Here is a 121,896-nt window from a genome sequence, read left to right on the forward strand (position 1 = left end):
GCAGAGTTGTCCCTCTCCAGACCTTCCCCTTTAAGGAGATGCAGCAGAGTTGTCCCTCTCCAGACCTTCCCCTTTAAGGCGATGCAGCAGAGTTGTTCCTCTCCAGACCTTCCCCTTTAAGGCGATGCAGCAGAGTTGTCCCTCTCCAGACCTTCCCCTTTAAGGCGATGCAGCAGAGTTGTCCCTCTCCAGACCTTCCTCTTTAAGGCGATGCAGCAGAGTTGTCCCTCTCCAGACCTTCCTCTTTAAGGCGATGCAGCAGAGTTGTCCCTCTCCAGACCTTCCTCTTTAAGGCGATGCAGCAGAGTTGTCCCTCTCCAGACCTTCCTCTTTAAGGCGATGCAGCAGAGTTGTCCCTCTCCAGACCTTCCTCTTTAAGGCGATGCAGCAGAGTTGTCCCTCTCCAGACCTTCCCCTTTAAGGCGATGCAGCAGAGTTGTCCCTCTCCAGACCTTCCCCTTTAAGGCGATGCAGCAGAGTTTTCCCTCTCCAGTCCTTCCCCTTTAAGGCGATGCAGCAGAGTCGTCCCTCTCCAGACCTTCCCCTTTAAGGCGATGCAGCAGAGTCTTCCCTCTCCAGTCCTTCCCCTTTAAGGCGATGCAGCAGAGTTTTCCCTCTCCAGTCCTTCCCCTTTAAGGCGATGCAGCAGAGTTTTCCCTCTCCAGACCTTCCCCTTTAAGGCGATGCAGCAGAGTTGTCCCTCTCCAGTCCTTCCCCTTTAAGGCGATGCAGCAGAGTTGTCCCTCTCCAGACCTTCCTCTTTAAGGCGATGCAGCAGAGTTTTCCCTCTCCAGTCCTTCCCCTTTAAGGCGATGCAGCAGAGTTTTCCCTCTCCAGACCTTCCTCTTTAAGGCGATGCAGCAGAGTTTTCTCTCTCCAGTCCTTCCCCTTTAAGGCGATGCAGCAGAGTCGTCCCTCTCCAGTTTTTCCTCTTTAAGGTGATGCAGCAGAGTTTTCTCTCTCCAGTCCTTCCCCTTTAAGGCGATGCAGCAGAGTTGTCCCTCTCCAGACCTTCCTCTTTAAGGCGATGCAGCAGAGTTTTCACTCTCCAGACCTTCCTCTTTAAGGCGATGCAGCAGAGTTTTCTCTCTCCAGTCCTTCCCCTTTAAGGCGATGCAGCAGAGTTGTCCCTCTCCAGTCCTTCCCCTTTAAGGCGATGCAGCAGAGTTTTCCCTCTCCAGTCCTTCCCCTTTAAGGCGATGCAGCAGAGTTTTCCCTCTCCAGTCCTTCCCCTTTAAGGCGATGCAGCAGAGTTTTCCCTCTCCAGTCCTTCCTCTTTAAGGCGATGCAGCAGAGTTTTCCCTCTCCAGTCCTTCCCCTTTAAGGCGATGCAGCAGAGTTGTCCCTGTCCAGTCCTTCCCCTTTAAGGCGATGCAGCAGAGTTGTCCCTCTCCAGTCCTTCCCCTTTAAGGCGATGCAGCAGAGTTGTCCCTGTCCAGTCCTTCCCCTTTAAGGCGATGCAGCAGAGTTGTCCCTGTCCAGTCCTTCCCCTTTAAGGTGATGCAGCAGAGTTGTCCCTCTCCAGTCCTTCCCCTTTAAGGCGATGCAGCAGAGTTTTCCCTCTCCAGTCCTTCCCCTTTAAGGCGATGCAGCAGAGTTGTCCCTCTCCAGTCCTTCCCCTTTAAGGCGATGCAGCAGAGTTGTCCCTGTCCAGTCCTTCCCCTTTAAGGCGATGCAGCAGAGTTGTCCCTGTCCAGTCCTTCCCCTTTAAGGTGATGCAGCAGAGTTTTCCCTCTCCAGTCCTTGCCCTTTAAGGCGATGCAGCAGAGTTTTCCCTCTCCAGTCCTTCCCCTTTAAGGCGATGCAGCAGAGTTTTCCCTCTCCAGTCCTTCCCCTTTAAGGCGATGCAGCAGAGTTGTCCCTGTCCAGTCCTTCCCCTTTAAGGCGATGCAGCAGAGTTGTCCCTGTCCAGTCCTTCCCCTTTAAGGTGATGCAGCAGAGTTGTCCCTCTCCAGTCCTTCCCCTTTAAGGCGATGCAGCAGAGTTTTCCCTCTCCAGTCCTTCCCCTTTAAGGCGATGCAGCAGAGTTTTCCCTCTCCAGTCCTTCCCCTTTAAGGTGATGCAGCAGAGTTTTCCCTCTCCAGTCCTTCCCCTTTAAGGTGATGCAGCAGAGTTTTCCCTCTCCAGTCCTTCCCCTTTAAGGCGATGCAGCAGAGTTTTCCCTCTCCAGTCCTTCCCCTTTAAGGCGATGCAGCAGAGTTTTCCCTCTCCAGTCCTTCCCCTTTAAGGCGATGCAGCAGAGTTTTCCCTCTCCAGTCCTTCCCCTTTAAGGCGATGCAGCAGAGTCGTCCCTCTCCAGACCTTCCCCTTTAAGGCGATGCAGCAGAGTCGTCCCTCTCCAGTCCTTCCCCTTTAAGGCGATGCAGCAGAGTTTTCTCTCTCCAGTCCTTCCCCTTTAAGGCGATGCAGCAGAGTTGTCCCTGTCCAGTCCTTCCCCTTTAAGGCGATGCAGCAGAGTTGTCCCTGTCCAGACCTTCCCCTTTAAGTCGATGCAGCAGAGTTGTCCCTGTCCAGTCCTTCCCCTTTAAGGCGATGCAGCAGAGTTGTCCCTGTCCAGTCCTTCCCCTTTAAGGCGATGCAGCAGAGTTGTCCCTGTCCAGACCTTCCCCTTTAAGTCGATGCAGCAGAGTTGTCCCTGTCCAGTCCTTCCCCTTTAAGGCGATGCAGCAGAGTTTTCTCTCTCCAGTCCTTCCCTTTTAAGGTGATGCAGCAGAGTTGTCCCTGTCCAGTCCTTCCCCTTTAAGGCGATGCAGCAGAGTTGTCCCTGTCCAGTCCTTCCCCTTTAAGGCGATGCAGCAGAGTTGTCCCTGTCCAGACCTTCCCCTTTAAGTCGATGCAGCAGAGTTGTCCCTGTCCAGTCCTTCCCCTTTAAGGCGATGCAGCAGAGTTTTCTCTCTCCAGTCCTTCCCTTTTAAGGTGATGCAGCAGAGTTGTCCCTGTCCAGTCCTTCCCCTTTAAGTCGATGCAGCAGAGTTGTCCCTGTCCAGTCCTTCCCCTTTAAGGCGATGCAGCAGAGTTTTCCCTCTCCAGTCCTTCCCTTTTAAGGTGATGCAGCAGAGTTGTCCCTGTCCAGTCCTTCCCCTTTAAGGCGATGCAGCAGAGTTGTCCCTGTCCAGTCCTTCCCCTTTAAGGCGATGCAGCAGAGTTGTCCCTGTCCAGTCCTTCCCCTTTAAGGCGATGCAGCAGAGTTTTCTCTCTCCAGTCCTTCCTCTTTAAGGCGATGCAGCAGAGTTTTCCCTCTCCAGTCCTTCCCCTTTAAGGCGATGCAGCAGAGTTTTCCCTCTCCAGTCCTTCCCCTTTAAGGTGATGCAGCAGAGTTTTCCCTCTCCAGTCCTTCCCCTTTAAGGCGATGCAGCAGAGTTGTCCCTGTCCAGTCCTTCCCCTTTAAGGCGATGCAGCAGAGTTGTCCCTGTCCAGTCCTTCCCCTTTAAGGCGATGCAGCAGAGTTGTCCCTGTCCAGTCCTTCCCCTTTAAGGCGATGCAGCAGAGTTTTCTCTCTCCAGTCCTTCCTCTTTAAGGCGATGCAGCAGAGTTTTCCCTCTCCAGTCCTTCCCCTTTAAGGCGATGCAGCAGAGTTTTCCCTCTCCAGTCCTTCCCCTTTAAGGTGATGCAGCAGAGTTTTCCCTCTCCAGTCCTTCCCCTTTAAGGCGATGCAGCAGAGTTTTCCCTCTCCAGTCCTTCCCCTTTAAGGCGATGCAGCAGAGTTTTCCCTCTCCAGTCCTTCCCCTTTAAGGCGATGCAGCAGAGTTTTCCCTCTCCAGTCCTTCCCCTTTAAGGTGATGCAGCAGAGTTGTCCCTGTCCAGTCCTTCCCCTTTAAGGCGATGCAGCAGAGTTTTCCCTCTCCAGTCCTTCCCCTTTAAGGCGATGCAGCAGAGTTGTCCCTGTCCCTGGGAGGGAGCAAGGAAATGAAAGTGAAAGAAACTTTGTCTTTTAATGAAACCGGAAAGGGGAGAAATTACAAATCTGCCACAATCTGATCTCATCGGAGGAAGAAGAGGAGGTCGCTGCGCCCCCGAAACGTGGAACGCGATCCTGAAGAATTAAGGGGGTCACAGGAATCACCAGAGAGAAAAAAGAGAAAGTGACGACAAGGAGAGAAGGAAACCGTCAGCATGTCAGGAAACCCGGAGCGATCGCAGCCGAGCAGGTACGTCACTATACGGAGCGAACACTGAGAGAACACGGAGGCGACAGGTCTGTCCGGAGAGACAATGGCATCAGGCACCGAGGATGTGCAGGATCAGAAACACTTCCAGAAGCAGCGCCCCCTCGTCCACAGGTTGTGTCTGGTACTGCACTTCAGCTCCATTATAGTGAATGGGAGGAAGCTGTAATACCGCACACAACCTGGGGGGGGCGCTGGTGCTTAACATATCAGCCATTTCTTTACAATTGTGGACACGGCGGCGCTGACGGACCTGATGGCGGCTCCACAGAACCTCGGCGGAATCAGTCCGAACCAAGTCCAGAGCTACAGTGTGACACATTCTGCCAGGACCCCAGTAATCAGTGCAGGAGTCCCCAGTAATCAGTGCTGGGCTGCTTATTCTTAACCCTTCCCTTCATGGCCAGAGTTCTGTTTGTTAACCTCACAGTTTTCTGAGGCCAGGACTCCTGATGGAGCTCCTTCCACCTCACACTGGTATCATGTCTCAGGGGGAGGAGATGACAAGTGGAGCAAGCCGACCACAGACGCACGTCATCCGTCCTCTCCTCCTGATGCTCCATCCCCAATTTATATGGGGGGCTTTTAGGCTTTTCACCACCTGCCCACAAGACCTTACAGAAATTAACATTATACTGCATATTTACAGAAGACCAAACCCTCATCACCACCCTAGACCACCAGGGACTGCGAAAATGACCCTTGGACCAACCTAGACAGGAATCCAGAGACTTTACTAATAACTCCATCACTGCCCTAGACCACCAGGGACTTTCTTAATATTTCCATCACTGCCCTAGACCACCAGGGACCATACTAATAACGCCATCACTGTACTAGACCACCAAGGACTTTACTAATAGCTTCATCACTGTTCTAGACCACCAGGGACTATACTAATAACTCCATCACTGCCCTAGACCACCACGGACCATACTAATAATGCCATCACTGTACTAGACCACCAAGGACTTTACTAATAGCTTCATCACTGTCCTAGACCACCAGGGACTATACTAATAACTCCATCACTGCCCTAGACCACCACGGACCATACTAATAACTCCATCACTGTCCTAGACCACCAGGGACTATACTAATAACTCCATCACTGCCCTAGACCACGAGGGACCATACTAATAACTCCATCACTGCCCTAGACCACCAGGGACTTTCTTAATATTTCCATCACTGCCCTAGACCACCAGGGACCATACTAATAACGCCATCACTGTACTAGACCACCAAGGACTTTACTAATAGCTTCATCACTGCCCTAGACCACCAGGGACTATACTAATAACTCCATCACTGCCCTAGACCACCACGGACCATACTAATAATGCCATCACTGTACTAGACCACCAAGGACTTTACTAATAATTCCATCCCTGCCCTAGACCACGAGGGACCATACTAATAACTCCATCACTGCCCTAGACCACCAGGGACTTTCTTAATATTTCCATCACTGCCCTAGACCACCAGGGACCATACTAATAACACCATCACTGTACTAGACCACCAAGGACTTTACTAATAATTCCATCACTGCCCTAGACCACCAGGGACTTTACTAATAGCTTCATCACTGCCCTAGACCACCAGGGACTATACTAATAACTCCATCACTGCCCTAGACCACCAGGGACCATACTAATAATGCCATCACTGTACTAGACCACCAAGGACTTTACTAATAATTCCATCACTGCCCTAGACCACAAGGGACCATACTAATAACTCCATCACTGCCCTAGACCACCAGGGACTTTATTAATAACTCCATCATTGTCCTAGACCACCAGGGACCATACTAATAACTCAGTCACTGTCCTAGACCACCAGGGACTTTACTAATAGCTCCATCACTGCCCTAGACCTCCAGGGACTTTACTAATAGCTCCATCACTGCCCTAGACCACCAGGAACTATACTAATAATACAGTAATAATTTACTAGTACATTGTTTGTAAAGGAAACATCAAGCTTTATTAATACAAGATATGCCGCAATATTAAACCATCCAGGCTGTGAGATGAGAAGAGCAAGGCGCGGGGGCCGCACATCACTGACACAAAGTAACAGCAGCAAAGCCGATGAGATCTCACAAATCTCCGCACACATTGGTTTCTTGTCGTCAGCATTTTGTGCTTTTCATGTTTTTTGGCCACCGAGCGGTCACTCGTCACTACTTCCAGCGTTTCTCACCCCCTGAATTGAATAAGTAGTGAAAAAACACTGACTAAGCGCACCAGACATGCAGCGGTCAGGTTTTCCTGCGTTTTTTGTGCCAAAACCCGATTCTATAGAACAGGACTTTTTTTCAACACTAAAAGAACAAAACTGCAAGAAAAAAGAAGGAAAACAAAGGGAAGCCTGCTTTTTTTTCTGCAGCTTCTTTCCTGCCAAGAGATCAGGTTTTGCTGCAGAAAAAAAGCTTAAAGACGCTGAGTGTGAACTTACCACTATCTCCTCAATGCAGAAGGCCTGGCCAACACGCTGCTGCCACCTAGTGGTGAGAGTGAGCAAAAGGCGGACTGTCAAAAACACTTCTTAGATTTACTCCAGTGAACGGAAAGGATACAGGGTCGTCCCAGACACAAACGCTGATTGTCATCAATAGATCTTGGAATGAAATAAATCTGTGATCCTGCTGTAATGTCTGTATACTTTTCTGCTTCCTCCCCTGCCCAGTGGTATGATCACACAATGTCCCTGCACAGTCGGACAGACCATCACACAGTACACAGCAGGGGACGGTTATAAGATAATCTCAGCACAGGAACATTTTATTTATCACATCTAAGTTATTATTATTTCAGGATATATTAATTAAAATCAACTTTGTTTGTGGGACTGCTCAAGACCACCAGGGACATAACTAATATCTCCATCACTGCCCTAGACCACCAGGGACTTTACTAATAACTCCATCACTGCCCTAGACCACCAGGGACTTTACTAATAACTCCATAACTCCATCACTGCCTAGGCCACCAGGGACGTTACTAATATCTCCATCACTGCCCTAGACCACCAGGGACTTTACTAGTAACTCTATCGCTGCCCTAGACCACCAGGGACTTTACTAATATCTCCATCACTGCCCTAGACCACCAGGGACATTACTAATAACTCTATCACTGCCCTAGACCACCAGGGACTTTACTAATATCTCCATCACTGCCCTAGACCACCAGGGACATTACTAATAACTCTATCGCTGCCCTAGACCACCAGGGACGTTACTAATATCTCCATCACTGCCCTAGACCACCAGGGACTTTACTAATATCTCCATCACTGCCCTAGACCACCAGGGACATTACTAATAACTCTATCGCTGCCCTAGACCACCAGGGACTTTACTAATATCTCCATCACTGCCCTAGACCACCAGGGACTTTACTAGTAACTCTATCGCTGCCCTAGACCACCAGGGACGTTACTAATATCTCCATCACTGCCCTAGACCACGGACATTACTAATAACTCTATCACTGCCCTAGACCACCAGGGACTTTACTAATATTTCTATCACTGCCCTAGACCACCAGGGACTTTACTAATATCTCTATCACTGCCCTAGACCACCAGGGACATTACTAATAACTCTATCACTGCCCTAGACCACCAGGGACTTTACTAATATCTCCATCACTGCCCTAGACCACCAGGGACTTTACTAATAACTCTATCACTGCCCTAGACCACCAGGGACTTTACTAATATCTCCATCACTGCCCTAGACCACCAGGGACATTACTAATAACTCCATAACTGCCCTAGACCACCAGGGACTTTACTAATATCTCCATCACTGCCCTAGACCACCAGGGACATTACTAATATCTCCATCACTGCCCTAGACCACCAGGGACGTTACTAATATCTCCATCACTGCCCTAGACCACCAGGGACTTTACTAATATCTCCATCACTGCCCTAGACCACCAGGGACTTTACTAATAACTCCATAACTCCATCACTGCCTAGGCCACCAGGGACGTTACTAATATCTCCATCACTGCCCTAGACCACCAGGGACTTTACTAGTAACTCTATCGCTGCCCTAGACCACCAGGGACTTTACTAATATCTCCATCACTGCCCTAGACCACCAGGGACATTACTAATAACTCTATCACTGCCCTAGACCACCAGGGACTTTACTAATATCTCCATCACTGCCCTAGACCACCAGGGACATTACTAATAACTCTATCACTGCCCTAGACCACCAGGGACTTTACTAATATCTCCATCACTGCCCTAGACCACCAGGGACTTTACTAGTAACTCTATCGCTGCCCTAGACCACCAGGGACGTTACTAATATCTCCATCACTGCCCTAGACCACCAGGGACTTTACTAATAACTCTATCACTGCCCTAGACCACCAGGGACTTTACTAATATCTCCATCACTGCCCTAGACCACCAGGGACTTTACTAGTAACTCTATCGCTGCCCTAGACCACCAGGGACGTTACTAATATCTCCATCACTGCCCTAGACCACCAGGGACTTTACTAATATCTCCATCACTGCCCTAGACCACCAGGGACATTACTAATAACTCTATCACTGCCCTAGACCACCAGGGACTTTACTAATATCTCCATCACTGCCCTAGACCACCAGGGACTTTACTAGTAACTCTATCGCTGCCCTAGACCACCAGGGACGTTACTAATATCTCCATCACTGCCCTAGACCACCAGGGACTTTACTAATATCTCCATCACTGCCCTAGACCACCAGGGACTTTACTAGTAACTCTATCGCTGCCCTAGACCACCAGGGACGTTACTAATATCTCCATCACTGCCCTAGACCACCAGGGACTTTACTAATATCTCCATCACTGCCCTAGACCACCAGGGACATTACTAATAACTCTATCACTGCCCTAGACCACCAGGGACTTTACTAATATCTCCATCACTGCCCTAGACCACCAGGGACTTTACTAGTAACTCTATCGCTGCCCTAGACCACCAGGGACGTTACTAATATCTCCATCACTGCCCTAGACCACCAGGGACTTTACTAATATCTCCATCACTGCCCTAGACCACCAGGGACATTACTAATAACTCTATCACTGCCCTAGACCACCAGGGACTTTACTAATATCTCCATCACTGCCCTAGACCACCAGGGACTTTACTAGTAACTCTATCGCTGCCCTAGACCACCAGGGACGTTACTAATATCTCCATCACTGCCCTAGACCACCAGGGACTTTACTAATATCTCCATCACTGCCCTAGACCACCAGGGACATTACTAATAACTCTATCACTGCCCTAGACCACCAGGGACTTTACTAATATCTCCACTGCCCTAGACCACCAGGGACATTACTAATAACTCTATCGCTGCCCTAGACCACCAGGGACTTTACTAATATCTCCATCACTGCCCTAGACCACCAGGGACTTTACTAGTAACTCCATCACTGCCCTAGACCACCAGGGACGTTACTAATATCTCCATCACTGCCCTAGACCACGGACATTACTAATAACTCTATCACTGCCCTAGACCACCAGGGACTTTACTAATATTTCTATCACTGCCCTAGACCACCAGGGACTTTACTAATATCTCTATCACTGCCCTAGACCACCAGGGACATTACTAATAACTCTATCACTGCCCTAGACCACCAGGGACTTTACTAATATCTCCATCACTGCCCTAGACCACCAGGGACTTTACTAATAACTCTATCACTGCCCTAGACCACCAGGGACTTTACTAATATCTCCATCACTGCCCTAGACCACCAGGGACATTACTAATAACTCTATCACTGCCCTAGACCACCAGGGACTTTACTAATATCTCCATCACTGCCCTAGACCACCAGGGACATTACTAATATCTCCATCACTGCCCTAGACCACCAGGGACGTTACTAATATCTCCATCACTGCCCTAGACCACCAGGGACTTTACTAATATCTCCATCACTGCCCTAGACCACCAGGGACGTTACTAATATCTCCATCACTGCCCTAGACCACGGACATTACTAATAACTCTATCACTGCCCTAGACCACCAGGGACTTTACTAATATTTCTATCACTGCCCTAGACCACCAGGGACTTTACTAATATCTCTATCACTGCCCTAGACCACCAGGGACTATACTAATAACTCCATCACTGCCCTAGACCACCAGGGACGTTACTAATATCTCCATCACTGCCCTAGGCCACCAGGGACATTACTAATAACTCTATCACTGCCCTAGACCACCAGGGACTTTACTAATATCTCTATCACTGCCCTAGACCACCAGGGAATATACTAATAACTCTATCACTGCCCTAGACCACCAGGGACTATACTAATAACTCTATCACTGCCCTAGACCACCAGGGACTATAGTAATAACTCTATCACTGCCCTAGACCACCAGGGACTTTACTAATAACTCCATCACTACCCTAGACCACCATGGACTTTACTAACAACCCCTTCACTGCCCTACACCACCAGGGACTATACTAATAACTCTATCACTGCCCTAGACCACCAAAGACTTTACTAATAACTTCATCACTGTACTAGACCACCAGGGACTATACTAATAACTTCTCCTATTACTAATAAACTTTTGTGGGGAAAAACCTATGCCAATAAAGTTGGAAATCGCTTTTAGTCTATGTGCGGGATTTCTTTTTTATATCTATCCTTAAATACTACTAACCCCTTTACTGCCCTAGACCACCAGAAACATTTTTTTTCCCATAAAAAGCACCCGGCAGCCTCCTGTGACGCCTCTTTGCTCTGAGCGCTCCCTGCTGGTGGGGGCACTAACCGCATATAACTTGGGTAATCAATAATTCTCTATTAATTTCACCCCTGCCTCTCTGGTGCTGATAGTTTGCTGGTGCTCCAGTGCTGACAGTTCGCTTCCCCTCAGATGCTGACGGTTCACTGGCGCTCCAGTGCTGACAGTTCACTTCCTCTCCGGTGCTGACAGTTTGCTGGCACACGGGTGCTGATGGTTTTCCGGCGCTCCAGTGCTGACGGTTTGCGGGCGCTCCAGTGTTGATGGTTCACTTCCCCTCCGATGCTGAATGTTCGCTGGTGCTCCGGTGCTGACTGTTCGCTTCCCCTCCAGTGCTGATGGTTTGCTGGCGCTCCATTTATGATGGTTCGCTTCCCCTCCAGTGCTGACAGTTCACTTCCTCTCCGATGCTGATGGTTCACTGGTGCTCCGCTGCTGACGTGTCATGGCGCTCTGCTGGTGGTGGTTTGCTGACGCTCCAGTGCTGACGGTTCGCTTCCCCTCTGGTACAGATGGTTTGCTGGCGCTTCAGTTATGAGGGTTTGCTTCCTCTCAGTGCTGACGGTTCGCTTCCCCTGCGGTGCTGATGGTTTGCCGGCGCTCCAGTGCTGATGGTTCACTTCCCCTCCGGTGCTGACAGTTTGCTGGTGCTGCGGTGCCGATGGTTCACTGGCGATCCCAAGAAGGGGCCCAGGATAGGGGGCGTTATTAATTCTATATATAAGCTTTAGCTTTGTTGCAATAAAACTAGAGGGACCCCAGACTCATTACTTGCACAGGGGCTCTAAACCGTCAGTGTCTGCCCTTGATGAGAGGCATGAAACAATGGGGGAGATGATAAAGATGATGATGGTCACGTTAGTGATGGCGATGATGAGAGCGGAAATCGTCATGATAATAATGGTGGTGGATGATGATCTTATATTCTGCTGTTTTCGACAGGTGGACGCAATGTCGATCTTACATTCTTGACTGCTGCACTTTCTGTACATCACGAGAAGGGTAAGAGAACACCTGGGATCTCCTGATGATGATGGTGCTGACAGTCATGATCATTTATTCTCATTTTTTCGCAGGTGGATGAAATGTCTGTCTTGCAATCTTGACTGCTGTACACCACAAGAGTAAGTCAACTGCTGTGATGTCCTGATCATGATGATGATTGTGGTGATGATGATGGTATTGGTGATGATGGTGGTGGTGGTGATGATGGTGGTGGTGATGATGATGGTGGTGATGAAGATGGTAGTGGTGATGGTGGTGGTGATGATGATGGTGGTGGTGATGATAATGGTGGTGGTGATGATGGTCGTGATGATGATGATGATGGTGGTGGTGATGATGGTGGTGGTGATGATGATGGTAGTGGTGATGAAGATGGTAGTGGTGATGATGATGGTAGTGGTGATGATGATGGTAGTGGTGATGAAGATGGTGGTGATGAAGATGGTGGTGATGAAGATGGTAGTGGTGATGATGGTGGTGATGATGATGGTAGTGGTGATGATGATGGTAGTGGTGATGATGATGGTAGTGGTGATGATGATGGAGGAGATGATGGTGGTGGTGATGATGGTAGTGGTAATGATGGTAGTGGTGATGATGATGATGATGAAGATGGTAGTGGTGATGATGGTGGTGGTGGTGGTGATGGTGGTGGTGGTGATGATGATGGTAGTGGTGATGATGATGATAGTGGTGGTGATGATGATGGTGGTGGAGATGATGGTGTTGGTGGTGATGATGGTAGTGGTGATGATGGTGGTGATGATGATGGTGTTGGTGATGATGATAATGATGATGGTAGTGGTGTTGATGGGGGTGATGATGATGATGATAGTGGTGGTGATGATGGTGGTGGTGGTGATGATGGTAGTGGTGATGATGGTAGTGGTGATGATGATGATGGTGCTGACAGTCATGATCATTTATTCTCATATTTTCGCAGGTCTTGCAATCTTGACTGCTGTACACCACAAGAGTAAGTCAACTGCTGTGATGTCCTGATCATGATGATGATGATGGTGGTGGTGGTGGTGATGATGATGGTGGTGATGATGATGGTGGTGGTGATGATGGTGGTGGTGATGATGGTGGTGATGATGATGGTGGTGGTGATGATGGTGGTAGTGGTGATGATGATGGTAGTGGTGATGATGATGGTGATGGTGGTGATCATGATGGTAGTGGTGATGATGATGATAGTGATGGTGATGATGATGGTGGTGGAGATGATGGTGGTGGTGGTGATGATGGTAGTGGTGATGATGATGGTAGTGGTGATGATGGTGGTGATGATGGTGGTAGTGATGATGATGGTAGTGGTGATGATGATAGTGGTGGTGTTGATGGGGGTGGTGATGGTGGTGGTGATGATGGTAGTGGTGATGATGATGGTAGTGGTGATGATGATGGTGGTGATGATGATGGTGGTGATGATGATGGTAGTGGTGATGATGATAGTGGTGATGATGATAGTGGTGATGATGATGGTAGTGGTGATGATGGTGTTGGTGATGATGATGGTGGTGGTGATGATGATGATGGTAGTGGTGATAATGGTGGTGGTGATGATGATGATAGTGGTGGTGATGATGATGGTAGTGGTGATGATGGTGGTGGTGATGATGATGGTAGTGGTGATGATGATGATAGTGGTGGTGATGATGGTGGTGGAGATGATGGTGATGGTGGTGATGATGGTAGTGGTGATGATGGTGATGATGATGGTGGTGATGATGATGGTGTTGGTGATGATGATGGTGGTGGTAATGATGATGATAATGATGGTAGTGGTGTTGATGGGGGTGGTGATGATGATAGTGGTGATGATGATGGTAGTGGTGATGATGATGGTGATGGTGGTGATCATGATGGTAGTGGTGATGATGATGATAGTGATGATGATGATGGTGGTGGAGATGATGGTGGTGGTGGTGGTGATGATGGTAGTGGTGATGATGGTGATGATGATGGTGGTGTTGGTGATGATGATGGTGGTGATGATGGTGGTAGTGATGATGATGGTAGTGGTGATGATGATAGTGGTGGTGTTGATGGGGGTGGTGATGGTGGTGGTGGTGGTGGTGATGATGGTAGTGGTGATGATGATGGTAGTGGTGATGATGATGGTAGTGGTGATGATGATAGTGGTGATGATGATGGTAGTGGTGATGATGGTGTTGGTGATGATGGTGGTGGTGATGATGATGATGGTAGTGGTGATAATGGTGGTGGTGATGATGATGATAGTGGTGGTGATGATAATGGTGGTGGTGATGATGGTAGTGGTGATGATGGTGGTGATGATGATGATAGTGGTGGTGATGATGATGGTGGTGGAGATGATGGTGATGGTGGTGATGATGGTAGTGGTGATGATGGTGGTGATGATGATGGTGGTGATGATGATGGTGTTGGTGATGATGATGGTAGTGGTAATGATGATGATGATAATGATGATGGTAGTGGTGTTGATGGGGGTGGTGATGATGGTAGTGGTGATGATGATAGTAGTGGTGATGATGATAGTAGTGGTGATGATGATGATGGTGCTGACAGTCATGATCATTTATTCTCATTTTTTCACAGGTCTTGCAATCTTGACTGCTGTACACCACAAGAGTAAGTCAACTGCTGTGATGTCCTGATCATGATGATGATGGTGGTGGTGGTGGTGATGGTGGTAGTGGTGATGATGATAGTGGTGATGATGATGGTAGTGGTGATGATGATGGTGGTGGTGGTGATGATGATGGTGGTGATGATGATGGTGGTGATGAAGATGGTGGTGATGAAGATGGTGGTGGTGATGATGATGGTAGTGGTGATGATGATGATAGTGGTGGTGATGATGGTGGTGGTGATGATGATGGTGGTGGTGATGATGATGGTGGTGGTGATGATGATGGTGTTGGTGATGATGATGGTGGTGGTGATGATGATGGTAGTGGTGATGATGATGGTGGTGATGATGATGGTGTTGGTGATGATGATGGTGGTGGTGATGGTGGTGGTGATGATGATGGTGGTGGTGATGATGATGGTGTTGGTGATGATGATGGTGGTGATGATGGTGGTGGTGATGATGATGGTAGTGGTGATGATGATGATGGTGGTGATGATGGTGGTGGTGATGATGGTGGTGGTGATGATGGTGGTGGTGATGATGATGGTGGTGATGATGGTGGTGGTGATGATGGTGGTGGTGATGATGATGGTGTTGGTGATGATGGTGGTGATGATGATGATGGTGGTGATGATGATGATAGTGGTGGTGATGATGATGGTGTTGGTGATGATGATGGTGGTGGTGATGATGATGGTAGTGGTGATGATGATGGTGGTGATGATGGTTGTAGTGATGATGATGATAGTGGTGGTGGAGATGATGGTTGTGGAGATGATGGTGGTGGTGATGATGGTAGTGGTGATGATGATGGTGTTGGTGGTGATGAAGGTGGTGGTGATGATGGTGGTGGTGATGATGATGGTAGTTGTGATGATGGTAGTGGTGATGATGATGGTGGTGTTGATGGGGGTGGTGATGGTGGTGGTGGTGGTGAGGATGGTAGTGGTGATGATGATGGTAGTGGTGATGATGATGATGGTGATGATGATGGTAGTGGTGATGATGCTAGTGGTGATGATGTTAGTGGTGATGAAGATGGTAGTGGTGATGATGGTGGTGGTGATGATGGTAGTGGTGGTGATGATGGTAGTGGTGGTGATGATGGTAGTGGTGGTGATGATGGTAGTGGTGGTGATGATGGTAGTGGTGGTGATGATGGTGGTGATGATGATGGTAGTGGTGATGATGATGGTAGTGATGATGGTGGTGATGATGATGGTAGTGGTGATGATGGTGGTGATGGTGGTGGTGATGATGGTGGTAATGATGATAGTGGTGATGATGATGGTAGTGGTGATGATGGTAGTGGTGATGATGATGGTAGTGGTGATGATGATGGTGGTGATGATGATGATGGTGGTAATTATGATGATAATGATGATGGTAGTGGTGATGATGATGGTAGTGATGATGGTGGTGGTGATGATGATGATGGTGGTAATTATGATGATAATGATGATGGTAGTGGTGTTGTTGATGGTGGTGATGATGGTAGTGGTGATGATGGTGGTGGTGGTGACGATGGTGGTGGTGATGATGGTAGTGGTGATGATGATGGTAGTCGTGATGATGATGGTAGTGGTGATGATGATGGTAGTGGTGATGATGGTAGTGGTGATGATGGTAGTGGTGATGATGGAGGTGGTGATGATGGTAGTGGTGATGATGGTAGTGCTGGTGATGATGGTGGTGATGATGATGGTAGTGGTGATGATGATGGTAGTGGTGATGATGATGGTGGTGGTGGTGATGATGATGATGGTGTTGGTGATGATGATGGTGGTAATGATGATGGTAGTGGTGTTGATGGGGGTGGTGATGGTGGTGATGATGATGGTATTGGTGATGGTGTGGTGGTGTTGATGATGATGGTAGTGGTGATGATGATGGTAGTGGTGATGATGATGATGGTGATGATGGTGGTAGTGGTGATGATGATGGTGGTGGTGGTGATGATGGTATTGGTGATGATGATGGTGGTATTGATGATGATAATGGTGGTGGTGATGATGGTGGTGATGATGGTGGTAGTGGTGATGATGATGGTGGTGGTGATGATGATGGTATTGGTGATGATGATGATGGTGGTAATGATGATGATAATGGTGGTGATGATGATGGTAGTGGTGATGATAGTGGTGGTGATGATGGTGGTAGTGGTGATGATGATGGTCGTGGTGTTGATGGTGGTGGTGATGATGATGGTAGTGGTGATGATGGTGGTGGCAGTGATGATGATGGTAGTGGTGTTGATGGTGGTGATGGTGGTGATGATGATGATGAAGGTAGTGGTGATGATGATGGTAGTGGTGTTGATGGTGATGATGGTGGTGGTGGTGATGATGGTAGTGATGATGATGGTAGTGGTGATGATGGTGGTGATGATGGTGGTAGTGATGATGGTGGTGGTGATGATGGTGGTAGTGGTGATGATGATGGTGGTGATGGTGGTGGTGATGATGGTAGTGGTGATGATGGTAGTGGTGGTGATGATGGTGGTGATGGTAGTGGTGATGACGTTGGTGGTGGTGATGATGATGGTAGTGGTGATGATGATGGTGGTAATGATGATGATAATGATGATGGTAGTGGTGTTGATGGTGGTGGCGGTGATGATGATGATGGTAGTGGTGATGGTGGTGGTGATGATGGTAGTGGTGATGATGATGGTGGTGATGATGATGGTGGTGGTGATGATGGTAGTGATGATGGTGATAGTGGTGATGATGGTGGTAGTGGTGATGATGGTGGTAGTGGTGATGATGGTAGTGGTGATGGTGGTGGTGATGATGGTAGTGGTGATGATGGTAGTGGTGGTGATGATGATGGTAGTGGTGATGATGATGGTAGTGGTGATGATGGTGGTGGTGATGATGGTAGTGGTGATGGTGGTGATGATGGTAGTGGTGATGATGGTGGTGATGATAGTGGTGATGATGGTTGTAGTGGTGATGATGATGGTGGTAGTGGTTATGATGGTAGTGGTGATGATGATGGTAGTGGTGATGATGGTGGTGGTGACGGTAGTGATGATGATGATGGTAGTGGTGATGACGGTAGTTGTGATGATGATGGTAGTGGTGATGATGGTGGTGGTGATGATGATGGTAGTGATGATGATGGTGGTGGTGGTGATGATGATGGTAGTGGCGATGATGATGGTGGTGGTAATGATGATGATAATGATGATGGTAGTGGTGTTGGTGATGGTGGTGATGATGATGGTAGTGGTGATGATGGGGTTGATGATGTTGGTAGTGGTGATGATGATGGTAGTGGTGATGATGGTGGTGGTGATGATGGTGGTAGTGGTGATGATGGTGGTGATGGTGGTAGTGGTGATGATGATGGTGGTGATGGTGGTGATGATGGTGGTAGTGGTGATGATGATGGTGGTGATGATGGTGGTTATGATGATGGTAGTGGTGATGATGGTAGTGGTGGTGATGATGGTAGTGGTGATGGTGGTGGTGATGATGGTAGTGGTGATGATGGTGGTGATGATGGTGGTGGTGATGGTGGTAGTGGTGATGATGATGGTAGTGATGATGATGGTGGTGATGATGATGGTAGTGGTGATGGTGGTGGTGATGATGGTAGTGGTGATGGTGGTGGTGATGATGGTAGTGATGATGGTGGTGGTGATGATGGTGGTAGTGGTGATGATGGTGGTGGTGATGATGATGGTAGTGGTGATGATGGTAGTGGTGATGATGATGGTGATGATGATGGTGATGATGGTGGTGGTGATGGTAGTGGTGATGGTGGTGATGATGGTAGTGGTGATGGTGGTGATGATGGTAGTGGTGATGATGGTGGTGATGATGGTGATGGTGGTAGTGGTGATGATGATGGTAGTGATGATGATCGTCGTGATGATGATGGTAGTGGTGATGGTGGTGGTGATGTTGGTAGTGGTGATGATGGTGGTGGTGGTGATGGTGGTGATGATGGTGGTGGTGATGATGGTATTGGTGATGATGGTATTGGTGATGATGGTGGTGGTGATGATGATGGTGGTGGTGATGATGGTAGTGATGATGATGATGGTGATGATGATGGTAGTGGTGATGGTGGTGGTGATGAGGGTGGTACACCAGTGGTGTTACCACTCAGGCTCCCCGCACTCCTGAAATGTCTCCAGTCTTGCAGGTATGACTCTTATCCTGGTGTAACAATGTAGCAAAGAAAGAACCACAGAAACTGAAGACTAGATATGTCTAACAGTCCGCTTGGGAGGAACGCGGTGGGCACGGCCATAATCCCATCTGTCCAACACCTTGATCCCGGGCTGAACCTTATGTGGGCGGTAATGGAGGCTGACAAGCTACAACACACCTATGTGATCAAGATGTTGGACAGATGGGATTATGGCCGTTCCCACCATGTTCCTCCCACGTGGACTGTTAGACATTACTATATTCAGCTGTAAATGTTTGAGGGCCATGGTTCTCTCGTGGTTACTTGGTGCTGAGCACCATCTGCCGAGCCACAAGTGTTGGACGTAACGTGACCTGGTGTAACAATGTGGACGTTCCCTCCGGGAGCCGGGGAGGCTTAGTCTCTGTTCCATGGCCCATTGTAGACATGGCCGTGTGCTGCACCTGGCGCTGCTCTGGGGTCTCGCCGGCTCCACCATAACCTTATAACCTACTAAGGGCGAGTTTCATGAATTCCCGCTATTTTCATCCACCCGATAATTGCTCCATCTGTGACACTGATGATAAATCTCCTCCACTGGAGCCACATGTCAGACCCCGGCGCCCCGGCGCGCGTCCAGTGCTTCTCTCTAATCTACTTGTCTTTTATTGCAGTGAGACTGGGGTGTTGTTGGGTAAGAAGCCGAAATCACCGCGACAATGTAACGTAATAATGAATGGAGAAATGTCTGCACACCCCAGGATAAATCCCCCTGCACCGGTCCAATAACCACGACTGAGCACCCGCCGGCATCGCCTGTATGATGGACGGTCTGGCAGCTGTATACCCGACTTGTGTCCAGCTTCTGCTTGCTGTCACTGAATGAAGCAGTTCCCGGTTACACGTAAAGTAGCGAACACTGGTCCTGCTCTCACAGCTGACGGACGTTACAATGTATCAGATCAGATGGGCTGCACTGATACACTGTGACAAGTCCTCAGCTGTATGCGCAGGACATCGCTACGATGGCAAATCGCTGACAGCAAACAGTGATCCTGTAATGTAAAGAGTAACCTGCAGACAATGATGGAGGAGGATCTGGTCGCCCTCGGGACTTTCTGCTTTAGGAGCTACTGATAGATACAATGACTCTGGAGCATCGTCTCCTCGTAGTCTACTTTGTGCCGTTCCTCTGTTATTCCTCCTGGAAACATATCAATACACTGACAACTGGGCGTTACCATTTCCCCTGTGAAAGGGCCTAATCCCACCAGAGTCTGATACTGTCAGTGCTGATTAGACAGTGTGAGATGCGCAGGGACACACCCCTCTCTGGTAACGCCCACTTGTTTATTTTGTATTCATACATTTCCAGAAAGAATAACAGACGGACAGAAATTAATAATGGAGAAAATAATAATTTACTGAACCAGACAAGTCAGGAGAGAGGACTGAGCTGGACGCTGTCCCTTTAAGAACAAAGATTTGCCATGGCGGGGAGGGTGGAGAGATGGCAGCGGTAATCATCTGACAAGCACTGATTACGGGGGCTCAGCTGGGATGACTGTGGGGGGCACCGCATATGGGGGCTGACACTGTATATAGGGGGAGGTCTGCACTGATAACGTGGGGCACGGTGGTGAGGAAGACTTCTACATATAAACCTCCACTGTCTACCAACCTCCAGGAAACGACAACAGGCGGCAGGGGACGACGCCACCAAGCACCGCCATCACCCAGCAGCCGACTCCGGCACCGAGGGGTAAGTGATTGTTTCGCCTCATCATGGACGCTCGTGTTCTATCACCCTGTTATCATATGGATCGAGAAAGGTTCCATCATCTGCTGAGACCCTCCCTCCCACCATCATGTAATAACACTCCCCGCAGAGGAGGGCCAATGCTGATTGGTCCACCGTGAGGATCAGACCACTGTATCCATAGTGGAGGGGGGTTGGATGGAGCTGAGGCAGGACAGGAGCATATGAAGCGGTATTGTAAGAAGAGAATTATTTGGGCATCTTACTCCACCTTACTCCAGCCTTATGGTGAAACGTTGGGGGTAATTTGCAATTTTCCAGACTTGGCCTCCTAATAGATGGAGAGTCAGGCCCCCTGTTAGACATGTCCTCACTCCTTGGCTCCACCCCCGAGGAGCCGTTAGGTAACGTCTCCTGGATGGAGTCAGGTGGTGACGGAGTCTGGTGAGGTCTCCTTGTGATCTCCAGTTATCTGAACACGAGACTTCATCCATCTGGTCAGTAAGAATATGGCATCCTGGTCCAGCAGCAGATACTGTAGGGGGATCGCACTGTTGAGAGTGAGGTGATGCCACCGTCTTAGCAGATCCCCACAGGGAGAAGCTCCGTGAGCCATCGAGTACCCCATCCAGATTTCTAGACAGGCACTGGGCTGAGTGGTGGTAAATGGAGGTCTCCTGAGATGCGGTCACCATGGTCAGTGCCCCTATAAGACGCCCCCTCCCTGGGAACCACTTCATATTTGATTCAATAACAATTTAGGGCCGAATCAGGTGAATCAAGAATGAAGTTAATTTTGGGTAATTTGCTCGTTCTCTACCTTTAATATATCATGAGAGTTTTTCTAAGACTCCTCTAATAGATCTCCGCAGTCCCACTGACCCTGACTCTAAGAGCTCCAATGTTCTGACTGCAGAAACATCGGGACACGCGTTTCACCACAAGGCTTCCTCAGGAGCTGCTTTGTCATATATAACTAGTCCTGGACGCTGTATGGCACGGAGCTCTGAGTGTGTGTCAGGGTAAGATCTACTAACCCTGGTGTGCCGCTTTGTTTCACACTGTACCGTGAGTCCCCTGGTGATTAGTTCCTGACCACGGCTTGTTATTCTGACTACCTGGCTCCATAATTCTGTCTCTGACTCTTACCTCCTGGTTAATACCTGGCATCATGACAATTCTCTGCCAACTCGCTCCACCAGCCAGCTAATGCTCTGTGGCTGTAACCCAGGTGGCCCTGCATAAGTCCAGATCTCTGTATGGGGCTTAAAGGATGAAAGATCCTCTGGGATCTGCTAAGAAGAGTGGCTTTTGCAAGGTTTTTGTCATCCACCTACAGATACAGCTGTACATTTCTCAGGAACACTGCCAGACGCTGATGTCTGGCAATGCATCGTGTGCAGCAGGTCATAACAGCCAGAAGGGCAGTGGGTCATAACAGCCAGAGGGACAGCAGGTCATAACAGCCAGAGGTTCAGCAGGTCATAACAGCCAGAGGGGCAGCAGGTTGTAACAGCCAGAGAGGCAGCAGTTCGTAACAGCCAGAGAGGCAGCAGTTCGTAACAGCCAGAGGGGCAGCAGGTCATAACAGCCAGAACTGAAGGTCATAGCAGCGAGAGGTGCAGCAGGTCATAACAGCCAGAGGGGCAGCAAGTCATAAAGGCCAGAGAGGCACCAGATCATAACAGCAAGAGGGGCTGCAGGTCATAACAGCAAGAGGGGCAGCAGGTCATAACAGCCAGAGGGGCAGCAGGTCATAACAGCCAGAGGGGCAGCAGGTCATAACAGCCAGAGAGGCAGCAGGTCATAACAGCCAGAGGGGCAGCAGGTCATAATAGCCATAGGGGCAGCAGGTCATAACAGCCAGAGGGGCAGCAGGTCATAACAGCCAGAGGGTCAGCAGGTTATAACAGCGAGAGGGGCAGCAGGTCATAACAGCCAGAGATGCAGCAGGTCATAACAGCCAGAGGGGCAGCAGGTCATAACAGCCAGAGGGTCAGCAGGTTATAACAGTGAGAGGGGCAGCAGGTTATAACAGCCAGAGGGGCAGCAGATCATAACAGCCAGAGGGTCTCTACTAAGTACTAAAGACTGTAGTCATGATGGAATGAATAATACTGAGATTGAAGTAGTCAATAAAAGTGACATTTTATGGTGAATCTGGACACAATTATTGCCTGTTACGGCAGTTGTGCTCAACTACTTCTGTTGTTCTTGTTCGTTGGTTTATTGAAAATAGCAGAAGGTTTGTAGACTTTCCTAGTAATGCTAATGATGGGGGAAGGTTTCATTTTGATTCCAACTGGATCTACATGACCCCACAGGAAACAATGTCGGGTCAGACTACAGGACTATACAAAGGACGGACAATCCCCCAGAGCCACCACAGACAGTGTCAGGTAAGTGATAATCGAGGGAAGGTGAGAAAAGCTTTATACAGAGCACAAAAATGTAAAAGACCAGGTAAACATGTGCAAGAAAGTGACACAAGGGTTAATAATAGTATAGCTGATAATGTAAGATGACAGAGGACGTGTAACACAGTGACAGAGATACACAGAGACCTAATTACAGGAAAAAACATAAAACGCAATGAAGTATATACAAATGTGGAAGTATCCAGCACCGACCTTGTATATACAATAGTAATCCTACAGACACAATTCTATAGTCAGTGACCACCCTGTATGGCAGGACTGACCGCTGCTAACATCCCTGCCTGTCACCCCACAGAAATCGGTGACGAACAACGGGAGAAGACCCCACAAAGGACGAAGAGTAACCAAGTGTGGCCAGAGGAGAGCGCAGGTAATGTCTACACACAAATATGGGATATGAGGGTGCGCGTGTAGTCTGGGGTCCATGACTTCCCTGTGTATATTGTCTGTATGTTATCTGTGCCTTCTATCTTGTCCCTGTATTGTCCGTGTCTTGTCTATGACTTGTCTCTGTCTTATCCGCGTCCTGTCCGTGTCTTGTCCGTGTCTTGTTTGTGTCCTGTCAGTGTCTTGTCCACTTTTCCCCTAACACCAGACTGATCCTCCTCCATCCTTCATTATCGTCCTCACTTTCTTCTTTATCTTCTTGTTTCCATTTCTTGTAGGTGAATTTAGTTGCGGGAAAAGTTCTTCATTTGAAGATAAACTGGAGCAGATGCGAAGAGTGATGAGAAGTAATCGACTTTTCTTACTTTCTCTCCAGCTCAATATTAAAGTTATTAAAATCTTCTTTTGTTCTATTCTTTAGGGAAATCTCCCAAACAGGTAAGTGGAGAAATTCAATATTTTCCTCTCATAGAGACAAAATCTAAATCCGGGCCTCTAAATAAAATCTATGCAATGTACTGTGAGGACATCATACTGTGTGTGGGGGAATGTACTGTGAGGACATCATACTGTGTGTGGGGGAATGTACTGTGAGGACATCATACTGTGTGTGGGGGAATGTACTGTGGGGACATCATACTGTATGTGGGGGAATGTACTGTGGAGACATCATACTGTGTGTGGGGGAATGTACTGTGGAGACATCATACTGTGTGTGGGGAAATGTACTGTGGGGACATCATACTGTGTGGGGGGGAATGTACTGTGGAGACATCATACTGTGTGTGGGGGAATGTACTGTGGAGACATCATACTGTGTGTGGGGGAATGTACTGTGGAGACATCATACTGTGTGTGGGGGAATGTACTGTGGAGACATCATACTGTGTGTGGGGGAATGTACTGTGGAGACATCATACTGTGTGGGGGGAATGTACTGTGGGGACATCATTACTGTGTGTGGGGGGAATGTACTGTGGGGACATCATTACTGTGTGTGGGGAATGTACTGTGGGGACATCATACTGTGTGTGGGGAATGTACTGTGGGGACATCATACTGTGTGTGGGGGAATGTACTGTGGAGGATCATACTGTGTGTGGGGGGAATGTACTGTGGAGACATTATACTGTGTGTGGGGGAATGTACTGTGGAGACATCATACTGTGTGTGGGGAATGTACTGTGGGGACATCATACTGTGTGTGGGGAAATGTACTGTGGGGACATCATACTGTGTGTGGGGAAATGTACTGTGGAGACATCATACTGTGTGTGGGGGAATGTACTGTGGAGACATCATACTGTGTGTGGGGGAATGTACTGTGGAGACATCATACTGTGTGTGGGGAAATGTACTGTGGAGACATCATACTGTGTGTGGGGGAATGTACTGTGGAGACATCATACTGTGTGTGGGGAATGTACTGTGGGGACATCATACTGTGTGTGGGGGAATGTACTGTGGGGATATCATACTGTGTGTGGGGAAATGTACTGTGGAGACATCATACTGTGTGTGGGGGAATGTACTGTGGAGACATCATACTGTGTGTGGGGGAATGTACTGTGGAGACATCATACTGTGTGTGGGGGAATGTACTGTGGAGACATCATACTGTGTGTGGGGAAATGTACTGTGGGGACATCATACTTTGTGGGGGGGAATGTACTGTGGGGACATCATACTGTGTGTGGGGAAATGTACTGTGGGGACATCATACTGTGTGTGGGGGAATGTACTGTGGAGACATCATACTGTGTGTGGGGAAATGTACTGTGGGGACATCATACTTTGTGGGGGGGAATGTACTGTGAGGACATCATACTGTGTGTGGGGAAATGTACTGTGGAGACATCATACTGTGTGTGGGGGAATGTACTGTGGAGACATCATACTGTGTGTGGGGGAATGTACTGTGGAGACATCATACTGTGTGTGGGGGAATGTACTGTGAGGACATCATACTGTGTGTGGGGAAATGTACTGTGGGGACATCATACTGTGTGGGGGGAATTTACTGTGAGGACATCATACTGTGTGTGGGGGAATGTACTGTGAGGACATCATACTGTATGTGGGGGAATGTACTGTGGAGACATCATACTGTGTGTGGGGGAATGCACTGTGGGGACATCATACTGTGTGTGGGGGAATGCACTGTGGGGACATCATACTGTGTGTGGGGGAATGCACTGTGGGGACATCATACTGTGTGTGGGGGAATGTACTGTGGGGACATCATACTGTGTGTGGAGGGAATGTACTGTGGGGACATCATACTGTGTGTGGAGGGAATGTACTGTGGGGACATCATACTGTGTGGGGGGAATGTACTGTGGGGACATCATACTGTGTGGGGGGGAATGTACTGTGGGGACATCATACTGTGTGGGGGGAATGTACTGTGGGAACATCATAATGTGTGTGGGGGAATTGTACTGTGGAGACATCATACTGTGTGTGGGGAATGTACTGTGAGGACATCATACTGTGTGTGGGGGAATGTACTGTGGGGACATCATACTGTGTGGGGGGGAATGTACTGTGAGGACATCATACTGTGTGGGGGGGAATATACTGTGAGGACATCATACTGTGTGTGGGGAATGTACTGTGGGGACATCATACTGTGTGGGGGGGAATGTACTGTGGGGTCATCATACTGTGTGTGGGGAATGTACTGTGGGGGGCATCATACTGTGTGTGGGGGACTGTACTGTGGAGACATCATACTGTGTGGGGGGAATATACTGTGGAGACATCATACTGTGTGTGGGGGACTGTACTGTGGAGACATCATACTGTGTGGGGGGAATGTACTGTGAGGACATCATACTGTGTGTGGGGGAATGTACTGTGGGGGGCATCATACTGTGTGTGAGGTAATGTACTGTGGAGACATCATACTGTGTTTGGGGGAATGTACTGTGGAGACATCATACTGTGTGTGGGGGAATGTACTGTGGGAACATCATACTGTGTGTGGGGGAATGTACTGTCGGGACATGATACTGTGTGTGGGTGAATGTACTGTGGAGACATCATACTGTGTGTGGGGGAAAGTACTGTGGGGACATCATACTGTGTGTGGGGGAATATACTGTGGGGACATCATACTGTGTGTGGGGGTGTGGGGGAATGTACTGTGAGGACATCATACTGTGTGTGGAGGGAATGTACTGTGGGGACATCATACTGTGTGGGGGGAATGTACTGTGGGGACATCATACTGTGTGTGGAGGGAATGTACTGTGGGGACATCATACTGTGTGGGGGGGAATGTACTGTGGGGACATCATACTGTGTGGGGGGAATGTACTGTGGGAACATCATACTGTGTGTGGGGGAATTGTACTGTGGAGACATCATACTGTGTGTGGGGAATGTACTGTGAGGACATCATACTGTGTGTGGGGGAATGTACTGTGGGGACATCATACTGTGTGTGGGAATATACTGTGAGGACATCATACTGTGTGTGGGGAATGTACTGTGGGGACATCATACTGTGTGGGGGGGAATGTACTGTGGGGTCATCATACTGTGTGTGGGGAATGTACTGTGGGGGGCATCATACTGTGTGTGGGGGACTGTACTGTGGAGACATCATACTGTGTGGGGGGAATATACTGTGGAGACATCATACTGTGTGTGGGGGACTGTACTGTGGAGACATCATACTGTGTGGGGGGAATGTACTGTGAGGACATCATACTGTGTGTGGGGGAATGTACTGTGGGGGGCATCATACTGTGTGTGAGGTAATGTACTGTGGAGACATCATACTGTGTTTGGGGGAATGTACTGTGGAGACATCATACTGTGTGTGGGGGAATGTACTGTGGGAACATCATACTGTGTGTGGGGGAATGTACTGTCGGGACATGATACTGTGTGTGGGTGAATGTACTGTGGAGACATCATACTGTGTGTGGGGGAAAGTACTGTGGGGACATCATACTGTGTGTGGGGGAATATACTGTGGGGACATCATACTGTGTGTGGGGGTGTGGGGGAATGTACTGTGAGGACATCATACTGTGTGTGGAGGGAATGTACTGTGGGGACATCATACTGTGTGGGGGGAATGTACTGTGGGGACATCATACTGTGTGTGGAGGGAATGTACTGTGGGGACATCATACTGTGTGGGGGGGAATGTACTGTGGGGACATCATACTGTGTGGGGGGAATGTACTGTGGGAACATCATACTGTGTGTGGGGGAATTGTACTGTGGAGACATCATACTGTGTGTGGGGAATGTACTGTGAGGACATCATACTGTGTGTGGGGGAATGTACTGTGGGGACATCATACTGTGTGTGGGAATATACTGTGAGGACATCATACTGTGTGTGGGGAATGTACTGTGGGGACATCATACTGTGTGTGGGGAATGTACTGTGGGGGGCATCATACTGTGTGTGGGGTAATGTACTCTGGGGACATCATACTGTGTGTGGGGGAATGTACTGTGGCGACATCATACTGTGTGTGGGTGAATGTACTGTGGAGACATCATACTGTGTGTGGGGGAATGTACTGTGGGGACATTATACTGTGTGTGGGGGAATGCACTGTGGGGACATCATACTGTGTGTGGGGGAATGTACTGTGGGGACACCATACTGTGTGTGGGGGAATGTACTGTGGGGACATCATACTGTGTGTGGAGGGAATGTACTGTGGGGACATCATACTGTGTGTGGAGGGAATGTACTGTGGGGACATCATACTGTGTGGGGGGGAATGTACTGTGGGGACATCATACTGTGTGTGGGGGAATGTACTGTGGAGACATCATACTGTGTGTGGAGGAATGTATTGTGGGGACATCATACTGTGTGGGGGGAATGTACTGTGGGGACATCATACTGTGTGTGGAGGGAATGTACTGTGGGGACATCATGCTGTGTGTGGGGGAATGTACTGTGGGGACCTTATACTGTGTGTGGGGGAATGTATTGTGGGGACATCATACTGTGTGGGGGGAATGTACTGTGGGGACCTTATACTGTGTGGGGGAATGTACTGTGGGGACCTTATACTGTGTGTGGGGGAATGTACTGTGGGGACATCATTCTGTGTATGGAAATGTACTGTGGGGACATCATACTGTGTGGGGGAATGTACTGTGGAGACATCATACTGTGTGTGGGGGAATGTACTGTGGGGACATCATACTGTGTGTGGGGGAATGTACTGTGGGGACATCATCCTGTGTGTGAGGGAATGTACTGTGGGGACATCATACTGTGTGTGGGGAATGTACTGTGGGGACATCATACTGTTTGTGGAGGGAATGTACTGTGGGGACATCATACTGTGTGTGGGGGAATGTACTGTGGGGACATCATACTGTGTGGGGGGTAATGTACAGTGGGGACATCATACTGTGTGTGGGGGAATGTACTGTGAGGACATCATACTGTGTGTGGGGGAATGTACTGTGGGGACATCATACTGTGTGTGGGGGAATGTACTGTGGGGACATCATACTGTGTGTGGGGGAATGTACTGTGGGGACATCATACTGTGTGTGGGGGAATGTACTGTGGGGACATCATACTGTGTGTGGGGGAATGTACTGTGGGGACATCATACTGTGTGTGGGGAATGTACTGTGAGGACATCATGCTGTGTGTGGGGGAATGTACTGTGGGGACATCATACTGTGTGTGGGGGAATGTATTGTGGGGACATCATACTGTGTGTGGGGGAATGTACTGTGGGGACATCATACTGTGTGTGGGGGAATGTACTGTGAGGACATCATACTGTGTGTGGGGGAATGCACTGTGGTGACATACTGTGTGGGGGAATATGCAGTGAGGACATCATACTGTGTGTGGGGGAATGTACTGTGGGGACATCATACTGTTTGTGGGGGAATGTACTGTGGGGACATCATAGTGTGTGTGGAGGGAATGTACTGTGGGGACATCATACTGTGTGTGCGGACATCATACTGTGTGGGGAATGTACTGTGAGGACATCATGCTGTGTGTGGGGGAATGTACTGTGGGGACATCATACTGTGTGTGGGGGAATGTATTGTGGGGACATCATACTGTGTGTGTGGGGGAATGTATTGTGGGGACATCATACTGTGTGTGTGGGGGAATGTACTGTGGGGACATCATACTGTGTGGGGAATGTACTGTGAGGACTTCATGCTGTGTGTGGGGGAATGAATTGTGGGGACATCATACTGTGTGTGGGGGAATGAATTGTGGGGACATCATTCTGTGTGTGGGGAAATGTATTGTTGGGACATCATACTGTGTGTGGGGGGGAATGTATTGTGGGGACATCATACTGTGTGTGGGGGGGAATGTACTGTGGGGACATCATACTGTGTGGGGGAATGCACTGTGGAGACATCATACTGTGTGTGGGGGAATGTACTGTGGGGACATCATACTGTGTGGGGGGGAATGTACTGTGAGGACATCATACTGTGTGTGTGGGAATATACTGTGAGGACATCATACTGTGTGTGGGGAATGTACTGTGGGGACATCATACTGTGTGGGGGGGAATGTACTGTGGGGTCATCATACTGTGTGTGGGGAATGTACTGTGGGGGGCATCATACTGTGTGTGGGGTAATGTACTGTGGGGACATCATACTGTGTGTGGGGGAATGTACTGTGGCGACATCATACTGTGTGTGGGTGAATGTACTGTGGAGACATCATACTGTGTGTGGGGGAATGTACTGTGGGGACATTATACTGTGTGTGGGGGAATGTACTGTGGGGACATCATACTGTGTGTGGGGGAATGCACTGTGGGGACATCATACTGTGTGTGGGGGAATGTACTGTGGGGACACCATACTGTGTGTGGGGGAATGTACTGTGGGGACATCATACTGTGTGTGGAGAGAATGTTCTGTGGGGACATCATACTGTGTGTGGAGGGAATGTACTGTGGGGACATCATACTGTGTGGGGGGAATGTACTGTGGGGACATCATACTGTGTGGGGGAATGTACTGTGGAGACATCATACTGTGTGTGGAGGAATGTATTGTGGGGACATCATACTGTGTGGGGGGAATGTACTGTGGGGACATCATACTGTGTGTGGAGGGAATGTACTGTGGGGACATCATGCTGTGTGTGGGGGAATGTACTGTGGGGACCTTATACTGTGTGTGGGGGAATGTATTGTGGGGACATCATACTGTGTGGGGGGAATGTACTGTGGGGACCTTATACTGTGTGGGGGAATGTACTGTGGGGACCTTATACTGTGTGTGGGGGAATGTACTGTGGGGACATCATACTGTGTATGGAAATGTACTGTGGGGACATCATACTGTGTGGGGGAATGTACTGTGGAGACATCATACTGTGTGTGGGGAATGTACTGTGGGGACATTATACTGTGTGGGGGAATGTACTGTGGAGACATCACACTGTGTGTGTTATAGAATCATAGAATCGTAGAGTTGAAAGGGACCTCCTGGGCCAACTGGTCCAACCCCCTGCTCAAAGCAGGATTCGCTAAATCGTCGCAGTCAGATGTCTGTCCAGCCTCTGTTTGAAGACTTCCATTGAAGGAGAACTCACCACTTCTCGTGGTAGCGTGTTCCACTCATTGATCACTCTAACTGTCAAAAAGTTTTTTCTAATATCTAATCTGTGTCTCCTCCCATTCAGTTTCATCCCATTGCTTCTAGTCTTTCCTTGTGCAAATGAGAATAAAGTTGATCCTTCTACAATGTGACAGCCCTTTAGATATTTGTAGACAGCTATTAAGTCTCCTCTCAGTCTTCTCTTTTGCAAACTAAATATTCCCAAATCCTGCAAACTTTCCTCGTAAGACAGGGTTTGCAGACCGGTCACCATTCTGGTCGCTCTTTTCTGAACTTGCTCCAGTTTGTTGATGTCTTTTTTAAAATGTGGTGCCCAAAACTGGACACAATATTCCAGATGAGGTCTGACCAAAGAGGAGTAGAGGGAAATAATGACTTCACGTGATCTAGACTGTATGCTTCTGTTAATACATCCTAGAATTGCATTTGCCTTTTTTGCTGCTGCATCACACTGTTGACTCATATTCAGTCTGTGATCTATTAGTATACCCAAGTCTTTTTCACATGTGCTGTTGCTTTAGCCCTATTCCTCCCATTCTATATATGCTTTTTTCATTTTTATTGCCCAGATGTAGTACTTTGCATTTTTCCCTGTTAAAAACCATTCTGTTAGTTGCTGCCCACTTCTCCAGTTTATTTATATCTTTTTGAATCCTCTCTCTCTCTTCTCTAGTATTAGCTATCCCTCCTAGCTTTGTGTCATCAGCAAATTTAACCAATTTACCCTCAATTCCTTCATCTAAATCGTTGATAAAGATGTTGAACAATACAGGGCCCAGGGCAGAGCCCTGTGGTACCCCACTTGAGACATTCTTCCAACTGGATGTGCAGCCATTTACGACCACTCTTTGGGTCCGATCACTAAGCCAGTTATGAATCCACCTAACAGTTGCCTTGTCCATTCCATACTTAGACATTTTTTCAATAAGGATTGTATGAGGTACTTTGTCAAATGCTTTGCTGAAGTCAAGATATACTATATCTACAGCATTTCCTTGATCCACCCAATCAGTGATTCCGTCATAGAAGGAAATTAAGTTAGTTTGACATGACTTATTAGTTACAAACTCATGCTGACTCTGTTTAATCACTTCATTCTTATCCAGGTACTGACATACATGTTGTTTAATAATTTGTTCAAAGATCTTTCCTGGTATAGAAGTCAGACTCACCGGCCTATAGTTGCCTGGGTCCACCTTCTTCCCCTTTTTGAAGATAGGAACAACATTTGCTCTTCTCCAGTCTTCTGGCACTTCTCCTGTTCTCCAAAAATTTTCAAAGATCATGGAGAGGGGTTCAAAAATTTCTTCTGCTATCTCCTTCAGTACTCTGGGGTGTAATTCTTCTGGACCTGGAGACTTGAATTCATTTAGGTTAGCTAAGTGTTTCCTCACTATCTTTCTGTTTATAGATATCCTGGATTCTTCTATTCCCTTAATAGGACAGTGAAGAACAGTTGATGTTACATTTAGTTTCTGAGAGAAAACAGATGCAAAATAGGAATTTAAAAGTTCGGCCTTCTCAACATCCTGTCTTACCATTTCATCATTTTCATCCTGTAAAAATCCTATAGCATCTTTGACTTTTCTTTTACTTTTGACATATCCCCAAAATCCTTTATTATTGCTTTTGACATCTCTTGCAAGCCTCAATTCATTTTCAGCTTTAGATAATCTGATTTATGCCCTGTAGGTTCTGCAGACAGCATTATATTCTTCTTTAGATATGCCTCCCTCTTTCCATTTTATAAATATTTTTTTCTTCCTTTTTAGCATGTGCTTAAGTTCTGTGTTCATCCATCCTGGCTTCCTTAAATGCTTCCTATTCTTCCCTCTTTTCAGAATTGTTAACAATTGTGCTTTGAGAATTTCATGTTTCAAGATTTCCCATCCTTCCTGGACATTTTTGTCTTTAAGGATATCCAGCCATTGGATCCCTCCAATTCTCTTTCTGAATCCCTTAAAATCTGCCTTTCTGAAATCTAACCTTGACGTCTGAGTCTTCACAGGTCTTCCTTCTCTAGTTATCCAAAATTCTAAAATAGCATGGTCGCTACCTCCTAGGGTCCCAGCCACTTTTACCTCCTCAACCATTTCCTCCCTGTTTATAAGGATTAGATCCAAGGTAGCAGTTCCCCTTGTTTTCTCCCCTACCTTTTGGAAGATAAAGTTGTCAGCAAGAGAGGATAAGAATTTCCTTGACCTTTTAGTTTTGCCTGAGAGAGATTCCCAACAAATGTCTGGATAGTTGAAATCTCCCATGACAACTATGTCATATTTTTTGGAGAACTTGGCCATTTGATGCATAAAGAGTTCATCCATATCTTCAGCTTGCACAGGCGGCCTGTAGTAAATGCCTACAATGGTGTCCTTTCCATTGTTCTGTCCTTGTATTCTTACCCAAACAGTTTCCACAGAACTCCCAGTCTCTGAAGCTTCAATCTCTGTGCAGATATACGCGTTTCTAACATACAATGCGACACCTCCTCCTCGTTTATTAAGTCTGTTTCTTGCAAATAAGTTGTATCCTTCTAGTCTTGTATTCCAATAATGTGTATCGTCCCACCAAGTTTCAGTGATTCCAATGACATCATATTTCTGTTCCTGTGTTAGTAGTTCCAATTCTCCTTGTTTGTTGCCCATGCTTTGTGCATTAGTATAGAAACACTTTAGTTTGTGATTGGTTTCTCTTTCTCCAATATTTGTATTAATTAGATTCTTTCGTCTTTGTTCTTCCTTTCCACTTCTAATAGCAGAGTTCTCAATAGCATTTGTCAGGTGTATGGCTTTTTCTGGTCTTTTGCTTCCCTTCCCATGTTGTTCTAGTGTAAAGCTCTCCTTATAAGTGTAGCAAGGCGACTTCCAAATACATGCTTACCAGTCTTCGTAAGGTGCACCCCATCTCTAGCAAGTAGTCCATCGTAAAGGTAATCCACTCCGTGATCCAGAAATCCAAATGTGTGCAGCGCCATCTTTGAGGAGGAATTTTGTTTTCTTCTCTAGCAAGATGGCTCTGCTGATGCCTGTGCAATAGCAGCTATTGGATCACCTCTATATACACAGATAGCTGCTACTGCGCAGGCACGGCGGGCGCCATTTTCAAATGGATTTTTTTACGATCTGGATAACCTCAAGCACACATGCATATATTTATTATGTAAACTAGGGGGCGGGGCAGTGAGGGATCAGTCAACTGTCAGCAGTCTGCATTATGAATAGCTAATCAGAGCACCACATGAAGCCCCGCCCACTGCCCCACCCACCGTCCCGCACATCACCAGGTATCATTGTAATCAATATAACGGCACCGACCGAACACTGTCTGTAGTCACTGAGCACAATCCTGATCGCAGGGGCAATCTCCAAACCTCTCAATTTTAAAGATGAGAGAATCAGTTCTAAAAAAATCCATTTATCTACCAATTTTTCATAAATTCTAACAATTAGGAATTTTTTCGCGTTTTGAATTTTGCTGGATTCCGGCGGTCAAAGATATTTGAAAAAACAATAAACTTTTAAAGTCACCTCACAATGACTTTCACCGTCCTCCTTGTCTCCACTGCTAACGTTAGCCTATTTAGAGAATTTTCCATTTATGGCGACTCTTACCTGTTTTTTAACCAGTTCCTTACCTGTGTGCATTGTGGTGTAGTAGTCCGCTAGGGGGCGCTGTGTGGAGGTCCCAGGAGAAAGGATGAATGGCAGAATATTGAATGGCCGTTATGTATCTCAAAGTGGGTGGCTTTGAGATGGAGACTTATGTATGTGTGATCAGCAAGGACATTGCTGAGGTGCTGCTTTAATATGTGAGGGAGAAGTCTCCAGATAACTAGAGAGATGGGCTGGTCTGGTTACCTACAAACCCACCCAGGGGTGGGTCTGAAAACACCTGTAGTAAAAGGCTATGTGAGTGTTTGAAGGACCTGTGATGAAGTCATAGTCACGTGACCCAGTGGACGTGGCTATAGACCATATAGTGTGGCCAGGGTAGGTCAAATGAGGTGAATGCTGGGACCTGGTTGGTCCAGTGTGGAAGGTCCCACTGTGATGGAGCTTCCTGCCTGACAGCACGTGTGAAGTGGCTGTGTGTAATGGCTGCCAGAGCCTGAGCGATCCCTGGAGGGATAAGGACGTCTGCAGCATGAATGAAGGAACCATGTGGAGACCCTGACGTGGGTGAGATAAATGAGGCTAGGAAGCCTCCTATGCATAACCTGTAGGATCACAGGCTTAACAGAGGGAAGCTCTGTAATGGACGCTATGCTGGTGCAATGAACTGTATGTTATTGGTCACGGCTTATGCTGCCTAATAAACCGCATGGACTGCTATGTCTTGATGGAAAACCTGTGCCGGATGTGATTTGTTCGCTGCCTAGCGAGAATCCCCTAACTAAATGACAGTGCTACCTCACAGCATGTATGGTCTGTAGTTTCTGAATTTTCAGACTGGTGTCCGGTTCAGATATTTTGCATCATGATTAATGTCCAGAATTTCCTGATAACAAACAGGCATGACGGTCAGGCACAATTTCCATCTCTCAAATCCTTGCTGGCTTTCAGGTATTACACTTTTCCAGGCCTCTAAATTGCACACTTTGCTTGTTATTCAGTGATATAGACCAAACCTGGGGAAAATGAATGAGTGTTAACTGATGGGGCAGCTGTAATGGTGCCAGACATCTGATTTCTCTGAAAGAAACAAACAAGAAATGGCTGAAGAAAATTATTCCCAATTAGAAGGAAGAGACTCAAAGACCTCATGACAATTAGAAACAGTCAGTGATTGACTTTCTATGCAGTCAGTGATTGACTTTCTATACAGTCAGTGATTGACTTTCTATGCAGTTAGTGATTGACTTTCCATGCAGTCAGTGATTGACTTTCCATGCAGTCAGTGATTGACGTTCTATGCAGTCAGTGATTGACGTTCTATGCAGTCAGTGATTGACGTTCTATGCAGTCAGTGATTGACTTTCTATGCAGTCAGTGATTGACTTTCTATGCAGTTAGTGACTGACATTCTCTGCAATCAGTGATTGACTTTAAATGCAGTCAGTGATTGACTTTCTATGCAGTCAGTGATTGACTTTCTATGCAGTCAGTGATTGACTTTCCATGCAGTCAGTGATTGACTTTCCATGCAGTCAGTGATTGACGTTCTATGCAGTCAGTGATTGACTTTCCATGCAGTCAGTGCTTGACTTTCCATGCAGTCAGTGATTGACTTTCCATGCAGTCAGTGATTGACGTTCTATGCAGTCAGTGATTGACTTTCTATGCAGTCAGTGATTGACTTTCTATGCAGTCAGTGACTGACATTCTCTGCAGTCAGTGATTGACTTTCTATGCAGTCAGTGATTGACTTTCTATGCAGTCAGTGATTGACTTTCCATGCAGTCAGTGATTGACTTTCCATGCAGTCAGTGATTGACTTTCCATGCAGTCAGTGATAGACGTTCTATGCAGTCAGTGATTGACATTCTATGCAGTCAGTGATTGACTTTCCATGCAGTCAGTGATTGACTTTCTATGCAGTCAGTGATTGACTTTCTATGCAGTCAGTGATTGACTTTCTATACAGTCAGTGATTGACTTTCCATACAGTCAATGATTGACTTTCCATACAGTCAATGATTGACTTTCCATACAGTCAATGATTGACTTTCTATGCAGTCAGTGATTGACTTTCTATGCAGTCAGTGATTGACTTTCCATGCAGTCAGTGATTGACTTTCCATGCAGTCAGTGATTGACTTTCCATGCAGTCAGTGATTGACTTTCCATGCAGTCAGTGATTGACTTTCCATGCTGTCAGTGATTGACTTTCCATGCTGTCAGTGATTGACTTTCCATGCAGTCAGTGATTGACTTTCTATGCAGTCAGTGACTGACTTTCTATGCAGTCAGTGATTGACTTTCTATGCAGTCAGTGATTGACTTTCCATGCAGTCAGTGATTGACTTTCCATACAGTCAGTGATTGACTTTCCATACAGTCAATGATTGACTTTCCATACAGTCAATGATTGACTTTCCATGCAGTCAGTGATTGACTTTCCATGCAGTCAGTGATTGACTTTCCATGCTGTCAGTGATTGACTTTCCATGCTGTCAGTGATTGACTTTCCATGCTGTCAGTGATTGACTTTCCATGCAGTCAGTGATTGACTTTCCATGCAGTCAGTGATTGACTTTCTATGCAGTCAGTGATTGACTTTCTATGCAGTCAGTGATTGACTTTCCATGCAGTCAGTGATTGACTTTCCATGCAGTCAGTGATTGACGTTCTCTGCAGTCAGTGATTGACTTTCTATGCAGTCAGTGATTGACTTTCCATGCAGTCAGTGATTGACTTTCCATGCAGTCAGTGATTGACGTTCCATGCAGTCAGTGATTGACTTTCTATGCAGTTAGTGATTGACGTTCTGTCATGATCCCAGTGCAGGTTTTTGAGCTGCACACCGGGGGTTAATGTCTGGAGCTCTGTGCAGGTTTTGACCTGCACACTTGGGGTTAATGATTGTGGCCTCGTTCTGGTTCTGGGAGAGCTTCATAAACCCCTGGGTAGCTTCAATCCCTGCCAGTTATACTTTTGCCATTGGCCTAGTGTGCTGACCCCCGTGTGCCTGTTTGTTGCTATAGCTTGTTTATATGGTTCTGACCCGATTCTGTTTCCCGTAGTGAGTTTGCCTGTTGATTTTGTACTGCGTTATTATCTGTGTATGACTCATTGCATGTGACCTGACTACTCTCTGCTCGCCCCTCTTGTACCTTGCAACTATCTGTGTATGACTCATTGCATGTGACCTGACTACTCTCTGCTCGCCCCCTTTGGTACCCTACAACTATCTCTGTGTGTGACTCATTGGCTACGTCCTGACTATTCTCACTGTCTATTCCCCTTGGTAACTTTGTCTCGCAGTTACTCTGCTAGGAATTGTCTTGCAGCTCCTAGCTCTGTGGAGTTTAGGCCACGCCCCCTGCAGTCACGTGCTTCAGGTCCTGCAGCTCTGAAGTACGCATCTATTTGGTTGCTGCCCGCTCCACAGGTAGTTTTGAGCACTGTTCGCTTTACTCAGGACACGTGCACTGGCTCAGTGAGCAAGTTCAGTGCGGTGTCTTTGACACGTTCTATGCAGTCAGTGATTGACTTTCTATGCAGTCAGTGATTGACTTTCCATGCAGTCAGTGATTGACTTTCTATGCAGTCAGTGATTGACTTTCTATACAGTCAGTGATTGACTTTCCATACAGTCAATGATTGACTTTCCATACAGTCAATGATTGACTTTCCATGCAGTAAGTGATTGACTTTCTATGCAGTCAGTGATTGACTTTCTATGCAGTCAGTGATTGACTTTCTATGCAGTCAGTGATTGACTTTCCATGCAGTCAGTGATTGACTTTCCATACAGTCAGTGTGTTATGATGAGTCACCGAAGGAGGAAAAAACAAAACACCAGCTAAGTCCAGAAAAACCAGAGAGGTTGGCAGCTATCAGATTGCAGACCACTGGACCTATCCACAACAACTAGCAATAGCCGTGGGGGGTTCCTACGGTGCCCTAGACCCCTCGATCACAGCCGGAGAACTACATAGCCTAAAGACAGAAAGGGGAAAAACTAAACTGCCCCAGAGCAGACCCCAAAGCAATAGGCAGCCCCCAACATATAATGACGGTGAAGCAAGATGAAAACACTAACACAGATAGAAAGATAGGTTGAGCAAATGATGGGGCCCAAGCCAACTACATAGGACAGGATAGGAAAGCTGCTGTCTGCCATCCGCAAAAACCCTATCAAAATGAGCCAACCGACTGATAGGAAAAACAGGCCTGAAGTCGCTAGGCTTCAAAAGACTATATCAGCACTCAGGTATATTCTGAAAACAGAGCAAAAGATCAACAGATCAGAGACAAAAATGGAATTCAGCTCACCCCCGGCCGGGGATGGCAGAACTCCCAAAAAACAAGGCAAAACAAAAACAAAACTGAAGAGTACAAAGCAGAGCAGAAAAACTTAGCTTTGAGATGCAGGAATCAGACTGGTCTCCAAGAATCCAGCAGGAAAATCACCAGCCAGGAAGAAGGGCATTGGCAGCCTTATATCCAGTCCTCAATTCCAGCCACCCAGTCATCTAGCTGCCCAGGTGTTTGGTAATCAGCCTCACTACCTTCCTTCACCAGAGGAGGGAGTTCATCAGACCTCAATGGTGAAGGGAAAAATGAACTCACAACACAGTGATTGACTTTCCATGCAGTCAGTGATTGACTTTCTATGCAGTCAGTGATTGACTTTCCATACAGTCAGTGATTGACTTTCTATACAGTCAGTGATTGACTTTCCATACAGTCAGTGATTGACTTTCTATGCAGTCAGTGATTGACTTTCTATGCAGTCAGTGATTGACTCTATGCAGTCAGTGATTGACATTCTATGCAGTCAGTGATTGACATTCTATGCAGTCAGTGATTGACTTTCTATGCAGTCAGTGATTGACTTTCTATGCAGTCAGTGCTTGACTTTCTATGCAGTCAGTGATTGACTTTCTATGCAGTCAGTGATTGACTTTCTATGCAGTCAGTGATTGACTTTCTATGCAGTCAGTGATTGACTCTATACAGTCAGTGACTGACTTTCCATGCAGTCAGTGATTGACTTTCTATGCAGTCAGTGATTGACTTTCCATGCAGTCAGTGATTGACTTTCTATGCAGTCAGTGATTGACTTTATACATTCAGTGATTGACTTTCTATGCAGTCAGTGATTGACTTTCTATGCAGTCAGTGATTGACTTTCTTTGCAGTCAGTGATTGATTTTCTATGCAGTCAGTGATTGATTTTCTATAGTCAGTGATTAACTTTCTATGCAGTCAGTGATTGACTTTCTATACAGTGAGTGATTGACTTTCTATGCAGTCAGTGATTGACTTTCTATGCAGTCAGTGATTGACTCTATACAGTCAGTGATTGACGTTCTATGCAGTCAGTGATTGACTTTTTATGCAGTCAGTGATTGACTTTCTATACAGTCAGTGATTGACTTTCTATACAGTCAGTGATTGACTTTCTATGCAGTCAGTGATTAACTTTTTATGCAGTCAGTGATTGACTTTCTATGCAGTCAATGATTGATTTTCTATACAGTTAACAATGGTTTTTCTATTCTTATTTTCAGAAAGTAAAAGTGGGGATTTTTTCAAGGGCAGCGGAGAGTGAATATCAATGGCTGAAAACAAAGCTGGAATCTCTATCCTTTGTAAAGAGCATCCAGCCTTATTGCATCTCCAACAATGGGCTGGGCGAGTTCTCGAGTAACGTTTCGAGGTGTGACTTTGGCATTCTGTATCATACCAAGAATAGAGGACGAGTCAATCTCACTGACGTCACAGACTCTCTGTATGACGAGGAGCTACAAGAGCTGTTCAAGTACCTGGGTAAGAGATAGTGATGGGACCTTGGGAGAGGACGGATTAATACAGGAATGAAGCCATAGAGACTCCTCCGAGGTGTCGAGCACAATTATTAATTATTTATTAGGATTAGTCAACATCCGATGGGAGAAGTCCCTTCTCACTGCCCTGACACTGAAAGTGAATGGTGAGGCCATATTGTACATCTAGTCATTGATCGATGGTCACCATCAACCTGAGTGGGAACATTGGTGATGGTATTGCACTCAATCTGTTGGAAAACTACAACTCCCAGCATGCACTGATTACAGATCATAATACCCATTATATTTCTGATGGGCATTGGCTTCAATGGTACCCAATCCACATTGTTACTCATGGATGGCTGTCAGCGAGGAACTCAACCTCCACCTCTAGAGACTCGCTATTATCCTCATGTACGAGCACAGCGCCATCACCAGGTGTACCCAGGCACATGCTGGAGCCCACGCACACTGGGGCCCACTTTGCCCAGGTTTCAATTTGTGACATCTGCTGTGCAAGTGCCGGTGATGTGTGCACTACATGCATGGGGCGGACTCAACACCCAAACCCACTTCATAGGGCACAGGTGGCGGCTGTGGTACACAGCTGGCATCGGAGCTAACTTCAATCACAGCAGTAAGAGTCCCAAATAATAGGTGGAAAGGGGGAAGGTGTCCATTATGAAGCCCATTGATCTCTGCTCTAAAAATTGATTGCGAGGGCTGGAGGCATTGTGGTGACAGCTAGGGGCCTTGTGAAGACCACCATGCCACCTATGACGCCCAACCAGGGGAGATCGTACATTCACAATACATCAGGTGAAAGGTGAACTCGAATTCGCCCGTTTGTGCAGATTTTCCAGGGAAATTTGATTTGCACAATTTGAGGCCAACAGCATCATGACTTCACCGCGTGCACCATGACCTTTGTGTGATCATGCGTGGAACCTTCCCGGTGCCATGATGGTTGGAAGTCCGGCACAATGTGAGAGGCCCGAAGATTCCAACGTGAGCGGCGGGAATAAAAAAATGTGACAAGGACTGGACGGGTGGTGGTGGGTAGCAGAGGGGCCACAGAGGTGAGTATGAAGATTTTATTATTTTTTTTAACCTTTTTATGGCCCATTATTGTTCAGAAAAATGGTGGCAAGCGGTCCTCATGAATCCGCGAGACAGCGAATGACAAAAACATTCCGCACTTTGTCGAAAGTAGAATTAAAATTAAAAGTAAATTCTCATCTCTAAGAGCAATATTAGTCCACAACTGATCTAGGGACCCCTGGTTTATCTACCCTGGGGGGCTGAACAAAAATTAAGTAACAGGTCTTATCACCACCTGTGACATAAAATCTAAAAATACAAAGATCCACATACTTGGCACAGCTTTATGCGGAACAGTCTGAACCACTAAGACATCATCATATTCTCCCCGGACATTGAACGACAAGATAGGAGAAAAGAAAAATGGCAAAAATCCAGTTTTTTTTTTGTTTTGCTTACCAAAAATGGAGGAAATAAAGATCAGAACGACATCAAATTGTGAATGATAAAACACAGCCTGCACCTTAAAAAACAAACACTGACAGTGCGCTCATCTGAAAAGTACAAAAAATGACCGATCTTGGAAGGTGAGGGAGAAAAATTGAAAATTAAGAGGGGCCTAACTCTGTCACATCGAGGGTCCGCATCAACCTGGAGCCGACCCTAAGTGAGGGGCTCCTCCGATCTTCTGAGCGACTAAAGTAATGAATGGAAGACGAGAAAAGTGGGGCAGACGAGCGCAGCTCTGGGGAAACTAGACGACACCGTCCACATGTGGTGCACAGAGTAGAAGAAGCGCCATGATAGGACCTCAGTCTCTCCAGGCCGGGCTCTGATCCCATCTGGTTTTATTATTATCTGTAATCTCAGTCTTGTGATTCTAACGAGAGAATTTTATATTCCCGATTTACAGGAAAGGAGAACGTGATTGTGGTGATCGATGACCTGACGGACAGCGGGGAGGGGCGGAAGACGGAGATCCTGAAGGGTCAGCCCAAGCTCGGGTCACTGGCCGCCGACGTGTTCCTGTTCTCCGAAGATGAGAAGAAGAGAAATAAGGAAAGTGTCTACTAGGAAGGATCCGGTGATACAGGCGGCTCAGACCTACGAGGAAGAATGGCGGTGATCAGGGGGAACGCCGCTCGCTCTCCAGCACATACCGTAGGTGATATCATCGGAAACCTCCTCACCGAGCCGCCATGGAGTAATAATCTATAACGAGGCTCCACTACACATCAACCAATCAGTTATTATGTGACATTCTTCAGCCTTGATCTCATTCACAAAATAATTAATACATCAGAAATCTCAATGCTGCCAAGCCTCTACGAGCGCAGGACCCGCGTGTAACACTCTGAGGTCCCTAGGACTGCATCCAACCATTGCAAGCTTAACGCTAGAACCGCTCCGGCACTGTCCAAGAGACCTCCACATATACGGCGGCCATGTGACCACAGATATGACCTACAGATTTCTTAAAGGGAAGAAATCATCTGAAAATGATCGATTGCTTCAATCAAGATTTCGAGTAAAATGCATTTTTTTTTTTTACAAAATATTTTTTTTATTAAATTACATTTTGCGTTAAAAATGAAAAGTAGTACTCTCGCTATTTTCACACCAGACACTGAGGCTTTGTAGACTAATTTCATATTTCAAGAAATGCACACGTACATTAGCAGCAAACACCGGACTCTGCCTCTGTCATTTGTATTGAAGTGTGTGGTCATTGTACAGGAGGGGGGAGGAGGTGAGCTGTGACATCCCATATTGTGAATGGTGGATCTCTGTATTATCTACTGTGTATAGAAGTGTTATCAGTCATTGTACAGGAGGAGGTGAGCTGTGACATCCCCTATTGTGAATAGTGGATCCTGTATCATCAGCTGTATATAGAGGTGCTATCAGTCATTGTACAGGACGAGGTGAGCTGTGACATCTATTGTGAATGGTGGATCTCTGTATTATCAGCTGTATAGAGGTGCTATCAGTCATTGTACAGGAGGAGGTGAGCTGTGACATCCCCTATTGTAAATAGTGGATCCTGTATCATCAGCTGTATATAGAGGTGCTATCAGTCATTGTACAGGAGGAGGTGAGCTGTGACATCTATTGTGAATGGTGGATCTCTGTATTATCAGCTGTATAGAGGTGCTATCAGTCATTGTACAGGAGGAGGTGAGCTGTGACATCCCCTATTGTAAATAGTGGATCCTGTATCATCAGCTGTATATAGAGGTGTTATCAGTCATTGTACAGGAGGAGGTGAGCTGTGACATCCCCTATTGTAAATAGTGGATCCTGTATTATCAGCTGTATATAGAGGTGCTATCAGTCATTGTACAGGAGGAGGTGAGCTGTGACATCCCCTATTGTGAATAGTGGATCCTGTATCATCAGCTGTATATACACGGACCCCGGAGAACAGATGCAGCCCATTTTTACCATTCAGACCCCAGGGGAAGCTGGATGTTCTCCTGTAGTAATTGTCACCCAGCTTTCCCAGAGTCAGACACAATCTAGAATACGTAAAGACACCAGAGGGCGATTCCTCCATAATCTGAGGACGTCACAGTGACGTAACCTGAAACTCGTGGGGCCAAACAGAAATCTCCATCATGGCCCCGGCCCAAACATCATAATTGGTCTGTTCATATGGTCCATAAGGACTATTTGGGCCCCTCAGGCTCCAGGGCCCGGGTGCGACTGCAACCTCTGCGTCCACTATGGCTCCCTCCCTGTTCTGAGCCCTGTAATGTGCAGGGCTTTCCTATCAGCGCAGCTTGTGTCATGTTCCTCTGCTCCACTGTTACTCCAGTCCTTCCCCTTTAAGGCGATGCAGCAGAGTCGTCCATCTCCAGTCCTTCCCCTTTAAGGCGATGCAGCAGAGTCGTCCATCTCCAGACCTTCCTCTTTAAGGCGATGCAGCAGAGTTTTCCCTCTCCAGTCCTTCCCCTTCAAGGCGATGCAGCAGAGTCGTCCCTCTCCAGTCCTTCCCCTTTAAGGCGATGCAGCAGAGTCGTCCATCTCCAGTCCTTCCCCTTTAAGGCGATGCAGCAGAGTCGTCCATCTCCAGACCTTCCTCTTTAAGGCGATGCAGCAGAGTTTTCCCTCTCCAGTCCTTCCCCTTCAAGGCGATGCAGCAGAGTCGTCCCTCTCCAGTCCTTCCCCTTTAAGGCGATGCAGCAGAGTCGTCCATCTCCAGTCCTTCCCCTTTAAGGCGATGCAGCAGAGTCGTCCATCTCCAGCACTTCCCCTTTAAGGCGATGCAGCAGAGTCGTCCCTCTCCAGCACTTCCCCTTTAAGGAGATGCAGCAGAGTCGTCCATCTCCAGCACTTCCCCTTTAAGGAGATGCAGCAGAGTCGTCCCTCTCCAGTCCTTCCCCTTTAAGGCGATGCAGCAGAGTCGTCCCTCTCCAGTCCTTCCCCTTTAAGTGATGCAGCAGTCGTCCCTCTTCAGACCTTCCCCTTTAAGGCGATGCAGCAGAGTCGTCCATCTCCAGTCCTTCCCCTTTAAGGCGATGCAGCAGAGTCGTCCATCTCCAGCACTTCCCCTTTAAGGAGATGCAGCAGAGTCGTCCCTCTCCAGCACTTCCCCTTTAAGGCGATGCAGCAGAGTCGTCCATCTCCAGCACTTCCCCTTTAAGGAGATGCAGCAGAGTCGTCCCTCTCCAGTCCTTCCCCTTTAAGGCGATGCAGCAGAGTCGTCCCTCTCCAGTCCTTCCCCTTTAAGGCGATGCAGCAGAGTCGTCCCTCTCCAGTCCTTCCCCTTTAAGTGATGCAGCAGTCGTCCCTCTTCAGACCTTCCCCTTTAAGGCGATGCAGCAGAGTCGTCCCTCTCCAGTCCTTCCCCTTTTAAGTGATGCAGCAGAGTTTTCCCTCTCCAGTCCTTCCCTTTTAAGGCGATGCAGCAGAGTTTTCCCTCTCCAGCACTTCCCCTTTAAGGCGATGCAGCAGAGCCGTCCCTCTCCAGTCCTTCCCCTTTGAAGTGATGCAGCAGAGTTATCCCTTTCCAGTCCTTCCCCTTTAAGGCGATACAGCAGAGTTTTCCCTCTCCAGACCTTCCCCTTTAAGGCGAAGCAGCAGTTTTCCCTCTCCAGACCTTCCCCTTTAAGGCGAAGCAGCAGAGTTTTCCCTCTCCAGTCCTTCCCCTTTAAGGCGATGCAGCAGAGTTATCCCTCTCCAGTCCTTGCCCTTTAAGGTGATGCAGCAGAGTTTTCCCTCTCCAGACCTTCCCCTTTAATTTTCCCTCTCCAGGCCTTCCCCTTTAAGGCGATGCAGCAGAGTTTTCCCTCTCCAGACCTTCCCCTTTAAGGCGATGCAGCAGAGTCGTTCCTCTCCAGCACTTCCCGTTTAAAGCGATGAAGCAGAGTCGTCCCTCTCCAGACCTTCCCCTTTAAGGCGATGCAGCAGTTTTCCCTCTCCAGACCTTCCCCTTTTAAGCGATGCAGCAGAGATTTCCCTCTCCAGTCCTTCCCCTTTTATGGCGATGAAGCAGAGTCGTCCCTCTCCAGACCTTCCCCTTTAAGGCGAAGCAGCAGTTTTCCCTCTCCAGACCTTCCCCTTTTAAGCGATGCAGCAGAGATTTCCCTCTCCAGCACTTCCCCTTTAAGGCGATGCAGCAGAGTCGTCCATCTCCAGTCCTTCCCCTTTAAGGCGATGCAGCAGAGTTTTCCCTCTCCAGACCTTCCCCTTTATGGCGATGCAGCAGAGTTTTCCCTCTTCAGACCTTCCCCTTTTAGGCGATGCAGCAGAGTCGTCCCTCTCCAGACCTTCCCCTTTTAAGCGATGCAGCAGAGTTTTCCCTCTCCAGTCCTTCCCCTTTTATGGCGATGTAGCAGAGTTTCCCTCTCCAGTCCTTCCACTTTAAGGTGATGCAGCAGAGTTTTCCCTTTCCAGTCCTTCCCCTTTAAGGCGATACAGCAGAGTTTTCCCTCTCCAGTCCTTCCCCTTTAAGGTGATTCAGCAGAGTTTCTCTCCAGACCTTCCCCTTTAAAGCGATGCAGCAGAATTTTCCCTCTCCAGACCTTCCCCTTTAAAGCGATGTAGCAGAGTTTTCCCTCTCCAGTCCTTCCCCTTTAAGGCGGTGCAGCAGTTTTCCCTTTCCAGACCTTCCCCTTTAAGGCGATGCAGCAGAGGTTTCCCTCTCCAGACCTTCCCCTTTAAGGCGATGCAGCAGCAGTTTTCCCTCTCCAGTCCTTCCTCTTTAAGGCGATGCAGCAGAGGTTTCCCTCTCCAGACCTTCCCCTTTAAGGCGATGCAGCAGAGTTTTCTCTCTCCAGTCTTTCCCCTTTAAGGCGATGCAGCAGAGTTTTCCCTTTCCAGTCCTTCCTCTTTAAGGTGATACAGCAGAGTTTTCCCTCTCCAGACCTTCCCCTTTAAGGCAATGCAGCAGAGTTTTCCTTCTCCAGACCTTCCTCTTTAAGGCGATGCAGCAGTTTTCCCTCTCCAGTCCTTCCCCTTTAAGGCGAAGCAGCAGAGTTTTCCCTCTCCAGTCCTTCCCCTTTAAGGCGATGCAGCAGAGTTTTCCCTCTCCAGACCTTCCCCTTTAAGGCGATGCAGCAGAGTTTTCCCTTACCAGTCCTTCCTCTTTAAGGCGATACAGCAGAGTTTTCCCTCTCCAGACCTTCCCCTTTAAGGCGATGCAGCAGAGTTTTCCTTCTCCAGACCTTCCCCTTTAAGGCGATGCAGCAGAGTTTTCCCTCTCCAGACCTTCCCCTTTAAGGCGATGCAGCAGAGTTTTCCCTTTCCAGTCCTTCCTCTTTAAGGCGATACAGCAGAGTTTTCCCTCTCCAGACCTTCCCCTTTATGCGATGCAGCAGAGTTTTCCTTCTCCAGACCTTCCCCTTTAAGGCGATGCAGCAGAGTCGTCCCTCTCCAGTCCTTCCCCTTTAAGGCGATGCAGCAGTCGTCCATCAACAGCACTTCCCCTTTAAGGCAATGCAGCAGAGTCGTCCCTCTCCAGCACTTCCCCTTTAAGGCTATGCAGCAGTCGTCCATCTCCAGTCCTTCCCCTTTAAGGCGATGAAGCAGAGTTTTCCCTCTCCAGTCCTTCCCTTTTAAGGCGACGCAGCAGAGTTTTCCCTCTCCAGACCTTCCCCTTTATGGCGATGCAGCAGAGTTTTCCCTCTTCAGACCTTCCTCTTTTAGGCGATGCAGCAGAGTCGTCCCTCTCCAGTCCTTCTCCTTTAAAGTGATGTAGCAGAGTTTTCCCTCTCCAGTCCTTCCACTTTAAGGTGATGCAGCAGAGTTTTCCCTTTCCAGTCCTTCCCCTTTAAGGCGATGCAGCAGAGTTTTCCCTCTCCAGACCTTCCCCTTTAAAGCGATGTAGCAGAGTTTTCCCTCTCCAGTCCTTCCCCTTTAAGGCGGTGCAGCAGAGTTTTCCCTCTCCAGACCTTCCCCTTTAAGCCGATGCAGCAGAGTTTTCCCTCTCCAGACCTTCCCCTTTAAAGCGATGTAGCAGAGTTTTCCCTCTCCAGTCCTTCCCCTTTAAGGCGGTGCAGCAGAGTTTTCCCTCTCCAGACCTTCCCCTTTAAGGCGATGCAGCAGTTTTCCCTTTCAAGACCTTCCCCTTTAAGGCGATGCAGCAGAGTTTTCCCTCTCCAGACCTTCCCCTTTAAGGCGATGCAGCAGCAGTTTTCCCTCTCCAGTCCTTCCTCTTTAAGGCGATGCAGCAGAGTTTTCCCTTTCCAGTCCTTCCCCTTTAAGGCGATGCAGCATAGTTTTCTCTCTCCAGTCTTTCCCCTTTAAGGTGATGCAGCAGAGTTTTCCATCTCCAGACCTTCCCCTTTAAGGCGATGCAGCAGAGTTTTCCCTTTCCAGTCCTTCTTCTTTAAGGTGATACAGCAGAGTTTTCCCTCTCCAGACCTTCCCCTTTAAGGCGATGCAGCAGAGTTTTCCTTCTCCAGACCTTCCTCTTTAAGGCGATGCAGCAGTTTTCCCTCTCCAGTCCTTCCCCTTTAAGGCGAAGCAGCAGAGTTTTCCCTCTCCAGTCCTTCCCCTTTAAGGCGATGCAGCAGAGTTTTCCTTCTCCAGACCTTACCCTTTAAGGCAATGCAGCAGAGTTTTCCCTCTCCAGACCTTCCCCTTTAAGTCGATGCAGCAGAGTTTTCCCTTACCAGTCCTTCCTCTTTAAGGCGATACAGCAGAGTTTTCTCTCTCCAGACCTTCCCCTGTAAGGCGATGCAGTAGTTTTCCCTCTCCAGACCTTCCCCTTTAAGGCGATGCAGCAGAGTTTTCCCTCTCCAGACCTTCCCCTTTATGCGATGCAGCAGAGTTTTCCTTCTCCAGACCTTCCCCTTTAAGGCGATGCAGCAGAGTTTTCCCTCTCCAGTCCTTCCTCTTTAAGGCGATGCAGCAGAGTTTTCCCTCTTCAGTCCTTCCTCTTTAAGGCGATGCAGCAGAGTTTTCCCTCTCCAGTCCTTCCTCTTTAAGGCGATGCAGCAGAGTTTTCCCACTCCAGTCCTTCCCCTTTAAGGCGATGCAGCAGAGTTTTCCCTCTCCAGTCCTTCCTCATTAAGGCGATGCAGCAGAGTTTTCTGTTATGATTGAGTCACCGTAGGAGGCAGACACAAAAATAGACGCTACGTCCAGAAAACCAGAGAAGTTGGCAACTATCAGATTGCAGACCCCTGAACCTATCAACACAACTAGCAGTAGCCGTGGGGGGTTCCTACGATGCCCTAGACCCCTCGATCACAGCCGGAGAGCTAAATAGCCTAAAGACAGAAAAGGAAATCTAAACTGCCCCAGAGCAGACCCCAAAGTAAAAGGCAGCCCCCAACATATGACGGTGAAGCAAGATGAAAAAACACTCACACAGATAGAAAGATAGGCTGAGCAAAAGATGGGGCCCAAGCTAACTAAACAGAACAGGAAAGGAAGGTTGCTGTCTGCAATCTGCCAAAACCCTATCAAAGACATAAGCCAACAAGCTGATATGGAAAAAGACCCTGAAGCAGCTAGACTTCAAAAACTAAATCAGCACTCAGGTATTTTCAGAAGACAGAGCTAAAGGAATTCAGCTCACCCCAGAAGGGAATGGCAGAAATCCAGAAAAACAAAGCAAAACAAAGTCAAAGCACAAATGCAAAAAGCCGAGCAGAAAACTTAGCTTTAGAAGAGCAGGAATTCAGACTGGTCCCCAAGGATCCCACAGAGAAATCACCCGCAGGGCAGAAGGGCGTCGGCAGCCTTATATCCAGTCAGTAACTCCACTCAGCCAGTCATCATCATCAGGCTCAGGTGTTTTATAATCAGGCTCACTACCTTTCTTTACCAGAAGAGGGAGTTCCTCGGGCCTTAGTAGTGAAGGGGAAAATGAACTCACAACAGTTTTCCCTCTCCAGTCCTTCCTCTTTAAGGTGAAGCAGCAGAGTTTTTCCTCTCCAGTCCTTCCTCTTTAAGGCGATGCAGCAGAGTTTTCCCTCTCCAGTCCTTCCCCTTTAAAGCGATGCAGCAGAGTTTTCCCTCTCCAGACCTTCCTCTTTAAGGTGATGCAGCAGAGTTTTCCCTCTCCAGACCTTCCCCTTTAAGGCGATGCAGCAGAGTTTTCTCTCTCCAGTCCTTCCCCTTTAAGGCGAAGCAGCAGAGTTTTCCCTCTCCAGTCCTTCCCCTTTAAGGCGATGCAGCAGAGTTTTCCCTCTCCAGACCTTCCCCTTTAAGGAGATGCAGCAGAGTTTTCCCTCTCCAGACCTTCCCCTTTAAGGCGATGCAGCAGAGTTTTCCCTCTCCAGTCCTTCCCCTTTAAGGCGAAGCAGCAGAGTTTTCCCTCTCCAGTCCTTCCCCTTTAAGGTGATGCAGCAGAGTTTTCTCTCTCCAGTCCTTCCCCTTTAAGGTGATGCAGCAGAGTTTTCCCTCTCCAGTCCTTCCCCTTTAAGGTGATGCAGCAGAGTTTTCCCTCTCCAGACCTTCCCCTTTAAGGCGATGCAGCAGAGTTTTCTCTCTCCAGTCCTTCCCCTTTAAGGTGATGCAGCAGAGTTTTCCCTCTCCAGACCTTCCCCTTTAAGGTGATGCAGCAGAGTTTTCCCTCTCCAGACCTTCCCCTTTAAGGCGATGCAGCAGAGTTTTCTCTCTCCAGTCCTTCCCCTTTAAGGCGAAGCAGCAGAGTTTTCCCTCTCCAGTCCTTCCCCTTTAAGGTGATGCAGCAGAGTTTTCTCTCTCCAGTCCTTCCCCTTTAAGGTGATGCAGCAGAGTTTTCCCTCTCCAGTCCTTCCCCTTTAAGGCGATGCAGCAGAGTTATCCCTCTCCAGTCCTTGCCCTTTAAGGTGATGCAGCAGAGTTTTCCCTCTCCAGACCTTCCCCTTTAAGGCGATGCAGCAGAGTTTTCTCTCTCCAGTCCTTCCCCTTTAAGGTGATGCAGCAGAGTTTTCCCTCTCCAGACCTTCCCCTTTAAGGTGATGCAGCAGAGTTTTCCCTTTCCAGTCCTTCCTCTTTAAGGCGATACAGCAGAGTTTTCCCTCTCCAGGCCTTCCCCTTTAAGGCGATGCAGCAGAGTTTTCCCTCTCCAGACCTTCCCCTTTAAGGCGATGCAGCAGAGTCGTTCCTCTCCAGCACTTCCCGTTTAAAGCGATGAAGCAGAGTCGTCCCTCTCCAGACCTTCCCCTTTAAGGCGATGCAGCAGTTTTCCCTCTCCAGACCTTCCCCTTTTAAGCGATGCAGCAGAGATTTCCCTCTCCAGTCCTTCCCCTTTTATGGCGATGAAGCAGAGTCGTCCCTCTCCAGACCTTCCCCTTTAAGGCGAAGCAGCAGTTTTCCCTCTCCAGACCTTTCCCTTTTAAGCGATGCAGCAGAGATTTCCCTCTCCAGCACTTCCCCTTTAAGGCGATGCAGCAGAGTCGTCCGTCTCCAGTCCTTCCCCTTTAAGGCGATGCAGCAGTTTTCCCTCTCCAGACCTTCCCCTTTATGGCGATGCAGCAGAGTTTTCCCTCTTCAGACCTTCCCCTTTTAGGCGATGCAGCAGAGTCGTCCCTCTCCAGACCTTCCCCTTTTAAGCGATGCAGCAGAGTTTTCCCTCTCCAGTCCTTCCCCTTTTATGGCGATGGAGCAGAGTTTTCCCTCTCCAGACCTTCTCCTTTAAAGCGATGTAGCAGAGTTTTCCTTCTCCAGTCCTTCCACTTTAAGGTGATGCAGCAGAGTTTTCCCTTTCCAGTCCTTCCCCTTTAAGGCGATACAGCAGAGTTTTCCCTCTCCAGTCCTTCCCCTTTAAGGTGATTCAGCAGAGTTTCTCTCCAGACCTTCCCCTTTAAAGCGATGCAGCAGAATTTTCCCTCTCCAGACCTTCCCCTTTAAAGCGATGTAGCAGAGTTTTCCCTCTCCAGTCCTTCCCCTTTAAGGCGTTGCAGCAGTTTTCCCTTTCCAGACCTTCCCCTTTAAGGCGATGCAGCAGAGGTTTCCCTCTCCAGACCTTCCCCTTTAAGGCGATGCAGCAGCAGTTTTCCCTCTCCAGTCCTTCCTCTTTAAGGCAATGCAGCAGAGGTTTCCCTCTCCAGACCTTCCCCTTTAAGGCGATGCAGCAGAGTTTTCTCTCTCCAGTCTTTCCCCTTTAAGGCGATGCAGCAGAGTTTTCCCTTTCCAGTCCTTCCTCTTTAAGGTGATACAGCAGAGTTTTCCCTCTCCAGACCTTCCCCTTTAAGGCAATGCAGCAGAGTTTTCCTTCTCCAGACCTTCCTCTTTAAGGCGATGCAGCAGTTTTCCCTCTCCAGTCCTTCCCCTTTAAGGCGAAGCAGCAGAGTTTTCCCTCTCCAGTCCTTCCCCTTTAAGGCGATGCAGCAGAGTTTTCCTTCTCCAGACTTTCCCCTTTAAGGCGATGCAGCAGAGTTTTCCCTCTCCAGACCTTCCCCTTTAAGGCGATGCAGCAGAGTTTTCCCTTACCAGTCCTTCCTCTTTAAGGCGATACAGCAGAGTTTTCCCTCTCCAGACCTTCCCCTTTAAGGCGATGCAGCAGAGTTTTCCTTCTCCAGACCTTCCCCTTTAAGGCGATGCAGCAGAGTTTTCCCTCTCCAGACCTTCCCCTTTAAGGCGATGCAGCAGAGTTTTCCCTTTCCAGTCCTTCCTCTTTAAGGCGATACAGCAGAGTTTTCCCTCTCCAGACCTTCCCCTTTATGCGATGCAGCAGAGTTTTCCTTCTCCAGACCTTCCCCTTTAAGGCGATGCAGCAGAGTCGTCCCTCTCCAGTCCTTCCCCTTTAAGGCGATGCAGCAGTCGTCCATCAACAGCACTTCCCCTTTAAGGCAATGCAGCAGAGTCGTCCCTCTCCAGCACTTCCCCTTTAAGGCTATGCAGCAGTCGTCCATCTCCAGTCCTTCCCCTTTAAGGCGATGAAGCAGAGTTTTCCCTCTCCAGTCCTTCCCTTTTAAGGCGACGCAGCAGAGTTTTCCCTCTCCAGACCTTCCCCTTTATGGCGATGCAGCAGAGTTTTCCCTCTTCAGACCTTCCTCTTTTAGGCGATGCAGCAGAGTCGTCCCTCTCCAGTCCTTCTCCTTTAAAGTGATGTAGCAGAGTTTTCCCTCTCCAGTCCTTCCACTTTAAGGTGATGCAGCAGAGTTTTCCCTTTCCAGTCCTTCCCCTTTAAGGCGATGCAGCAGAGTTTTCCCTCTCCAGACCTTCCCCTTTAAAGCGATGTAGCAGAGTTTTCCCTCTCCAGTCCTTCCCCTTTAAGGCGGTGCAGCAGAGTTTTCCCTCTCCAGACCTTCCCCTTTAAGCCGATGCAGCAGAGTTTTCCCTCTCCAGACCTTCCCCTTTAAAGCGATGTAGCAGAGTTTTCCCTCTCCAGTCCTTCCCCTTTAAGGCGGTGCAGCAGAGTTTTCCCTCTCCAGACCTTCCCCTTTAAGGCGATGCAGCAGTTTTCCCTTTCAAGACCTTCCCCTTTAAGGCGATGCAGCAGAGTTTTCCCTCTCCAGACCTTCCCCTTTAAGGCGATGCAGCAGCAGTTTTCCCTCTCCAGTCCTTCCTCTTTAAGGCGATGCAGCAGAGTTTTCCCTTTCCAGTCCTTCCCCTTTAAGGCGATGCAGCAGAGTTTTCTCTCTCCAGTCTTTCCCCTTTAAGGTGATGCAGCAGAGTTTTCCATCTCCAGACCTTCCCCTTTAAGGCGATGCAGCAGAGTTTTCCCTTTCCAGTCCTTCTTCTTTAAGGTGATACAGCAGAGTTTTCCCTCTCCAGACCTTCCCCTTTAAGGCGATGCAGCAGAGTTTTCCTTCTCCAGACCTTCCTCTTTAAGGCGATGCAGCAGTTTTCCCTCTCCAGTCCTTCCCCTTTAAGGCGAAGCAGCAGAGTTTTCCCTCTCCAGTCCTTCCCCTTTAAGGCGATGCAGCAGAGTTTTCCTTCTCCAGACCTTACCCTTTAAGGCAATGCAGCAGAGTTTTCCCTCTCCAGACCTTCCCCTTTAAGGCGATGCAGCAGAGTTTTCCCTTACCAGTCCTTCCTCTTTAAGGCGATACAGCAGAGTTTTCTCTCTCCAGACCTTCCCCTGTAAGGCGATGCCGTAGTTTTCCCTCTCCAGACCTTCCCCTTTAAGGCGATGCAGCAGAGTTTTCCCTCTCCAGACCTTCCCCTTTATGCGATGCAGCAGAGTTTTCCTTCTCCAGACCTTCCCCTTTAAGGCGATGCAGCAGAGTTTTCCCTCTCCAGTCCTTCCTCTTTAAGGCGATGCAGCAGAGTTTTCCCTCTTCAGTCCTTCCTCTTTAAGGCGATGCAGCAGAGTTTTCCTTCTCCAGACCTTCCCCTTTAAGGCGATGCAGCAGAGTTTTCCCTCTCCAGACCTTCCCCTTTAAGGCGATGCAGCAGAGTTTTCCCTTTCCAGTCCTTCCTCTTTAAGGCGATACAGCAGAGTTTTCCCTCTCCAGACCTTCCCCTTTATGCGATGCAGCAGAGTTTTCCTTCTCCAGACCTTCCCCTTTAAGGCGATGCAGCAGAGTCGTCCCTCTCCAGTCCTTCCCCTTTAAGGCGATGCAGCAGTCGTCCATCAACAGCACTTCCCCTTTAAGGCAATGCAGCAGAGTCGTCCCTCTCCAGCACTTCCCCTTTAAGGCTATGCAGCAGTCGTCCATCTCCAGTCCTTCCCCTTTAAGGCGATGAAGCAGAGTTTTCCCTCTCCAGTCCTTCCCTTTTAAGGCGACGCAGCAGAGTTTTCCCTCTCCAGACCTTCCCCTTTATGGCGATGCAGCAGAGTTTTCCCTCTTCAGACCTTCCTCTTTTAGGCGATGCAGCAGAGTCGTCCCTCTCCAGTCCTTCTCCTTTAAAGTGATGTAGCAGAGTTTTCCCTCTCCAGTCCTTCCACTTTAAGGTGATGCAGCAGAGTTTTCCCTTTCCAGTCCTTCCCCTTTAAGGCGATGCAGCAGAGTTTTCCCTCTCCAGACCTTCCCCTTTAAAGCGATGTAGCAGAGTTTTCCCTCTCCAGTCCTTCCCCTTTAAGGCGGTGCAGCAGAGTTTTCCCTCTCCAGACCTTCCCCTTTAAGCCGATGCAGCAGAGTTTTCCCTCTCCAGACCTTCCCCTTTAAAGCGATGTAGCAGAGTTTTCCCTCTCCAGTCCTTCCCCTTTAAGGCGGTGCAGCAGAGTTTTCCCTCTCCAGACCTTCCCCTTTAAGGCGATGCAGCAGTTTTCCCTTTCAAGACCTTCCCCTTTAAGGCGATGCAGCAGAGTTTTCCCTCTCCAGACCTTCCCCTTTAAGGCGATGCAGCAGCAGTTTTCCCTCTCCAGTCCTTCCTCTTTAAGGCGATGCAGCAGAGTTTTCCCTTTCCAGTCCTTCCCCTTTAAGGCGATGCAGCAGAGTTTTCTCTCTCCAGTCTTTCCCCTTTAAGGTGATGCAGCAGAGTTTTCCATCTCCAGACCTTCCCCTTTAAGGCGATGCAGCAGAGTTTTCCCTTTCCAGTCCTTCTTCTTTAAGGTGATACAGCAGAGTTTTCCCTCTCCAGACCTTCCCCTTTAAGGCGATGCAGCAGAGTTTTCCTTCTCCAGACCTTCCTCTTTAAGGCGATGCAGCAGTTTTCCCTCTCCAGTCCTTCCCCTTTAAGGCGAAGCAGCAGAGTTTTCCCTCTCCAGTCCTTCCCCTTTAAGGCGATGCAGCAGAGTTTTCCTTCTCCAGACCTTACCCTTTAAGGCAATGCAGCAGAGTTTTCCCTCTCCAGACCTTCCCCTTTAAGGCGATGCAGCAGAGTTTTCCCTTACCAGTCCTTCCTCTTTAAGGCGATACAGCAGAGTTTTCTCTCTCCAGACCTTCCCCTGTAAGGCGATGCCGTAGTTTTCCCTCTCCAGACCTTCCCCTTTAAGGCGATGCAGCAGAGTTTTCCCTCTCCAGACCTTCCCCTTTATGCGATGCAGCAGAGTTTTCCTTCTCCAGACCTTCCCCTTTAAGGCGATGCAGCAGAGTTTTCCCTCTCCAGTCCTTCCTCTTTAAGGCGATGCAGCAGAGTTTTCCCTCTTCAGTCCTTCCTCTTTAAGGCGATGCAGCAGAGTTTTCCTTCTCCAGACCTTCCCCTTTAAGGCGATGCAGCAGAGTTTTCCCTCTCCAGACCTTCCCCTTTAAGGCGATGCAGCAGAGTTTTCCCTTTCCAGTCCTTCCTCTTTAAGGCGATACAGCAGAGTTTTCCCTCTCCAGACCTTCCCCTTTATGCGATGCAGCAGAGTTTTCCTTCTCCAGACCTTCCCCTTTAAGGCGATGCAGCAGAGTCGTCCCTCTCCAGTCCTTCCCCTTTAAGGCGATGCAGCAGTCGTCCATCAACAGCACTTCCCCTTTAAGGCAATGCAGCAGAGTCGTCCCTCTCCAGCACTTCCCCTTTAAGGCTATGCAGCAGTCGTCCATCTCCAGTCCTTCCCCTTTAAGGCGATGAAGCAGAGTTTTCCCTCTCCAGTCCTTCCCTTTTAAGGCGACGCAGCAGAGTTTTCCCTCTCCAGACCTTCCCCTTTATGGCGATGCAGCAGAGTTTTCCCTCTTCAGACCTTCCTCTTTTAGGCGATGCAGCAGAGTCGTCCCTCTCCAGTCCTTCTCCTTTAAAGTGATGTAGCAGAGTTTTCCCTCTCCAGTCCTTCCACTTTAAGGCGATGCAGCAGAGTTTTCCCTTTCCAGTCCTTCCCCTTTAAGGCGATGCAGCAGAGTTTTCCCTCTCCAGACCTTCCCCTTTAAAGCGATGTAGCAGAGTTTTCCCTCTCCAGTCCTTCCCCTTTAAGGCGGTGCAGCAGAGTTTTCCCTCTCCAGACCTTCCCCTTTAAGCCGATGCAGCAGAGTTTTCCCTCTCCAGACCTTCCCCTTTAAAGCGATGTAGCAGAGTTTTCCCTCTCCAGTCCTTCCCCTTTAAGGCGGTGCAGCAGAGTTTTCCCTCTCCAGACCTTCCCCTTTAAGGCGATGCAGCAGTTTTCCCTTTCAAGACCTTCCCCTTTAAGGCGATGCAGCAGAGTTTTCCCTCTCCAGACCTTCCCCTTTAAGGCGATGCAGCAGCAGTTTTCCCTCTCCAGTCCTTCCTCTTTAAGGCGATGCAGCAGAGTTTTCCCTTTCCAGTCCTTCCCCTTTAAGGCGATGCAGCAGAGTTTTCTCTCTCCAGTCTTTCCCCTTTAAGGTGATGCAGCAGAGTTTTCCATCTCCAGACCTTCCCCTTTAAGGCGATGCAGCAGAGTTTTCCCTTTCCAGTCCTTCTTCTTTAAGGTGATACAGCAGAGTTTTCCCTCTCCAGACCTTCCCCTTTAAGGCGATGCAGCAGAGTTTTCCTTCTCCAGACCTTCCTCTTTAAGGCGATGCAGCAGTTTTCCCTCTCCAGTCCTTCCCCTTTAAGGCGAAGCAGCAGAGTTTTCCCTCTCCAGTCCTTCCCCTTTAAGGCGATGCAGCAGAGTTTTCCTTCTCCAGACCTTACCCTTTAAGGCAATGCAGCAGAGTTTTCCCTCTCCAGACCTTCCCCTTTAAGGCGATGCAGCAGAGTTTTCCCTTACCAGTCCTTCCTCTTTAAGGCGATACAGCAGAGTTTTCTCTCTCCAGACCTTCCCCTGTAAGGCGATGCCGTAGTTTTCCCTCTCCAGACCTTCCCCTTTAAGGCGATGCAGCAGAGTTTTCCCTCTCCAGACCTTCCCCTTTATGCGATGCAGCAGAGTTTTCCTTCTCCAGACCTTCCCCTTTAAGGCGATGCAGCAGAGTTTTCCCTCTCCAGTCCTTCCTCTTTAAGGCGATGCAGCAGAGTTTTCCCTCTTCAGTCCTTCCTCTTTAAGGCGATGCAGCAGAGTTTTCCCTCTCTAGTCCTTCCTCTTTAAGGCGATGCAGCAGAGTTTTCCCACTCCAGTCCTTCCCCTTTAAGGCGATGCAGCAGAGTTTTCCCTCTCCAGTCCTTCCTCATTAAGGCGATGCAGCAGAGTTTTCTGTTATGATTGAGTCACCGTAGGAGGCAGACACAAAAATAGACGCTACGTCCAGAAAACCAGAGAAGTTGGCAACTATCAGATTGCAGACCCCTGAACCTATCAACACAACTAGCAGTAGCCGTGGGGGGTTCCTACGATGCCCTAGACCCCTCGATCACAGCCGGAGAGCTAAATAGCCTAAAGACAGAAAAGGAAATCTAAACTGCCCCAGAGCAGACCCCAAAGTAAAAGGCAGCCCCCAACATATGACGGTGAAGCAAGATGAAAAAACACTCACACAGATAGAAAGATAGGCTGAGCAAAAGATGGGGCCCAAGCTAACTAAACAGAACAGGAAAGGAAGGTTGCTGTCTGCAATCTGCCAAAACCCTATCAAAGACATAAGCCAACAAGCTGATATGGAAAAAGACCCTGAAGCAGCTAGACTTCAAAAACTAAATCAGCACTCAGGTATTTTCAGAAGACAGAGCTAAAGGAATTCAGCTCACCCCAGAAGGGAATGGCAGAAATCCAGAAAAACAAAGCAAAACAAAGTCAAAGCACAAATGCAAAAAGCCGAGCAGAAAACTTAGCTTTAGAAGAGCAGGAATTCAGACCGGTCTCCAAGGATCCCACAGAGAAATCACCCGCAGGGCAGAAGGGCGTCGGCAGCCTTATATCCAGTCAGTAACTCCACTCAGCCAGTCATCATCATCAGGCTCAGGTGTTTTATAATCAGGCTCACTACCTTTCTTTACCAGAAGAGGGAGTTCCTCGGGCCTTAGTAGTGAAGGGGAAAATGAACTCACAACAGTTTTCCCTCTCCAGTCCTTCCTCTTTAAGGTGAAGCAACAGAGTTTTCCCTCTCCAGACCTTCCTCTTTAAGGTGATGCAGCAGAGTTTTCCCTCTCCAGACCTTCCCCTTTAAGGCGATGCAGCAGAGTTTTCTCTCTCCAGTCCTTCCCCTTTAAGGCGATGCAGCAGAGTTTTCCCTCTCCAGTCCTTCCCCTTTAAGGCGATGCAGCAGAGTTTTCCCTCTCCAGACCTTCCCCTTTAAGGAGATGCAGCAGAGTTTTCCCTCTCCAGACCTTCCCCTTTAAGGCGATGCAGCAGAGTTTTCCCTCTCCAGACCTTCCCCTTTAAGGCGATGCAGCAGAGTTTTCCCTCTCCAGACCTTCCCCTTTAAGGCGATGCAGCAGAGTTTTCTCTCTCCAGTCCTTCCTCTTTAAGGCGATGCAGCAGAGTTTTCCCTCTCCAGTCCTTCCCCTTTAAGGCGATGCAGCAGAGTTTTCCCTCTCCAGTCCTTCCCCTTTAAGGTGATGCAGCAGAGTTTTCCCTCTCCAGTCCTTCCCCTTTAAGGCGATGCAGCAGAGTTTTCCCTCTCCAGTCCTTCCCCTTTAAGGCGATGCAGCAGAGTTTTCCCTCTCCAGTCCTTCCCCTTTAAGGCGATGCAGCAGAGTTTTCCCTGTCCCTGGGAGGGAGCAAGGAAATGAAAGTGAAAGAAACTTTGTCTTTTAATGAAACCGGAAAGGGGAGAAATTACAAATCTGCCACAATCTGATCTCATCGGAGGAAGAAGAGGAGGTCGCTGCGCCCCCGAAACGTGGAACGCGATCCTGAAGAATTAAGGGGGTCACAGGAATCACCAGAGAGAAAAAAGAGAAAGTGACGACAAGGAGAGAAGGAAACCGTCAGCATGTCAGGAAACCCGGAGCGATCCAAAGAGAAAAGGTATGTGATAATGGCAGACATAGCGGACAGCGAACGACGAGAGCGCGACCGACATCAGCGCAAGTACGAAGAAACAACGGAACCAACGATCTATCCGGAGAGAAAACATGAGACAATAGATTAAAGAGGATTAGGAGATGATGTCTTCCTAAACAGCGCCCCCACTTGTCCACAAGTCTGTAATAGTATTGTCTTTTTATATTGGGCCCCTGAGTCTTCGGGGCCCGGGTACAACTGCACCCCCTGAGCCTATTATAGTTACACCCCGGGTGTCTGATACTATCAGTGCCCTGAAAGTGAATGAACTTTGGTGTAATACCGCACACAACCTGTAGTCAGGGGGGCGCTGTTTCTTGAAGTATTTAACCATGGCTTTGTAGTACTGGACAACCCCTTTAAAAGGTACAGTCAACATCACAGATGCAGGGCCCACCTGTCAGACGATGGGCACTGACGGACCAAGATAACGGCACTTATAAGACACGACGGATCAATAGAACGGGAGCAAAATCAGGCCAAGAAATACTGGCAGGCAGAGAGTTAATCCTGCTACATAGTAACATAGATACATTGTTACATAGTAACACAAATACACTGTTACATAGTGACAGATACATAGTGGCATATCACGTGACCTCTATGATCAGTGCAGGGAAGACCCTTCAATGACCTCTATGATCAGTGAAGGGAAGACCCTCCAGTGACCTCTATGATCAGTGCAGGGAAGACCCTCCCATGACCTCTATGATCAGTGCAGGGAAGACCCTCCCATGACCTCTATGATCAGTGAATGGAAGACCCTCCAGTGACCTCTATGATCAGTGCAGGGAAGACCCTCCCATGACCTCTATGATCAGTGAAGGGAAGACCCTCCAGTGACCTCTATGTTCAGTGCAGGGAAGACCCTCCCATGACCTCTATGTTCAGTGCAGGGAAGACCCTCCAGTGACCTCTATGATCAGTGCAGGGAAGACCCTCCCATGACCTCTATGTTCAGTGCAGGGAAGACCCTCCAGTGACCTCTATGATCAGTGCAGGGAAGACCCTCCCATGACCTCTATGTTCAGTGCAGGGAAGACCCTCCAGTGACCTCTATGATCAGTGCAGGGAAGACCCTCCCATGACCTCTATGTTCAGTGCAGGGAAGACCCTCCCATGACCTCTATGATAAGTGCAGGGAAGACCCTCCAATGACCTCTATGATCAGGGAAGACCATCCAATGACCTCTATGATCAGTGCAGGGAAGACCCTCCCATGACCTCTATGATCAGTGCAGGGAAGACCCTCCAATGACCTCTATGATCAGTGCAGGGAAGACCCTCCCATGACCTCTATGTTCAGTGCAGGGAAGACCCTCCCATGACCTCTATGATCAGTGCAGGGAAGACCCTCCCATGACCTCTATGATCAGTGCAGGGAAGACCCTCCCATGACCTCTATGATCAGTGCAGGGAAGACCCTCCAATGACCTCTATGATCAGTGCAGGGAAGACCATCCAATGACCTCTATGATCAGTGCAAGGAAGACCCTCCAATGACCTCTATGATCAGTGCAGGAAGACCCTCCAATGACCTCTATGATCAGTGCAGGGAAGACCCTTCAATGACCTCTATGATCAGTGCAGGGAAGACCCTCCAGTGACCTCTATGATCAGTGCAGGGAAGACCCTCCCATGACCTCTATGTTCAGTGCAGGGAAGACCCTCCCATGACCTCTATGATCAGTGCAGGGAAGACCCTCCCATGACCTCTATGATCAGTGCAGGGAAGACCCTCCCATGACCTCTATGATCAGTGCAGGGAAGACCCTCCCATGACCTCTATGATCAGTGCAGGGAAGACCCTCCCATGACCTCTATGATCAGTGCAGGGAAGACCCCAGGCTGCAGTGATAGACGAGTTCAGCCTTTCTTTCTCCCTTTTCACTGCTGACACTTTTTGTCTCCGCCCTTTTGTCTATTTCCCTCTTCTTCCAGCAGCCATAACTTTATTATTTTTCCGTTCCCATAGCCATGTGAGGGTTTGCTGTAAACCCAAACAATGACCCCATCCATTTTATCATGTGCTGTAATGAAAACGTGGAGAATAAATCCAAATGGTGGAAAACAAAACACAACTGCGACATTGTTCTTTGGGGTTTTGTTTTCACCATGTTCATTGTGCGGTAACAATGTCCTGGTGCCATAATTCTCCATCGTGTCAGAGCGATCACTATGACACCAAACTGTTACCGTCTATATATATTAATGTGAAATGAATTCAGAGCTTTGGGTCTGTGCCGCCGTCTCCGAGCCGCAGAGTCTGGTATTCTCCCATCAGTGGAGCTGCGTGAGGCGAGATGTCTGCACTGATTCATTGTTTCGGAGCTCTCGGTGTGTGCAGCCGTCTCCGAGCCGCGGAGTCTGGTATTCTCCCATCAGTGGAGCTCTGCGAGGCGAGATGTCTGCACTGATACATTGTTTCGGAGCTCTCGGTGTGTGCCGCCGTCTTCGAGCCGTGGAGTCTGGTATTCTCCCATCAGTGGAGCTGCGTGAGGCGGGATGTCTGCACTGATACATTGTTTCGGAGCTCTCGGTGTGTGCCGCCATCTCTGAGCCGCAGAGTCTGGTATTCTCCCATCAGTGGAGCTGTGCGAGGCCAGATGTCTGCACTGATACATTGTTTTGGAGCTCTCGGTGTGTGCCGCCATCTCTGAGCCGCAGAGTCTGGTATTCTCCCATCAGTGGAGCTGTGCGAGGCCAGATGTCTGCACTGATACATTGTTTCGGAGCTCTCGGTGTGTGCCGCCGTCTCCGAGCCGCAGAGTCTGGTATTCTCCCATCAGTGGAGCTGCGTGAGGCGAGATGTCTGCACTGATTCATTGTTTCGGAGCTCTCGGTGTGTGCAGCCGTCTCCGAGCCGCGGAGTCTGGTATTCTCCCATCAGTGGAGCTCTGCGAGGCGAGATGTCTGCACTGATACATTGTTTCGGAGCTCTCGGTGTGTGCCGCCGTCTTCGAGCCGTGGAGTCTGGTATTCTCCCATCAGTGGAGCTGCGTGAGGCGGGATGTCTGCACTGATACATTGTTTCGGAGCTCTCGGTGTGTGCCGCCATCTCTGAGCCGCAGAGTCTGGTATTCTCCCATCAGTGGAGCTGTGCGAGGCCAGATGTCTGCACTGATACATTGTTTTGGAGCTCTCGGTGTGTGCCGCCATCTCTGAGCCGCAGAGTCTGGTATTCTCCCATCAGTGGAGCTCTGCGAGGCGAGATGTCTGCACTGATACATTGTTTCGGAGCTCTCGGTGTGTGCCGCCGTCTTCGAGCCGTGGAGTCTGGTATTCTCCCATCAGTGGAGCTGCGTGAGGCGGGATGTCTGCACTGATACATTGTTTCGGAGCTCTCGGTGTGTGCCGCCGTCTTCGAGCCGCGGAGTCTGGTATTCTCCCATCAGTGGAGCTGCGCAAGGAGAGATGTCTGCACTGATACATTGTTTTGGAGCTCTCGGTGTGTGCCGCCATCTCTGAGCCGCAGAGTCTGGTATTCTCCCATCAGTGGAGCTGTGCGAGGCCAGATGTCTGCACTGATACATTGTTTCGGAGCTCTCGGTGTGTGCCGCCGTCTCCGAGCCGCAGAGTCTGGTATTCTCCCATCAGTGGAGCTGTGCGAGGCCAGATGTCTGCACTGATACATTGTTTCGGAGCTCTCGGTGTGTGCCGCTGTCTCCGAGCCGCAGAGTCTGGTATTCTCCCATCAGTGGAGCTGCGTGAGGAGAGATGTCTGCACTGATACATTGTTTCGGAGCTCTCGGTGTGTGCCGCCGTCTTCGAGCCGCGGAGTCTGGTATTCTCCCATCAGTGGAGCTGTGCGAGGCCAAATGTCTGCACTGATACATTGTTTCGGAGCTCTCGGTGTGTGCCGCCGTCTCTGAGCCGCAGAGTCTGGTATTCTCCCATCAGTGGAGCTGTGCGAGGCCAGATGTCTGCACTGATACATTGTTTCGGAGCTCTCGGTGTGTGCCGCTGTCTCCGAGCCGCAGAGTCTGGTATTCTCCCATCAGTGGAGCTGCGTGAGGAGAGATGTCTGCACTGATACATTGTTTCGGAGCTCTCGGTGTGTGCCGCCGTCTTCGAGCCGCGGAGTCTGGTATTCTCCCATCAGTGGAGCTGTGCGAGGCCAGATGTCTGCACTCATACATAGTTTCGGAGCTATCGGTGTGTGCCGCTGTCTCCGAGCCGCAGAGTCTGGTATTCGCCCATCAGTGGAGCTGTGTGAGGCGGGATGTCTGCACTGATACATTGTTTCGGAGCTCTCGGTGTGTGCCGCCGTCTTCGAGCCGCGGAGTCTGGTATTCTCCCATCAGTGGAGCTGTGCGAGGCCAGATGTCTGCACTGATACATTGTTTCGGAGCTATCGGTGTGTGCCGCTGTCTCCGAGCCGCAGAGTCTGGTATTCTCCCATCAGTGGAGCTGTGCGAGGCCAGATGTCTGCACTGCTACATTGTTTCGGAGCTATCGGTGTGTGCCGCTGTCTCCGAGCCGCAGAGTCTGGTATTCTCCCATCAGTGGAGCTGTGCGAGGCCAGATGTCTGCACTGATACATTGTTTCGGAGCTATCGGTGTGTGCCGCTGTCTCCGAGCCGTGGAGTCTGGTATTCTCCCATCAGTGGAGCGTTGCGAGGCCAGATGTCTGCACTGATACATTGTTTCGGAGGTCATACGAGGTTCTGATGGAGCCTTGTTGCACTATTTGGATTAGCGGCCATTTCTGCCATTACAATATATATATTTTTCACTTGACATGACAAGTTACATAATGTTATATTTTGATAGATAAAACTTTTGTGCATGAAGCAATGTCAGACATGTAATGGGGGATGAATGCACCTTTTCTGGGGGATTTTTTTCACCCTTTCTCAGGGTGACCTCAGGGACTTGACCCTGTGATCATCTGATGGCTTGCGCTGTATCCTGCTCTTACCACTGTTACTACAGTATGCAGGTCCACTATAACGTCCAGCCACAGTAATGGCCATCATCAGAACATAAAGATGTCTGCCATGGGGGCCGTCAGTAGACCCCGGGTGGCCCTGGGATTCCATTCACCCCACAATCAATGTCAGTGTCAGATACTGACAGCGTCACCCCTGGTCATGGGTAGTGTCTGGTATTACAGTTCAGCTCTAGTCACTTTGAGTTGTAATATCAGACACAGTCGGTGGTCGGGGGGGGGGATGGGTGAACGTGATGTTTCTGAAATAAAGAAGCCACATTGTTATATTCATGAACAAACCCCTTTAAGCAATTACAAAGCAGCAAACTGAGCTAACTGTGGTGGCTGCTGTTAGAGACAGGGGCTGGCTGTACGGCACTGCCTCTGAGCTGCTCCATGTATCCAACGTGCGGCGTACAGGTATAAAGGATGTCGGGAAGGAGTTTATCACATCAATTGAATATGGAGACTTATAGACTTTGCTCTATTTATGGAAGAAAACTTAGCAAATTACCTATCAAGTGCCATGTATGGGGGGCAGCAGCCAACCACTAACCCTACCTCAGTCTCCAACCACTAACACTAACCCTAAGTCTGTCCGACCACTAATCTAAACCCTAAGTCAGTGTCCGACCACTAATCTAAACCCTAAGTCAGTGTCCGACCACTAATCTAAACCCTAAGTCAGTGTCCGACCGCTAACCAAAACCCTAATTCAGTGTCCAACCACTTACATAAAGTTAGTTTAACACAATCCAACATTATTGCGAACACCAATGCATTTTCCAATCAAGAAAAAAATGTTCAAAAAACCATGGCAATAGGACAAATCCCTTAACAATACATAATCCTACATAGAAAATCCGGAGTAAAACACCCAAATTATTAAGCACAAATAAATTATAGTGAAAAAATGTATATAATCTTTATTAATACAAATACGTGAAAAATTCAATGTATTAAAAGTACAATGATATGGCCAGGTAACGGGAATGACACAAAAGAGGAAAAGACAGCTGCATGAATAAAGTTATATGCAATGGTACACTGACATAGCTACACCAATCCCCAAACTAGTATGGCAAATACAATGAGTTGCGCCATGATAATTTCATCCACTAACTGAATATATGGGGTACTATCCATCCATAAGGCACAAAGAGCCGGGGCTTGGGATCAGACACGCAGCAGATGTACGCCCCACATGGGTAAGCATGGTCACTTTAGCATCCTCTCCCCATATCTTTTTGCACTAAGCACTTTATCTTCTTTCATGTATGACTCTTTGTTATACTCTGGATTTTCTATGTAGGATTACACTTACATAAAGTGTCCAACCACTAACCCAAACCCTAAGTCAGTGTCTGATCACTAACCCAAACCCTAAGTCAGTGTCCGACCACTAACCCTAAGTGTCGGACCACTAATCTAAACCCTAAGGCTGGTTTCACACTAGCGTTTATTTGCGCTGCGTGCGCAAACATGTGAATGCGCAATGCGCCCCTATTTTTAACATGCGTTTTTATGCGTTTTTGCAGTGTGCGCCTATGCGCGCCGGACGCACCCTGTTGCATTTTTTGTGCGCCCAACCTGTGTCAAAAAAACGCATGCGCTCAAATGTGTATGGAATGTGCAAAAAAACCCACATTACAGTCTATGGGAACGCTGACGTGCGCATGGTTAAAACACATGCGCATAAAATAAGCAAACGCATGCAAAATGCTTGATGCGTTTTTTGCATGCGTTTGGACTGCGCACACAGCGCAAAAAAACGCTAGTGTGAAAGTAGCCTAAGTCAGTGTCCGACCGCTAACCCAAACCCTAATTCAATGTCTGACCACTAACATAAAGTATCCGACCACTAACCCAAACCCTCAGTCAGTGTCTGATCACTAACCCAAACCCTCAGTCAGTGTCTGATCACTAACCCAAACCCTCAGTCAGTGTCGGACCACTAATCTAAAACCTAAGTCAGTATCCAACCACTAACCCAAATCTTAAGTCAGTGTCTGACCCCTAATCCTAAGTCAGTGTCTGACCCCTAGTCCTAAGTCAGTGTCTGACCCCTAATCCTAAGTCAGTGTCTGACCCCTAATCCTAAGTCAGTGTCTGACCCCTAATCCTAAGTCAGTGTCTGACCCCTAATCCTAAGTCAGTGTCTGACCCCTAATCCTAAGTCAGTGTCTGACCCCTAAAGTAACCACGGCTCTCACTTTCTTCCGTTTCCCAGGTTGGTGGGGAGGAAGGAGAAGCTGCTGCCCCCACGGCTCTGGTGTTGACGAGTCTCTGACCCTTTTCATCTTAGTCACAGTGACGTTAACAATATTTACTGTATAAACTCAGAAACATCACAAACGTCATCAGATCACAGAGGATTGTGGGGGAAAAGGTACAACCAATGGGAAGAAGCAAGAAACAATAGGGGAGGAGCATGGAACAATGGAGGAGGGGCAGGGAACAGTTGGGAGGAGCATATAATAATGGGGTAGGAGCTTGGAACAATGGGGGCATGAAACAATGGAGGAGGGGTGTGGAACAATGGAGGAGGGGCAGAGAAACAATGGAGTGAAGAATGAAACAATAGCGGAGGGGCATGAAATTATAGGAGGGTCATAAAACATTGAGGGAGGGGCATTAAACAATGTAACACATGGAACAGTGGGGGAGGGGCATTGAATAATGGAGGAGGGGCAGGGGTCAATGGGGAGGAGCATAAAACAATGGGGTTGGATCTTGAAACAATGGTGGACATGAAAAAATGGAGAAGTAGCATGAAACTATAGAGGTGTGGCATGAAACATTGGGGAAGGGGCGTCAAACAATGGGGCATGGGGAATTAACAATGTGGATGGGTCATAAAACAATGGGGAGAAGTGTAAAATAATGGGGAAGCAGCATTAAAAAATGAACTAGAGGCATGAAACTAGGGGAGGGCCATGAAACATTGGGGGAGGGGAATAAAACAATGGGCGAGGGTCATGACACTATAGAGAAAGGTCATGAAATACTGGGCAGGAATCAATGAGGGATTGACATTGGACAACATTGGAAGTTCATAAAACAATGGGGAGAGGTATAAAGTAATGGGAGAGGGGGACTAAACAATGGAGGAAGGGCACTCAACAATGGGGAGGGGCATTAAACAATAGGGGAGGGGAATGACAATGGAGGAGGGGCATTAAACAATAGGGGAGGGCATGACAATGGGGAGGAGCATTAAACAATGAAGGAGGTGAATGAATGTTACTCTGCTTCAGCTTTTTTATTGTTCTGAGAAATATATGAGAAGTGTGAGAACCGGCGTGCAGCTAATAATGAGGAGGACGACAATGAGAGTGGAGATGAGAACGATGGAGATATGTAAGGATGTGAGGATGATGATGGTTCTGATGAGGAGCGATCAGATAATAATGGTGGTAGTCATGGTTATTTATTTTGGTGTTTTTGGCAGGAAGAAGTCAACCGGCTGCTTTGATATGCAGGGATTAAGAAAACGGTAAGTAGATTGCTGTGGTGATGATGGGTAAATCATCATCTAGTGGGGAAACCTCTCCTCCTCCTCCCCAGGAGTCTGAATGGTCTCCAGTCCTCCATGATGTGAACCGAGTCCTGGTGTAACAATGTGGACGTTCCCTCCGGGAGCCGGGGAGGCTGAGTCTCAGTTCCTTAGCCCATTGTAGACATGGCCATGTGCTGCACCTGGCGCTGCTCTGGGGTCTCACCGGCTCCACCATAACCTTATAACTTAATAAGGCCGAGTTTCATGAATTCCCGCTATTTTCATCCACCCTTTAATTGCTCCATCTGTGACACTGATGATAAATCTAGTCCGCTGGCGCCAAGTGAGACATAAAGGCCCCGGCGCGCGTCCAGTGCTTCTCTCTAATCTACTTGTCTTTTATTGCAGGAACAGGAAGCATTGGTCGTCAGGTAAGAAGCCAAAATCACCGCGACAATATAACGTAATGATGAACGGCGCCCTGGAGAAATGTCTGCACCGGTCCACTGACCACGGCCGAGCACCCGCCGCCGTCATCTCCTACCGTGGACAATCCTGCAGATTTATAAGGGACTTTTTATCTCAAGTTTCTCAGCATTTCAGGATCTCTGCTTGCCGTCCATGAATGGGGCAGTTCCTGCTCACAGCTGATGGGCGTCACAATGTATCAGGTAAGAGCAACTGGCCCGAAGTCCAAACAAAGGATACACTGTGACAAGACCTCAGCTATATAAGCAGGACATAGTGAATAGATGGTAAAATCCCTCCCTAACCAAGCTGCAAGAAAAAACAGGGCTCTGATGGGATGTCCAGCACTAATTATAGGGAGGACACTGACACTGATTATCGGCGTAAGGTCTGCGATATTAATACAGAGCACTATTATGAGGGAGACTGGCACTGTATACGGGGCATACGTCTCTAACATGTTATAAGGTCGTGGTCAGTATATGGAGGGATGCACCTATGAACCTTCACTATTCACACTTCTGCCCATCACAGAAAACCAAGTTGCACCTTCAGAAAAGACTCCACAAAGGAGGACTGAGTCCCCGGAGCCGCCACAGTCAGCACGAAGTAAGTGATAATGGGGGGAAGGCGAGAAAAGCTGAGTGTGAAAAGGTAACAGGTCTGATCAAAACGTACAAAGAAAACTAAGGGTTAATAACATCTGACCGGTCTGTAACACAACAGCGGTTGGGACATAAATACGCGGATACATAATTATAGGAGAAAAGCCGAGGTACATGTACAGGACACACAATGGCTTCCTTGTTCTTTTTGGAATGTGCACATTGTAGATTCAGGCTAAAGGCAGCAAAACTATGAAGGAAGAAACATGGACACAAGGAGTGAAGACACACTGGAGAAACTGACAGAGCATGTTACCCCTCAGGTTCCTCCCGACTGTCCTCCTGATGATAATGTTACACCCCCTGGACATTCTCTCCATCAGGTGGCACCTGGAATGGCGTCCAATGATCAAGTTTCATTGTCCAGAGTTCATGTGTGTGTTCATCGCCCACCAGAAAGTTTGTGACCATCAGGGGTGTTTTGCAGAGGCAGTGTCGGTGTACAGCTCCATACAGTGCTGAGACTATTCCACAACTGCTGCAAGCCAGAACATGGCAAGAAACACCCAACTAAGAGAAGACACTGATCATCATCACTGTACGACACGAAGGTCAGTCAATCCGGAAAAATACATGAATCGTGACGGTATCCTCAAGTGCAGTCATGAAAATCATTTATCGCTATGATTAAACAAACTCTCATGGGGACCGCTCAAGGAATGGAAGGCGAAGAATGTCCTCTGCTGCAGAGGATAAGTTCATCAGAGTTATCAGCCTAAAGAAAAACACAAACTCACAGCACCTCAGATACCAGCCCTCAGAAATGACATCCAGACATCAAGTAATAGCAGACACATGTCAACATCAACCGTACAGAGGAGACTGCGAGGACTTTATGCTGAAATTGCTGCAAAGAAATCACTGCTAAGGACTGCAAACAAGAAAAGATGGGTATGGACCGAGCAACACAAGAAACGAACATTGGATCAGTGGAAATCTGTTCTTTGCTCTGAGTCATTGAAATTGGAGATTTTTGGTAGCCACCTCCACGTCCTTGTGAGATGCAGAAAATGTGAGCGGATGGATTCAACATTTATGGAGCTGAGAAACATTGAGGGGTGGTGTGATGGAGGGGTGTGGGAAGTAGGGAAAGGAGGGGTAATGGTGTGGCGGGCGTGCTGATGGAGAGATGGAGGGCTGCGTGGAGCATGGAGAGGAGATGTATTGGAGTGGAGGGTGCGTTGATGGAGAGATGGAGAGGAGGTGTAATGGTGTGGAGGGTGCGTTGATGGTGAGATGGAGAGGAGGTGTAATGGTGTGGAGGGTGCGTTGACTGTGAGATGGAGGGCTGCGTGGAGCATGGAGAGGAGGTGTAATGGTGTGGAGGGTGCGTTGATGGTGAGATGGTGGGCTGCGTGGAGCATGGAGAGGAGGTGTAATGGTGTGGATGGTGCGTTGATGGAGAGGAGGTGTAATGGTGTGGAGGGTGCGTTGATGGTGAGATGGTGGGCTGCGTGGAGCATGGAGAGGAGGTGTAATGGTGTGGAGGGTGCGTTGATGGAGAGATGGAGAGGACGTGTAATGGTGTGGAGGATGCGTTGATGGTGAGATGGTGGGCTGCGTGGGGCATGGAGAGGTGTAATGGTGTAGAGGGTGCGTTGATGGTGAGATGGTGGGCTGCGTGGAGCATGGAGAGGAGGTGTAATGGTGTGGAGGGTGCGTTGATGGTGAGATGGTGGGCTGCGTGGAGCATGGAGACGAGGTGTAATGGTGTGGATGTTGCGTTGATGGTGAGATGGTGGGCTGCGTGGAGCATGGAGAGGTGTAATGGTGTGGAGGGTGCATTGATGGTGAGATGGAGGGCTGCGTGGAGCATGGAGAGGAGGTGTAATGGTGTGGATGGTGCATTGATGGTGAGATGGTGGGCTGCGTGGAGCATGGAGGTGTAATGGTGTGGAGGGTGCGTTGATGGTGAGATGGAGGGCTGCGTGGAGCATGGAGAGGAGGTGTAATGGTGTGGAGGGTGCGTTGATGGTGAGATGGTGGGCTGCGTGGAGCATGGAAAGGAGGTGTAATGGTGTGGATGGTGCGTTGATGGAGAGATGAAGAGGAGGTGTAATGGTGTGGAGGGTGCGTTGATGGTGAGATGGAGGGCTGCGCAGAGCATGGAGAGGTGTAATGGTGTGGAGGGTGCGTTGATGGTGAGATGGAGAGGAGGTGTAATGGTGTGGAGGGTGCGTTGATGGTGAGATGGAGGGCTGCGTGGAGCATGGAGAGGAGGTGTAATGGTGTGGAGGGTGCGTTGATGGAGAGATGGTGGGCTGCGTGGAGCATGGAGAGGAGGTGTAATGGTGTGGAGGGTGCGTTGATGGTGAGATGGAGGGCTGCGTGGAGCATGGAAAGGTGTAAAGGTGTGGAGGGTGCTTCGATGGAAAAATGGAGAGGAGGTGTAATGGTGTGGAGGGTGCGTTGATGGTGAGATGGAGGGCTGCGTGGAGCATGGAGAGGGGGTGTAATGGTGTGGAGGGTGCGTTGATGGTGAGATGGAGGGCTGCGTGGAGCATGGAAAGGTGTAATGGTGTGGAGGGTGCGTTGATGGAGAGATGGAGAGGAAGTGTAATGGTGTGGAGGGTGCGTTGATGGTGAGATGGAGGGCTGCGTGGAGCATGGAGAGGTGTAATGGTGTGGAGGGTGCGTTGATGGTGAGATGGAGGGCTGCGTGGAGCATGGAGAGGAGGTGTAATGGTGTGGAGGGTGCGTTGATGGTGAGATGGTGGGCTGCGTGGAGCATGGAGAGGAGGTGTAATGGTGTGGAGGGTGCGTTGATGGTGAGATGGAGGGCTGCGTGGAGCATGGAAAGGTGTAATGGTGTGGAGGGTGCGTCGATGGAAAAATGGAGAGGAGGTGTAATGGTGTGGAGGGTGCGTTGATGGTGAGATGGAGAGGAGGTGTAATGGTGTGGAGGGTGCGTTGATGGTGAGATGGAGGGCTGCGTGGAGCATGGAGAGGAGGTGTAATGGTGTGGAGGGTGCGTTGATGGTGAGATGGAGGGCTGCGTGGAGCATGGAAAGGTGTAATGGTGTGGAGGGTGCGTTGATGGAGAGATGGAGAGGACGTGTAATGGTGTGGAGGGTGCGTTGATGGTGAGATGGAGGGCTGCGTGGAGCATGGAGAGGAGGTGTAATGGTGTGGAGGGTGCGTTGATGGTGAGATGGAGGGCTGCGTGGAGCATGGAGAGGAGGTGTAATGGTGTGGAGGGTGCGTTGATGGTGAGATGGTGGGCTGCGTGGAGCATGGAGAGGAGGTGTAATGGTGTGGAGGGTGCGTTGATGGTGAGATGGAGGGCTGCGTGGAGCATGGAAAGGTGTAATGGTGTGGAGGGTGCGTCGATGGAAAAATGGAGAGGAGGTGTAATGGTGTGGAGGGTGCGTTGATGGTGAGATGGAGAGGAGGTGTAATGGTGTGGAGGGTGCGTTGATGGTGAGATGGAGGGCTGCGTGGAGCATGGAGAGGAGGTGTAATGGTGTGGAGGGTGCGTTGATGGTGAGATGGAGGGCTGCGTGGAGCATGGAAAGGTGTAATGGTGTGGAGGGTGCGTTGATGGAGAGATGGAGAGGACGTGTAATGGTGTGGAGGGTGCGTTGATGGTGAGATGGAGGGCTGCGTGGAGCATGGAGAGGAGGTGTAATGGTGTGGAGGGTGCGTTGATGGTGAGATGGAGGGCTGCGTGGAGCATGGAAAGGTGTAATGGTGTGGAGGGTGCGTCGATGGAAAAATGGAGAGGAGGTGTAATGGTGTGGAGGGTGCGTTGATGGTGAGATGGAGAGGAGGTGTAATGGTGTGGAGGGTGCGTTGATGGTGAGATGGAGGGCTGCGTGGAGCATGGAGAGGAGGTGTAATGGTGTGGAGGGTGCGTTGATGGAGAGATGGATGGGTGCATGGAGCATGGAGGGGAGGTGTAATGGTATGATGGGTGCATTGATGGTCTCAGTTCTAGTGATTTATTCCAAGTAAATGGAAACACATGTTCTGCCTTGTGTCCCATATATTTCCTTACTTCTTGTTTCCTTCTCAGTTTTGCTGCCTTCTGTCTAAATCTACAATGTGCACATTCTCATAAAGAACAAGGAAAACCATTACAGCAGCCGGGGTGTCAGGACTTTTCACTGGTATTGTATGTAGCCAAAGATGTCTGGATACACGAACACATGAACAATTCTATCACATTCATACACAATTACAAAGACGTATCCGAAAGTTATCCTACAGACACAATTATTCACACCCCAGCTCCTGTACAGCAGGACTGACCGCTGCTTACATTGCTGACCTCAGGAGACCACTCGTATGTTGTCCGTGTTATGTCTCATGCCTTGTCCGTGTCCTGTCCTGTCCGTGTCTCGTCCATGTTATGTCTCATGCCTTGTCCACGTCTTGTCTGTGTCTTGTCCGTGTCCTGTCCGTGTCTTGTCCATATGTCTCATCTTGTCCGTGTCCTGTCCGTGATGTCTCATCTTGTCCGTGTCCTGTCCTGTCCGTGTCTCGTCCATGTTATGTCTCATGCCTTGTCCATGTCCTGTCCGTGTCTTGTCCATGATATGTCTCATCTTGTCCGTGTCCTGTCCATGATATGTCTCATCTTGTCCGTGTCCTGTCCTGTCCGTGTCTCGTCCATGTTATGTCTCATGCCTTGTCCGTGTCCTGTCCGTGTCTTGTCCGTGTCTTGTCCATGTTATGTCTCATCTTGTCCGTGTCTTGACCATGTCCTTCTCTCATCTTGTCCGCATTCTCATCCAGTACCAGACTGAGCCACCTCCATCCTGCGTGTTCGTTCCTCAATTTCTTCTTTATCTTCTTGTTTTTATTTCTTGTAGGTGACTTTATTAACGGAAAAAGTTCTTCATTTGAAGCTAAAATGCGTCAGATGCGAAAAGTGATGAAAAGTAATCGTCTTTTCTTACTTTCTCTCCGGCTCAATATTAAAGTTATTCAAATCTTCTTTTGTTGTATTTTTTAGGGCGACCTCCCAATCAGGTAAGTGGAGAAGTTCATTATTTTACTCCCACAGACACAATCTCTATGACCATCTCTAATACTAGTGTCTTGTTATTCTACTGAGGGGCCTCAGGTACCAGGGTCCGGGTGTACTTGCCCCTCGGCACCCCCCATAGTGACACTCCTGTCTTCCACCCCCATTACTCGGGCCTTAGGATTGATGTAGACTTTCTAGGACTCCAGATGATCGTGTCTTCTGCAGATAATGGCCAATTCTCCATCTGTCCACCAGAAGTACGGCCATAAAATAATAAAGCTGAAGAAAGTTATCAGGACTCTTACTGCAGGTAATAACTTTCCAAACCCTCGTAATTTATTTATGCTGAAGCGATGGCTAAGTGTCCAACAGCGAAGAATCCCAGCGGATCTGATGGAAGCGCTGAGTAACAACCGATCAGAGCCGGGATTACGGAGAGGATACGATCTTCAGATACTTTGTTACAAACTCTCTAGATGATCTCTAGCCCTGTGTATAATCCAGCTCGTTACGGCATAGTATCTGTCATTACTACTGCTTAGAATCGGTCATTATAGTGAGGCAGCTCTAACTGTAAAGAACCCTTTCCAATATTCATGTCTGCAACACATTTGTCAAATCTTTGGAAGGAAATAATGTTATGTCGGGTCTTTGTTTTGGGCACACGTCTTTCCACATGTTGATCAGACACCTGCGTTGTTTTTTCTGAGCTGAACAAGTTCAATTTTCTACCCTCTCAGTTTCAGAGATGAGAGAAGCGATTCTAAAAGAATCAAAGTTGCTACTAATTTCCCCAAAAATAGAACAAATGGGAACTTTGGTGTTTTTAACTTTGATTCAGGATGGACATGAGGGGTTAGAGAACAATAAATCCTTGTAGTGACCTCACACAGGTCCTCCCAATACCCAACCCACCCATCTGGTGCTCCCCTGCCTTGGCCTTCCTATTTTCTCTTATGGCAGTAGTGCCGTAGACTGGATCTCAAGCAGTCAAGTTGGTTCCGACGCCTGTGAATACCGCAAATCACATCCCATGCAACCGTGTGAGACATGACGCAGGTCCTTAAGGTCAGTGTCACGAGTTACGCCCTATGTAACTCCATGGGGCATGGTGGCTGGCTGAGAGGACAGAAGACCTGAAAGCATTTGTAAGCAAAGAAGGTCAATGGGAGCTGTTAGGAAGACCGGGTGGTGGAGGAACAGGCATGGACAGGTGCGAGGAGACAGGAGGCTTTTTTTAATTTGACAAATTTAATTTGATAGAATCTATTTATTAGATTATAGAAATCCCATCCCATTGGTACATGGGGCTTAGTTGCCCAATCCTGAACCTTCTCCAGCTATTCTATATAACTTTTAGAATGTAGAGCTCAGAACTAAATCCCATAGAGATCCTTGTGGTTCCATTTGCTCACAGTACAGATCCCTGCGGATGCCACTGCTCCCAGTACAGATCAAAGTGGTTTCCACTGTTCCCAGATCCTTGTAGTGTCTACTCCTGACTTTACCCCATTTAAAAAATGTACCATGACATTTTTATCATCTTTAAGAGACTCAGAAACATTATGACAATAAGAAGCAGTCAGTGTGACTGACTTTCCATGCAGTCAGTGATTGACTTTCCATTGACTTTCTATGCAGTCAGTGATCGACTTGCCATGCAGTCAGTGATCGACTTGCCATGCAGTCAGTGATCGACTTGCCATGCAGTCAGTGATCGACTTGCCATGCAGTCAGTGATCGACTTTCTATGCGGTGATTGACTTGCTATGCAGTCAGTGATTGACTTGCTATGCAGTCAGTGATTGACTTGCTATGCAGTCAGTGATTGACTTTCTATGCAGTCAGTGATTGACTTTCTATGCAGTCAGTGATTGACTTTCTATGCAGTCAGTGATTGACTTTCTATGCAGTCAGTGATCGACTTGCCATGCAGTCAGTGATCGACTTGCCATGCAGTGATTGACTTTCCATACAGTCAGTGACTGACTTTCTATACAGTTACAATGGCTTTTATATTCTTATTTTCACAAGGTAAAAGTGGGGATTTTTTCGAGGTCTGCAGAGAGTGAATATGAATGGTTGACGACAAGACTGAAAGCTGAGTCCTTTGTAAAGAGCGTCCAGCCTTGTTGTATCACCAACAACGGGTTCACACAGTTCTCGGGCTACGTGTCAAGGTGTGACTTTGGGATCCTGTATCATACCCAGAACAGAGGACGACTCAATCTCACTGATGTCACAGACTCTCTGTACGACGAGGAGCTACAATATCTGTCCTCAAGGCTGGGTAAGAGATAGTGATGGGACCGTGGGAGGGGACAGACTGACGCCTCTGAGGTATCGGGCAGTGGAAAGAGCTCTAGTGAAGGCTAGTGTGTCTGCCATATTTGTACACCTATGACTCCGAGCCACAGAGGGTTGGTAGTTTTATAATACACTGCAATATTACAAGGTGACCCCCGGTTCACATACTCTAGAGGAACCAATATCATTTATGTGATATCATGAGTAACTGGTCAAACTAATAAAATATCATAATATTCACCCCATACAGTGGACGCCAACATGAATCAAACAGAAACCATCGGAATTGCTGTTTTGTGGGTACTTTGCCTCCTAAAAAATTGAATAAAAAAAGATCATAAAGACATCAAAATGGTGATGATAAAAACATTTGTATCACAGAAAAACAATCTCTGATACAATGACTGCAGTGAGGAGGAAAAATAACAAAACCGGGCTGTGGGCTTGAATACACCGGGAGCCGGCCCTCAGTAAGTCCGAGGTCTCAGTTCTGTTTGTTCTTCTACATGACGTAAAATAAATCAATCCCCAAATTAATCACATTATGATTGTGTGGGGCACAAATGGAGGGTACAATGACTGTGCAGGTCCCCGAGGGGCCAATATTACTGTCTGGGGTACTGGTTGTAGTAGCAGGGAAAAGCAGGAACCAATGTACATTTTGTAGGGCGGAGTTATGGATGGAAGAAGCGGTCATGGCGGTCTGGGCCAGATGGAGAAGAAAAGGGAAACTGAATAACTAGGATTTATCTGAACAGAGCACTGATGTGAACTGATATTACCATGATATGGTCACTGTATGGTGGTGATATCAGCCCCAGTACAATGGTGGTGATTAATCATCAGTATTATCACGATACGGTATATGATGGTAATATCTGGCGCTATCATTTGTCTATTAATGGTAATATTGATGCACATCGATATTGGTGCTGCCATATTTATTAAAAGGATTGTACGCCTGAGTGCAGTTGAGGCCCGCACCGTAGCCTTCCGTATCCGAACCGTGTCTAATGACCCCACCATTGAGATTTGGCTCTACTAGCAGAGTCCAGCGGTATGAGACTTATATAAGATGCTGACTAGAGTCTCCGCACAATGAGCGAAGCAGCGGGACTCTATACGGCTGCACGTATGCAAATCACATACCGCGGGAATCGGCAAGCAGAGGCCAATCCTAACGGTGCATTCATTACACTGGGATTCAGCAGGCGGGATGGCCTGATCAGGGGTGGACAAGCTCTTAAAGGATCGGTATTACGGTATTATCCTGTTACTATAGAGTGGTATCCAATCTTATATGGCGGTAATATTGGACTCGCAGTATTATTTCCTCCATTGTGAGGTAGGATAATATAGAGACCCCATCTGGGGAGTGGATGTGGGGGCCACTCATATTACACTCTTATACTACAATTTTGTTCTAATGAGAGAATATTCTATTCCCGAAATACAGGAAAGGAGAACGTGATTGTGGTGATCGATGACCTGACGGACAGCGGGGAGGAGCGGAAGACGGAGATCCTGAAGGGTCAGCCCAAGCTCGGGTCACTGGCCGCCGACGTGTTCCTGTTCTCGGGAGAGGAAAAGAAGTAACGGAGGAGAAATAAAGAAAAGATCTACGAAGGAAGGACCCAGTGATAAACGATGGGTCTGCAGCCGAAGCCTATGAGGATGCATCGCACTAATTAGCATATACCTTTCATTGGAAATCTTTTAAAATACCATATATCGGCCATTGTATAAAACCGATCTGTAACGACGGTCAACCATCTCCGGTTTAGACGAGTGGATCTTGTGATTTTGGAATTCTCCAGCTTTGCCACATTTTTCAAAAAAAATGATTTAACGGGAATCGATTTACCTTAAATTTCAAACACATCAAAGCCTCTATGTGCCCGGGAAAGACGTGCATCACTCCCATCCAACCCAATCACCCCCATCCAACCCCAGTCACCCCCATCCAACCCCAATCACCTCCATCCAACCCAAGCCAACCCCAATCACCCCCATCCAACCCCAATCACCCCCATCCAACCCCAATCACCCCCATCCAACCCAATCCAACCCCAATCACCCCCATCCAACCCCAATCACTCCCATCCAACCCCAATCACCCCCATCCAACCCCAATCACTCCCATCCAAACCCAATCACCCCCATCCAACCCAATCCAACCCCAATCCAACCCCAATCACCCCCATCCAACTCCAATCACCCCCATCCAACCCAAGCCAACCCCAATCACCCCCATCCAACCCCAATCACTCCCATCCAACCCCAATCACCCCCATCCAACCCAATCCAACCCCAATCACCCCCATCCAACCCCAATCACCCCCATCCAACCCCAATCACTCCCATCCAACCCCAATCACCCCATCCAACCCCAATCACCTCCATCCAACCCAAGCCAACCGCAATCACCCCATCCAACCCCAATCACCCCCATCCAACCCCAATCACCCCCATCCAACCCCAATCACCCCCATCCAACCCCAATCACTCCCATCCAACCCCAATCACCCACATCCAACCCAATCCAACCCCAATCACCCCCATCCAACCCCAATCACTCCCATCCAACCCCAATCACTCCCATCCAACCCCAATCACCCCCATCCAACCCAATCCAACCCCAATCACCCCCATCCAACCCCAATCACCCCCATCCAACCCCAATCACTCCCATCCAACCCCAATCACCCCCATCCAACCCCAATCACCTCCATCCAACCCAAGCCAACCCCAATCACCCCCATCCAACCCCAATCACCCCCATCCAACCCCAATCACCCCCATCCAACCCCAATCACCCCCATCCAACCCCAATCACCCCCATCCAACCCCAATCACCCCATCCAACCCAATCCAACCCCAATCACCCCCATCCAACCCCAATCACCCCCATCCAACCCAAGCCAACCCCAATCACCCCCATCCAACCCCAATCACCCCCATCCAACCCCAATCACTCCCATCCAACCCCAATCACCCCCATCCAACCCCAATCACCCCCATCCAACCCCAATCACTCCCATCCAACCCCAATCACTCCCATCCAACCCCAATCACCCCCATCCAACCCAATCCAACCCCAATCACCCCCATCCAACCCCAATCACCCCCATCCAACCCCAATCACCCCATCCAACCCCAATCACCCCCATCCAACCCCAATCACCCCCATCCAACCCCAATCACTCCCATCCAACCCCAATCACTCCCATCCAACCCCAATCACTCCCATCCAACCCCAATCACCCCCATCCAACCCAATCCAACCCCAATCACCCCCATCCAACCCCAATCACCCCCATCCAACCCAATCCAACCCAAATCACCCCCATCCAACCCAAATCACCCCCATCCAACCCAAATCACCCCCATCCAACCCCAATCACCCCCATCCAAACACTATTAAGCTCTTTCACGTCTAAGTGACCTCTACATACGTGACTCTGGGAAACGGACGGCGCCCGGCAAAATTGCTGGATTACTTCTGTATAAAGAATGAAAACAATGTAAGTGAAATGTAGCAAGTGCACCATAATCACTGATCAATCACGGCTGTCCGCGCTCTCCTTACCTTTCCTAACACACTAATCTTTACTACTGCGCTGTCACACACAATCTGTTTCTTCTGATTGATGTCTTCTCGCGATCAAGACTTGGCACAAAACTGTCGCTGCATTCCTTGCCTCTGCTTTTATACAGGCTATGATAGTCCAGATTAAACACGAATGTGAACAGATTTGCTCATCTCTAACCACCGCCCAGTACGACCTGAGGAAACCTCCATGGCCAGTCACATATGAAAACCCTGATAGACAGCTGTCCAGACGATCCCTCCGCTATCCCGAGAGACAGTCGTCAGGTGGTTTGGACGCAGGTGCATGTGCTGCAGTCAGCAATGTAACAGGCAATCCGCCACATGTGCCGCCACATAGAACAACAAGGGAGATCCTTCTGCAGGTGACAAGGTTATTCCGCCTATATACTGCAGGGATCAATGTTGGGTACAAAAAGAAAAATAAAACAGAATCTAAAGCCGCCGTCTTCACTTCATCCCGCGGTGAAGTCAACTCAAATTTCACGAAATCCATGAAAGGAGCAGTAATAATAATCTGCACTAAACATTGCAAGTAGTTGAATACATTATTAGAGGTTTTTGTTTATTATAATAGCGCTAGATCTGATTTGTCTGTGAACAATGGAAAATAAAAAAATAATTAAAAACATACAAAAAACATAAAAATACAAGTTTCCTGTTTTGCCAGCAAAAGAACTCAGAAGAGCTTATATCTCAAAGAAGGTAAGTGTAAATACATGGTGCATTTCAATAGCAAAATTTGTAAAAAAAAAAAAAAGCCAAGTTTATACGAAAGTACTAAGTCACTTTACTATGTCATTAAACAAGGCAAAGATAAACATATAATAAACACCATATATCACGTACAAAAATGTTTAAAAACAGTGGATACTAGCGACCCCTCATTGAACCTTGTAACCCCATAAGTAAAAAAGGTAAAAAAAAGGGGTTAACAGAAAATAAAGGGGCTCTTACCCATATTATGATGTCTGCACGTCACGCTGGAGCCCCGACGCACGTTTCGCTTCCCGCTTCCTCGAGGGCCAATGTGTCTGTGTCAGGTCAGTCGCTTTAAATATCCCGCTCCAGATAATAAAAGCCAATAGAAAACTCCCAGAGCACCCGGCGCCGCGCGTCATCAGCTCATGGAGACAAAACATCCGGCCGTCCAACGTCACATCCGGCATCAGGAGCGCTACGTGTCAGGAACAAATGTTCCGGTGACGTCAGTGGCACGCAGCGCTCCGATAGACGCCGCAGGGGCACATTGGAGGAAATGCTGACATGCGCAGACGCGGCGTACGGGGCATTAAATAATATGTAAAACCAGGTCGTCCCTGCTCTCACAAGATGTCCCGTATGTGCCCACTAGCCCCACTATACAAACCGCCGAAAGGGTGTAATGTGACAAAGTCATTGTTTGTAACTTATTTAAAGGGTTTTTTTTTTCTTCACAAGTTTCCTGTTTTGTCGTTTTCTCCCATTATTTATGTCACAATGTGATTATATCAGTGACGTCATCACCGGGGGGCGGCTGACAACCTCTGACGTATACAGGCCGGTTGTCAGCAGATGATGAGCTGGTGTCTTCCGTTCAGCAGGCAGAGGGTGCGTCCTTCGTTATTCGTCACGGTTTATGTACGGAGGTGATGGCCGCTCCCTGAGCTCTGAACGCTTTCACTTTCCTTGTTCAGTACAAAGTGTCTGAGAAGATGGAAAATCCGCAGATGTCGGTGGATGAAATGTTAAAGTATATCCGTGACTTCAGCCTGGACGGCGGCGTGCACGGTAATCAGGGGTACCAGCGGGTGCTACTTCAGCTGTTTGGCCTGGTAGGATCGGGGAAGTCCTTGCTGATCAACTCCTGTAAGTACGTCCTGGAAGGAGGAGAATACGTCATGCATGCCAGCGATGAGCCCACTGCGGTCAGGAAGACGTACCAGCTCACCCCCAACATCACCATAGCGGACAACAGACCCATGATCGGCCACTACGACAGGGACTTACCCACACTCTACGCTCAGCTCGGTGAGAACATCCTACTACAAGCTCTTTCTCTGCAGCACCTGCCCCTCCACCAAGTCATAGATGGGTGACAACGTCCTGTCCCAAGCTCCTACCCCTCCACCAAGTCATAGATAGGTGACAACGTCCTGTCCCAGACTCCTGCCCCTCCACCAAGTCATAGATGGGTGAGAACGTCCTGTCCCAGCCTCCTGCCCCTCCACCAAGTCATAGATGGGTGAGAACGTCCTGTCCCAGCCTCCTGCCCCTCCACCAAGTCATAGATGGGTGACAGCGTCCTGTCCCAGACTCCTGCCCCTCCACCTAATCATAGATGGGTGAGAACGTCCTGTCCCAGCCTCCTGCCCCTCCACCAAGTCATAGATGGGTGACAAGGTCCTGTCCCAAACGCCTGCCTCTCCATCAAGTCATAGATTGGCGAGAACGTCCTGTCCCAAGCTCCTACCCCTCCACCAAGTCATAGATTGGCGAGAACGTCCTGTCCCAACCGCCTGCCCCTCCACCAAGTCATAGATTGGCGAGAACGTCCTGTCCCAAGCTCCTACCCCTCCACCAAGTCATAGATTGGCGAGAACGTCCTGTCCCAACCGCCTGCCCCTCCACCAAGTCATAGATTGGCGAGAATGTCCTGTCCCAACCGCCTGCCCCTCCACCAAGTCATAGATTGGCGAGAATGTCCTGTCCCAGCCTCCTGCCCCTCCACCAAGTCATAGATGAGTGACATTCCCAGTCTTAGAGTATGTGCCCACAATCTGGAATAGCAGCCTTTTGGCTGAAGCATCCAATCCGCTGTGTTTTACGATAAAAGCATACACAGTGGATTAATTTATAAAGATCCCATACCCACTGTGCTTAATTTTGACGCTGAGTAAACTGACCTGCGGTGCGGGACTACGAGCCACAACATGTCAATTATCTGCAGTGGAGACACGAGAATGTATTAGGTCCATATTATTGTTCAATGAACACATGCGGATTTAACTGCGTGATTGAACGCTGCTTGGACACAGTGAAAATACAATGTGTAAAAGTGCTGCTAATCTGGATCGCGGGCACGTAGCCTCACATGATAATGTGTGCAAACTGTAAAGCGCTACGGAATATGCTAGCACTATATAAAGATTATTATAAAATAAAGATTACACGTCCTGTAGTTCTTCCTTCTATCGATATTACTGTGAGATCTGCGGACTCAGTCGTCCTTTATTCCTTCCTTCTCAGGATCCTTCCTCCCTCTGGATGAGAGAGTGGAAAAACTCTATGAATATGAAGACCTGGTAGAGAAAGTGGAGGAGACGGATTTGGCTCCTAACTCCACGGACCTCATCGTTCCTGTGCTGGTTTACTGGTAAATTCTGATATTATACTGGAAATCTCCGCTCCTGGGGGAGGGGTGGGCACCATCACACTGCTAGAGGGGCTCTCAATGGTCTCTTTCTTTTGGATGCCCACGTGCCAGTCTTCACTGTGGTTCTTGCATCCTGTTCAGTAATTACGTCTCCTGTAACTCACAGGGTTTGTATAGAAAAATGTAATGAAAATTTTCCAGGAAGAAAACTCATCATAGAAACGCCGCACAAGTTCAGTGTGACCTTAATGCTGCACGGACAGGTCCGAGTTTAGGCAGCCAAGCAGGTTATTGGGGACAAGACCCAATTCCCCACAGTAAGATTTATTATTTCACTTTATACTGTTATAATTTACAGCGGAACAGTATGGATCGAGGGGGATAAAACCGAGATGAGTTCCATCCTGCGAGGCTGTAGAACAATGACCGGTGAGTAACCGCAGCACACCAAACACAGAGAAGCAGAGAAAACAATAAAGTGTTGATTACAACACATAGGATCATATAATCATGTGACAGGCAAGAGGCGATACTACAACAGCGCCTCCTGCTGGGGTACAACCACGGAGAACCGCCTGTGCTCATTTCCCTACACCGGCACTCCCTTGCACAGGTTGTGTACATAGAATTCATAGAGCCCCATCACAACAGTCCATTTTACCACCTCCCCGCAACTAAAAAAAATTCTATGCCGCAGGTAGGGTGAGGAAACACAGTGACCTCACAGAACAGGACACATCTCCACATTTTTAGACAGAGAAAAGAACATGTATTAAAGAACGCACAGTTCTAACCCACCGATACCCCTTTCTTAGCTCTGCCAAACAGTTTTCCAAAACGCTCATCACACAATAGGATACCCCAAAGGGAATGCGCCCCCACATGCAATATGTTCCCCCATAGTACATTCCCCCACACACAGTATGATGTCCCCATAGTACATTCCCCCACACACAGTATGATGTCCCCACAGTACATTCCCCCCACACAGTATGGTGTCCCCATAGTACATTCCCCCACACACAGTATGATGTCCCCACAGTACATTCCCCCCCACACAGTATGATGTCCCCACAGTACATTCCCCCACACACAGTATGGTGTCCCCATAGTACATTCCCCCACACACAGTATGATGTCCCCACAGTACATTCCCCCCCACACACAGTATGATGTCCCCACAGTACATTCCCCCACACACAGTATGATGTCCCCACAGTACATTCCCCCACACACAGTATGATGTCCCCACAGTACATTCCCCCCACACACAGTATGATGTCCCCACAGTACATTCCCCCCACACACAGTGTGATGTCCCCATAGTACATTCCCCCCACACACAGTGTGATGTCCCCATAGTACATTCCCCCCACACACAGTGTGATGTCCCCATAGTACATTCCCCCACACACAGTATGATGTCCTCACAGTACATTCCCCCACACACAGTATGGTGTCCCCATAGTACATTCCCCCACACACAGTATGATGTCCCCACAGTACATTCCCCCACACACAGTATGATGTCCCCACAGTACATTCCTCCACACACAGTATGATGTCCCCACAGTACATTCCCCCCACACACAGTATGATGTCCCCACAGTACATCCCCCCCACACACAATGTGATGTCCCCATAGTACATTCCCCCACACACAGTATGATGTCCCCATAGTACATTCCCCCACACACAGTATGATGTCCTCACAGTACATTCCCCCACACACAGTATGGTGTCCCCATAGTACATTCCCCCCACACACAGTATGATGTCCCCACAGTACATTCCCCCACACACAGTATGATGTCCCCACAGTACATTCCCCCACACACAGTATGATGTCCCCACAGTACATTCCTCCACACACAGTTTGATGTCCCCACAGTACATTCCCCCACACACAGTATGATGTCCCCATAGTACATTCCCCCACACACAGTATGATGTCCCCATAGTACATTCCCCCACACAGAGTATGATGTCCCCACAGTACATTCCCCCCACACAGTATTGTGTCCCCATAGTACATTCCCCCACACACAGTATGATGTCCCCACAGTACATTCCCCACACACAGTATGATGTCCCCACAGTACATTCCCCCACACACAGTATGATGTCTCCACAGTAGATTCTTCCCACACACAGTATGATGTCCCCACAGTATATTCTCACAGCCTTCCGCACAGTTTGATGCTCCCAGTCCCCAATACAATATGATGGACCTACAGCCTCGACACACAATATGATTACCACCACACATATGATGATGCCCCACAGGTCGAACACAAAATGGTAGTCCCTACAGTCCCATCCACAAGTAGCGTCTGGAAAAAAAAAAAGGACTACTTACCTCGCCTCCAAAATTTCCCAAGTTTTGCATTTCCGTGAGGTCACTGCACACGTCAAATTGCGGCATGCGGACGCCTCCGCATACAACGCACATTCCTGCGTACCCAATGTTAAAGATAGTTACGCAGGGAAACGCTTGGACGCATGCGGCGTTAGGCGGCGCTTCAGGGAGGAAGAAAGGAGCAAGTAGGCGCCATCCGCAGCCCTCCTGAACGTTAGTGTGAACCTAGCCTTAGTCACTTTTTTACGTGCACTCGGGTTTAGACACGAATTCGGGCCGTCAAAAAATAAAAAAATAGACACGTGAAGATTTACAGTTTTCATTCATGTCAATGACAAAGGAGTCTTACAGTGAATGTACCGTATTTTCTGGATTATAAGACGCACCGGACAATTAGACGCACCCCAATTTTGGGGTGCAAAATTGCAGTCAAAAAGATTCTTATAAGATGGGGGTCCGTCTTATTGTCCGAATTTAAAGTATGTTACCTGAGGGCCAGCTGTGGTAGCGCAGGGTCACAGGAGGCATGGTCCCTTCCTCAGGATGCCTGCGGCAGCAGAAGTGGGACAATGCTGCGGGTCCGGTGTCAGTGGTGAGACAGAGCATGGCCCCTTCCTCAGGACTCCGGCAGCAGAAATGTGGTGACACCGCGGTCCGGTGTCCACGGCGAGCAGAGCTGATTGCATCACCAGTTTCTCGGCGGCCATCTTCCTGATGCCGCGCGTGCGCAGATTGAGATCTCGGTGGCTGTCGGCTTCAGGAGGATAGCCGCAGGGAAACCGGTGATGCACTTGGCTCTGCTCGCCGTGGACACCGGCCCGCGGCGTCGCCACATTTCTGCTGCCGACATCCTGAGGAAGGGACCAACCTCAGGTGCACTCTGCACCGCTGACACCGAGCCTCAGCATTGCCACACCTCTGCCACCGCTACACCACTGCCACAACCCCCCCGGTAAGCCTGTGTTCGGATTATAAGACGCACCCCCAATTTTCCTCAAAAATTTTTTTTGCCAAAAAGCGCGTCTTATAGTCCGGTATTTTTCAAGTCAGGGTTTTTTTTAAGGCTATGTGCACACGGTGCGTATTCTGCTTTGGAATTTTCTGCGCAGAATTTACTAAATCCACAGGTCAAATGACCTGCATTCTTCCTGCGGATTTAGTGCATTTTTTGTGCGGTTTTCCACCTGCGGAATTCTAGAATGGAGCAAGTGGAAAACTGCAGCAAAACCGCACAAAAGTAGTAAATGGGCGATTTTAAAAAAACAAACCTGACAATGTTCCCCGCAGCCTCCGCTCTGTATCTGATGGCCGGGCACCGATGACGTCAGCGGGTGACGCCGGGTCACTTCTTGTCTTCTCGCAGGTCTCTTCCCCATAATCATCATTACTCGCAAGAACAATCCGTCTGCAGAGGAGACAGGAAGACAATTCCGACTGGCAGGAGCGGAGCAGGTAGTGCTGGTAGAAAACTACACCAAGGAAGACCACCTGCGGACCCTCGGCAAGGACACCGCCATCCTGACCTTCCTACGCAGCGCTCTGGAGGACGTCACCTTTCGGATGTCAGAGCGGCGCGACGTTATAAGAGAAAGAGCCGAGCGCAAAAAGTTCCTGATCAAGTACATGCACCACGTGGTGCTGGAGAGGGAGATCCAAAAACTGAGAGCGACCCACAGGAGCAGCAGGTAACGGCAATCAGCGCCACGTCCACCACAACCGGGGCAGGATCGGAACAGTCGTGGAGGCATCGGCTCATCTTCTTACAACGGATAAACCAGCGAAGAGCTTGTCACAACCACCAGCTCCGCAAAATAACCATTAAAGGTTCTGAAGAATGAAGGTCATGAGAACGGTTACCGTTTACTGCTCGTTGCCTAAGTTACCGGCCACCACTGCCGTCTTATCAGCGGAGGCCGGTCTCCTGGGCAATAAGCCTTTTTAGTTTTTTAATAACATTTTCTTTTGCTCGACTTTTCATTTCTCAGACAGTTCCTGTGGGGCAGAGTATAGATGAGTGAATCTTTTAAAATTCAAGAATTTCCAAGAAAACTAGATTGCAGGGATCCCAGAGTGCTGCGAATCCTCCGTATGCTCCGAAAGAGCATTTATAACAATTCTCTATTCCTCATATACTGATTTTCTTCTCCACCTGTGCAGTTTCTTCAGTGTTTTATGGCTTTATCTTTCCTATGGTAGGACGTCCTCTCACTATCCAGATTCACCCTAGAATAGCTGCTGCATTTCCTGCTTCTGCTTTTACAACATGTATGGGGTGAACTAGATGGACTTAGGTCTTCCTTCCACCTTAATAACTATGTTACTATGTGAAGGGAATCACAAATTGTTCAAATTCATCAGGTTCAGTGAATTCTTAAAAATGTAATATGAATTTGCATCAAATCGAGTCTCTCTTCTCGAGCGCTGAGGTTTAAGTTTGACTTTATTTATTGAGGAGGAAGGAAAAATTGTCATCCTTAACGCGCTCAAACAGCCGACTGCGCAGCACCGATGTTATCGAAACGCAGCAACGTCTGAGGAACGAATCTGCCCTATGGGGGAGGCCGGACATTGCCCCGAGACGTCGGAGATTAGGACGGTTTCACCTTGCTCCTCCTTATGTGAGGCTCATATACATGACAGCGCCTCACTGTCCTCCTGAGATATAGATCTACTATGCATTGCTTATATAGCACCATCATAGTCCACAGCGCTGTACAGGCATCAGCACTGTCCCCATCGGGACTCACCATCTACACTCCCTATCAGTATGTCTGGAGTGTGGGAGGAAACCGGAGAACCTGGAGGAAACCCACGGGGAGAACATACAAACTCCTTACAGTTGTTTCCTTGGTGGGATTTGAAACCAGGGCTGCAAAGCAACAGTGCTAACCAGTGAGCCATTGGGATGCCCTATATAGTACAGTGCTAACCACTGAGCCATTGGGATGCCCTATATATAGTACAGTGCTAACCACTGAGCCATTGGGATGCCCTATATAGTACAGTGCTAACCACTGAGCCATTGGGATGCCCTATATATAGTACAGTGCTAACCACTGAGCCATTGGGATGCCCTATATAGTACAGTGCTAACCACTGAGCCATTGGGATGCCCTATATATAGTACAGTGCTAACCACTGAGCCATTGGGATGCCCTATATATATAGTACAGTGCTAACCACTGAGCCATTGGGATGCCCTATATATAGTACAGTGCTAACCACTGAGCCATTGGGATGCCCTATATATAGTACAGTGCTAACCACTCAGCCATTGGGATGCCCTATATATAGTACAGTGCTAACCACTGAGCCATTGGGATGCCCTATATATAGTACAGTGCTAACCACTGAGCCATTGGGATGCCCTATATATATAGTACAGTGCTAACCAGTGAGCCATTGGGATGCCCTATATATATAGTACAGTGCTAACCACTCAGCCATTGGGATGCCCTATATATATAGTACAGTGCTAACCACTCAGCCATTGGGATGCCCTATATATAGTACAGTGCTAACCACTGAGCCATTGGGATGCCCTATATATAGTACAGTGCTAACCAGTGAGCCATTGGGATGCCCTATATATAGTACAGTGCTAACCACTCAGCCATTGGGATGCCCTATATATAGTACAGTGCTAACCACTGAGCCATTGGGATGCCCTATATATAGTACAGTGCTAACCACTGAGCCATTGGGATGCCCTATATATAGTACAGTGCTAACCACTCAGCCATTGGGATGCCCTATATATAGTACAGTGCTAACCACTGAACCATTGGGATGCCCTATATATATAGTACAGTGCTAACCACTGAGCCATTGGGATGCCCTATATATAGTACAGTGCTAACCACTCAGCCATTGGGATGCCCTATATATAGTACAGTGCTAACCAGTGAGCCATTGGGATGCCCTGTATATAGTACAGTGCTAACCAGTGAGCCATTGGGATGCCCTATATATATAGTACAGTGCTAACCACTGAGCCATTGGGATGCCCTATATATATATAGTACAGTGCTAACCACTGAGCCATTGGGATGCCCTATATATAGTACAGTGCTAACCAGAGCCATTGGGATGCCCTATATATAGTACAGTGCTAACCACTGAGCCATTGGGATGCCCTATATATAGTACAGTGCTAACCACTAAGCCATTGGGATGCCCTGTATATAGTACAGTGCTAACCACTAAGCCATTGGGATGCCCTATATATAGTACAGTGCTAACCACTGAGCCATTGGGATGCCCTATATATAGTACAGTGCTAACCACTAAGCCATTGGGATGCCCTATATATAGTACAATGCTAACCACTAAGCCATTGGAATGCCCTATATATAGTACAGTGCTAACCACTAAGCCATTGGGATGCCCTATATATAGTACAGTGCTAACCACTGAGCCATTGGGATGCCCTATATATAGTACAGTGCTAACCACTGAGCCATTGGGATGCCCTATATATAGTACAGTGCTAACCACTGAGCCATTGGGATGCCCTATATATAGTACAGTGCTAACCACTGAGCCATTGGGATGCCCTATATATAGTACAGTGCTAACCACTGAGCCATTGGGATGCCCTATATATAGTACAGTGCTAACCACTAAGCCATTGGAATGCCCTATATATAGTACAGTGCTAACCACTAAGCCATTGGGATGCCCTATATATAGTACAGTGCTAACCACTGAGCCATTGGGATGCCCTATATATAGTACAGTGCTAACCACTGGGCCATTGGGATGCCCTATATATAGTACAGTGCTAACCACTGAGCCATTGGGATGCCCTATATATAGTACAGTTCTAACCAGTGAGCCATTGGGATGCCCTGTATATAGTACAGTGCTAACCACTGAGCCATTGGGATGCCCTATATAGTACAGTGCTAACCACTGAGCCATTGGGATGCCCTATATATAGTACAGTGCTAACCACTGAGCCATTGGGATGCCCTATATATAGTACAGTGCTAACCAGTGAGCCATTGGGATGCCCTGTATATAGTACAGTGCTAACCACTGAGCCATTGGGATGCCCTATATAGTACAGTGCTAACCACTGAGCCATTGGGATGCCCTATATATAGTAGTGCTAACCACTGAGCCATTGGGATGCCCTATATACTACAGTGCTAACCACTGAGCCATTGGGATGCCCTATATATAGTACAGTGCTAACCACTCAGCCATTGGGATGCCCTATATATAGTACAGTGCTAACCACTGAGCCATTGGGATGCCCTATATATAGTACAGTGCTAACCACTGAGCCATTGGGATGCCCTATATATAGTACAGTGCTAACCACTGAGCCATTGGGATGCCCTATATATAGTACAGTGCTAACCACTAAGCCATTGGAATGCCCTATATATAGTACAGTGCTAACCACTAAGCCATTGGGATGCCCTATATATAGTACAGTGCTAACCACTGAGCCATTGGGATGCCCTATATATAGTACAGTGCTAACCACTGGGCCATTGGGATGCCCTATATATAGTACAGTGCTAACCACTGAGCCATTGGGATGCCCTATATATAGTACAGTTCTAACCAGTGAGCCATTGGGATGCCCTGTATATAGTACAGTGCTAACCACTGAGCCATTGGGATGCCCTATATAGTACAGTGCTAACCACTGAGCCATTGGGATGCCCTATATATAGTACAGTGCTAACCACTGAGCCATTGGGATGCCCTATATATAGTACAGTGCTAACCAGTGAGCCATTGGGATGCCCTGTATATAGTACAGTGCTAACCACTGAGCCATTGGGATGCCCTATATAGTACAGTGCTAACCACTGAGCCATTGGGATGCCCTATATATAGTAGTGCTAACCACTGAGCCATTGGGATGCCCTATATACTACAGTGCTAACCACTCAGCCATTGGGATGCCCTATATATAGTACAGTGCTAACCACTCAGCCATTGGGATGCCCTATATATAGTACAGTGCTAACCACTCAGCCATTGGGATGCCCTATATATAGTACAGTGCTAACCACTCAGCCACCAGGATGCCCTATATATAGTACAGTGCTAACCACTGAGCCATTGGGATGCCCTATATAGTACAGTGCTAACCACTGAGCCATTGGGATGCCCTATATATAGTACAGTGCTAACCACTGAGCCACCAGGATGCCCTATATATAGTACAGTGCTAACCACTGAGCCACCAGGATGCCCTACAGAGACACTGGAGATGATTATTCGCAGACGTCCTCAGAAAGCTCCGACTCCTGCAGACCACCAGGAGCTCTGTGAGATCGAAGTGTCTACGGATGAAACCCTTTCATATAACTTTGTGGAGAAGACAAGATCCTGATAAATGGATCCAAGGTGAAACAAATGGTGATTCCATGAGGACAGGAGGCGCGAGGCTCCGGTCTGTGTTCAGCCTTCATGACTGGAGATGAACAAGTCCTGAAGTCAGGCCAGAAGACACTTCCAAAGAATCTCAGACAACCGAAGCGCCATACCAGATCCTCTACACCAGATCCTCTCCTTCCTTCAAAAGCCGGTCTGAAGCTTCTCTAGACAATATGGAGCCGTGAGTCTACTCCAACGCGGGCCACATCTCAGCCAGAGGCGACATCAACAAGGGGAGATCCACACTGCATCACTCCACGTCACCCACTACTCGGGAGATTTTAGGTGTAGCCTCAAACGTCTCATCTCTACCGCCACCGTCTCATCCCCACCGCCACTGTCTCATCCCCACCGCCACTGTCTCATCCCCACCGCCACAGACCCATCTCTACCGCCACAGACCCATCCCTACCGCCACCGTCTCATCTCTACAGCCACAGACCCATCTCTACCGCCACAGACCCATCTCTACCGCCACGGTCTCATCCCTACCGCCACAGACCCATCCCTACCGCCACAGACCCATCACTACCGCCACCGTCTCATCTCTACCGCCACAGACCCATCTCTACCGCCACAGACCCATCTCTACCGCCACGGTCTCATCCCTACCGCCACAGACCCATCACTACCGCCACCGTCTCATCTCTACCGCCACAGACCCATCCCTACCGCCACAGACCCATCTCAACCGCCACAGACCCATCCCTACCGCCACCGACCCATCACTACCGCCACAGACCCATCTCTACCGCCACGGTCTCATCCCTACCGCCACAGACCCATCCCTACCGCCACAGACCCATCACTACCGCCACAGACCCATCTCTACCGCCACAGACCCATCTCTACCGCCACGGTCTCATCCCTACCGCCACCGACCCATCCCTACCGCCACAGACCCATCACTACCGCCACCGTCTCATCTCTACCGCCACAGACCCATCCCTACCGCCACAGACCCATCTCTACCGCCACAGACCCATCTCAACCGCCACAGACCCATCCCTACCGCCACGGTCTCATCTCCACCGCCACGGTCTCATCTCCACCGCCCCAGTGTCTTCGCTAGCGCCATGGTCTCATCTCCACCACCACAGTCTCTTCGCTAGCACCATGGTCTCATCTCCACCGCCACGGTCTCATCTCCACCGCCACAGTGTCTTCGCTAGCGCCATTGTCTCATCTCCAAAGCCACAGTCTCTTCGCTAGCGCCACGGTCTCATCTCCACCGCCACAGTCTCTTCGCTAGCGCCATGGTCTCATCTCCAACGCCACAGTCTCTTCGCTAGCGCCATGGTCTCATCTCCACAGCCACGGTCCATCTTTACAGCCACGGTCTCATCAGGGTTGTGGGACTCTTTGTCATTGTATTGGAAAGTTGATCATCGCTGGCCCAGTCCTGCAGCACAAATGTCTTATATCAAAGCCGCCATATAAATCATGGAGCAGAAAGAAGATCGCTTGTGATCATGGTTGGCGGCCCATCCAGTGCATTACCCGGGCACTGCTCATTTCTGAAGTACAATGGGTTAATGGCCGCACGCTAAAGCTTTGTTTTTACACTAAAATGTAAATTTCCGTTTTGTGTTGTCCAATTCCGCTCCACAGCCATCACCATGGACGGTCAGACCATCTCATGCTGTCCACACACGGATCACGTGGTCTCCATACTTCTCTTAGCAATTTTGTATCTCACACTATTCTGGAGCTTTTAGTTACAAAGAAGCAACTAAATAGTTTCCAAACATGGAAGCGATATTTCCGGCCCCAATCCCGGTACTCAGTGTGTGCGCTCCGCCGGCTCCTCACACCATCTCTTCAGGGCGGCGCAAACGCAAAGTGTGAATTAAATGGAACATTAAAGATGAAAATAATGGCCGCTCTCACCCGATCCCTGGTCAGCGCCGGCGTTTACTCCATGACAGAAACAGCACAGTGATACGCAGAGGAGCGGGGGAGTCATTCATGTGATACAAGACCTGCTCCGCCATGAAAGCGCCACTAGCCCTTCACCTTCACACAAGCTCCTGAGGAAGCACGTGTGCTCGGCGAAACGCTCTGGCCCTCTCTGTTCACCTAATCCTGGTCTCCAGGCCTGGTTGGCTGATCTGATTGTTTTTCACCCATTGATTGATGTCACTTATTTAGTGATTTTCTACTTACCACCATGCAGAGTTTTTCTTACTTTGACTCATTTGAGCAGGGGGTTGGACCAGATAGAATGGTAGAGTTGGATGGGACCTCCTGGGCTATGATTCATGTTTCGGTGCCGCTACATTCTAGCCAGTTTTCATCATCCCTTTGAGGCTTATAAATATTACACCCGTCATCTGCTGATACGTTTTTTTCCTATTCCGTCAATCTCCAGTATATCACGTGTCCTCTCCATACATCTCCTACATTAACCCTTAGTGGTCTGCAGAACTCGTCTGGTGGTCCGCTCTCTCCCGCCGTACCCCATACAGATCCAGCCCCGGCCAAGTGGGCATGGGTGCGGAGAAAGGAAATTGGATTTTTCCGCCATCAGTCTCCCGTGATGACGATTTATCTTGAGTGGAAAGATCCGGGTATAAAATGTTCATATACAGAACATGAGATTTTATACAAGAAATTCTGTTTTAATTTTTCAACAAAATATTGTCACATATAAAAAACAATAAACAACAGCACCTGATGTCTGTACTGAGCATGTGCAGCAGTCCGAGACCCTTAAACCCTCTGCACCGCTGTTACACGCCATGTAGCATCTGATACAGATGAGAGAGATCAGTCACCGGCGCCGGTCACAGAGCAAACGGGTTGGCGTGGATGGTGACATCTTTGATTCGCACTTCTTCCAGGGGCCGGAAGGATTTCTCATGTACCGGAAGTTTCTCCAGTTCATCCAACGTGTCCAGTCCATCGATGACTCTGCAGAGCACAGAGAGACAACACTCAGCTCCTGACATCCTCTGTGCTGCTGAGGACCCTGCTCCTTCCTCTATGTATCTGTGACCCCCCTATGTGATCAGCGCCCTCCTCTGCTGACATCCTCTGTGCTGCTGAGGACCCTGCTCCTTCCTCTGTGTATCTGTGACCCCCCTATGTGATCAGCCCCCTCCTCTGCTGACATCCTCTGTGCTGCTGAGGACCCTGCTCCTTCCTCTATGTATCTGTGACCCCCCTATGTGATCAGCGCCCTCCTCTGCTGACATCCTCTGTGCTGCTGAGGACCCTGCTCCTTCCTCTGTGTATCTGTGACCCCCCTATGTGATCAGCCCCCTCCTCTGCTGACATCCTCTGTGCTGCTGAGGACCCTGCTCCTTCCTCTATGTATCTGTGACCCCCCTATGTGATCAGCCCCCTCCTCTGCTGACATCCTCTGTGCTGCTGAGGACCCTGCTCCTTCCTCTATGTATCTGTGACCCCCCTATGTGATCAGCCCCCTCCTCTGCTGACATCCTCTGTGCTGCTGAGGACCCTGCTCCTTCCTCTGTGGATCTGTGACCCCCCTATGTGATCAGCGCCCTCCTCTGCTGACATCCTCTGTGCTGCTGAGGACCCTGCTCCTTCCTCTGTGTATCTGTGACCCCCCTATGTGATCAGCCCCCTCCTCTGCTGACATCCTCTGTGCTGCTGAGGACCCTGCACCTTCCTCTATGTATCTGTGACCCCCCTATGTGATCAGCCCCCTCCTCTGCTGACATCCTCTGTGCTGCTGAGGACCCTGCTCCTTCCTCTATGTATCTGTGACCCCCCTATGTGATCAGCGCCCTCCTCTGCTGACATCCTCTGTGCTGCTGAGGACCCTGCTCCTTCCTCTGTGTATCTGTGACCCCCCTATGTGATCAGCCCCCTCCTCTGCTGACATCCTCTGTGCTGCTGAGGACCCTGCACCTTCCTCTATGTATCTGTGACCCCCCCTATGTGATCAGCCCCCTCCTCTGCTGACATCCTCTGTGCTGCTGAGGACCCTGCTCCTTCCTCTATGTATCTGTGACCCCCCTATGTGATCAGCGCCCTCCTCTGCTGACATCCTCTGTGCTGCTGAGGACCCTGCTCCTTCCTCTGTGTATCTGTGACCCCCCTATGTGATCAGCGCCCTCCTCTGCTGACATCCTCTGTGCTGCTGAGGACCCTGCTCCTTCCTCTGTGTATCTGTGACCCCCCTATGTGATCAGCCCCCTCCTCTGCTGACATCCTCTGTGCTGCTGAGGACCCTGCACCTTCCTCTATGTATCTGTGACCCCCCTATGTGATCAGCACCCTCCTCTGCTGACATCCTCTGTGCTGCTGAGGACCCTGCTCCTTCCTCTATGTATCTGTGACCCCCCTATGTGATCAGCGCCCTCCTCTGCTGACATCCTCTGTGCTGCTGAGGACCCTGCTCCTTCCTCTGTGTATCTGTGACCCCCCTATGTGATCAGCGCCCTCCTCTGCTGACATCCTCTGTGCTGCTGAGGACCCTGCACCTTCCTCTATGTATCTGTGACCCCCCTATGTGATCAGCCCCCTCCTCTGCTGACATCCTCTGTGCTGCTGAGGACCCTGCACCTTCCTCTATGTATCTGTGACCCCCCTATGTGATCAGCCCCCTCCTCTGCTGACATCCTCTGTGCTGCTGAGGACCCTGCTCCTTCCTCTATGTATCTGTGACCTCCCTATGTGATCAGCCCCCTCCTCTGCTGACATCCTCTGTGCTGCTGAGGACCCTGCACCTTCCTCTATGTATCTGTGACCCCCCTATGTGATCAGCCCCCTCCTCTGCTGACATCCTCTGTGCTGCTGAGGACCCTGCACCTTCCTCTATGTATCTGTGACCTCCCTATGTGATCAGCGCCCTCCTCTGCTGACATCCTCTGTGCTGCTGAGGACCCTGCACCTTCCTCTATGTATCTGTGACCTCCCTATGTGATCAGCGTCCTCCTCTGCTGACATCCTCTGTGCTGCTGAGGACCCTGCACCTTCCTCTATGTACAGTGCCTACAAGTAGTATTCAACCCCCTGCAGATTTAGCAGGTTTACACATTCGGAATTAACTTGGCATTGTGACATTTGGACTGTAGATCAGCCTGGAAGTGTGAAATGCACTGCAGCAAAAAAGAATGTTATTTCTTTGTTTAATTTTTTTTTAAATTGTGAAAAGTTTATTCAGAGGGTCATTTATTATTCAACCCCTCAAACCACCAGAATTCTGTTTGGTTCCCCTAAAGTATTAAGAAGTATTTCAGGCACAAAGAACAATGAGCTTCACATGTTTGGATTAATTATCTCTTTTTCCAGCCTTTTCTGACTATTTAAGACCCTCCCCAAACTTGTGAACAGCACTCATACATGTTCAACATGGGAAAGACAAAAGATCATTCCAAGGCCATCAGAGACAAGATTGTGGAGGGTCACAAGGCTGGCAAGGGGTACAAAACCCTTTCCAAGGAGTTGGGCCTACCTGTCTCCACTGTTGGGAGCGTCATCCGGAAGTGGAAGGTTTATGGAACTACTGTTAGCCTTCCACGGCCTGGACAGCCTTTGAAAGTTTCCTCCCGTGCCGAGGCCAGGCTTGTCCGAAGAGTCAAGGCTAACCCAAGGACAACAAGGAAGGAGCTCCGGGAAGATCTCATGGCAGTGGGGACATTGGTTTCAGTCAATACCATAAGTAACGTACTCCACCGCAATGGTCTCCGTTCCAGACGAGCCCGTAAGGTACCTTTACTTTCAAAGCGTCATGTCAAGGCTCATCTACAGTTTGCTCATGATCACTTGGAGGACTCTGAGACAGACTGGTTCAAGGTTCTCTGGTCTGATGAGACCAAGATCGAGATCTTTGGTGCCAACCACACACGTGACGTTTGGAGACTGGATGGCACTGCATACGACCCCAAGAATACCATCCCTACAGTCAAGCATGGTGGTGGCAGCATCATGCTGTGGGGCTGTTTCTCAGCCAAGGGGCCTGGCTATCTGGTCCGCATCCATGGGAAGATGGATAGCACGGCCTACCTGGAGATTTTGGCCAAGAACCTCCACTCCTCCATCAAGGATCTTAAGATGGGTCGTCATTTCATCTTTCAACAAGACAACGACCCAAAGCACACAGCCAAGAAAACCAAGGCCTGGTTCAAGAGGCAAAAAATCAAGGTGTTGGAGTGGCCTAGTCAGTCTCCTGACCTTAACCCAATTGAAAACTTGTGGAAGGAGCTCAAGATTAAAGTCCACATGAGACACCCAAAGAACCTAGATAACTTGGAGAAGATCTGCATGGAGGAGTGGGCCAAGATAACTCCAGAGACCTGTGCCGGCCTAATCAGGTCTTATAAAAGACGATTATTAGCTGTAATTGCAAACAAGGGTTATTCCACAAAATATTAAACCTAGGGGTTGCATAATAATTGCCCCACACTTGTATGTTTAAAATTTATTAAAATTTAACTGAGCAACATAACTTGTTGGTTTGTAAGATTTATGCATCTGTTAATAAATCCTGCTCTTGTGTGAAGTTTGAAGGCTCTAACTTATTTACATCTTATCAAACCTGCTAAATCTGCAGGGGGTTGAATACTACTTGTAGGCACTGTATCTGTGACCCCCCTATGTGATCAGTGCCCTCCTCTGCTGACATCCTCTGTGCTGCTGAGGACCCTGCTCCTTCCTCTATGTATCTGTGACCCCCCTATGTGATCAGCGCCCTCCTCTGCTGACATCCTCTGTGCTGCTGAGGACCCTGCACCTTCCTCTATGTATCTGTGACCTCCCTATGTGATCAGCGCCCTCCTCTGCTGACATCCTCTGTGCTGCTGAGGACCCTGCACCTTCCTCTATGTATCTGTGACCCCCCTATGTGATCAGCGCCCTCCTCTGCTGACATCCTCTGTGCTGCTGAGGACCCTGCACCTTCCTCTATGTATCTGTGACCCCCCTATGTGATCAGCCCCCTCCTCTGCTGACATCCTCTGTGCTGCTGAGGACCCTGCTCCTTCCTCTATGTATCTGTGACCCCCCTATGTGATCAGCCCCCGCCTCTGCTGACATCCTCTGTGCTGCTGAGGACCCTGCACCTTCCTCTATGTATCTGTGACCTCCCTATGTGATCAGTCCCCTCCCTCTGCTGACATCCTCTGTGCTGCTGAGGACCCTGCACCTTCATCTGTATCTGTGACCCCCCTATGTGATCAGCCCCCTCCTCTGCTGACATCCTCTGTGCTGCTGAGGACCCTGCTCCTTCCTCTATGTATCTGTGACCCCCCTATGTGATCAGCGCCCTCCTCTGCTGACATCCTCTGTGCTGCTGAGGACCCTGCTCCTTCCTCTAAGTATCTGTGACCCCCCTATGTGATCAGCCCCCTCCTCTGCTGACATCCTCTGTGCTGCTGAGGACCCTGCACCTTCCTCTATGTATCTGTGACCTCCCTATGTGATCAGCGCCCTCCTCTGCTGACATCCTCTGTGCTGCTGAGGACCCTGCTCCTTCCTCTAAGTATCTGTGACCCCCCTATGTGATCAGCGCCCTCCTCTGCTGACATCCTCTGTGCTGCTGAGGACCCTGCTCCTTCCTCTAAGTATCTGTGACCCCCCTATGTGATCAGCGTCCTCCTCTGCTGACATCCTCTGTGCTGCTGAGGACCCTGCACCTTCCTCTATGTATCTGTGACCCCCCTATGTGATCAGCGCCCTCCTCTGCTGACATCCTCTGTGCTGCTGAGGACCCTGCTCCTTCCTCTAAGTATCTGTGACCCCCCTATGTGATCAGCGTCCTCCTCTGCTGACATCCTCTGTGCTGCTGAGGACCCTGCACCTTCCTCTATGTATCTGTGACCCCCCCTATGTGATCAGCCCCCTCCTCTGCTGACATCCTCTGTGCTGCTGAGGACCCTGCACCTTCCTCTATGTATCTGTGACCTCCCTATGTGATCAGCGCCCTCCTCTGCTGACATCCTCTGTGCTGCTGAGGACCCTGCACCTTCCTCTATGTATCTGTGACCCCCCCTATGTGATCAGCGCCCTCCTCTGCTGACATCCTCTGTGCTGCTGAGGACCCTGCACCTTCCTCTATGTATCTGTGACCCCCCTATGTGATCAGTGCCCTCCTCTGCTGACATCCTCTGTGCTGCTGAGGACCCTGCACCTTCCTCTATGTATCTGTGACCCCCCCTATGTGATCAGCGCCCTCCTCTGCTGACATCCTCTGTGCTGCTGAGGACTCTGCACCTTCCTCTATGTATCTGTGACCCCCCTATGTGATCAGTGCCCTCCTCTGCTGACATCCTCTGTGCTGCTGAGGACCCTGCACCTTCCTCTATGTATCTGTGACCCCCCCTATGTGATCAGCGCCCTCCTCTGCTGACATCCTCTGTGCTGCTGAGGACTCTGCACCTTCCTCTATGTATCTGTGACCCCCCTATGTGATCAGCCCCCTCCTCTGCTGACATCCTCTGTGCTGCTGAGGACCCTGCACCTTCCTCTATGTATCTGTGACCCCCCTATGTGATCAGCCCCCTCCTCTGCTGACATCCTCTGTGCTGCTGAGGACCCTGCACCTTCCTCTATGTATCTGTGACCCCCCTATGTGATCAGTGCCCTCCTCTGCTGACATCCTCTGTGCTGCTGAGGACCCTGCACCTTCCTCTATGTATCTGTGACCCCCCCTATGTGATCAGCGCCCTCCTCTGCTGACATCCTCTGTGCTGCTGAGGACTCTGCACCTTCCTCTATGTATCTGTGACCCCCCTATGTGATCAGCCCCCTCCTCTGCTGACATCCTCTGTGCTGCTGAGGACCCTGCACCTTCCTCTATGTATCTGTGACCCCCCTATGTGATCAGCCCCCGCCTCTGCTGACATCCTCTGTGCTGCTGAGGACCCTGCACCTTCCTCTATGTATCTGTGACCTCCCTATGTGATCAGTCCCCTCCCTCTGCTGACATCCTCTGTGCTGCTGAGGACCCTGCACCTTCATCTGTATCTGTGACCCCCCTATGTGATCAGCCCCCTCCTCTGCTGACATCCTCTGTGCTGCTGAGGACCCTGCTCCTTCCTCTATGTATCTGTGACCCCCCTATGTGATCAGCGCCCTCCTCTGCTGACATCCTCTGTGCTGCTGAGGACCCTGCTCCTTCCTCTAAGTATCTGTGACCCCCCTATGTGATCAGCCCCCTCCTCTGCTGACATCCTCTGTGCTGCTGAGGACCCTGCTCCTTCCTCTATGTATCTGTGACCCCCCTATGTGATCAGCGCCCTCCTCTGCTGACATCTTCTGTGCTGCTGAGGACCCTGCTCCTTCCTCTATGTATCTGTGACCCCCCTATGTGATCAGCGCCCTCCTCTGCTGACATCCTCTGTGCTGCTGAGGACCCTGCTCCTTCCTCTATGTATCTGTGACCCCCCTATGTGATCAGCGCCCTCCTCTGCTGACATCTTCTGTGCTGCTGAGGACCCTGCTCCTTCCTCTATGTATCTGTGACCCCCCTATGTGATCAGCCCCCTCCTCTGCTGACATCCTCTGTGCTGCTGAGGACCCTGCTCCTTCCTCTATGTATCTGTGACCCCCCTATGTGATCAGCCCCCTCCTCTGCTGACATCCTCTGTGCTGCTGAGGACCCTGCTCCTTCCTCTATGTATCTGTGACCTCCCTATGTGATCAGCCCCCTCCTCTGCTGACATCTTCTGTGCTGCTGAGGACCCTGCTCCTTCCTCTATGTATCTGTGACCTCCCTATGTGATCAGCCCCCTCCTCTGCTGACATCTTCTGTGCTGCTGAGGACCCTGCTCCTTCCTCTATGTATCTGTGACCCCCCTATGTGATCAGCGCCCTCCTCTGCTGACATCCTCTGTGCTGCTGAGGACCCTGCTCCTTCCTCTATGTATCTGTGACCCCCCTATGTGATCAGCCCCCTCCTCTGCTGACATCCTCTGTGCTGCTGAGGACCCTGCTCCTTCCTCTATGTATCTGTGACCTCCCTATGTGATCAGCCCCCTCCTCTGCTGACATCTTCTGTGCTGCTGAGGACCCTGCTCCTTCCTCTATGTATCTGTGACCTCCCTATGTGATCAGCCCCCTCCTCTGCTGACATCTTCTGTGCTGCTGAGGACCCTGCTCCTTCCTCTATGTATCTGTGACCCCCCCTATGTGATCAGCCCCCTCCTCTGCTGACATCCTCTGTGCTGCTGAGGACCCTGCTCCTTCCTCTATGTATCTGTGACCCCCCTATGTGATCAGCGCCCTCCTCTGCTGACATCCTCTGTGCTGCTGAGGACCCTGCACCTTCATCTGTATCTGTGACCTCCCTACAGTGTTGGCCAAAAGTATTGACACCCCTGCAATTCTGTCAGATAATACTCAGTTTCTTCCTGAAAATGATTGCAAACACAAATTCTTTGGTATCATCTTCATTTAATTTGTCTTAAATGAAAAAATACAAAAAGAATTGTCCTAAAGCCAAATTGGATATAATTCCACACCAAACATAAAAAAAGAGGGTGGACAAAAGTATTGGCACTGTTTGAAAAATCATGTGATGCTTCTCTAATTTGTGTAATTAGCAGCACCTGTAACTTACCTGTGGCACCTAACAGGTGTTGGCAATAACTAAATCACACTTGCAGCCAGTTGACATGGACTAAAGTTGACTCCACCTCTGTCCTGTGTCCTTGTGTGCACCACATTGAGCATGGAGAAAAGAAAGAAGACCAAAGAACTGTCTGAGGACTTGAGAAACCAAATTGTGAGGAAGCATGAGCAATCTCAAGGCTACAAGTCCATCTCCAAAGACCTGAATGTTCTTGTGTCTACCGTGCGCAGTGTCATCAAGAAGTGTAAAGCCCATGGCACTGTGGCTAACCTCCCTAGATGTGGACGGAAAAGAAAAATTGACAAGAGATTTCAATGCAAGATTGTGCGGATGTTGGATAAAGAACCTCGACTAACATCCAAACAAGTTCAAGCTGCCCTGCAGTCCGAGGGTACAACAGTGTCAACCCGTACTATCCGTCGACATCTGAATGAAAAGGGACTGTATGGTAGGAGACCCAGGAAGACCCCACTTCTTACCCCGAGACATAAAAAAGCCAGGCTGGAGTTTGCCAAAACTTACCTGAAAAAGCCTAAAACGTTTTGGAAGAATGTTCTCTGGTCAGATGAGACAAAAGTAGAGCTTTTTGGGCAAAGGCATCAACATAGAGTTTACAAGAGAAAAAAGAGGCATTCAAAGAAAAGAACACGGTCCCTACAGTCAAACATGGCGGAGGTTCCCTGATGTTTTGGGGTTGATTTGCTGCCTCTGGCACTGGACTACTTGACCGTGTGCATGGCATTATGAAGTCTGAAGACTACCAACAAATTTTGCAGCATAATGTAGGGCCCAGTGTGAGAAAGCTGGGTCTCCCTCAGAGGTCATGGGTCTTCCAGCAGGACAATGACCCAAAACACACTTCAAAAAGCACTAGAAAATGGTTTGAGAGAAAGCACTGGAGACTTCTAAGGTGGCCAGCAATGAGTCCAGACCTGAATCCCATAGAACACCTGTGGAGAGATCTAAAAATGGCAGTTTGGAGAAGGCACCCTTCTAATATCAGGGACCTGGAGCAGTTTGCCAAAGAAGAATGGTCTAAAATTCCAGCAGAGCATTGTAAGAAACTCATTGATGGTTACCGGAAGCGGTTGGTCGCAGTTATTTTGGCTAAAGGTTGTGCAACCAAGTATTAGGCTGAGGGTGCCAATACTTTTGTCAGGCCCATTTTTGGAGTTTTGTGTGAAATGATTAATGTTTTGCTTCATTCTCTTTTGTGTTTTTTCCTTGGAAGCAAATTAAATGAAGATAATAATACCAAAGAATTTGTGATTGCAATCATTTTCAGGAAGAAACTGAGTATTATCTGACAGAATTGCAGGGGTGTCAATACTTTTGGCCACAACGGTATGTAATCAGCGTCCTCCTCTGCTGACATCCTCTGTACTGCTCCTCCTCCTATGAAACATTTACACTGTGTCCTCCCATTCATTAGGATGCGAAAAGGGGTATGGGGCCATCGAGAGGAGGGAGAGCTCCGGGGGACAGAACTGCCGAGCGTGCTAACAGAACTACTCTACCTCCTAAAACACTCTGTGCTGCAGTTTGCTTCTTCCTCTCTGTATCTCCCAGTATGTGACCTCTCTATATGATCAGAGTCCCCCTCTCCTGACATCCTCTGTGCCGCAATGCCCCCCTCTCCCGACATCCTCGCGGGCCGCGGTTCCCCCCCCTCTCCCGACATCCTCGCGGGCCGCGGTGCCCCCCCCTCTCCCGACCTCCTCGTGGGCCGCGGTGCCCCCCCCCCTCTCCCGACATCCTCTGTGCCGCGGTGCCCCCCCTCTCCTGACATCCTCGCGTGCCGCGGTGCCCCCCCCCCCTTGACATCCTCTGGGCCGCAGTGCCCCCCTCTCCTGACATCCTCTGTGCCGCAGTCCCTCCTCTCCTGACATCCTCTGTGCTGCAGTGTCCTCCTCTCCTGACATCCTCTGTGCTGCAGTGTCCTCCTCTCCTGACATCCTCTGTGCTGCAGTGTCCTCCTCTCCTGACATCCTCTGTGCTGCAGTGTCCTCCTCTCCTGACATCCTCTGGGCCGCAGTGTCCTCCTCTCCTGACATCCTCTGTGCTGCTGAGGACCCTGCACCTTCCTCTATGTATCTGTGACCCCCCTATGTGATCAGCCCCCTCCTCTGCTGACATCCTCTGTGCTGCTGAGGACCCTGCACCTTCCTCTATGTATCTGTGACCCCCCTATGTGATCAGCGCCCTCCTCTGCTGACATCCTCTGTGCTGCTGAGGACCCGCCACCTTCGTCTGTATCTGTGACCTCCCTACAGTGTTGGCCAAAAGTATTGACACCCCTGCAATTCTGTCAGATAATACTCAGTTTCTTCCTGAAAATAAATGCAAACACAAATTCTTTGTTATTATTATCTTTATTTAATTTATCTTAAATGAAAAAACACAAAGAATTGTCCTAAAGCCAAATTGGATATAATTCCACACCAAACATAAAAAAGAGGGTGGACAAAAGTATTGGCACTGTTGGAAAAATCATGTGATGCTTCTCTAATTTGTGTAATTAGCAGCACCTGTAACTTACCTGTGGCACCTAACAGGTGTTGGCAATCACTAAATCACACTTGCAGCCAGGTGACATGGATTAAAGATGACTCAACCTCTGTCCTGTGTCCTTGTGTGTACCACATTGAGCATGGAGAAAAGAAAGAAGACCAAAGAACTGTCTGAGGACTTGAGAAACCAAATTGTGAGGAAGCATGAGCAATCTCAAGGCTACAAGTCCATCTCCAAAGACCTGAATGTTCCTGTGTCTACAGTGCACAGTGTCATCAAGAAGTGTAAAGCCCATGGCACTGTGGCTAACCTCCCTAGATGTGGACGGAAAAGAAAAATTGACAAGAGATTTCAACGCAAGACTGTGCGGATGATGGATAAAGAACCTCGACTAACATCCAAACAAGTTCAAGCTGCCCTGCAGTCCGAGGGTACAACAGTGTCAACCCGTACTATCCGTCGGCATCTGAATGAAAAGGGACTGTATGGTAGGAGACCCAGGAAGACCCCACTTCTTACCCCGAGACATAAAAAAGCCAGGCTGGAGTTTGCCAAACCTACCTGAAAAAGCCTAAAACGTTTTGGAAGAATGTTCTCTGGTCAGATGAGACAAAAGTAGAGCTTTTTGGGCAAAGGCATCAACATAGAGTTTACAAGAGAAAAAAGAGGCATTCAAAGAAAAGAACACGGTCCCTACAGTCAAACATGGTGGAGGTTCCCTGATGTTTTGGGGTTGCTTTGCTGCCTCTGGCACTGGACTGCTTGACCGTGTGCATGGCATTATGAAGTCTGAAGACTACCAATAAATTTTGCAGCATAATGTAGGGCCCAGTGTGAGAAAGCTGGATCTTCCTCAGAGGTCATGGGTCTTCCAGCAGGACAATGACCCAAAACACACTTCAAAAAGCACTAGAAAATGGTTTGAGAGAAAGCACTGGAGACTTCTAAGGTGGCCAGCAATGAGTCCAGACCTGAATCCCATAGAACACCTGTGGAGAGATCTAAAAATGGCAGTTTGGAGAAGGCACCCTTCTAATATCAGGGACCTGGAGCAGTTTGCCAAAGATGAATGGTCTAAAATTCCAGTAGAGCATTGTAAGAAACTCATTGATGGTTACCGGAAGCGGTTGGTCAACCAAGTATTAGGCTGAGGGTGCCAATACTTTTGTCAGGCCCATTTTTGGAGTTTTGTGTGAAATGATCAATGTTTTGCTTCATTCTCTTTTGTGTTTTTTCCTTGGAAGCAAATTAAATGAAGATAATAATACCAAAGAATTTGTGTTTGCAATCATTTTCAGGAAGAAACTGAGTATTATCTGACAGAATTGCAGGGGTGTCAATACTTTTGGCCACAACGGTATGTAATCAGCGTCCTCCTCTGCTGACATCCTCTGTGCTGCTCCTCCTCCTATGAAACATTTACACTGTGTCCTCCCATTCATTAGGATGCGAAAAGGGGTATGGGGCCATCGAGAGGAGGGAGAGCTCCGGGGGACAGAACTGCCGAGCGTGCTAACAGAACTACTCTACCTCCTAAAACACTCTGTGCTGCAGTTTGCTTCTTCCTCTCTGTATCTCCCAGTATGTGACCTCTCTATATGATCAGAGTCCCCCTCTCCTGACATCCTCTGGGCCGCAATGCCCCCCTCTCCCGACATCCTCGCGGGCCGCGGTTCCCCTCCCTCTCCCGACATCCTCGCGGGCCGCGGTGCCCCCCCCTCTCCCGACATCCTCGAGGGCCGCGGTGCCCCCCCTCTCCCGACATCCTCGCGGGCCGCGGTGCCCCCCCCAATCCCGACCTCCTCGTGGGCCGCGGTGCCCCCCCCTCTCCCGACATCCTCTGTGCCGCGGTGCCCTCCTCTTCTGCCATCCTCTGTGCCGCGGTGCCTTCCCCTCTTCTGCCATCCTCTGTGCCGCGGTGCCCCCCCCCCCCCCCCTTGACATCCTCTGGGCCGCAGTGCCCCCCTCTCCTGACATCCTCGCGTGCCGCAGTGTCCTCCTCTCCTGACATCCTCTGTGCTGCAGTCCCTCCTCTCCTGACATCCTCTGTGCTGCAGTGTCCTCCTCTCCTGACATCCTCTGGGCCGCAGTCCCTCCTCTCCTGACATCCTCTGTGCCGCAGTCCCTCCTCTCCTGACATCCTCTGGGCCGCAGTGTCCTCCTCTCCTGACATCCTCTGGGCCGCAGTGTCCTCCTCTCCTGACATCCTCTGTGCCGCAGTCCCTCCTCTACTGACATCCTCTGTGCCGCAGTCCCTCCTCTACTGACATCCTCTGTGCCGCAGTCCCTCCTCTACTGACAGCCTCTGTGCCGCAGTCCCTCCTCTCCTGACAGCCTCTGTGCCGCAGTCCCTCCTCTCCTGACATCCTCTGTGCCGCAGTCCCTCCTCTACTGACAGCCTCTGTGCCGCAGTCCCTCCTCTACTGACAGCCTCTGTGCCGCAGTCCCTCCTCTCCTGACAGCCTCTGTGCTGCAGTCCCTCCTCTCCTGACATCCTCGCGTGCCGCGGTGCCCCCCCCCCCCCCTGACATCCTCTGGGCCGCGGTGCCCCCCCCCCCCTCCTGACATCCTCTGGGCCGCGGTGCCCCTCTCTCCTGACATCCTCGCGTGCCGCAGTGTCCTCCTCTCCTGACATCCTCTGTGCTGCTGTCCCTCCTCTCCTGACATCCTCTGGGCCGCAGTGTCCTCCTCTCCTGACATCCTCTGTGCCGCAGTCCCTCCTCTCCTGACATCCTCTGTGCCGCAGTCCCTCCTCTCCTGACATCCTCTGTGCCGCAGTCCCTCCTCTCCTGACATCCTGTGCCGCAGTCCCTCCTCTCCTGACATCCTCTGCCGCAGTCCCTCCTCTCCTGACATCCTCTGTGCCGCAGTCCCTCCTCTCCTGTCATCCTCTGTGCCGCAGTCCCTCCTCTCCTGACATCCTCTGTGCCGCAGTCCCTCCTCTCCTGACATCCTCTGTGCCGCAGTCCCTCCTCTCCTGACATCCTCTTTGCCGCAGTCCCTCCTCTCCTGACATCCTCTGTGCTGCAGTCCCTCCTCTCCTGACATCCTCTGTGCTGCAGTCCCTCCTCTCCTGACATCCTCTGTGCTGCAGTCCCTCCTCTCCTGACATCCTCTGTGCTGCAGTCCCTCCTCTCCTGACATCCTCTGTGCTGCAGTCCCTCCTCTCCTGACATCCTCTGTGCTGCAGTCCCTCCTCTCCTGACATCCTCTGTGCTGCAGTCCCTCCTCTCCTGACATCCTCTGTGCTGCAGTCCCTCCTCTCCTGACATCCTCTGTGCTGCAGTCCCTCCTCTCCTGACATCCTCTGTGCTGCAGTCCCTCCTCTCCTGACATCCTCTGTGCTGCAGTCCCTCCTCTCCTGACATCCTCTGTGCTGCAGTCCCTCCTCTCCTGACATCCTCTGTGCTGCAGTCCCTCCTCTCCTGACATCCTCTGGGCCGCAGTGTCCTCCTCTCCTGACATCCTCTGGGCCGCAGTGTCCTCCTCTCCTGACATCCTCTGGGCCGCGGTGCCCCCCTCTCCTGACATCCTCGCGTGCCGCAGTGTCCTCCTCTCCTGACATCCTCTGTGCTGCAGTCTCTCCTCTCCTGACATCCTCTGTGCTGCAGGGCCAGTCACTTACTTTCCCAGTATGGTGTACTTCATGTCCAGATGCGGCTGTTTGCCGTACGTGATGAAGAACTGCGAGGCGTTGGTATTGGGGCCGCTGTTTGCCATGGAGACGACGCCGCGGACGCTGTGCTGCGGGAGACATGATGGAGGATTGGAATCATCCTGTGCGGCTGGTAATCTCATCACACAGTCTAATACTCTGGCAGTGATTCTGGATCATCAGACCTACACACATACGTCTCTGCACAGCGGCCTCAGCAGAGGGAGCAGAGCCCGGGGTAAGTCGCCACTTTCAGGATTTTCCGGAATATCAGGTGGCGGACTAACAGGCATTCAGCGCACTGGCTCTAACCGATGGAGGGAGGATAAAATGGAACTCACCTTCAAGAATTCGCTGAATTCATCCTCAAATTTACGACCCCAGATGCTTTGGCCGCCCTTCCCTGACCCTGAAAAAGAAAACCAAGATCAGCGGGAACAGAGCAAGCGACGCCGAGAAAGGAGGGCGCCAACAGAGCGAGCGACACCAAGAAAGGAGGGCCCCAACAGAGCGAGCGACACCAAGAAAGGAGGGCGCCAACAGAGCGAGCGACACCGAGAAAGGAGGGCGCCAACAGAGCGAGCGACACCGAGAAAGGAGGGCGCCAACAGAGCAAGCGACACCGAGAAAGGAGGGCGCCAACAGAGGGAGCGACACCGAGAAAGAAGGGACCCAACAGAGCGAGCGACACCGAGAATTGAGGGCCCCAACAGAGCGAGCGACACCGAGAAAGGAGGGCGCCAACAGAGCGAGCGACACCGAGAAAGGAGGGCGCCAACAGAGCGAGCGACACCGAGAAAGGAGGGCGCCAACAGAGCGAGCGACACCGAGAAAGGAGGGCCCCAACAGAGCGAGCGACACCGAGAAAGGAGGGCCCCAACAGAGCGAGCGACACCGAGAAAGGAGGGCCCCAACAGAGCGAGCGACACCGAGAAAGGAGGGCCCCAACAGAGCGAGCGACACCGAGAAAGGAGGGCCCCAACAGAGCGAGCGACACCGAGAAAGGAGGGCCCCAACAGAGCGAGCGACACCGAGAAAGGAGGGCCCCAACAGAGCGAGCGACACCGAGAAAGGAGGGCCCCAACAGAACGAGCGACACCGAGAAAGGAGGGCCCCAACAGAGCGAGCGACACCGAGAAAGGAGGGCCCCAACAGAGCGAGCGACACCGAGAAAGGAGGGCCCCAACAGAGCGAGCGACACCGAGAAAGGAGGGCCCCAACAGAGCGAGCGACACCGAGAAAGGAGGGCCCCAACAGAGCGAGCGACACCGAGAAAGGAGGGCCCCAACAGAGCGAGCGACATCGAGAAAGGAGGGCCCCAACAGAGCGAGGGACACCGAGAAAGGAGGGCCCCAACAGAGCGAGCGACACCGAGAAAGGAGGGCCCCAACAGAGCGAGCGACACCGAGAAAGGAGGGCCCCAACAGAGCGAGCGACACCGAGAAAGGAGGGCGCCAACAGAGCGAGCGACACTGAGAAAGGAGAGCCCCAACAGAGCGAGCGACTCCGAGAAAGGAGGGCCCCAACAGAGCAAGCGACACCGAGAAAGAAGGGCCCCAACAGAGGGAGCGACACCGAGAAAGAAGGGCCCCAACAGAGCGAGCGACGCCGAGAAAGAAGGGCCCCAACAGAGCGAGCGACGCCGAGAAAGGAGGGCCCCAACAGAGCAAGCGACACCGAGAAAGGAGGGCCCCAACAGAGGGAGCGACACCGAGAAAGAAGGGACCCAACAGAGCGAGCGACGCCGAGAAAGAAGGGCGCCACCAGAGCGAGCGACGCCGAGAAAGAAGGGCGCCACCAGAGCAAGCAATGCCGAGAAAGGAGGGCGCCAACAGAGCGAGCGACACGGAGAAAGGAGGGCGCCAACAGAGCGAGCGACGCCGAGAAAGGCGGGCGTCAGCAGAGCGAGCGACGCCGAGAAAGAAGGGCGCCACCAGAGCGAAAGACACCGAGAAAGGTGGGCGCCAACAGAGCGAGCGACGCCGGGAAAGGAGGGCGCCAACAGAGCGAGCGACGCCGGGAAAGGAGGGCGCCAACAAAGCGAGCGACGCTGAGAAAGGAGGGCGCCACCAGAGCGAGCGACCCTGAGAAAGGAGGGCGCCAACAGAGAGAGACACTGAGACGGTCGTCGCCAACAGAGTAAGAGACACTGGAGGTCGATAGACACCACCCAGATCCGCAGCGCTCCCCTCACCTGTGGGGTCTCCCGTCTGCACCATGAAGCCCTTGATGTTGCGGTGGAACACGCAGCCTGTGTAGTAGTTCCCGGCACACAGAGCCAAGAAATTCTGCAGGAGATAGAGAACTTCAGCAGTGGAAACAGCATGGTGGCGACGACGACACGGGCGTCAGGGTCACTCACCTCGCTCGCCTTCGGCGCTCGCTCACAGAAGACCTCAATTTTGATGTCGCCCAGGTCTGTGTGCAGCGTCACCGCCTGAGACAGAGAAGGGAAATCAGAGATGCGGGGGGCAGTGTGAGACGAGACGCGGGGAGTGGGCCATTGTGAGGGGAGAGGCGCGGGGGAGCGACGCGGGGGGCGGCGTGAGGGGAGACGCGGAGGGGGGGGCGGCGTGAGGGGAGACGCGGAGGGGGGGGCGGCGTGAGGGGAGACGCGGAGGGGGGGCGGCGTGAGGGGAGACGCGGAGGGGGGGGCGGCGTGAGGGGAGACGCGGAGGGGGGGGCGGCGTGAGGGGAGACGCGGAGGGGGGGGGCGGCGTGAGGGGAGACGCGGAGGGGGGGGCGGCGTGAGGGGAGAAGCGGAGGGGGGGCGGCGTGAGGGGAGAAGCGGAGGGGGGGGGCGGCGTGAGGGGAGACGCGGGAGGGGGCGGGGTGAGGGGAGACGCGGGAGGGGGGGCGGGGTGAGGGGAGACGCGGGAGGGGGGGCGGGGTGAGGGGAGACGCGGGAGGGGGGGCGGGGTGAGGGGAGACGCGGGAGGGGGGGCGGGGTGAGGGGAGACGCGGGAGGGGGGGCGGGGTGAGGGGAGACGCGGGAGGGGGGCGGCGTGAGGGGAGACGCGGGAGGGGGGCGGCGTGAGGGGAGACGCGGGAGGGGGGCGGCGTGAGGGGAGACGCGGGAGGGGGGGGCGGCGTGAGGGGAGACGCGGGAGGGGGGGCGGCGGGAGGGGGGGCGGCGTGAGGGGGGGCGGCGTAAGGGGAGACGCGGGAGGGGGGGGCGGAGTGAGGGGAGACGCGGAGGGGGGGGACGGCGTGGAGACGCGGAGGGGGGGCGGCGTGAGGGGAGACGCGGGAGGGGGGCGGCGTGAGGGGAGACGCGGGAGGGGGGCGGCGTGAGGGGAGACGCGGGAAGGGGGGCGGCGTGAGGGGAGACGCGGGAAGGGGGGCGGCGTGAGGGGAGACGCGGGAGGGGGGCGGCGTGAGGGGAGACGCGGGAGGGGGGCGGCGTGAGGGGAGACGCGGGAGGGGGGCGGCGTGAGGGGAGACGCGGGAGGGGGGCGGCGTGAGGGGAGACGCGGGGGGGGGGCGCCGTGAGGGGAGACGCGGGGGAGGGCGGTGTGAGGGGAGACGCGGGGGAGGGCGGTGTGAGGGGAGACGCGGGGGGGGGCGGCGTGAGGGGAGACGCGGGGGGGGCGGCGTGAGGGGAGACGCGGGGGAGGGGGAGGGGCGTGAGGGGAGACGCGGGGGAGGGGCGTGAGGGGAGACGCGGGGGAGGGGCGTGAGGGGAGACGCGGGGGAGGGGCGTGAGGGGAGACGCGGGGGAGGGGCGTGAGGGGAGACGCGGGGGAGGGGCGTGAGGGGAGACGCGGGGGAGGGGCGTGAGGGGAGACGCGGGGGAGGGGGGCGTGAGGGGAGACGCGGGGGAGGGGGGCGTGAGGGGAGACGCGGGGGAGGGGGGCGTGAGGGGAGACGCGGGGGAGGGGGGCGTGAGGGGAGACGCGGGGGAGGGGGGCGTGAGGGGAGACGCGGGGGAGGGGGGCGTGAGGGGAGACGCGGGGGAGGGGGGCGTGAGGGGAGACGCGGGGGAGGGGGGCGTGAGGGGAGACGCGGGCGTGAGGGGAGACGGGGGCGTGAGGGGAGACGGGGGCGTGAGGGGAGACGGGGGCGTGAGGGGAGACGGGGGCGTGAGGGGAGACGGGGGCGTGAGGGGAGACGGGGGCGTGAGGGGAGACGGGGGCGTGAGGGGAGACGGGGGCGTGAGGGGAGACGGGGGCGTGCGGGGAGACGCGGGGGAGGGGGCGTGCGGGGAGACTCGGGGGAGGGGGCGTGCGGGGAGACGCGGGGGAGGGGGCGTGCGGGGAGACGCGGGGGGGGCGGTGTGAAGGGAGACGCGGGGGGGCGGTGTGAAGGGAGACGCGGGGGGGGGAGTGAAGGGAGACGCGGGGTTGGGGGGGCGGAGTGAGGGGAGACGCGGGGGGGCGGTGTGAGGGGAGACGCGGGGGGGGCGGTGTGAGGGGAGACGCGGGAGGAGGGCGGCGTGAGGGGAGACGCGGGAGGAGGGCGACGTGAGGGGAGACGCGGGAGGAGGGCGGCGTGAGGGGAGACGCGGGGGGGCGGCGTGAGGGGAGACGCGGGGGGGCGGCGTGAGGGGAGACGCGGGAGGAGGGCGGCGTGAGGGGAGACGCGGGGGAGGGGCGTGAGGGGAGACGCGGGAGGAGGGCGGCGTGAGGGGAGACGCGGGGGGGGCGGCGTGAGGGGAGACGCGGGGGGGCGGCGTGAGGGGAGACGCGGGGGGGCGGCGTGAGGGGAGACGCGGGGGGGCGGCGTGAGGGGAGACGCGGGAGGAGGGCGGCGTGAGGGGAGACGCGGGAGGAGGGCGGCGTGAGGGGAGACGCGGGGGAGGGGCGTGAGGGGAGACGCGGGAGGAGGGCGGCGTGAGGGGAGACGCGGGGGAGGGGGGGCGGCGTGAGGGGAGACGCGGGGGGGCGGCGTGAGGGGAGACGCGGGGGGGCGGCGTGAGGGGAGACGCGGGGGGGCGGCGTGAGGGGAGACGCGGGGGAGGGGCGTGAGGGGAGACGCGGGGGAGGGGCGTGAGGGGAGACGCGGGGGAGGGGCGTGAGGGGAGACGCGGGGGAGGGGGCGTGCGGGGAGACGCGGGGGAGGGGGCGGTGTGAGGGGAGACGCGGGGGAGGGGGCGGTGTGAGGGGAGACGGGAGGGGGGCGGCGTGAGGGGAGACGCGGGGGGGGCGGCGTGAGGGGAGACGCGGGGGGGGCGGCGTGAGGGGAGACGCGGGGGAGGGGGAGGGGCGTGAGGGGAGACGCGGGGGAGGGGCGTGAGGGGAGACGCGGGGGAGGGGCGTGAGGGGAGACGCGGGGGAGGGGCGTGAGGGGAGACGCGGGGGAGGGGCGTGAGGGGAGACGCGGGGGAGGGGCGTGAGGGGAGACGCGGGGGAGGGGGGCGTGAGGGGAGACGCGGGGGAGGGGGGCGTGAGGGGAGACGCGGGGGAGGGGGGCGTGAGGGGAGACGCGGGGGAGGGGGGCGTGAGGGGAGACGCGGGGGAGGGGGGCGTGAGGGGAGACGCGGGGGAGGGGGGCGTGAGGGGAGACGCGGGGGAGGGGGGCGTGAGGGGAGACGCGGGGGAGGGGGGCGTGAGGGGAGACGCGGGCGTGAGGGGAGACGGGGGCGTGAGGGGAGACGGGGGCGTGAGGGGAGACGGGGGCGTGAGGGGAGACGGGGGCGTGAGGGGAGACGGGGGGCGTGAGGGGAGACGGGGGCGTGAGGGGAGACGGGGGCGTGAGGGGAGACGGGGGCGTGCGGGGAGACGCGGGGGAGGGGGCGTGCGGGGAGACTCGGGGGAGGGGGCGTGCGGGGAGACGCGGGGGAGGGGGCGTGCGGGGAGACGCGGGGGGGGCGGTGTGAAGGGAGACGCGGGGGGGCGGTGTGAAGGGAGACGCGGGGGGGGGAGTGAAGGGAGACGCGGGGTTGGGGGGGCGGAGTGAGGGGAGACGCGGGGGGGCGGTGTGAGGGGAGACGCGGGGGGGGGCGGTGTGAGGGGAGACGCGGGAGGAGGGCGGCGTGAGGGGAGACGCGGGAGGAGGGCGACGTGAGGGGAGACGCGGGAGGAGGGCGGCGTGAGGGGAGACGCGGGGGGGCGGCGTGAGGGGAGACGCGGGGGGGCGGCGTGAGGGGAGACGCGGGAGGAGGGCGGCGTGAGGGGAGACGCGGGGGAGGGGCGTGAGGGGAGACGCGGGAGGAGGGCGGCGTGAGGGGAGACGCGGGGGGGGCGGCGTGAGGGGAGACGCGGGGGGGCGGCGTGAGGGGAGACGCGGGGGGGCGGCGTGAGGGGAGACGCGGGGGGGCGGCGTGAGGGGAGACGCGGGAGGAGGGCGGCGTGAGGGGAGACGCGGGAGGAGGGCGGCGTGAGGGGAGACGCGGGGGAGGGGCGTGAGGGGAGACGCGGGAGGAGGGCGGCGTGAGGGGAGACGCGGGGGAGGGGGGGCGGCGTGAGGGGAGACGCGGGGGGGCGGCGTGAGGGGAGACGCGGGGGGGCGGCGTGAGGGGAGACGCGGGGGGGCGGCGTGAGGGGAGACGCGGGGGAGGGGCGTGAGGGGAGACGCGGGGGAGGGGCGTGAGGGGAGACGCGGGGGAGGGGCGTGAGGGGAGACGCGGGGGAGGGGGCGTGCGGGGAGACGCGGGGGAGGGGGCGGTGTGAGGGGAGACGCGGGGGAGGGGGCGGTGTGAGGGGAGACGGGAGGGGGGCGGTGTGAGGGGAGACGGGAGGGGGGCGGTGTGAGGGGAGACGCGGGGGGGGGCGGTGTGAGGGGAGACGCGGGGGAGGGGGCGTGCGGGGAGACGCGGGGGGGGGGCGGTGTGAGGGGAGACGCGGGGGGGGGCGGTGTGAGGGGGGGACGCGGGGGGGGGGCGCATCGTGGTATCTCGGAGCAGCAGGAGGGGTTCACTTACTTACAGAATTACTGATTAATTACATGACAGCTGATAATGATGTTAGATAAAACTCACCATCGTGTCCACGGGAAGGACAGAGCCAGGAATGCGCCCGCGCTCCGGGTGTACCAGCATGGGCGCCTCCACCTTCCCCTACCTCATGGGTGTAGTAATATGGCCGACCCCCAGTACAGTCTAAACTTCCTGCCTGTACTCTGGGTGTAGGAACAGGGCGACGTCCACTTACGGAGCGCTGGAAGTTGCCGGGTGTGGTAAGATGGCGGCATTTCCTGTTAGGAACGGAAGTGACTCGCATCTGGGTGTAGAAAGATGGCGGCTCTCTGAGGCTGCAGGTGGTGATTTGAGGCCAGGACCGGTGAGTGCAGGGGAGGAGGGCATGCTGGAACTTGTGGTGAATTGCTGGGAAAAGTTTATATTAGTGCTTATTGTCCTGAACTCTCATCTGTGTCCTGTTACGTGGCTGCATTATACTTCTGCAAGATGGCAGAAATCACGCTGCTGCTGTCTGTTATCAGCCACTTCAAGCTGATTAGTGTACTGTGGAGCTTTCTAGAATGAAAAGTATACAAGGGCAGCAAGTGCTCACCTCCAGAGGGGTAGGGGGTATACAGAGGGGGCAGTGGGGTGTACAGCGGTAGAGGAGGTGGTGCTGGGCAGTGGGGTGTACAGCGGTAGAGGAGGTGGTGCGGGGCAGTGGGGTGTACAGCGGTAGAGGAGGTGGTGCTGGGCAGTGGGGTGTACAGCGGTAGAGGAGGTGGTGCTGGGCAGTGGAGTGTACAGCGGTAGAGGAGGTGGTGCGGGGCAGTGGGGTGTACAGCGGTAGAGGAGGTGGTGCTGGGCAGTGGGGTGTACAGCGGTAGAGGAGGTGGTGCTGGGCAGTGGGGTGTACAGCGGTAGAGGAGGTGGTGCTGGGCAGTGGAGTGTACAGCGGTAGAGGAGGTGGTGCTGGGCAGTGGGGTGTACAGCGGTAGAGGAGGTGGTGCTGGGCAGTGGAGTGTACAGCGGTAGAGGAGGTGGTGCGGGGCAGTGGGGTGTACAGCAGTAGAGGAGGTGGTGTGGGGTGTACAGCGGTAGAGGAGGTGGTGCGGGGCAGTGGGGTGTACAGCGGTAGAGGAGGTGGTGTGGGGTGTACAGCGGTAGAGGAGGTGGTGCGGGGCAGTGGAGTGTACAGCGGTAGAGGAGGTGGTGCTGGGCAGTGGGGTGTACAGCGGTAGAGGAGGTGGTGCTGGGCAGTGGGGTGTACAACGGTAGAGGAGGTGGTGCGGGGCAGGGGGTGTACAGCGGTAGAGGAGGTGGTGCTGGGCAGTGGGGTGTACAGCGGTAGAGGAGGTGGTGCGGGGCAGTGGGGTGTACAGCGGTAGAGGAGGTGGTGCGGGGCAGTGGGGTGTACAGCGGTAGAGGAGGTGGTGCGGGGCAGTGGGGTGTACAGCGGTAGAGGAGGTGGTGCGGGGCAGTGGGGTGCACAGCGGTAGAGGAGGTGGTGTGGGGTGTACAGCGGTAGAGGAGGTGGTGCGGGGCAGTGGAGTGTACAGCGGTAGAGGAGGTGGTGCGGGGCAGTGGGGTGTACAGCGGTAGAGGAGGTGGTGCTGGGCAGTGGGGTGTACAACGGTAGAGGAGGTGATGCGGGGCAGGGGGTGTACAGCGGTAGAGGAGGTGGTGCGGGGCAGGGGGTGTACAGCGGTAGAGGAGGTGGTGCTGGGCAGTGGGGTGTACAGCGGTAGAGGAGGTGGTGCTGGGCAGTGGGGTGTACAGCGGTAGAGGAGGTGGTGCGGGGCAGTGGGGTGTACAGCGGTAGAGGAGGTGGTGCGGGGCAGTGGGGTGTACAGCGGTAGAGGCGGTGGTGCGGGGCAGTGGGGTGCACAGCGGTAGAGGAGGTGGTGCGGGGTGCACAGCGGTAGAGGAGGTGGTGCGGGGTGCACAGCGGTAGAGGAGGTGGTGCGGGGTGTACAGCGGTAGAGGAGGTGGTGCGGGGTGTACAGCGGTAGAGGAGGTGGTGCGGGGCAGTGGGGTGTGCACATTATTTATGTCCATTGTTCGCACATTTCCTCATCAGATGTTTTCTTTGCCCCACCTCCAGACTCCGCCCCTTTGCCCTGAATGCTGCTTTGTCGGCCGCTGTGGCCCCTCCTCCTTGCCGTATCTTCACGTTCTCCTCGCCGGCACATGATGGACCTGTCCTTGGTGGTGTCCCGTCTGGATGCGCTGGCTCCCCCAGCCCTGGCGGAGAGCTGGGATAATGTCGGACTCTTGGTGGAGCCGAGCCCCCCGCATCAGGTGCGTAAGATGCTGCTGACCAATGACCTGACGGAGGATGTCCTGCAGGAGGCGCTGGCGGCCGGGGCAGACATGGTGCTGTCCTATCACCCGCCCATCTTCAAGGCACTGAAGCGTGTAACCTGCGCCCACTGGAAGGAGCGTCTGGTGGTGACGGCTCTAGAGAAGCGGCTGGCGGTGTACTCTCCACACACGGCCTGTGACGCTCTCGCCAACGGGGTCAACGACTGGCTGGGGCGAGCGCTGGGTGAGTCCTGTCCTCATATAAAGGGGAACTCGCCCCGAGATCCTGCCTGACCCCTGATTGTCTGTGCAGGTGCCTGTGTGTCCGTGCCGCTCCGCGCCTCCACTGCCCTCTCCTACCCCGGAGGACATGGACACGTCCTGGAGTTTGGAGGTGACGTCCCGGAGTCTGTGCTGAGCAGGGTGAGCGCTCTGCAGGGGGCGTGTGTGCGCACCTTCCCACTCAGGTAACGTCCGCCCGTGTATATACCTGTATAATGTCAGCCACTATATACACCTGACCCCGACCATCATCCAGGAGCGGGAAGGAGGACGGTGCGCGGGTCCGGCTCAGCTGCTCCCACAGTGCAATGCTGCAGGCCCTGGCCATCCTGTCCGAGGATCCCGAGGTCTATAGGGGCACAGAGCTGCTCACCCTGCAGAAGGTAAGACACCCACCGCATACAGACCCCCGGGTATAATATTACTAGCCCCCCTCTGCTGGCCAGTATATTCCCACTAGTCCTTATAGGGTGGACCCCCCCCCCCCCGCAGTATATTCCCACTAGTCCTTATAGGGTGGACCCCCCCCGCAGTATATTCCCACTAGTCCTTATAGGGTGGACCCCCCCCCGCAGTATATTCCCACTAGTCCTTATAGGGTGGACCCCCCCCCCCGCAGTATATTCCCACTAGTCCTTATAGGGTGGACCCCCCCCCCCGCAGTATATTCCCACTAGTCCTTATAGGGTGGACCCCCCCCCCCGCAGTATATTCCCACTAGTCCTTATAGGGTGGACCCCCCCCGCAGTATATTCCCACTAGTCCTTATAGGGTGGACCCCCCCCCCGCAGTATATTCCCACTAGTCCTTATAGGGTGGACCCCCCCCCGCAGTATATTCCCACTAGTCCTTATAGGGTGGACCCCCCCCCGCAGTATATTCCCACTAGTCCTTATAGGGTGGACCCCCCCCCGCAGTATATTCCCACTAGTCCTTATAGGGTGGACCCCCCCCCGCAGTATATTCCCACTAGTCCTTATAGGGTGGACCCCCCCCGCAGTATATTCCCACTAGTCCTTATAGGGTGGACCCCCCCCCCGCAGTATATTCCCACTAGTCCTTATAGGGTGGACCCCCCCCGCAGTATATTCCCACTAGTTCTTATAGGGTGGACCCCCCCCCCGCAGTATATTCCCACTAGTCCTTATAGGGTGGACCCCCCCCCCCGCAGTATATTCCCACTAGTCCTTATAGGGTGGACCCCCCCCCCCGCAGTATATTCCCACTAGTCCTTATAGGGTGGACACCCCCCGCAGTATATTCCCACTAGTCCTTATAGGGTGGACCCCCCCCCCCGCAGTATATTCCCACTAGTCCCTAATGGTGGACCCCCGGGTATAATCTGTCTCTGCAGCCCCCTCTCCTGGACGCGGGGATGGGTCGCCTCTGCACTCTCGCGGATCCGGTGTCCATGGCTGTCGCTGTTGAACGCATCAAAGGTCACGTTGGCCTGAAGCACGTGCGTCTCGCCCTGGGGCGAGGGAAGACGTTGGGTGAGTGCGCCCTCCATCGTCTCCCTGTGTGTATATCTCCGGAGGATCCGTCACGCCTCTTTCCTTCTTGGTTTTCCCAGACTCCCCTGTGAGTGTGATGGCCGTCTGCGCCGGCTCCGGAAGCAGCATATTAAGTGGCGTCCGCGCCGATCTCTACCTGACAGGTAACACGGTGCAGTGACTGCCACGGCGGGCGTCATGGCGGCTATTAGCGGAGATGGGGGCAGATATGTTATTTGGTTTTGTCGGGTATTGCACCGCTGACCTGCAGTACCTCATCCATCCTGTGCACGAGGGCAGCGCTGTGCTTATACCCAGCAGCCGTGTTCTTCTATCTCCTCACACTCCTTATCTTGCCGCTGTTGATGAGAGCGCCCTCTTTCCTTCCGCAGGTGAGATGTCGCACCACGAGGTCCTGGATGCGGTGGCGGAGGGCCGCAGCGTTGTCCTGTGTGAGCACAGTAACTCGGAGCGGGGGTACCTGCGGGAACTGGGGGCGCAGATTGCACACTGCCTGGAGGGGAAGGTGGAGGTGACGGTGTCCCGGACTGACCGCGACCCCCTGGAGGTGGTGTGAGGGACCGGTGGGAGCCGCCGATGATCGCAGCGCAGTGTGGATGACCCTGAATTTACCTCAGTGTGTAGGGGCAGCGTCCGGTGCATCCAAACATCCCGCGGTCACATTGCCGATAGTCGCGGGGTGATCCCAATGATGGTCATCGTCCGTGCCGTACGTCAAGCAGAGCCTGACCACCCTCTAATCCCTTCCTAACATGGGCTGTGCCCAATACATGTGTATGGTGGACTGACGTGGATATATTACACACTCGTTATCACTGCGTCTGTAAATGTCGCATCTATCAAAATATACTTTATATAACTCCATATAACCCTGATGTCTTATTATAAGTCACCGAACGTCTCCCGACAATGCAATAAAAGCAAATACAATGCCGTGTGTATCCCAGAGCGGTGTCGGGAAAACCTGAGCTCCATCCACAGCAACATGAAAAGTTACTGGTCTTAGAGGGCGGCGGCACAGACCCATTTTTCTTCTATGAATTTACCATTTATTATTTTTTTACTACTTAATAAAAAAAAAAATCGTAATGGTGACCTGGAGCCGACACCTGGGGAACACTGTGGTGAGACGAGGATGGTGTTGGGTCCCTCCCATGGAAGGAGCGGCGCTGTTCAGACTCTCTACAGTGCTCCTTATTATGCATTTATTTAGCGCCATTTATTCCATGGCGCTTTACATGTGAAAAGGGGAAATATAGACAAGTATAATAAACGTGTAAGACAAGGGACACACAAGTACATAAGGAGAGGAGACCCTGCCCGCGAGGGCTCACAGTCTACAGGGAGGGTGAGGATACACTAGGAGAGGGTAGAGCTGGTCGTGCGGTGGTTTAGTAGACCGAGGATCATTGCAGGCTGTAGGCTTGTCGGAACAGGTTGGTCTTCAGGTTCTTCTTGAAGGTTTCCGTTGATGGTGAGAGTCTGATGTGTTGCGGCAGAGAGTTCCAGAGTATGGGGGAAGCACGGGAGAAGTCTTGTATGCGGTTGTGGGAAGAAGAGATAAGGGGGGAGTAGAGAAGGAGATCTTGAGATGATCGAAGGTTGCGTGCGGGTTGGTATCGGGAGACCATGTCACAGATGTATGGAGGAGACAGGTTGTGGATGGCTTTGTATGTCATGGTTAGGGTTTTGAATTGGAGCCTCTGGGTGATAGGAAGCCAGTGAAGGGACTGACATAGGGGGGAGGCAGGGGAATAGCAAGGAGACAGGTGGATTAGTCGGGCAGCAGAGTGTAGGATGGACTGGAGGGGAGGCCAGAGAGTAGCAGGTTGCAGGAGTCAAGGCGGGAGATAAGGGTGTGCACTAGTGTTTTCGTGGTTGAGGAATGCGCGGATCCGGGAAATATTTTTGAGTTTGAGGAGGTGAGGGCTTGGATATGTGGTTTGAAAGAGAGCGCAGAGTAGAGGATCACCCCAAGGCACCGAGCGTACGGGACTGGGGAAAGAGAGCAGCCATTGACATTGATGGATGGGTGTTATGATTGAGTCACCGTAGGAGGCAAAAACAGAAATGCTAGCTAAGTCCAGAAAAGCAGAGAAGTTGGCAGCTATCGGATTGCAGACCCCTGAACCTATCAACACAACTAGCAGTAGCCGTGGGGGGCTCCTACGATGT

The 121,896-nt window shown here is 51.0% G+C and overlaps 6 protein-coding genes across 10 annotated transcripts; 5 read left to right on the plus strand and 1 right to left on the minus strand.

Moving 5' to 3' along the window:
* Positions 1-3,828: 3,828 nt before the first annotated feature.
* LOC141073451 (uncharacterized) lies at positions 3,829-43,052 on the plus strand. 4 transcript variants are annotated; one of them, XM_073560678.1, is made up of 13 exons: positions 3,835-4,148; positions 11,922-11,981; positions 12,056-12,103; positions 12,928-12,960; positions 14,571-14,603; positions 19,425-19,444; positions 20,438-20,512; positions 22,834-22,908; positions 23,243-23,317; positions 23,613-23,681; positions 23,756-23,772; positions 40,121-40,379; positions 42,333-43,047. In XM_073560678.1, exons 1-13 carry the CDS (start codon positions 4,114-4,116, stop codon positions 42,491-42,493), a joined length of 960 nt encoding a protein of 319 aa, XP_073416779.1. In that variant the 5' UTR covers positions 3,835-4,113; the 3' UTR covers positions 42,494-43,047. The 4 variants fall into 4 exon arrangements, with proteins under 4 accessions (XP_073416781.1, XP_073416779.1, XP_073416780.1 ...); XM_073560680.1 differs by lacking the exon at positions 22,834-22,908 and having other exon boundaries at positions 3,829-4,148; positions 42,333-43,052; XM_073560679.1 differs by lacking the exon at positions 14,571-14,603 and having other exon boundaries at positions 3,836-4,148; positions 42,333-43,046.
* Positions 43,053-59,094: 16,042 nt separating this feature from the next.
* Positions 59,095-78,332, plus strand: LOC141073454 (uncharacterized). Of its 2 annotated transcripts, none has more exons than XM_073560684.1 (8): positions 59,095-59,468; positions 67,889-67,933; positions 68,345-68,607; positions 68,939-69,013; positions 73,884-73,952; positions 74,027-74,043; positions 76,076-76,331; positions 77,805-78,332. In XM_073560684.1, exons 3-8 carry the CDS (start codon positions 68,562-68,564, stop codon positions 77,942-77,944), a joined length of 603 nt encoding a protein of 200 aa, XP_073416785.1. In that variant the 5' UTR covers positions 59,095-59,468; positions 67,889-67,933; positions 68,345-68,561; the 3' UTR covers positions 77,945-78,332. The 2 variants fall into 2 exon arrangements, with proteins under 2 accessions (XP_073416785.1, XP_073416784.1); XM_073560683.1 differs by having other exon boundaries at positions 68,345-68,367.
* Positions 78,221-79,792, plus strand: LOC141073452 (uncharacterized; the record flags this gene model as incomplete). Its single annotated transcript, XM_073560681.1, has 1 exon — positions 78,221-79,792. A coding segment is annotated over one exon (1,572 nt), but the record flags the coding sequence as incomplete, so codon positions are not given.
* A 1,639-nt stretch (positions 79,793-81,431) lies between these two features.
* LOC141073453 (uncharacterized) lies at positions 81,432-88,072 on the plus strand. The gene is made up of 5 exons (XM_073560682.1): positions 81,432-81,548; positions 81,635-81,968; positions 83,187-83,313; positions 83,672-83,742; positions 87,036-88,072. Exons 1-5 carry the CDS (start codon positions 81,513-81,515, stop codon positions 87,359-87,361), a joined length of 894 nt encoding a protein of 297 aa, XP_073416783.1. The 5' UTR covers positions 81,432-81,512; the 3' UTR covers positions 87,362-88,072.
* A 6,602-nt stretch (positions 88,073-94,674) lies between these two features.
* PPIL3 (peptidylprolyl isomerase like 3) lies at positions 94,675-115,900 on the minus strand. Its single transcript, XM_073560687.1, has 6 exons — positions 115,703-115,900; positions 111,146-111,220; positions 110,978-111,071; positions 109,125-109,192; positions 108,754-108,872; positions 94,675-94,987 (listed from the first exon to the last, which is right to left on the minus strand). Exons 1-6 carry the CDS (start codon positions 115,760-115,762, stop codon positions 94,861-94,863), a joined length of 543 nt encoding a protein of 180 aa, XP_073416788.1. The 5' UTR covers positions 115,763-115,900; the 3' UTR covers positions 94,675-94,860.
* A 2-nt stretch (positions 115,901-115,902) lies between these two features.
* Positions 115,903-120,655, plus strand: NIF3L1 (NGG1 interacting factor 3 like 1). The gene is made up of 7 exons (XM_073560686.1): positions 115,903-116,003; positions 117,726-118,169; positions 118,239-118,392; positions 118,464-118,590; positions 119,562-119,700; positions 119,781-119,864; positions 120,093-120,655. The coding sequence occupies exons 2-7, from the start codon at positions 117,746-117,748 to the stop codon at positions 120,275-120,277; spliced, it is 1,113 nt and encodes a 370-aa protein (XP_073416787.1). The 5' UTR covers positions 115,903-116,003; positions 117,726-117,745; the 3' UTR covers positions 120,278-120,655.
* The last annotated feature ends 1,241 nt before the right edge of the window (positions 120,656-121,896 follow it).

This window comes from Dendrobates tinctorius, unplaced genomic scaffold, assembly GCF_039654945.1.
Source record: "Dendrobates tinctorius isolate UK_male_01 unplaced genomic scaffold, ASM3965494v1 ptg000301l, whole genome shotgun sequence".
Classification (NCBI taxonomy): Eukaryota; Metazoa; Chordata; class Amphibia; order Anura; family Dendrobatidae; genus Dendrobates; species Dendrobates tinctorius.

Excerpts from the sequence above, each read along its gene's own strand:
- PPIL3 (XM_073560687.1), bottom strand. The coding sequence starts at position 115,762 with ATGCTGGTACACCCGGAGCGCGGGCGCATTCCTGGCTCTGTCCTTCCC. Across the intron at positions 111,072-111,145 it reads GAGCGCCGAAGGCGAGCGAG|AATTTCTTGGCTCTGTGTGC; the intron begins GTGAGTGACCCT and ends TATCTCCTGCAG. Across the intron at positions 109,193-110,977 it reads GCAGACGGGAGACCCCACAG|GGTCAGGGAAGGGCGGCCAA; the intron begins GTGAGGGGAGCG and ends TTTCTTTTTCAG.
- LOC141073453 (XM_073560682.1), top strand. The coding sequence starts at position 81,513 with ATGATGAGCTGGTGTCTTCCGTTCAGCAGGCAGAGG. Across the intron at positions 81,549-81,634 it reads TTCCGTTCAGCAGGCAGAGG|TACAAAGTGTCTGAGAAGAT; the intron begins GTGCGTCCTTCG and ends TTCCTTGTTCAG. Across the intron at positions 83,314-83,671 it reads GTTCCTGTGCTGGTTTACTG|CGGAACAGTATGGATCGAGG; the intron begins GTAAATTCTGAT and ends TATAATTTACAG.
- NIF3L1 (XM_073560686.1), top strand. The coding sequence starts at position 117,746 with ATGCTGCTTTGTCGGCCGCTGTGGCCCCTCCTCCTTGCCGTATCTTCA. Across the intron at positions 118,170-118,238 it reads CTGGCTGGGGCGAGCGCTGG|GTGCCTGTGTGTCCGTGCCG; the intron begins GTGAGTCCTGTC and ends TTGTCTGTGCAG. Across the intron at positions 118,393-118,463 it reads GTGCGCACCTTCCCACTCAG|GAGCGGGAAGGAGGACGGTG; the intron begins GTAACGTCCGCC and ends ACCATCATCCAG.
- LOC141073454 (XM_073560683.1), top strand. The coding sequence starts at position 59,434 with ATGTCAGGAAACCCGGAGCGATCCAAAGAGAAAAG. Across the intron at positions 59,469-67,888 it reads GAGCGATCCAAAGAGAAAAG|GAAGAAGTCAACCGGCTGCT; the intron begins GTATGTGATAAT and ends TGTTTTTGGCAG. Across the intron at positions 69,014-73,883 it reads GCCGCCACAGTCAGCACGAA|GTGACTTTATTAACGGAAAA; the intron begins GTAAGTGATAAT and ends TATTTCTTGTAG.
- LOC141073451 (XM_073560677.1), top strand. The coding sequence starts at position 14,632 with ATGATGATGATGGTGGTGGTGGTGGTGATGGTGGTAGTGGTGATGATG.